This window comes from Staurois parvus, unplaced genomic scaffold (genome assembly GCF_062004578.1).
Source record: "Staurois parvus isolate SC_StPar_1 unplaced genomic scaffold, SC_StPar_1.0 ptg000362l, whole genome shotgun sequence".
In the NCBI taxonomy this organism is placed as follows: domain Eukaryota; kingdom Metazoa; phylum Chordata; class Amphibia; order Anura; family Ranidae; genus Staurois; species Staurois parvus.
Genome location: NW_028318158.1, coordinates 4590343 through 4734521, shown reverse-complemented (window position 1 = coordinate 4734521; position 144179 = coordinate 4590343). Strand labels below are relative to the sequence as shown.

General features: G+C 44.1%; 1 protein-coding gene across 1 annotated transcript; it reads left to right on the top strand.

Moving 5' to 3' along the window:
- Positions 1 to 48271: 48271 nt before the first annotated feature.
- Positions 48272 to 133042, top strand: DUSP10 (dual specificity phosphatase 10). The gene is made up of 4 exons (XM_089685040.1): positions 48272 to 48413; positions 57007 to 57859; positions 124885 to 125253; positions 126651 to 133042. Exons 2-4 carry the CDS (start codon positions 57055 to 57057, stop codon positions 126914 to 126916), a joined length of 1440 nt encoding a protein of 479 aa, XP_089541166.1. The 5' UTR covers positions 48272 to 48413; positions 57007 to 57054; the 3' UTR covers positions 126917 to 133042.
- The last annotated feature ends 11137 nt before the right edge of the window (positions 133043 to 144179 follow it).

Genomic DNA, 144179 nt, shown 5'->3' with positions numbered 1-144179 from the left:
GTTTCCAGCCAACGGCAAGCTGCAATTGACCGATTGTGCTAAATAAACTGACTTTCTGCTTCACAACCACTATTGTACGTTCAAAGAGTTAAATCCATATACACGCCGGGTGGCGGTAATATTTTTTGGGTGAGTAGTGCATTCCAGTGACATAAACGTACAGTTTCCAGCCAACGGCAAGCTGCAATTGACCGATTGTGCTAAATAAACTGACTTTCTGCTTCACAACCACTATTGTACGTTCAAAGAGTTAGATCCATTTACACGCCGGCTGGCGGTAATATTTTTTGGGTGATTAGTGCATTCCAGTGACCGAAACGTACAGTTTCCAGCCAACGGCAAGCTGCAATTGACCGATTGTGTACAATAAACTGACTTTCTGCTTCACAACCACTATTGTACGTTCAAAGAGTTAGATCCATTTACACGCCGGGTGGCGGTAATATTTTTTGGGTGATTAGCGCATTCCAGTGACATAAACGTACAGTTTCCAGCCAACGGCAAGCTGCAATTGACCGATTGTGCTAAATAAACTGACTTTCTGCTTCACAACCACTATTGTACGTTCAAAGAGTTAGATCCATTTACATGCCGGGTGGCGGTAATATTTTTTGGGTGATTAGTGCATTCCAGTGACATAAACGTACAGTTTCCAGCCAACGGCAAGCTGCAATTGACCGATTGTGCTAAATAAATTGACTTTCTGCTTCACAACCACTATTGTACGTTCAAAGAGTTAAATCCATATACACGCCGGGGGGCGGTAATATTTTTTGGGTGATTAGTGCATTCCAGTGACATAAACGTACAGTTTCCAGCCAACGGCAAGCTGCAATTGACCGATTGTGTACAATAAACTGACTTTCTGCTTCACAACCACTATTGTACGTTCAAAGAGTTAAATCCATATACACGCCGGGTGGCGGTAATATTTTTTGGGTGATTAGTGCATTCCAGTGACATAAACGTACAGTTTCCAGCCAACGGCAAGCTGCAATTGACCGATTGTGCTAAATAAACTGACTTTCTGCTTCACAACCACTATTGTACGTTCAAAGAGTTAAATCCATATACACGCCGGGTGGCGGTAATATTTTTTGGGTGATTAGTGCATTCCAGTGACATAAACGTACAGTTTCCAGCCAACGGCAAGCTGCAATTGACCGATTGTGCTAAATAAACTGACTTTCTGCTTCACAACCACTATTGTACGTTCAAAGAGTTAAATCCATATACACGCCGGGTGGCGGTAATATTTTTTGGGTGATTAGTGCATTCCAGTGACATAAACGTACAGTTTCCAGCCAACGGCAAGCTGCAATTGACCGATTGTGCTAAATAAACTGACTTTCTGCTTCACAACCACTATTGTACGTTCAAAGAGTTAGATCCATATACACGCCGGGTGGCGGTAATATTTTTTGGGTGATTAGTGCATTCCAGTGACATAAACGTACAGTTTCCAGCCAACGGCAAGCTGCAATTGACCGATTGTGCTAAATAAACTGACTTTCTGCTTCACAACCACTATTGTACGTTCAAAGAGTTAGATCCATTTACACGCCGGCTGGCGGTAATATTTTTTGGGTGATTAGTGCATTCCAGTGACAGAAACGTACAGTTTCCAGCCAACGGCAAGCTGCAATTGACCGATTGTGTACAATAAACTGACTTTCTGCTTCACAACCACTATTGTACATTCAAAGAGTTAGATCCATTTACACGCCGGGTGGCGGTAATATTTTTTGGGTGATTAGTGCATTCCAGTGACATAAACGTACAGTTTCCAGCCAACGGCAAGCTGCAATTGACCGATTGTGCTAAATAAACTGACTTTCTGCTTCACAACCACTATTGTACGTTCAAAGAGTTAGATCCATTTACACGCCGGGTGGCGGTAATATTTTTTGGGTGATTAGTGCATTCCAGTGACATAAACGTACAGTTTCCAGCCAACGGCAAGCTGCAATTGACCGATTGTGCTAAATAAACTGACTTTCTGCTTCACAACCACTATTGTACGTTCAAAGAGTTAAATCCGGTTTTATTTTTGGGGTGCTTATTGAATTAAAGAGTATGTCAGACAACACGCAGAGGAGTGGCAGAGGAGGCAATGTTTCAGGAGCGAGCAGACGTGGCAGCAGAGGAAGAGGTCGAGGCAGCACTAGTCGCAGCCAGAGGCCAGTGCTCCCGGTGTCATCCAGCGGTCGTGTCTCCACCGACAACCCTGCCGTCATCGATTGGTTGACTCGGTCGTCTTCCTCTTCCCAGGTCACCTCTGACACCTACAGCCAACGGTCGGTGGGTACATCAGACACAACCGTTAGTTGGCATGGCCCGGGAGCAAGCCCACTGAAATCACGTGTCCTCGACCTGCCCCTGTCCTTTGGTGTTCCCTCACCAAGCGAAGTATCGCATGCTGTGGGCTCAGCCCCACTGTACAGTGAGGAAGAGCTAACAGAGGGCAGTCAGGAACGGGGGGAGACATCCGCCTCTTCAGCAGCCAGGCGAAGAAGTACTGGCGAGGAGAGTGGCTCGGTAGCCGGTCTAGAGACAGGTCTGTCTCCTGACCCACACGCAGCCGAGGGGGCTAGTAGTGACGCGGAGACCCTAATTGATGATGATGAGGCTGATCGCACTTGGCAGCCTCGTCGTCATCAGGCTATTGCTTCCGCATCATCAGGAGAAGAGGGTGCCAGCTTGCCAGCGAGCAAAACAGTCGGTGGGTTGCCCAGGAGGCAGCAGGGTTGCAGCAGTGTCAGTGGAGCCAAACGGCCACGGAGTAGAGCACCAGCTCCACTGCAGCCTACCACCACGGCCAGTAGTGGTGCCGGTGTGCACGGAGGAAGTAGCAGTCAGCCAGTGAGGAGTAGCGGGGGCAAAGTTTCCTACTCGGCGGTGTGGCAATTTTTCGTCAAGCCGCCCGAGGAAGTAAACGTAGCCGTATGTCGACTATGTGGCCAGAAAGTCAAGCGTGGCCAGGGGGCCAATGTTGGGACTACAGCGTTGCGTCAGCATATGCAGCGTCGCCATTCGGTGGCCTGGGAAAACCGTGATAAAGATACGGCGGTTCTGCCTGCCGCAGCCCCCGCTCCATCACCCGCTCCGTTACTTGCTCCGTCACCTGACGTCAATCGCCCTCTATCAGCCAGTCAAGGCTCCAACACCTCTGCTGAGGGGAGTTGTCGCTCGTTGGCATCTTCCGCTCGTTCAGATGCTCCTTCTCCTGCTACTCCTCTTCACGGATTCCGTCAGCAGTCTTTCTTGGAATCCGTTTCCAAGAGACAACAGTTTGCGAGCACGCACCCGATGGTGCAGAAGCTGAACGTCCTCCTGTCCAAGTTGCTGGTGCTGCAGTCCCTCCCTTTCCAAGTGGTGGACTCAGCACCTTTCCGAGAAATGATGGCTTGTGCCGAGCCGCGGTGGAGAGTGCCAAGCCGGCATTTCTTCGCCAAAAAGGCAGTGCCAGCCCTGCATTCACATGTAGAAGAGATGGTGGGCCAGTCTTTGAGCATGTCGATCTCTGCCAAAGTGCACGGCAGCGCCGACGTGTGGAGCTGTAACTACGGTCAGGGACAGTACATGTCATTTACGGCCCACTGGGTGAACGTGGTGCCGGCACAGCCGCACCAGCAACTTGGACAGGTCACGCTGCTTTTGCCTCCACGTTTGCACGTCCTTGGTCCAGCAAAGATGTCCGCCTCTACCACCTCTTCTTCCGCCGTGTCCTCAGCCGCCACCCCCGTGCCAAGTCCCATTACCCGACCGGCATATCACATGTGCAGGGCGCAACGGTGTCACGCTGTGCTGCACCTGGTATGCCTTGGCAAACGTAGTCACACAGGGGAGGAACTTCTGAGTGTAATGAACAGAGAAATCGACAGATGGCTGTCTCCGCGCAAACTGAAAATCGGAACCATGTTGACCGACAACGGAAAGAACATGGTGTCTGCTCTGCGTCAAGAAAGGTTGTGCCATGCGCCATGCATGGCTCACGTGTTCAATCTGGTTGTCAAGCGGTTCCTAAAATCCACCATCCCACTGCAAGACATCCTTAAAATGTCACGTAAACTTTGCATGCATTTCAGCCATTCCTACACCGCAAAGCACACCCTCCTTGAGCTGCAGCGGCAGAACGGAATTCCACAGCATCGCCTGATCTGCGACGTTGCAACAAGGTGGAATTCAACCCTACATATGTTAGACCGCCTTTACGAACAGCGAAAGGCCATCACCGATTTCCGATGTTACAAGCGGATAAAGGTACTCCCCTGTGTAACTTAGATGTCAGCCATTGGCAGCTCATGCGTGACACCTGCCGCTTGCTCAGGCCCTTTGAGGAGGCCACGCTATTCGTGAGTCGGCAGGACTATGGGATGAACGACGTCATTCCTCTGTTGCACATCCTGGAACAAATGCTGTTAACAATGGCTGGTCAGGGTGCGGTAGACGTGGCGCACAGATCTCAACGCCACATGACCCCTGTGGGGGCAGGACAGGAAGAAGAGGAGGAGGTAGAGGAGGACATTGGTGCTCAGGAATTATTGAGTGAAATGGGTGGTTTTTCCACTCAGCGGACAGGAGTGGAGGAGCAGGAGCATCTGGTAGAGGAGGAGGAGGAGACAGAGGACCCAGACGCACCGTGGCAGTATGCTGTGGAGATGGAGGCAGGGAGTCCCTCGCATTCCTTGGCACAAATGGCCCATAGCATGCTCGGTTGCTTGCGTAGCGACAGCCGAATAATAACCATCAGACAGAGGGATGACTTTTGGCTGTCCACCTTGTTGGACCCTCGCTACCTTTCAAAAATGGTGGCCTTCTTCACACCTGCTGAGAGGGAGGCCAAAATAAAGTACTATAAAAACCACCTATGTAGTCATGCAGTATATAGCCCTATCGGCCACTTTCTGGCATCCAGTTGCTGTAGCCCCCATCACCACACTGTGCCACGGGCCCCTGTACCGCCTTCTCATACTGCTGCCAGATCCATCCTCTGCCATGTGCGTCTTTGTCGTCTGCTCACGCTGCTGGGTTCCAGTTTTAAACCTAGGCCTGTGTATGGCTTCCGAATACTGCTGCCTCCACCGCCACCCTGCGCCATGTGCCTCTGTCGTCTGCTCACGCTGCTGACGGCTTCCGCTTTTTAACCTAGGCCTGTGTATGGCTTCCGAATACTGCTGCCTCCACCGCCACCCTGCGCCATGTGCCTCTGTCGTCTGCTCACGCTGCTGACGGCTTCCGCTTTTTAAACTAGTCCTGTGTATGTCTTCCGAATACTGCTACCTCCACCGCCACCCTGCGCCATGTGCCACTTTCAGGTCTCCTTACACTGTTGGTGGGTTCCATTTTGTGATAGGGTGCTGTATGGCCTTCCATTGCTGCTGCCTCCACCGCCACCCTGCGCCATGTGCCTCTGTCGTCTGCTCACGCTGCTGACGGCTTCCGCTTTTTAACCGAGGCCTGTGTTTGGCTTCCGAATACTGCTGCATCCACCGCCACCCTGCGCCATGTGCCTCTGTCGTCTGCTCACGCTGCTGACGGCTTCCGCTTTTAAACCTAGGCCTGTGTATGGCTTCCGAATACTGCTGCCTCCACCGCCACCCTGCGCCATGTGCCTCTGTTGTCTGCTCACGCTGCTGACGGCTTCCGCTTTTTAAACTAGTCCTGTGTATGTCTTCCAAATACTGCTGCCTCCACCGCCACCCTGCGCCATGTGCCACTTTCAGGTCTCCTTACACTGTTGGTGGGTTCCATTTTGTGATAGGGTGCTGTATGGCCATCCATTGCTGCTGCCTCCACCGCCACCCTGCGCCATGTGCCTCTGTCGTCTGCTCACGCTGCTGACGGCTTCCGCTTTTTAACCGAGGCCTGTGTTTGGCTTCCGAATACTGCTGCATCCACCGCCACCCTGCGCCATGTGTCTCTGTCGTCTGCTCACGCTGCTGACGGCTTCCGCTTTTTAACCTAGGCCTGTGTATGGCTTCCGAATACTGCTGCCTCCACCGCCACCCTGCGCCATGTGCCACTTTCAGGTCTCCTTACACTGTTGGTGGGTTCCATTTTGTGATAGGGTGCTGTATGGCCTTCCATTGCTGCTGCCTCCACCGCCACCCTGCGCCATGTGCCTCTGTCGTCTGCTCACGCTGCTGACGGCTTCCGCTTTTTAAACTAGTCCTGTGTATGTCTTCCGAATACTGCTGCCTCCACCGCCACCCTGCGCCATGTGCCACTTTCAGGTCTCCTTACACTGTTGGTGGGTTCCATTTTGTGATAGGGTGCTGTATGGCCTTCCATTGCTGCTGCCTCCACCGCCACTCTGCGCCATGTGCCTCTGTCGTCTGCTCACGCTGCTGACGGCTTCCGCTTTTTAACCGAGGCCTGTGTTTGGCTTCCGAATACTGCTGCATCCACCGCCACCCTGCGCCATGTGTCTCTGTCGTCTGCTCACGCTGATGACGGCTTCCGCTTTTTAACCTAGGCCTGTGTATGGCTTCCGAATACTGCTGCCTCCACCGCCACCCTGCGCCATGTGCCACTTTCAGATCTCCTTACACTGTTGGTGGGTTCCATTTTGTGATAGGGTGCTGTATGGCCTTCCATTGCTGCTGCCTCCACCGCCACCCTGCGCCATGTGCCTCTGTCGTCTGCTCACGCTGCTGACGGCTTCCGCTTTTTAACCGAGGCCTGTGTATGGCTTCCGAATACTGCTGCCTCCACCGCCACCCTGCGCCATGTGCCTCTGTCGTCTGCTCACGCTGCTGACGGCTTCCGCTTTTTAAACTAGTCCTGTGTATGTCTTCCGAATACTGCTGCCTCCACCGCCACCCTGCGCCATGTGCCACTTTCAGGTCTCCTTACACTGTTGGTGGGTTCCATTTTGTGATAGGGTGCTGTATGGCCTTCCATTGCTGCTGCCTCCACCGCCACCCTGCGCCATGTGCCTCTGTCGTCTGCTCACGCTGCTGACGGCTTCCGCTTTTTAACCGAGGCCTGTGTTTGGCTTCCGAATACTGCTGCATCCACCGCCACCCTGCGCCATGTGTCTCTGTCGTCTGCTCACGCTGCTGACGGCTTCCGCTTTTTAACCTAGGCCTGTGTATGGCTTCCGAATACTGCTGCCTCCACCGCCACCCTGCGCCATGTGCCTCTGTCGTCTGCTCACGCTGCTGACGGCTTCCGCTTTTTAAACTAGTCCTGTGTATGTCTTCCGAATACTGCTGCCTCCACCGCCACCCTGCGCCATGTGCCACTTTCAGGTCTCCTTACACTGTTGGTGGGTTCCATTTTGTGATAGGGTGCTGTATGGCCATCCATTGCTGCTGCCTCCACCGCCACCCTGCGCCATGTGCCTCTGTCGTCTGCTCACGCTGCTGACGGCTTCCGCTTTTTAACCGAGGCCTGTGTTTGGCTTCCGAATACTGCTGCATCCACCGCCACCCTGCGCCATGTGTCTCTGTCGTCTGCTCACGCTGCTGACGGCTTCCGCTTTTTAACCTAGGCCTGTGTATGGCTTCCGAATACTGCTGCCTCCACAGCCACCCTGCGCCATGTGCCACTTTCAGGTCTCCTTACACTGTTGGTGGGTTCCATTTTGTGATAGGGTGCTGTATGGCCTTCCATTGCTGCTGCCTCCACCGCCACCCTGCGCCATGTGCCTCTGTCGTCTGCTCACGCTGCTGACGGCTTCCGCTTTTTAAACTAGTCCTGTGTATGTCTTCCGAATACTGCTACCTCCACCGCCACCCTGCGCCATGTGCCACTTTCAGGTCTCCTTACACTGTTGGTGGGTTCCATTTTGTGATAGGGTGCTGTATGGCCTTCCATTGCTGCTGCCTCCACCGCCACCCTGCGCCATGTGCCTCTGTCGTCTGCTCACGCTGCTGACGGCTTCCGCTTTTTAACCGAGGCCTGTGTTTGGCTTCCGAATACTGCTGCATCCACCGCCACCCTGCGCCATGTGTCTCTGTCGTCTGCTCACACTGCTGACGGCTTCCGCTTTTTAACCTAGGCCTGTGTATGGCTTCCGAATACTGCTGCCTCCACCGCCACCCTGCGCCATGTGCCTCTGTCGTCTGCTCACGCTGCTGACGGCTTCCGCTTTTTAAACTAGTCCTGTGTATGTCTTCCGAATACTGCTGCCTCCACCGCCACCCTGCGCCATGTGCCACTTTCAGGTCTCCTTACACTGTTGGTGGGTTCCATTTTGTGATAGGATGCTGTATGGCCTTCCATTGCTGCTGCCTCCACCGCCACCCTGCGCCATGTGCCTCTGTCGTCTGTTCACGCTGCTGACGGCTTCCGCTTTTTAACCGAGGCCTGTGTTTGGCTTCCGAATACTGCTGCATCCACCGCCACCCTGCGCCATGTGTCTCTGTCGTCTGCTCACGCTGCTGACGGCTTCCGCTTTTTAACCTAGGCCTGTGTATGGCTTCCGAATACTGCTGCCTCCACCGCCACCCTGCGCCATGTGCCTCTGTCGTCTGCTCACGCTGCTGACGGCTTCCGCTTTTTAACCGAGGCCTGTGTTTGGCTTCCGAATACTGCTGCATCCACCGCCACCCTGCGCCATGTGTCTCTGTCGTCTGCTCACGCTGCTGATGGCTTCCGCTTTTTAACCTAGGCCTGTGTATGGCTTCCGAATACTGCTGCCTCCACCGCCACCCTGCGCCATGTGCCACTTTCAGGTCTCCTTACACTGTTGGTGGGTTCCATTTTGTGATAGGGTGCTGTATGGCCTTCCATTGCTTCTGCCTCCACCGCCACCCTGCGCCATGTGCCTCTGTCGTTTGCTCACGCTGCTGACGGCTTCCGCTTTTTAACCGAGGCCTGTGTTTGGCTTCCGAATACTGCTGCATCCACCGCCACCCTGCGCCATGTGTCTCTGTCGTCTGCTCACGCTGCTGACGGCTTCCGCTTTTTAACCTAGGCCTGTGTATGGCCTTCAATTGAAGCTGTTTCTGCTCCGCCACTCTGCCATTGGACTCTTGATAGTCGTCTCCCCACGCTGCTGCTGGGGGGACTTTTTAACATAGGCCTCTGTATGGCCTTCAATTTTAGCTGCTTACGCTCCGCCACTCTGCCATGGGCCCCTGTACCGCCTCCTCATGCTGCTGCCAGGCCCGTAATCTGTCATGGGCCCCTGTACCGCCTCCTCATGCTGCTGCCAGGTCCAGAGTGTGTCATGGGTCCCTGTACGGCCTCCCATTGCTGCTGTCTCCATCGCCACACTCTGCCATGTGCCACTTTCAGGTCTCCTCACACTGCTGGTGGGTTCCATTTTGTCATAGGGTGCTGTATGGCCTTCCATTGCTGCTGCCTCCACCGCCACCCTGCACCATGTGCCTCTGTCGTCTGCTCACGCTGCTGACGGCTTCCGCTTTTTAACCGAGGCCTGTGTTTGGCTTCCGAATACTGCTGCATCCACCGCCACCCTGCGCCATGTGTCTCTGTCGTCTGCTCACGCTGCTGACAGCTTCCGCTTTTTAACCTAGGCCTGTGTATGGCTTCCGAATACTGCTGCCTCCACCGCCACCCTGCGCCATGTGCCTCTGTCGTCTGCTCACGCTGCTGACGGCTTCCGCTTTTTAAACTAGTCCTGTGTATGTCTTCCGAATACTGCTGCCTCCACCGCCACCCTGCGCCATGTGCCACTTTCAGGTCTCCTTACACTGTTGGTGGGTTCCATTTTGTGATAGGGTGCTGTATGGCCATCCATTGCTGCTGCCTCCACCGCCACCCTGCGCCATGTGCCTCTGTCGTCTGCTCACGCTGCTGACGGCTTCCGCTTTTTAACCGAGGCCTGTGTTTGGCTTCCGAATACTGCTGCATCCACCGCCACCCTGCGCCATGTGTCTCTGTCGTCTGCTCACGCTGCTGACGGCTTCCGCTTTTTAACCTAGGCCTGTGTATGGCTTCCGAATACTGCTGCCTCCACCGCCACCCTGCGCCATGTGCCACTTTCAGGTCTCCTTACACTGTTGGTGGGTTCCATTTTGTGATAGGGTGCTGTATGGCCTTCCATTGCTGCTGCCTCCACGGCCACCCTGCGCCATGTGCCTCTGTCGTCTGCTCACGCTGCTGACGGCTTCCGCTTTTTAAACTAGTCCTGTGTATGTCTTCCGAATACTGCTGCCTCCACCGCCACCCTGCGCCATGTGCCACTTTCAGGTCTCCTTACACTGTTGGTTTGTTCCATTTTGTGATAGGGTGCTGTATGGCCTTCCATTGCTGCTGCCTCCACCGCCACCCTGCGCCATGTGCCTCTGTCGTCTGCTCACGCTGCTGACGGCTTCCGCTTTTTAACCGAGGCCTGTGTTTGGCTTCCGAATACTGCTGCATCCACCGCCACCCTGCGCCATGTGTCTCTGTCGTCTGCTCACGCTGCTGACGGCTTCCGCTTTTTAACCTAGGCCTGTGTATGGCTTCCGAATACTGCTGCCTCCACCGCCACCCTGCGCCATGTGCCTCTGTTGTCTGCTCACGCTGCTGACGGCTTCCGCTTTTTAACCGAGGCCTGTGTATGGCTTCCGAATACTGCTGCATCCACCGCCACCCTGCGCCATGTGTCTCTGTCGTCTGCTCACGCTGCTGATGGCTTCCGCTTTTTAACCTAGGCCTGTGTATGGCTTCCGAATACTGCTGCCTCCACCGCCACCCTGCGCCATGTGCCACTTTCAGGTCTCCTTACACTGTTGGTGGGTTCCATTTTGTGATAGGGTGCTGTATGGCCTTCCATTGCTTCTGCCTCCACCGCCACCCTGCGCCATGTGCCTCTGTCGTTTGCTCACGCTGCTGACGGCTTCCGCTTTTTAACCGAGGCCTGTGTTTGGCTTCCGAATACTGCTGCATCCACCGCCACCCTGCGCCATGTGTCTCTGTCGTCTGCTCACGCTGCTGACGGCTTCCGCTTTTTAAAATAGGCCTGTGTATGGCCTTCAATTGAAGCTGTTTCTGCTCCGCCACTCTGCCATTGGACTCTTGATAGTCGTCTCCCCACGCTGCTGCTGGGGGGACTTTTTAACATAGGCCTCTGTATGGCCTTCAATTTTAGCTGCTTACGCTCCGCCACTCTGCCATGGGCCCCTGTACCGCCTCCTCATGCTGCTGCCAGGCCCGTAATCTGCCATAGGCCCCCGTACCGACTCCTCATGCTGCTGCCAGGCCCGTAATCTGTCATGGGCCCCTGTACCGCCTCCTCATGCTGCTGCCAGGTCCAGAGTGTGTCATGGGTCCCTGTACGGCCTCCCATTGCTGCTGTCTCCATCGCCACACTCTGCCATGTGCCACTTTCAGGTCTCCTCACACTGCTGGTGGGTTCCATTTTGTCATAGGGTGCTGTATGGCCTCCCATTGCTGCTGCCTCCACCGCCACACTGTGGCTCCACACTCTGGTTTTGGCCCCGTGACTGCCCAAATGAGTGAAGTGTGCGGTGATTCTAAGATCGACGGCACTCATCTGCATGTCATACTGACTGACAGTATTATTTCTCTTCCCCAGCAGACTCCAAGGGCATTTAAATTAAAGGTACAGTGTTCTGCACTAATATAAAGGCTCTCTGAAGCCTAGAAACACCCTTTTTATAAGTTAAATTCGCAGCGAATATATTCGGCACGAAGCAAATTTAATCGGCGAATTCGGCGAATCAGCCGAACCGAATTTTTTAATAATTCGCTCATCTCTAGACTTAACAAACTCTTCTGCAAATATATAATTTTTGTTTTGTTTCAGCGAAAAAGACACTGTTATTTGTTTATTATAGATGAAATCTGCCCCTTTGACATTGCATAAAGGAGTATATACAGTCTAGCAAATCAGTTCTATTTTTTTGGCTTTTGGCACTAAAAAATAACACTCTAATTTTTTTCTCATGATAAAACCTGTCTAGTCTCTCACTCTTCTACTGTAACCTACTAAGAATGCTTACTGTACATGACTAATAGTAAAAGTGCAGCGCTATAAAATCATGAAGTTAAATACACAACTGATGAATAAATAAATGCATAAAGTGCCCAGTGCATCTGAAATCCAAGGAATAATGAGTGAAATAAATAATAAATAATCGGAAGTGGACTGGTGTGTGATTACAATAAATAAACAGTAAATAAATGTCCCATGGCGTCCAAAAAACGTGCCTTTATGTCAAAAGCGGTTTTAGACCAGCTAGAGAACAGCGATAGTAAATTAGAACCACTCGCAGAATTGAGTGATAATGATTCGTGGGGAAATTCGTCATCAGACACTGAAAACGATTTTGCGACTTTGCTCAGTGATGTGCGAACTTGGCGCTATATTTAAAATTTCAGTGTTTTTGGTTTGATTATATTATTGAATTAAATTTATTATTATTATATTATTATTTTTTATTATTAAATTATAATTTATGATTTCATGTTTCAAATTTTATCATATCTGGGATGTTTACTAGACTCTTGTTCGGACAGATTTCAGTGAGTTATTCCTAAAAATTACAGGCCTACAATAAAAAAAATACATATTTCCATGCAAAAAAATGTACCACTTTGAGCACAGAAATATGGACATAATCCGACCGCTAGGGAGGTTAAACAACAAAAGACCGACAATTTTGAAAAAAACAAACAAACAATATTCTTGACTTTTTGCTATAAAACATATCCAGTAAAAAAATAAAAAAATTTAATTTCTTCATAAATTTAGGCCAAAATGTACTCTACTACATGTCTTTGCTAAAAAAAATCCCAACACATGTAAATTAATTGGTTTATGTGAAAGTTATAACATCTACAAATGGCAGTATATATACTGGAAATTTTTTTTTTCTACTAGTAATGGCGGCGATCAGTGACTTATAGCGGGACTGCGGCGGGCATTCTGACACTGGGTAGGAACTGACTAACTGCCACTGACATCCTAAATGGCACTAATATACAGTAGTGATCAGTGCTAATAAAAAGCACTGAGACTGCACTAATGACACTGAGTAGGAAGGGGTTAACATCTGGGGCTATTAAAGGGTTAACTGTGTGCTGTGTGCTGTTTTACATAATGTGCTGTGTGTGTTTTACTAGGAAGACATGCTTCTGTGTATTTCTCTGCTGTGCAGATAAATACACAGCGGCATGTCCTTGCTGGCAGGAAAGAGACCTGTGTTGTTTACACACAGGTCTCTCCCCTGCCAGTTCTACGCCGAGTGCCAGCGGGGAATCTCCATCCGGGACCCAGTGATTGACATCCCTAGCCGCCTACCTGAAAATGCAAACCACGTAGAAATACATGATTTTGCACAGCCCTGCCGCCTTGTAGCAGTAGTTCTACTATAGGGCAGCAGAAAAGTGGTTAAAATAGCACACTACAATTGTCATCTTGTGATTAAAAAAATGTTCCATCTCTCCCTCTTACATTGTCGCCCAAAAGTCACTCAAGCTGCTTACATACTTTGCAGCCACCGTGCTTTATATTTGGCTGTTGTCTCTGCAGCATGGCACAGAATTTTTTTTTTATTTGGCATAACAACTGCCTCATCTCTGGAATTTGTGTTTTTTGCTTTGAGGTGCCTTGCTGCACACTGTGTTGACATTTAATGAAACTTTTAATTTTTTTTTTAAGAGGATCACAAGCTATGTTATGAAACGTGTTTTGCCACTTTTCCACTGTTTGCCAATTTGTAAGAAATTGATGGCTTTAGCTTTTTATTTTATTTTTTACATTTATTATTTAATACATTTTAGCTTGATTGTGTCTGCCACTTTCACCGCTCAGTTCTGCCCTATTACTGCTACATAACAAATTAGTTTGCCTTGCAAAATCTACCTATTAAAAACGTTTTTTTTTGTTTTTTTTTAGTGGAAATCAATAATATTGGTTTGCTGCTGTGTGTAAGCCAAGGAATATTTGAAGAATAAACATAATTATTACACATGCAATTTATGTGATTCCAGAATAAGGTGTTACTGATGCTGTTCCAGAGAATTGTAGTATACTATAAAACCAAGTACTGCTTTAAGGCATCCCCCAAGCAGGTGATTTGAAGGATTTTTCAATTTACAATGTTGGCTTTTAAGTTTCTCCGCACCAAAAATTTTTGAAAATGCCCACTAAAGATTAGGCTCCCATTGATTTCAGTGGGTTTTGTATTGGCATCTGAACTTTTAATAAGATCCACAAACACCGCAGGAACCAAACCTGAATAGGTTCAGCTCATCCATACTCCCTATCAGACACAAGCAGTTAGACACTCTCCAGAGCAGCCTTTCTCAGCCTTCTTATCCCAGAGGAATGCTTAAAATAATTTCAGGTCTCCGGGAACCTGAAAAATGCCACATTTGTGGCCACTGGACAGAATGCCACTCTTACAATGCTGATCAGAATGACACCCTTACAGACAACCAAAATGATCATTGATGTCATGCAGCTGGCTCTGCAAATGTGGCATTGACCTGGAAAACTGTGCAGGCACCATCAAATGGAACATCAATTATTCACAGCTCAAGAACCCCTTAGCAACCTCTGGAGGAACCCAAGGTGTCATGGCCATTGCCCTAGGTGCTACAGACCAGCTATACTCCAGAGCTCAGAACAGAATTTTGTGTTTGTGGCAAGAACGACTTCCTTTTTTCAATCATAAATATAACTTAATTCATTATTGCTGACATATGCCCCACAGATTAATGTTAACTGTGATTTAAAAGTGAACATTTTAGTAATTTTACAACTCAGCACAAAAAAAATGCTGACATCTAACCTGTTGTTACCTGCTAACATCATAACCTGTCATTAAGCTCTAGCCCAGTGACTTTGCCTAGACCGAGATGATGTCAGCAGTCTACTGCAGGCATTTCCCATTTCCTTTCCCTGAGTGATCAGAATTCAACATTGTAACTTCATAGCAAGCCACAGCGTTAGAGGCTGCAACAGGGGTTGAGCTGTGTCAGACATTCGTAAACACAGCCAAAAATTGCACAGACACCAGGATTTACAGGAATGTGTTAACTCCAAGCCAGCACCTCCATCCAGGAAGTAGATGATGACCCTGGATAATACATGAACAAAGATGGGGCTGTCCTGGAGAGAAAAGCAGTCAAAGGCATTGTTAGGGAGAGTATTGTGACCTCTGTGACAGAAGACACATAGCTAGAAGTGTTACACTTACACATGCATGCATTTAACGGGAAGAAATATGTTGATAGGTCCACTTTAAAGCGAAGAAAAAATATGGTGGATTTTAAACAGCTGGGTGTAAAGGTGTAATGAGGAACCTGTATGGAGAAAACAAACCTTTGCATACAGTGTTGTTAATCCTCCCACTGGATGTACACACATACCCTGTGCCAGCAATTTACTTGTATATGTACACATACAGGTTAAACAAGTGTTTAAACTAACATTGTCCTCCAGGCAGCTGGTCTGACATATCTATTTGTCTTCCACGTGGAGTGCCACGTGAACAAAGCTAATATACTGCAGCTGATGAATTTAAACTGGCAAATACCTGGTGGATACAATTAAAAAGAAACGTTGAAATAAAGTAATAATAATGCAAATGTAAATGATTTTTATCCTGGTCTTTTTGTGTTTTTTATGTGCTGATTGGTAGGTATAACAAGTCTTTGCCTGCAGCACAAAGGGATGCCACCTTCAAACAATGCCATCCTGTAAATGCAAGACAACATAGTAGCCACTATTAAAAATGCACTTTGAGCCAAATGGAAATCTTCTTCTAGCTGCTTCCCTTGATTAGAGAAAGTTGCTTACATCTGCTCTAATGCAGGCAATACATGGTTCGAATTCCAAACGATTTTTCGTCCGAAAATTGAAAACATTGTTTGCTCGGTAATCCGATGGTGCCATCAATGATTTCGAAAATCAGCCGACCAAGTCATAAAGTTCACCCCATATAACAGGCAAAACTTCTGTTCCTTCCAGGTCATGGCTCATGCGCATATTCTTTTGGAAAAACGATCGTACGATTTGACCATCATTGAGTCAAAAATTGGTCGTTTTTCGTGAATTTTCCAACATGCTTGATCACTGAAAAGGGGAGGTGCTACGAAATCGGCTGGTGCCATTGACCTACTAACAGAGCAAAATCAGCCGATTATTCTTAGGTTCGATTTTCGGACGAAAAATCTGTTGAATTTCGACCCATGTATGGCCGGCTTAAGACTCACCATACATGTTACACACTGAGGGGAATTTACTTATCTAGAATCTGGTGGGGTTTTGTTAAATTTTTTTTCCCCTAAAAATAACAAACGTCTATACTTACCTGCTGTGTGTAGTCGCTTTGCACAGAGCAGCCCGAATTCTCCTCTTCTCAGGTCCCCCGTAGGCTCTCCTGGCTCCTCCCTCCTGTCGGGTGCCCACACAGCAAGAAGCTTGCTATGGGGGTACCTGCTGCTCCATGTGTCCATTTACACATGGAGTCATGGCTTGGCCCCAACCCCCTCTTCTCATTGGCTCTCTGGCTGTGATTGTCAGCAGTGGGAGCTAATGGCTTCCACTGCAGTTTCAGCCAATGAGGAAAGGGAGTCCCGGGATAGCCGAGACTCCAGTCCACATCGCTGGGTCGAGAGGTGGATTAGGTGAGTATTAGGAGAGCTGGGGGGAGACTACAGAGAGAAGGTTTTTTACCTTCATGCATAGAATAGACACCTTGAGCCTTTAAAAACACTTTAACTGAACAAGAGGAATATGGAAGCTGATTGGTTACTTTACACAGCTGCTCCAGATTCTGTTTGCTAAATTTTTAGTAAATTGCCCCAACTGAGTTAACAGTCTTTACACAATCAACTATAGATTTGCCAAAACTATGTAGTATGAGGACTTACCTAAGCTATCCAATCAGTTTGCATCCAGTTAGGCCCTCATATTACCTGCTTTGTGGTTGATGTAAAGGAGGTTGTCACATTGTAAAGTGTCTGTTCAGCTTAAACCATTACTGTGCTTCCAACACAAAGCTCACATTAATGGCACTGGCAGCTATCATATGCTGGGAATGTCTGTGTACTGTACAAGCCGATTGTCAGCTTTCTCCTGAACGTGATTACCCCTAGGCTCCTCTGTCCCACCCATGGGCCAGGGACTGGCATGGCAGGTGTTGGATAGGGATGTAGGGAGCTATGCCCTCTGGACCGGGAAGCAACATCTATTACATCACTTTCTAGTTCAGAGCTGTCATATCCTAGGAATGCTAGGCAGAGAAGGAGCTAGTAGAGCATTATCTATGCTTTATTAGCTTCAATAAAGTGCAGGGAAGACATCCACTAATGGCTGATGTCTCATTAATAAGAACCTGTCACAAGATGTATGTCACAACATAGAGGACCATTGGTCCCCTATGTCATACCAATAAAGTTATGTTAAAAAAAAAAGTTTTAAAAAGTTAAAGTGATATATAAAAAAATCCACGCACTTGCATGCATGCAAACACATATGTTGAGTGTGGCTACATACAAAAGCAACAACTGCACTACACATGGTAAATATTCCTGCTCAAGCTGGCGTTAGTGATAATTCTAAGGACATTATTCAGAGTTAACTCTAAACTGATACTCTATAAGGGCTTTTAAAGCATTGCCTTTGGATATTTGAGGGTACGTGCAATTTTAAGGCTTGACGTGTTAAGTATCCATTCATTCAAAACAACCTCATATTTTATATTTTTAAAAAAATGAGTAATATATTGCATTTGCGTACACTAACATTAACTTTAGTATTTTTTTCAAATATTTTTGGAAATATGTATTTGATAAACTGTTGTGCTAATATTGTGTGACATAAGACCAGGGCCTCTGCTTTCAGAAAATATATAATGCTTGGATGTTTTTACTAATCTTTAGGCCTATAATATACATTTTACCATACATACACAAATTTAAAAAAAATGGAAAAAAAAACTACTCTGACAGCAAAAGGGCTAAAGGATTTGTAGACATCAGTGTAGCTCATACAACTTACTATTATGTATCTTTACTGGACATGTTATCCCGATTCACATTCTGTATTCAGGAGACAATCCTAGCTCTGTGTTTGAGTGATACTGAATTCACAAACTGAAGATTTGCTGTCTTGTAGGAAACATCTAGGCATGTTCTCCAAAGCAGAACCCTAAAAATTAACCCTTTACCTTGACAAACTCTTGAAAAATAGCAGCGTTTTTCCTGTGGATAGAGACTGCTGTTCTGCAGCTTCATGGCTATACTGTATATCTGCAGAGTGAGATCTAAGGCACTGCTGCCTCTGACTGCTAGTCTACCCAGATTTGGTGTAAAATTTGGCAGTGTCACTACTGTGCTGCTCACTGATCTCCTTTCTGAAGAGGAAGCTGTACCTGAGGACCTGCAGTGCATGGAGCTTCCTGCTTCTGATTTATTCTGTGGGTCTGTGCATCCTCCACCATTCCTGATACTTCTTGATCATTACTCCATCAGTCATTAGGGAGGCTCTTCTGACATGAGAAAGGTAAAACCCAGTCTCTACTAACATAGCCACCTGCACACAGAGATACAGTGGAAATTAAAGAAATGAGAATAGGGAAAGGATCAGTTGCAGGTAGACCACAGTCAATACTGTGACTAGCAGGCCGGGATAGGCCGGGATAGGCCAGGATAGGCAGGAGGGACGCAGCAGTAGTGGCAAGCGCATTCCAGATCATTGGTAGCAACCAGTGGGCCACGGCTTCATTTCTGCTCTAACAGCTACTTTTTTCACATTGCGCTCCAATCCATCCACCCAGAGCTGACACAAAAAAAACACCCTTTGTATGCACAACTACCTTCTAGCTGCTAGAAAGAAAGTGATTGACCATGCATGTGCAGTGCACACTCCATGCACGCGATGGACAGCTTGAGCAAGGGGCAGAGAATGGGCACAGAGTACACCCATTCAACGGTATACATTAGCAGTGGGAGAGGGGGCGCAGAGCCACATTCCTGCCCTGAGACAAACCTGTCCTGGTACTGGTGACTAGTTCTAGGCTCTCAGCTTGCTTTATTTGGGCACTGATTCAACAGTATAAATCCTCTTTACAGTGAACCTATGGCCAGGCTAAGGACATTCATGTATTTACATATTATTAACAAGCAGAAAACAACTTTAAAACAGGACCTCGCTGATCTCTGTTTCTGTAGGCTCTGTGGACAATTCATCCTGAAAGTTTGCAGCAGAGTCATTACTCCCCCCCAACCCTAGACACCCCCCGGAGTATGGGGCCCCAGGTAGCCAACCCATCTGTTCCTATCATAATTCATTACTATTTACATGGCAAAAAGCAGGTTAATGCTACCAAAACAGAGCACATAAGACTATGCACTGTGACACATTGGTGTGAACAGGTCATCATAAAAACAACACATTACTTTCTGTCCATTCATTTAGTATGTACAGAAATACTGCAATATGTACCACACAGTGTCAATGAACTAAAAAAAAGATATCACTGATACTATATGGGCAAAAGTTTGTGAACACCTGACCATCATACTTATATGAGCTTGTTAGACATTCCATTCCAAAACCATGGATATTAACATGGGTTTGGCACCATTATGGTCATAGTGGCCTCCACTCTTCTGTGAACGCTTTCCACAAAATCTTGGGGTGTGTCTGGGGGCATTTGTGCCTTTTCACCCAAAAAGAATTTGTGGGGTCAGATTATGATGTTGGTGCAGATGATCTGGCTTGCAAAGAGCATTCCAGATCATCGCAAAGGTGTTCAGTAGGGTTGAGGTTCGGGCTCTGCACAGGCCACTCAAGCTCCTCCACACCAAACTCATCAAACCATGTCTTTATGGAGCTGTCTTTGTGCACAGGGGCATGATCATACTGGAACAGAAATGGCCTTCCGTAAACTGTTACCACACAAGGTTGGAAGGGCACAATTGTCTATAGTGTCTTTGCATGCTGTAGCATTAAGAATACCTTCAGAACACAATAATTTGGAGGGGAGCACATACTTTTGGCCATATACTAAAATCACCCCATAAAAGATATGTAGAGAACGCACCTTAGAGATCCAGAATGTTCACTTCAAGACAGAGCCCTGAGTGGTACAGTATGGCTGGAGCTGTGAGAGATCTCCTTCTTGGGGTCACATATAGCTATAATGTCCTGGAGCTGCTGGCCATAAACTAGTATATTTTTGGATGAACACTTCACTATATCTGGTCCCCCACAGTACACAGAACATGGAAATGCAATTATTTTAGTAAATATAAACTGCAAAATACTTTTTCTCATCAACAGTTAGAGTAGTCTTGTGACTTCTATCAGTGTACAGCTAAGCAATGGCTAAAGCTTGTAGGAGGAGTTTTCATTCTCTTTTCACTGCCCTATGTGATTGCATGACCCCTGACCCTCTGTCTGGACTGTCAGGGCTGATTGGCTCTGTGCTGATCACATGCACCCTCCCAATAAAAAAGAAAGAACTACCTAGCAGTACACACCAAAAACTGAGCATGTGCAGAGTGTCCCGAGGCTGTGTTCTATCAGGAGATTAAATGGGAACGTGGAAGAAGGGGAGGATCAGAGAAGACAGGATTAAACATCCTTATTACACAATGCTGTTGTGGGTTTAGTAACACTTTAAAGAATGTTCAATAGTACTTCAAAAAACATTTGCTTTTTACATTTGGCTTTGCAGTGAATAGACTTTCTTGTAGGAAAACTATATACATTGTTAAACATTTGTTCATTCTAGAAACATTTTCCACCCTTCGAATTTTCTTGTCACTATGGTTGAAAACATATATCCATATGACCTTCTAACAATTAGAAAATCAAACAAATGTCCTTAAAATGAAAATGCTCAAACAAAATTCTATAGTTTATGGACAGCTTTACTCCACTCAAAGCAAAAAAAAACAATTTTGTGTGAAGTTCAGCTTCCTTTAGAAGTTAATGTCATTGGTGAGTCATTTCATTTTTGCGAAGGTGGAGTCTGTCCAGTGTATGTGGTCAGTCCTGTCATTCTGCACAGCTTTAGGAGGCTGTAAGGAATTACCGGTTCAGTGACATTGTGTGCTTCCTTCCATCACACTTTATTATATCATTTCTGCAGACCAGCTTCTGGAACTAATACTTCCTAGTTTTATTCTTCACTGATTTGTGACACATTTGCTTTGACGTTGACCTAGGATCAGATGTGTGTTCATGATAAGTTCAGGTGTGCTAAGTCCACATTTTAGACCATTTTTAGAATATCATAACACATGGTTGCACTCCCCACCCATCCTCTTACCTGAACTGTGGAGTGCTCCTTCTGCCCACAAATTGTAATGATTTGAATTTAGCATGGCTGTGTGTGGCTCCACTCTCAAAGCCACAATATAGCTGCAATATTCAGGTCTGGGATGGTCTACATTGAATGGAATCGTTGGAACATAGACCAAGAAGCCGACGTTTTCCTGAAGTGTTCTGATCTACCAGTTTTCCTGTGATAAGGTCAAGGAAATCCAATTCTTGCCTATACTCAAAGAATTGCACATGCATGTTTGAATAGCTTTTGGTACCCAATGGTCTATTTAAAGCACTGCAAGACTCAGGATCATTGCTGAGTGGTCGTCAGCTCCTTCTGCCTGTGACTTGATCCTGTGTTTACGTCTGTATTTTGTCCCAGATCGTGACTCCACCTATTCCTGAAACTATGTTGTAGACTTTGGCTTGTGACCTGACCCTGCCTCCTGCCTGCTGTTCTGGTACCTTCTCTGCTCACCCAGTTTTGACCTTGGCCTGGCTCTGACTCCTGGTTCCTGATTTTGTACCTCTGCCACCCGCTTGTTGCCAACTTCTGTTTTCTTGATCACTCATCTGAGATCCTGCAACTTTCCTACTGCACAGTCTTCAGCTCCACATCTACTACAAGATCACTTGGTGTGGATCTCTTAAATGCACCCTTGCCACCTACATCCTGTTATACTCTGTCATCAACCCCAGGGGAAATGGGACAAGAGGTGTATGGGAAGCCCACTTATCAACTCAGCCTCGACCAGGTACTTGACAGCAAACAGACTTTCCAGGTCCCAGGTATTGTCTAACTACTCACTCTTGCGGCAGAGAGAAAATGTCAGAGGACATGTTGGCAAATGAGATTAAGCCTGAAATCATGGAGAACAAGGCTATTGTAAAGTAATACTAATCCCCAGACCCTGCATTCACTATATCTGGCCTCCCACAGTACAGACAACATGGAAATGCAATTATTATAGTAAATTTAAACTAAATACCTTTTTTCATCAGCAGTATATAGCAGTCTTGTGACTTCTATCAGTGTCCGGTCGACCACTGATTAAAGCTTGTAGGAGGAGTTTTTATTCTCCTCTGACTGTCCTATGAGCCTGCATAGCCCCTGACCCACTGTCTGGACAGTGCTGATTGGCCCTGTGCCGATCACATGCACCCTCCCCTAGCAATACACGACAAACCAAGCATGTGCAGAGTGGCTCCTAGAGCTCTACACTATCAACAGATGGTAAGGGGACAGTAGAAGAAGGGGAGGATCAGAGAAGACAGGATCAAACAGCCTTTTTTAACAATGCGGAGGATTAACCCCTTAGGATCCACAGTGAGTATAATAAGCATGCATTACTGCATATTCAGACTGATTTTACTGTTGTGGGTTTAGTAACACTTTAAGGAGAAAGGTGTTTGTGTCATCATAACCTTACAATATATGTTGAGGATTTTAATCCAAAAGATCTTGATTGGGAACCATATGTGTGTCATGTTCCCTTTAGAGTCGTGACATCTCCAGCAGGTGCTGAAGGAAAGATATGTTTGAGGGTGTCCAGGCATCTTAACCATCAGGTAATAAGTTTGTCCATTTTTTTTGTACCTTTATAGTCACTGATAATTTGTGAGTCAAAATTAGGCATTTATCCAATTCCTCCAGAGAAAAAAACTGGATCTGGAGTTCTTTCTCCCAAACAGAAGTATAGGGAAATGGGTTTTGATGGGTTAAGGAAGATGGAATCAAACCTTTGCGGGAAACAGTGTGAGTTGGGGGTGTGTTTGAAGAAGGTTTCAAAAGTAGCAGGTTGGGAGAAGATAATGAAAAAATATGGAGAGCGTATATGAGATATGTCTCCTATGAAACCAGTATCCTATGAGACTTGTAGAGCCTACATTGGGGCCAGACAATGTGGCTCGACAAACTTTGAAAAATTAACAGAACAGACTAGAAAATTGGCGGCTGAACATTGACTGCGATCAGATGCTGTCACTATTCAGGTATTCAGAAAAACACAGGAGCTACGTCTCTCTGAATACATTAGCTAATAGTGCAGATTACTCCATCTACACTGTTTCCACCCCCTGACCGAACAAAGAAATCTATGTCTACTTGAGTGACTAGAATATTTCTTTATAACTTCCATGTATTTATCACCCTTTTATAAAGTTCACAGTACCCTACCCCCCAACAATGCCTTTATCTGCTATTATCTTCAGAAAGACAGAGCCATCATTGTTCAGGCATCATCCAGGGTCACCCACAACTCCCTGGGGGGAGATGCCGGCTCAGAGATGTCACGATCATGTAAATCCCTGTACCTGTGTAGTTCTGTTCACAAATGTCTGGTCCATATAATCAAGAAAAATAAGCAGCTGAGGTAAATGCAAAAGTTGACTATTTCTGTAAAAGTCAAGCTTGGGTGGTGGTAGTTCAATCTCATGATATATTAAAGAGACTCCAGTTTTCTTTTTCTCTTGTGGTAAGGCCTATTCCCGTTAGCCAAGTGAACTATCTTTCTTCTGGTAAGAGGCTTCTCTGGGGAGCACCATGTGAGTGATCGATGTTCCTCTGGCATTTTTGTGGAATCTGATGCTGCATGCAATAAGAGAAACAAAGCAATTATATCATGGCAAGTACAGGCTGCTCCCCAGTTTATGCGAATGTAAACCCTCCAACAAGAAAAGCACAAACTGCAGCAAACCTTGTGTTGTCGACATGTATTGCTTGCATCTGCATCTCTACTTTCCATTTAAAATCTGTAGTTAAAATGGCCAAAAAACTTTCCACCTATAGGGTGACAACACTGGCTTGCTGGGTTTACGTGTAAGCCCACCATTGTCATCCTGTCATTCGTGCTCTCAGCTGAGTGTACATACTGAGAGCACCAATATGCATGTTACTGCTGTTGCACTCTGCTCACGCAAGTGGTCTCTGCATCTTCAGCTGGACATACCTGGAGGCCGCAACCTGTTTGCAGCTTGCTGCAAGTCCATCTCCACCATCAGGGGCCCTGATGAAGAAGCAGACAACCCGAGTTGGCATTCTACAAGGGCTCACTACCACTGATGCTTGACAGCTGCCAACCATCAAGTCTCTCCTTCTCTTTTGTCAACTTCTCTAGGTGAATGGACGTGAGGTAGTGTTAACTTATTCAGCTGAAGTCTATTGGGAACACAGACAGAACTGTAGCACAGTGTCCTAAATCACTCTCTGTTACTACCCAAGCACCTGGCTACACTAAAAATGAACTATTGTGGGGGACATCCCTGGATTGAAAGTGGGTATGGAAGTCTAAACTGCTTTTTTTTAATACCTTCTGGGGGATCTATTTTAATTTAAAGCTGAATTCCAGGCAATTTTTACATAGTTACATTTGTCCAACTTGGACCAATGAAAGTATATACACTCATCGTCCACTTTATTAGGTACACCTTGCTAGTGCCAAGAAAATATGCCCCACACCATTATACCACCATCACCACCACCACCACCATAAAAATTATAGACCCTTCATTTCTTTGTTAGTGGGCAAATTTACAAAATCTGCAGGAGATCAAATAATTATTTTCCCCACTGTACAAGGCAAGGATGGATCCATGCTTTCATGTTGTTTTCGCCAAATTCAGACCCAACCAAGTGAATGTCGCAGCAACCAGTCTGCCTATTCTCCTCTGACATCAGCAAGGCATTTTCGTCCACACAACTGCCACTCGGTACATGGGTAGTAAGACACAGGATACACAAGTAGCAAGCCAGTAGGAGCTCAGAGAACCATGACGTTGCTCAGGCAATGTGGGCTACACTGAGCATGTCTTATATAGGCAGGCAAACTAGGAGGTGGGCCAGGAAGTGATGGAAGGGAAGGAAATAAAATGCACAGAATAGCAGGCGATGCCTATAGGTAAACATAGCCAAACCACACATGTGGAATTAGAGTAGGAAAAGCACTTGTGACAGTACCTCCTCCCCCTTTCTAGGTCTCCCCACTAGGCCAGGCTTAAGAGGAAATTTCTGATAAAAAGGTTTCACCAAACGGGGTGCAGAGACATCAATAGAAGTTATCCAATACCTCTCCTCCGGATCATATCCCTTCCAGTCAATTAGATACAAAAGCTTCCCTCTGGAGAATTTGGAATCCAATAATTGTTTGATGTCATACTGATTCGTGGTACTCATTGTTGGAGAAGGATGACGAAGAGGATGGGAAAACCTGTTGATGATGTACGGTCTCAGGAGAGAAACATGGAAAACATTAGCGATCCTTAAATATGAAGGGAGACAGAGTTTGAATGCAACAGGATTAATCAGGCAGAGTATGGTAAAGGGACCAATGAAAGCCAAACCTTGTCATCAGGGAGAAATTTGGGATTCACACAGCGATGACGATCTGCAGCTACTTTGTATTTGGAAGCTGCCAGATGTAAATTCTTGGATACATCTACCCAGATAGAGTTGAATGATAGAGTGACAGCATAAGGTAGTCCTGGAATTGGAGTTAAGTGACATATTTTAGAAAACCTGTCCACAATCACCCAGATAATGGTGGAGCCTGCTGAGAGGGTTAGTTCAGAGATAAAGTCCATGGAAATACAACACCAAGGTTAATCTGGAACAGGTAGAGGTAAAAAGAGACCTGATGGAGCAGATGTGGAGGACTTAAGACTGCACACAAATGGATCAAGCCTGAACATATTCAACATCCTTCCGAAGTGAGGGTCACACTGTAGGAAGGCACAGGTACATTGCACTCCAGGCCTGAGAGTTTAGAGTTATCTGCCCCTTTGAGTAGCTTGGAGCAAAGGGCGGGCACCACAAAGGTCTTTTTAGGTGGGATACATGAAGACTGAAGATGAGTGGTGGTCAGGATATGATTGGCAGAAATAATAGGTTCCGGTTCAACATGACACTCAGAGTCAGTAACGATCAGGACAAGGCATCAGCAGGGCATTTTTAGAACTGGGCCAAAATAATGTCAAAGTTAAATGTTGCAAAGAAAATAACCCATCGCACTTGTCTGGGATTCAAACACCGGGCGGATTACAGATATTGGAGGTTTGATCGATATATATCAGGATACGATGCGGAGATCCCTCCAGCAGATGTCGCCATTCTTGCAGTGCCAGCTTTATAGCCAGCAGTTCCCGATCCCCGATGGTGTAAATTCTTTTGACATCTGAAAACTTTGTATTGCTGCTATTCATATAGAGTGCATTTTAAAGTAGATATAGCCTACTGTTTACAGAGGAGTTATCGCAATATTGATTATCATTGCTGTTACTGTGTTCTAATGCCGTTACCCTTTGCTGATTTTGTGGATTACCAGGTTTACTCTAATTTAGCTGTATAGAACTCCGTTCTGTGCTACAATAGCCTAGTGAACTGTGATCGACCTAATCTGTTACGTACTCATTTATGTGCATACTACTATTTATTGCAACTTGTGACAATATATTGGGTTCATTCACCATAAACCAGTATGGTGGGTTTTTTTTGATACTCAACCTTAGTGGTGTGCAGGGTATCTATATTTGTGCTCTTAGTAGCATTGCAGTACCAATTTGCTTAATCTGGTGTGTCTGAGAATGTTCTCAGTGTCAAGGCAGAAGGACAGAGAGCCAAGCAGCTCCTGAAGGGGTAGCGCTACATTAGTACAAGATGTACTCATTATCTTAGGCTTAAAAAAACATACAGCATCACTTGACCTAAAAAACTATATAGACACTATGAGGGCAGAACGTAATGGGTCCAACTCTTAAAGGAGGTCATCAAAGATGATGCAAAGGGTAACAATGACTTTATTACATCAGTGTGCTGCTTTCTTCATCATCTAGGACTAGGCACCACCGGGAATTTAAAGAAGAAGAGGACTCTACGCATCTCGTGTCTGATCTGAAGTCTGCTGGTTTAACACCTACGAAAAGCAGATATATCAGTTCTGGGTCGAATGGCCCTTTAGATTCCCCTTTAAAAGTAAAACTTTTCCAGGCCTACTTATTTTTTCTTCTGAGATGTAAAGAGACATCATGTTAAAACGTCTTTGAAACCCTGGCTGCTCTATCTCATACAGGAGCTGTCTTATGACTCTCTACTGAGAATAACGAGGGGAACGTTACTTATAAAATATTCATTGCATTTTGTGTAATCCTTTAAGACTAAAATCCAAGTAGATAAGTGCACGGTGGGAGGAGGTAGGACATGGAAAGAGAGCGGCACTAAGGAAAGCAAAAGTGACAATTAAAAGTCATCCTAACAAAAAATATTCTTGTTCTGCATCACGATGCAAGGAGCAAACTGATGTTCAAATACAACAACCTTTTGAAACTGTAGTGTCAAGATAATGAGAAGAAGGGCTAATAAACAGAAACTACAAGTCAGCCAGTATAAAAGAGCTTCTAGCAAGAAGATTACACCATAACTGTGCGTTACCACACATATACTAACATATGGCATAATGTGCATTGTGTTAAGGCCCATTGGCATTTTGAATGGGCTGCCAGCACATTGCCAGGCACCTAAAACTAGATAAGATTTTTTTTTCCAATGCATTTGGCAATATACGATAGGGTACAATTAAAAATGAATGGCACCAGAGCACATGCGCGGGTGGCTGGAGTGGTCGTCCTGCTGACCACTCCGCACAATCCTGGCACTTCAGGAGGGAACATTAGTGGCCACCACCCACCTACACCCCCAGCACTCACCTGTACCAATTGCTGGGATGGTGGGGGCTCTTCCTATGCTCTCCCAACATGCTGGAAAGTCCATGGGTGGATCCCGTGCCGCAGTAAAGGGGGCGGGCAGGGGAGGCAAGATGGTGCCGCCTCCTTGGCTGCTGAGGGGACACAGCAACAGTCACAGGGGACAGTGCCTCCTTCTTCTACTCCTGGGCGTCAGGATGAACATTCCTCCAGAGCCATGGATCATGTGAGTGACTTTCCTGCACCTCCTAGCTCCCACCCTAGTCCTCCTGGGTCTCCTTCACAGGCCACGAACCTGTCTCCATGCCTTGATTCTCAAGCTTCCTCCCTACTAGGACAGGGAAATGGCAGATATCTTTATTAGTCAAATTGGTAGCCAAGATTCCACACACGATGGCCCAGTAGATTCTCCTGCCTTTCCTCCTGTACCCCTGCACTATTCCAGGGATTCCATACTGATCGCCCATTCCCTAATCCATGCTGTAATATCGACGATTGATGAAATTCATCTGGAAATAGATCGTATCCATAGGGCTTTGGTCCCTTTGTGGCCAGACGGCCCTCCTCAGGGCATAATAGTGAAGCCTCACTTTTTCAGGGTCAAAGAGTGTGATGCGTTACGCTAGGGAACATCCAGATTTGGAGGTTGATGGATAATGGATTCAAGTCTACGCAGACATCTCTCAAGCTACCATCCAAAAGAGGAGGGCCTTTAAACCGCTACTCTCACCGTTAATTTCAGAGGGATATCCGCTATTGATGGGACAGTTTCTTTGTAACAGCAAATTATACTCTTTCTCTGCATTTCTCAAGGGGGAAAGACTTTTGTTGAACTTGGGCTTTATCTCCCTTAGCCCCTCCTCCCGAAACCAGCCTAAAGTTAATGGACCCCCTCTCCACTTTCACTTCTATGGTCTCCGGCTTTGAAGAAGAAATATGAAAATTCAACACCACACTGGGTGTCTTGAAAATTCTGTTTGCTGCTGCTTAAAAAGTTTTAACGGAGGCCTTTCAGTGGTCCCATTTTGGGACATTGGCCTCTGTATGTGTGTACTGCTTTACGGTTTTGATTGTTACTCTTTGGTAAAATAATTTGGTGGCTTTAAAAGTCTTATCTATGTTTCATGTGGACCCCGGGGTGCCGGGAAGAGTCTATGCACTCTCCCTATTTAAAAAACTCTCCCCCTTGTTTGACTCTGTGGAGACTCTTTCAGTCCTTGATCTAGTGCAGTGGTTCTTAACCTTGTTGGAGGTACTGAACCCCACCAGTTTCATATGCGCATTCACTGAACCCTTCTTAATTGGAAAAATAAAATATGATTTTTCAAATTCAAAACATAGGTATATATTTAGGTATATATTTATACATAGGTGCACAAAATGAACAAAACCGTTAAGAACAAAGAACAAAACCATTAAAACATGATTTTCACACAAAAACAAAAACATAATAATGAATATTTACTGCACGAATCATATGAGTTGGGTGTGGGTCTTCACCTCCGCCGAACCCGCGAGACTGACTCACCGAACCCCTGGGGTTCGATCGAACCCAGGTTAAGAACCACTGATCTAGTGTCTAGGATATTATTATTTTATCTTACATTGTATACTACTGTTTAGTTTGTAATTGAATGTGGGCCATTCTTCGGCTTTGGCATCTTTGGTTTCCCTCATTTTCTTTTTCTCACTTTTCTAATTTTCTTCATTTTTCTTGTCTGAGGGTCAACCCAGGAGTCTTGAACGGTTTCTGGATACTTCATGTTCCACACAGATGGGTGAGTTTGTCTAATAATAGCTATGCCACTTGCTTTCCATGTCTACCTTAAAACAACGCACTTCCATGATTCGCTTGCTCTCTCATAATGTTCAAGGTTTAGGCTCCCTTTCTAAGCGACTCAAAATATTTTCCCATTTTAAGTCTCGGGGAGCCGACATCGCAGCTTTACAGGAATCACATTTTGCCCCTTCTTTTACTCCCAAATATATTCATAGGGATTTTCTAATTTGTTTTTTTCATGAACGCCTCTGAAAAAAGAGTGGTGTGGCGCTTTGTTTTTCCAAAGAGCTAGCATTTATGGAAACTAAAGTGTTAAGGGATAGGGAGGGATGATACCTTCTGGTCAAAGGTCATTTGGATGGAAATATGGTGTCTTTTCTTATTTACTATGCCCCTAATATGAACCAGGTGGCTTTCTTCCGTTCCCTTTTTAAATCTCTCTCTAAAGAACTGGAAGGAGATATGATTTTGGTGGGGGACTCAAATCTGGCTTTAGACCATGTACTCGACAAATCTCAAACTCAAATTGGCTTCTAAATAAAGCCGTGTTTTTGCTCAACTTTTGTATCACCATGACCTAATTGACGAGTGGAGGGAGGTCAATCCCATCTCTAGAGACTACTCCTACTTTTCTAGGGCTCATAATAATTATTCTTGTATACATCATGTTTTTCTCCCCTCAGAAATGATAGTTAAGCTACATTATATGGACACCTTAGTTGGACCACGATCCAGTGATTTTGACGCTCTCTTGTTTGAAGGTTAGAGTGGTTAAACCACATTGGCAATTAAACGAGTCTTTACTAAGTGACGAGTCCTATTGCCTGTCAGTGGGCGACATCTCAAGTCCTACTTTGCATTTACTGTGGAGGATACAAATCCCTCTATTAACTGGGCAGCCCACAGCCTCAGTCAGAGGTTTCTTTATCCAGCTGTCCTCCAGAATAAAAAAATCTTGTAAGGAATTGATCGCTTCCAAATCTAGAGAATATGAATTGCTAGTTGCCCAACATAAAATTTTCCCGACCTCAGATCTTTTGTCTAAGGTGGAGCAAACCCAGTTGAAACTTAACCTCTACCACACCACAAAAGCGGAAAAGCAATTCTGCTGGATGAATCATAAATTTTTTACATGGTGAGACAGACCAGGTTCCCTTCTAGTGCATAATCTTATCCCAAAATTCACTCAGCACTGCCCAAACTCTGGCTAAAGGAGGGTTCTATTACGCAAGACCCTCAGAAGATCCTTAGGGAATTTCATAATTTTTATGCCTCCCTATATGGCCCACCTTGACCAGTGGAACCTTCCTCCATTCGATCCTTTCTAGAATTTTGCCTATTCCTTCCCTCATTGAAGCCCATTCCTTCCCTCACTGAAACCTATTACTTCTTAGGAGCTCCAAAAAGTTATTAAATTAAATCCCAGGATCCCGATGGCCTTCCTAACAAATACTAAAACATTTTTTCTGATTATTATTATACAGTATTTATAAAGCGCCAATAGTTTGCTCAGCGCTGTACATTACAAAGGGGGACAGAACATGTGACAGAACAATAATAATACAATGCAAAACATGAGCTGATCATCTTCTTCCTCATATGACACTATACTGTAACTCATTGAGAGAGAGGAGTGAGGGGTCCTTTTAGATGAGAACAAGGCATATATTAATTTTATTCCCAAACCCTATAAAGATTTCACCGATGTCGACAATTATCGCCCTATTTCATTAATCAATTGTGACCTGAAAATTTTAACAAAACTTCTAGCTGTACGTCTTAATTCCTTTCTGGTGCAATATATTCATAAAGACCAGTCAGGATTCCTATCGGGTTGTCAAACTTTGGACCAGATTCGCAGATCTATTACTCTGATCTCAGGTCTCCATTAAAGGCTACAGATCCTCTGTGTTTCCAATCCGAAGATGCACTAGACAGGGTTGTCCATCATCTCCACTGCTTTTTTGCATTGGCAATTGAGCCTCTGGCTCTGGCAATTCATTCCCATCCCCAAATCCATGGCATCCGTTGTGGACAACAGGAACATAAATGCGCCCTATTTGCTGATGACGTTCTTATGTATATTACTTTCCCTCTGATAACTATCCCTAATTTACTGTCAATATTACATCAATTTTTCTGCTCTTTCTGGGCTTTCCCTTAATTTCCAAAAAACAACAGCCCTTAATGTTTCCTTACCCATGTCCGTGGAACAGCAGCTTCGAACTTCCTATGATTTTCAATGGGCGAGTAAGTCGTTGCCTTATTTAGGGATACATCTAACCGCCTCAATCGAGAAGTTATATCAAGCTAACTACCCTCCTCTCTTTAAGACACTCAAAGATGATCTTCGCCATTGGGCGGACTATTCCTTATCATGGTTTGGCAGAGTCAACTTGATCAAAATGATATTTTTGCCTCGATTGCTATACTATATCTGGACCTTGTCGATTCCAAGACGAGAATTACAACATCTACAAGCTGAGGTTCTCCGTTTTGTTTGGAATAGTAGACGGCCTCGGATGAACCAGAAGACATTGTATGCTTCAAGACCACGAGGTGATATTGGTAATCTCCATGCGTACTTCTAGGCTGCACAAATCACCCACTTGGCTTGCACCACTGCTGAGGGAAATTCTACCCTCTGGGTTTCTATCGAAGCTCTCTCCTGTGACCCTCTAGCTGTTGGGGTGTTACTTTGGCTTCCAAATCGATTGCGCCCCCTTATATTGTGCCCCACTCTGTTGTTTACTTTTGCAGTTTGGGACAGGGTACGCCATCATAAGTCATTGGCATCTCCACATACACGTGTAGCTCCAGTTTTTTGCAACCCTGAATTTGTACCTGGATTAACACCGGCCCTTTTCGATGGTGGATCAATAAAAGCTTGTTGCGGATAAGAGACTATCTTAATGGTGCTTGCATACATTCTTTACAATATTTTAAAGGCAAACTGCATATGCCTTTCTTTGAAATTTCTAGTTATAACCAGATTGTCTCATTTTTCCACTTGAAGCTTACTTTATTGTCACTTTATTATTACTTTATAGTCACCTTTGCTCACCACCTTTGAACTTTCTTGCCGGAATAGGGATTTCCCAAGAGGCCGCATCTCTACAGTATATGCTGTTTTCACTGATCCGAATTGAAAACTTCCCTATATGGAGCATAGCTGTCACTTATGAATTATCGGATTGGCAAGATATTGCTCTGGCGCTATCAAACATTTCTACCAATACTGCCCTAATAGAAGCAAACTATAAAAGTTTGTTGAGATGGTATTTGGTCCCCACTCGGATTGCAAGGATGCATCCATCTGCTTCTGCAATGTGTTGCATTGTGGCCAGGTGGGGTCTATGTATCACATATGGTGGCAATGTCCGATCGCAACTAGAATTTGGATTTGCATGTTTAATCTTGTAAATTCAGTGACGGGAGTAAATATTTGCAGATCCCTGGAGGTGGCGCTCTTTCATAAATGTCCAGATAATGTTCCTAAGAAATCCCATAAGTTGATCACCTACATGTTTCTGGCAGCGAGAATTACTATAGCTAGATATTGGAGGCAATCGGCCATTCCACTTGAGTATGTTAAAAAGAAACTAAATTGGATTATGATTAATGACAAACTCACCTGTATCCTGCACAATAATTCAAAAAAATTTGATAACACATGGACCCCGTGGATTCAATACATCTCTTTACCTTAAAGTCCCTTATTTCGACCCTCTCTTCCACACTTTTCTCTGCCTTCTCTTTTCCTTTCCTCTTTAAAGTATATGTAAATCTAATCACTAAAATCCCATAAAACCTACATGTTAATGCAATTTCAAAAGAGAATTTCAGTATCCTTAACCCTTTATGATGAAGGTAAAACGCCAAAACCAAACTTTGCAACTTTGTCATGTAAAACTGTACAAAACTGTACCTTATCGCAAATACTTAGTATATCCTGGTGAATTATACTTTGTTTTCTTTCAGGACATATTGGGCTTTCATTTGGTGGTAAATGGTAATAGATATTTCCTGATTTTTTTTTTAATTATAAAAGGAAAACTGACACAAAAAAAATTGTTATTATTTCTTGCTATTACCATATTCTACCACCAAAAACCAACCCAATCAAAATCAAAATGAGTTTACGCTTCGGCAACATTTTTATAACATCTTTGTGACAGGGCAACAACGCAGCAGCAATTGGCAGCCAGGAACAGAGTGTTGTCAAACTGTAATAGGAAGTGCATGAACAAGGACATTCTTGGCAGAATTACATGGTTTTATTTTAATAAAAGCCATAAATTCTTCTGCTTCTGACGATTGCAACAATACCACATATGTCTTTGCAAGTTGTTTGTACCCGCAATAGAGCTCAGAAACAATAGTGTGCATTTTGCTTTGTTTTATCCTACCTAAGGCTCCATTCACATCTCCAAAGTCACGCGATTTCCAGCGCAAATTTGATGCAACTTGTGGGTTGACTTTGATCCAACTTTACATTCACTGGACTAAAGTCGCATCAAAAGTCATACCAGAGTAGTGCAGAAACTACTTTCAATACACTGCAACTTGAAGTCACACAGATTTGAATGGTACTTGTTGGGAAACATGGGGTATGACCAGGGGCGGACTGACAACTCATGGGGCCCCCGGGCAATAGGGGATCATGGGGCCCCTGTGTCCTTGCCCACACTCAAAAAAGACTATAAAAAAGGTACCAGGGGCATTTAATGGGGCCCCTACTGACCCCGGGCCCTCGGGCAGTGCCTGAGTGCTCGAATGGTCAGTCTGCCCCTGGGTATGACATAGGACCCCAAAGTCACATAGCAAGTTGCACAAGCGTGAATGGACTCCTAAGCACACTGGCACTGATACTAAATTAAAAAATGCTTTTTTTTAAAACCCTACCTAAAATAGACTGACCCTGACCTTTGACTCTGGCCATGACCTTTGACCTTAACCTTAACCCTAACCAACCCTGTTGCTGACCTAGATCAAACACGATTTTATCTTAATTCCTCTGTTATTTTTTTCATCGTCTTGTAATAAATTGCGCTGCAATCGAGCCAAACCACATTGTGTGAAGATTGTTGCTCAAAAAGGAGAAGGAGCTTCTGTGGGTTGGCAAGCTTCACTCGATGCAGTTTATCACTCTACAATCATCGCAGAACCGCACTGCATTTTGGTGCCTTTGAAATGAATGGCACCCAAACAGGCGTGGTGCTATTTGTCATTTGTGCAGAGCATGTTGCGATCGCGGGTAGAATCGCGAACGCTCAAGTGTGAACGGGGCCTAAAGGAGCAGGATTCTGTCTAAAAAGAGGATAAGCAGCACTCCAATTTGTGGATAAAGGCCCACTTTAATTCTGTGGCTTTTATTAAAATAAAACCATGTAATTCTGCCAAGAATGTCCTTGTTCATGCACTTCCTATTACAGTTTGACAACACTCTGTTCCTGGCTGCCAATTGCTGCTGCGTTGTTGCCCTGTCACAAAGATGTTATAAAAATGAAGCGTAAACTCATTTTGATTATTTGCTTGAAAAAAGAAAATATATTTACAAACTAAGTTTTTAGGAATGTATCCAGGAGAGTTTAGTATATGCAGTACTCTTTCTGTTTTTCTTTTTCTTTTGATAATGCAACACCCTGCCGTAATAATGTTTGCAGGATGTTAAATGGACACAAGATGGCGATGTCATGCAGCCCAGTTAAAAAGCTTTGTGGGATTCATAGGCTGATTGCAGGACTTCATTGTCCGACATGGAGCTAACAAACTACGTTTCCCAGAGGAGCTGGCAAATGGGCGGGGGAAGACAAATAAAGAAGCCCAGGAATTGGAAGACAAGAAGTAGATGGAGAGAAGGTGTAAACAGAAGACCGTGTGGGATGCCAGAGGTCCCAGCTAGGCCAGACCGCAGAAAGTGGAGGAGAAAGTTGCTGACTGCTGACACCGCTGACAAGTCTGGTGGACAGCCCTGTGAGCAGGCGAGCCAGAATACTGCTGTGCAGAGTGATCTCTGAAGGAGGAACCATGAGGAAATGGGGAACCCTGTCTACAGAGAGACCATGCGCCACCTAGCCGAGGCCAAGGATTGGGTGAGAGAATTCCTTACTCAAGCTATCTAAGTTGCACATGATATTACCAAATCCGGTTATTTTCTACTCAGCTTAATTACGATTGTTTTTCAAGTTACACATGTTAAGACCCAAGATGTGCAGCCTACTAGTTATTACAGTTGCAGCATATCCACTATCTGCCCTCCACAGGCCCAGCTGTATTATTGCTCCCATTACAGTCTGCCCATTTGCCAAGGAGCTCCTGCATTGCTGCAGTGTGGCCCAAGGAAGAATCTATTTTCACAGAAGTGTGATTTGCCATTTTCTACTTCCAGCCAAATTTTACGTCTCACCTTGTGTTTGCCAAAGGAGAAATATTTAAATGCAATATCACCTAAGGGGGCAGCTCCTTTCCTTTGTGTTCACCCTCTATTAAAGAACTACACCCTCTAATAGGAACTACCCTTTGCCTCAAGGAGGATTTGAATCCTTATGTGCACCAACTAGGGCCCCATCGAGCGCACAGAAGATCAGACACTGCAGTTAAAGGCACATTAGTCTATTTAATTTTTTTTCCCTCAGAATTAGACTCAGCCACTCAGAGCCCAAAGTGAGTTAGCCTTTCTGCTTGGTAGCTTCTTGACTTACTGGGAGGAAACACCTCAGGACTGGGGCTATCGTTTAAATTCTGAATTGCAGGACCTCTACAACTGATTACGATTGTGCTATGTTGTGACCTTTACTTGAAGTTACTAAAGTGACAGCTGTTATCTTATGCACATATTTTTCTGTTGCTTTACTGTGCCTACATTTGATCTCAATACAACCAAAATATTAGTTCACTCTAAACTGTGTGTGAGTCTATTTTTATGGTTGCAGTCAGAGGATTCTTCTGGCCTGAGGTTTAAGGTGGTGTCAGCAGGGGTTGGGCTTCAAGAGCAGGGTCAAGAAAGACAGGGAACCTGAAAATTACTCAACGGCCCCTAAGGGGGTAGTGTTACAATTGCTTTCTGTGTGCTGTCATAACCTTTTTATGTTACTTTTCTCGTTTTGTTTTTTTCCTGAAAAACAGGGAAAATAATGAGACTAATGAAGGGCACATGAACAGGCCCAGAATACTTGAAATAACCATCAGTATCCATATAAAGCCTGTTGTAACTGCAAAAACCACCAATAGATTTCCCCAAAATGAAAAAAGTTCACCAAAATCTACAAATTTTGGTTGAAATTTGGAATAATAATATAGTAATATTATAATAAAACAATCCTGCCAATGTAGGGCTGTTTTTGGCACAGGAACTGATCCAAGATGTTTGAAAGGAGGATCCATTAAAATTACATTGCAAAACCTTAAATTCGGCTATCTCATTGATTCCAATTGATTTTACCAAACTGGCAAGATTTTGCAGATATCTGATTTTGGGGTAAATAGGTGATCAGGCCTCAACCCTATCATGTGAGAGCAGGAAGGAGGCAACAGGAAGCATAATCTCCGAATGTGTACATGGAGTTTCTGGGGCCTCTGACAGTGAATCAGGTAGATGGGGAAGGTAAATACAGGATGATTCTTGCACTTTCCATAACCTAATCTCCTATTTTGTCTACTATAGGCAGTACATGATTAAAGTACAATCCAGGGATCGATCTGACTAATCTTAAAACTAATCTTAAAACTGCTCCATCCCCTCATTTAACACTTATGCTAGCTAACCTGTGAAAGAAAGGTGCATATGCTTGCCTATTCTCAGGCTGCTCAGGTCTGGTCATATGGTTTCCCTTGTGTCAGTCAGCGATAGGAAAGAGTGCTCTGATAACGGTTGGATTGCCTGAGTGGTGCTATCAACCATAGGCTTACCATGGGCCATCTGTTGTCTGCAGTCCCTCTTCTTCCGGGAAACCACAGCTAGTTGACACAGGGGAGCCGATCACAAGACCTGACCAGAAAATAGGTTCGTATACAAATTTTTCTTATATGGGGTAGTCAGTATAGGTGTTAGAAGGAGGGTGGGAACAGTTTTAAGATTAATCAGATTGATTTCACTTTAACCACATGCCGCCCAGCCACTGTATAAATACGGCGGCAGGGCGGCACGGCTGGGCAAAAGCACATTTTAAAACGTGTGCTTTGAAAACAGGTAGGGGGCATGCGCGAGGCGCGCCGCCGCCCTACCTGTCCCGCCGATCACAGCCGCAGATGTCAGTCGCCGGGTCACAGCCGGTCGTTACCGGCTATGTCCCGGCGATCGGCGGCAATCGCTGACAGAGAGCACAGCTGCAGTAGCTGTGCTTTCTGTCAGTTCCCTGAAAGCTCCAGGACACGCTGATCGGGGCAGAAGAGTTTCTCTCTCCCGATCAGCGGTGTTCCCTGCAGTACACACTCCCGCCCCCTAGTAAAACACTCCCCTCACACAGTTAACCCTTTTCCTGAATAATAAACTTAACCCCTTCCTCCCAAGTGCCATTAGTACAGTGTCAGTGTTTTTTTCTGCACTGATCACTGTATTGGTGTCACTGGGGATGTCAGTGACCCCAAGTCAGTACCCCCAGTGTCAGAATGTCCGCCGCAGTCCCGCCATAAGTCGCTGATCGCCGCCATAAGTCACTGATTGCCGCCATAAGTCTCTGATCGCCGCCATTATTAGTATAAAAAAAAACTAAAAATCCCAGTATGTTTCCCGCCATTTGTAAACGCTATAACTTTCATGTAAACCAATTAATTTACACGTATTGGGGTTTTTTTTAGCAAAGACATGTGGCAGAATGCATTTTGGCAGAAATTTATGACTAAATTTGATTTTTAAATTTTTTTTTACTGGATATGTTTTATAGCAAAAAGTCCAAAATATTGTTTTTTTTCCTCAAAATTGTCAGCCTTTTTTTTTATAGTGCAAAAAATAAAAATCACACAGGCGATCTAATACCACCGAAAGAAAGCTCAATTTGTGGGAAAAAAAGGATGTAAATTTCATTTATGTACCATATTACATGACCGCGCAATTGTCTGTTAAACTAGCGCAGCGCTGTATAGCAAAAAAATGGCGTAAATTGCAGTATTTATACCGTAGTTTGTAGATGTTATAACTTTCACACAAAGCAATCAATATACACTTATTGGGATTTTTTTTTACCAAAAACATGTAGCAGAATACAATTTGGCCTAAATTTATAACCAACTTTGAGTTTACTATATATTTTTTATAGCTGAAAGTAAAAAATATCATTTTTCTTCAAAATTGGCCTTTTTTTGTTTATAGCGTGAAAAATAAAAAGTGCACAGGTGACCAAATACCACCGAAAGAAAGCTCTATTTGTGTGAAAAAAAGGACGTAAATTTCGTTTGGGTGCAGCATTGCATGACCGTGCAATTATCAGTTGAATTAGTGCAGCGCCGAGTAGCAAAAAGAGGCCTGGCCATTAAGGGGGGTAAATCCTCAGGAGGTCAAGTGGTTAAGGACCAACTCCAGGAATTAAAAAAAAATTCACTCTTGCACTGTGATGGATAGGTGCTTGTTATCTCTAGAGATGCACAGAAGGGAAGTAACTACTCACTTTACTCTTGCCTCCAGTAGAATTCCTCCAGTGCTGCAATTGGTGCCCCACAGCCTGTTCTGTAAAGCTGCGACTGGCTTTGGTCACGCTCCAGCCATCTTAATGTAGAATACAGGCTTCATCTCCCTGTACTGTATGTGGTGATGCTGAGGCTCTATCCACAGACCAGAGCTTTGGCCAAAGAGAAGGACACCAGAGCTGGCTGAAGCAGGGTATAAGGTGAATGATATACAGTAACTTCACTGTGCACCCCAAAACATAACAAGCATGTAACACTGTTAGTGCGGGGGGCCCACTGCAGGGGTTTTTTATTCCTGGAGATGGGTTTCAAGTGATGATTGAGGGTGGAATGTGTTAGTGAGGAGCCTGGCAGGAGTAATGATGCACAAATGGTCATGCAATGGTGTCATTAAAGTTTTTTGAAATTGAGGTTGCATGCTTACGGTTGCAGGGAGGATGTAGATCCCATATTGGGCCTAGCACCCAATGGTCAGTGGATAGCCTGGAAGTTGTCTCAAGCTGTACAGCTTGGAAGAAAAACTACAGGTTCTCCCACTTTAACTTGCTCCATGCCCATCTTTTCCCCTTCAGCCCATTCATTTCAAAACAAGAAAATAAATCCCCAACCCTTTCTTTAAAATTGCATCGCAGGGAACTGCATGGCAAGTGGGAAAATGCGGATGTTTTGGGAACGTGTGGAGGTGCCATTTTAAGAAATACTGGCACCCCGCATGTCTGCTAAAGAATAGTGTGCTGCTCTTGTGATTATGTGTGCGTCCCTGGCAAGCAATAATGTAAAAGGCTTAGAAAACGAAAAAGAATTAGGGTTGGTTCACATCTGAATCACACAGGAACGCAGTCCACGTTCTCAGAGTGTTTACTAGAAAGCGTAACTAGTGAAACAAGTTCATAACTTGCAGATAACAAGAGAAGCAAGTTCAAGTTCATAAAACCTGTGCAATGATTTCAGAATAGAAAAATAAAAATATTTGGCCAGGCCTGACATTTGACATTCATAATTTCTTACCTCATGACAGCTTCATGTATGCAGTCAGGCAGCATTGTATAAAGAATGCCTGTAGTCACGGAAAGATAAACTGGTCTAAAGAATGGAATGCAAGCATTATATGCTTCCTTCAAAAACCTCCATTGATCTTCTCAACTCAAGTAACCTTCAATGGTCTTCTCAAATAACCTTCACTGGTCTTTTCAAGTGCCTAGGATTTCTAAAACAAGGGGTATCTAATATAAACATCTTATTTCTAAAATGGAGAGTCCAGGAGGCCCCTTCTACCACCGGCAATTCTCTACTGATCACTAAGGCCACCTATCTAAAGGACCAATATCCACTTGAAGACCAAGCTTTTTCTGGCACTTTTTGGTAAAAATCAGTATTTTTTGCTAGAAAATTTCTTTGAACCCTCAAACATATATTTTTAAAGCAAAGGTCCTAGAGAATAAATTGGTTGGGGTTGCAATTTTTTAATGTCACACAATATTCAAGCAGCGGTTTTTCAAGCGCAATATTTTTTTTAATGTTAATGCAAAAAGACACAATACATAACCCAATTTTTGGTACAATATAAAAGATAATGTTATGCCGAGTAAATAGATACCAAACATGTTACCCTTTAACCAGTTGCCTACAGGGCACTTATACCCCCTTCCTGCCCAGGCCAATTTCCAGCTTTCAGTGCTGTTGCACTTTGAATGATAATTGCGTGGTCATGCAACACTGTACCCTAATGAAATTTTTATAATTTTTTTGTGACAGATAGAGCTTTATTTTGGTAGTATTTAATCACCTCTGGGTTTTTTATTTTTTCTTAAACAAACCAAAAGCCACAGGAAATGTTGAAAAAAAACAAAACGTTTTTTCTTAGTTTTTGTTATAAAATTTTGTAAATAAATTATTTTCTTCTTCACTGATGTGCGCTAATGAGGCTGCAGTGATGGGCACTGATAGGCTGCACTGATGGACACTGATAGGTGGCACTGATGAGGAGGCACTGATGGGCATTGACAGGCATCACTGATGGGCACTGAAAGGCAGCACTCATATATGGCACTGATAGGCGGCACTGACTGGCACTGTTAGGTGGCACTGACTGGAACTGTTAGGCGGCACTGATAGGCAGCACTGACGGGCACTGATAGGCAACACTGATGCACACTGATAGGCGGCACTGACTGGCACTGATAGGTGGCACTGATTGGCAGCACTGATAAGTGGCACTGACTGGCATTGATAGGTGGCACTGACTGGCACTGATGAGTGACACTGAAAGGAGGCTCAGATGGGCACTGATATTTGGCATTGATGTGCACTGGTAGGCACTGAAATGTGGCATTGATGTGGCACTGATGGGCACTGGCAGGTGGCATGGATGAGCACTGACAGCTGACACTGATGGACACTGACAGGTGGCACTGCTGGGGCTACACAGATCATCAGGGCACACTGATCATCAGTGCCCTGATGATCAGTGTACATGTCCCCTCTGAGGGATGCCGATTACCGGCTCTCCTCTCCTCTCCTCTCGAGCTGTCAGCGTGACAGCTTGTGAGGAGAGAAATGCCGATAACCGGCATTTCCCTATTTACATGCAATCAGTTGTGATTGGACACAGCTGATCATATGACCGAGCCAACATCTTCTGCTCTTTCCGTTGATCGGTGATCCGCTGTGTCCGAGGGACACAGCGCACCGCCGATCACTGTGCTGCGCACTCCCGGAGCCGCGCATGCGCGGTTAGAATGGGAAGACGTCATATGACGTCCTCCCAGAACGAGAGAACCACCTTACGCCCATCATTGTACTATATGGTGGGCGGGAGGCAGTTAAAATTGTGCACGCCCATGCAACGGCGACAAACAATGTAAATTGTTTTATGCATAAGTGACACTTTAAAAGCCTTTACAGGTGACCACTTTTGATTTACAGAGGAGTTCTGGTACTAAAATTACTGGCCATGATCTGACGTTCGTGGTGATACCTCACATGTGTGGGACGATTGCTGCATGCGTGCGAGACCAACATGTGCATTCACCTTCACGCGTGAGCTCAGGGGGATGGGGGCACTTTCAATTTATTTATTTATAATTTTTACAGTGTCACTTTTTTTTTTTTAATCACTTTTATTTCTGTTGCAAGGAATGTAAACATCCCTTATGACAGCAATAGGCATGTGACAGCTGCTCTTTATGGAGAGATCTGGGGTCTATAAGAGCCACATCCCTCCACTGCCCTTCAAAGTATTTGATGCTTTTCTTTTTTAAAAATGGTTCCGTTTACTGCCATGTAAACTGGAAGTGATCTAAGGTTATCACTTCTGGGTTACTATATGATAGAGCTGAAAAAGCTGATCTGGTCTTTTTTGGCTCTATGATCAGCCGGCGGAAGTGCTGGCTAGTCGATCGAGACTCTCTAATGGGACTGGAGATCCCAGCAAAGCCGCAGAAGGGGGTGGCAGTGGAGGGGAACGTCCCCTCCAGCTTCTTGTAATAGCAATCCAGCAGCTAGTTAGCCCTTCTGATTGCTATTTGAAGGATGGAAAATTGGTACCAGGATGATGCTTGCAGCTGCAGGCATCATCCCGGTATAACTACTCAAACTCCAGCGATATACAGGTACGTTGCTAGAGCTCAAGTGGATAGTTGCAGGAGGAGGATCTCTTATCTCTCCTTTCTGAAGGTGAGATTTACCTTTTAGGTTGCCCTGAGTTTTGCAGGTTCTTGGGGTTTTTTGTTTTTCTTAGTCTGTCCCCTGTGGGTCACAAGGTGACCATAAAGCAGGGGGAAAACCTCATTATAATGGAAACTATACAATGGCAGAGCAGGATTCCTTTCGTAGTTGCCCCCAATCAAGCACCCCTACTGTAACTTCTCAGGTAGGTTTCTCAACCGTTAGGGCCAAATTAGCTTTTCAGTGTGGTCAACTCTATGAGCTTGCTACTCCTCAAAAGGACCTCACTTCACTCTATGCCTGCTTGTGGTGAGTTCCAAAAAGACATACTCAAGAGGCACTGGGACTTTGAAATGTAATTGTTCACCAAAATAGAAAATGTAAGCAGAAAAAATGATTCTTCAACAAGTGCACTGATTTTGGTGAGGCTGTCTATAAGCCCCCATCGATTCTCCCCATCAGTGGCCTCAAAAATTTGACTCAAAACATAAAACCACAACAGAAGGCCAGACCAATTGGTGAAAAAGTCCAAGTAGCTTTGATGATTCATCATATCATCTCATAACACAGCCAACAGTTCTCAGGGCCTCAAAACAATGCCCCGTCATGAGGGGTTAATTATTGAGTATGGTTAAAGGACTCGAAGAGGCAGAATCACCAGTATATGTTAATCAAACAGTGATGTGTGAAATATCTCCAGATATTTCTGGAGAGCAATTTCAGAAGGTGGTCACCAATGGGAGGCTTTGTATATCTCACAGTATAGGTTCCGTTTAAGCATTGTAAAAATAAGTTCTGCAATGAGAAACATAAATAGAGCAACAGATCTGTAACAATGAGCGCTGTGATGAATGGAAGAATAATACCACAGAAGAGGATGGATTGATATTTGTGAATCATAATACAATTACTTCCTTTCTCCCACTCACACAGGAACTACTGTATATGGATTCGCAATGTTATTCTAATCTTTACCCCTAGAATTGTGGTCCTCGGGACAATCAGAGCTCTGAACAATGTCAACGTTGGACAAAAACCTCATGTGTCAGAGGGTCCCTGATCTTGCCAGCTAGTCAAGAAAACTGTGCCCCCCACCCCCATTCATTTTATTGCCACTCTGAAATAAGCATCACAAGAGGTCTCATTCATCTCCCTCACCTTCCTATGTTCACTTCAAAGGGTATTTTTTTCAAAGGCAGAACATTGCTGATCATGGACCCACCATTCCTGACTCCTAAGCTGGCCGCACACAGATTTTCTTTCAAACATATACAAAAAATTCTGAAACATTGTTCGTCAGAGCATTTGATGGTACCATCAGTGAGGCAACTAGTTTTGTTTGTAGGCTCCTTACAGGAAAAAAGCAGCAGAAAAAATGCGGTAAAGTCATGTTTTTGCATGCGCATGTAGCACCCTCTAGTGTGCTACTAGTGTTAGTGTAGGTAAATTTATTATGGTTTGACTCATGGTAACTGTGTGAGTTTGTAATTAGGCCAGGTTACTGCAGGTCAGGCTGAGGACTCTATCGTCTCCACCTGGTTCCGGAGGACCATAGAAGCTTCCAGAAGCCAGTGGGTGGAGGAGATGGAGACCTAAATCTGTGTGTTTTTGGGAATCTAACTCATCCCAGGCTTGGAGGCTCTTGTAGTGTGCTGAGGCTAACCCATAAATATGGGAGAGTCAGGCTAGTAGGAGAGTGGGGTGGAAGATGAAGTGCTGGGGAGGCTGTTGGTGGCCTGGGAGTGCTCATCAGTGCAGCCTATCAGTGTCCATCAGTGCTGCCTCATCAGCATACATCAGTGAAGGAGAAATATCACTTATTTACAAAACTTTATAACAGAAACTAAGAAAAACTTTTTTTTTAAAATGTTTGATCATTTTTTCGTTTGTTTAGCAAAAAATAAAACCCCCAGTGATGATTAATTACCACCAAAAGAAAGCTCTATTTGTTTAAAAAAAATGATAAAAATGTAGTTTGGGCATAGTACTGCATGACCGTGCAATTGTCATTCAAAATGCAACAGCGCTGAAAGCTGAAAATTGGCCTGAGCAGGAAGGGGGTAGAAGTGCCTGGTAGGCAAGTGGTTAACATTACCCGCTTCCCTACCGCCCTATAGCAAAAATACTGCTACAGGGCAGCACGGGTGCAAAAAATCACACATATATACGTGATTTTGCATTTCTTGGTAGGTGGGGCGTGCGAGTACCCGCACCGCCATTCGCGGCCGCAGCTGTCAATCACTGGGTCCCAGCCGGTGATTACTCATCGGCACCTGGTGATTTCCAAGGGTCTCCAAGGGGGAGGAGGACTGTTTTGTTTTTTAACAGTTCTCCTACCTGTTAGCTCAGGCACACTGCTTTGGATGGCTGTGCACAGCACAGCCATCCAAAGCAATGTGATTACAGTGAAGCACACAGACACCGCCCCCTAGTAAAACACACCCAGCACACAGATCGTCTTTCATGTTCACCCCTTCCTGCCCAGTGCCATTAGTACAGTGTCAGTGCTTTTTTTAGCACTGATCACTGTATTGGTGTCACTGGAGATGTCAGTGACACCAAGTCAGTTCCCCCCCAGTGTCAGAATGTCCGCCGTAGTCCCACTATAAGTATCTGATCGCCGCCATTACTAGTAAAAATGAAAAATAAAAATCCCAGTATATATACCACTATTTGTAAACACTTTAACTTTCACGTAAACCAATTAATTTACACGTATTGGGAATTTTTTTAGCAAAGACATGTCATAGAATAAATTTAACAAAAATTTATGACGAAATTAGATTTTTTACATTTTTTTACTGGACATATTTAATAGCAAAAAGTCAAATATTGATTTTTCCTCAAAATTGTCAGTCTTTTTTTTTATAGCGCAAAAAAAATAAAAAATGCACAAGAGATCAAATACCACTGAAAGAAAGCTCAATTTGTGAGAAAAAAAAGGACGTAAATTTCTTTTGGGTGAAGTGTTGCATGACCGCGCAATTGTCAAAGTAATGCAGCGCCGTAATGCAAAAAATGGCCTGGTCAGGGAGGGGGGTAAATCAATAAAAACTGATGGTTGTAAGCACCCATCAGTGGTAAATGGTTTGTCTTTTCCCTGTAACTGTTACAGCTGTAGGACAGCTTCTTCTGATGAAAAACAAAATGAATGCAGCCGCCAATTGGTAAGCTGCAATATGAAATATGTTTGCTTTGGGGTCTAATACCTCTTTAACCGCTTCCCGACCGCGCTATAACAGAAGTACTGCAACAGGGAGGCAGGGATGTGCAAAATCACGTGTGTGTATATATGCGACTTTGTATTCCTGGGTAGGGGGCGTGCGTGCGCTCTCTACCCGCGCCGCTATTGACTCCTCAGCATGTCAATCACCGGGTCCTGGCCACCGATTCTTGTCGGGACTCGGTGATTGTCGGCAGAGCTGACAGGGGAGAGGTCTGTGTGTAAACAATACAGATCTCTCCCTTGCCAGCAGAAATTGGCTGCTTTGTATCTGTCTGCACAGAAGAGCAATACAAAGCAGCATGTTTCCCTAGTAAAACACAGCACACAGTTAACCCTTTGATCGCCCCAGATGTTAATCGCTTCCTGCCCAGTGCCATTAGTAAAGTGCCAGTGCTTTTTATTAGCACAGATCACTGTATTGGTGTCACTGGGGATGTCAATGGCAGTTAGTCAGTTTCCCCCCAGTGTCAGAATGCCCTCCGCAGTCCCACTATAAGTCGTTGATCGCCGGCATTACTAGTAAAAAAAAAAATTCCAGTATCTGTACCGCCATTTGTAAACGCTATAACTTTCACGTAAACCAATTAATTTACACGTATTGGGATTTTGTTGTAGCAAAGACATGTAACAGAATACATTTTACCCTTTTTTTATATGAAATTTGATTTTTAAATTTATTTTTACTGGACATGTTTAATAGCAAAAAGTCAAAACTATTGTTTTTTTTCTCAAAATTGTTTGGTCTTTTTCTGTTTATAGCACAAAAATTAAAAAATGCACAGGTGATCAAATACCACTGAAAGAAAGCTCTATTTGTGGGGAAAAAAAGAATGTAAATTTTATTTGGGTGCAGCGTTGCATGACCGCGCAATTGTCAGTTAAAGTAACACAGCGCCGTAACACAAAAAATGGCCTTGTCAGGAAGGGGGGTAAATGGCTAGTAAAACACTCCCAGCACACAATTAACCCTTTGATCGCCCAGATGTTAACCCCTTCCTGCCCAGTGTCTTTAGTACAGTGTCTGGGATTTTTATTAGCACTGATCACTGTATTGGGGATGTCAGTGGCAGTCAGTTCCCTCCAGTGTCAGAATACCCGCCACAGTCCATCTATAAGTCGCTGATCGCCATTAAAAAATCCCAGTATCTACACCGCCATTTGTAAACACTATAACTTTCACGTAAACCAATTTAGACGTATTGGGATTTTTTTTCAGCAAAGACATCGCAGAATACATTTTGGCATAAATTTTTTTACTGGACATGTTTAATAGCAAAAAGTCAAAACTATTGTTTTTTTCTCAAAATTGTCATTTTTTTTTTTGCTTATAGCGCAAAAAAATAAAAAAACACACCAGCGATCAAATACCACCAAAAGAAAGCTCAATTTATGAGACAAAAAGGACGTAAATGTCATTTGGGTGCAGCATTGCATGACCGTACAATTGTCAAAGTAATGCAAATAATGGCCTGGACAGGAAGGGGGGTAAATGCTCTGGAGGCATTTGGGCACTGCTTGAGGGCCTAAGGTCAGCGGGGGGCCCCATGAGATGCCCCTGGTACCTTTCATAGGCTTTTTTGGGTGTGGTTTGAGTGTGGGCGAGGACACAGGGGCCACATGATCACCTATTGCCCGGGGGCCCCATGAGTTCTCAGTCTGCCCCAGTCTGGAGGACAAGTGGTTAATATCACTTTAATGATTGATCTCCAGGCTGCGTTCACTATTGTTCTCTGTATGCTCTCCCTCTGATCGCTCATGGATTGCTCCGTGTATGGCCAGCCTGAGATCGCTCAGTCTCATGCCCGAGTCTCCTCCATCCATCCTCCAGGTAAATAAATAGCCGGCAGCTGCCTCTCTCCGGCTCGGTCTGGCTGATGAGTGACGTCCCTGATTGGCTGACAATGACATCAGCACCCCCGTCCTGGAGAACCCGGCGGCTCGCTCCTCCGGGCCACGCCCCCTCCCCCATGCCCCAGCCAATCCAACCCCACCGGGAGCCAGCCGTCCCCCGCCCGCCCCGCCCTCGCTCTGTTCTAGTGAAGCGTCAGTCACCTCTGTGGCCACGCCCATTCCGAATCTTTTCATTACTCTGTGCAAAAAAGAAAGTAAGTGTGTTGCAGCTGCACGTCAATGGAGCCGAGTGAATGGAAGCCGGAGAGATAAATCAATAGGGGCAGGAAGATAGCCAACGGCTGGAGGAACCTCTCAGAACAGTAAGTGCCTGCAGGAGGAGGGGGGGTTATGCTTTAAATGCTCCCCAGGCACCTGATTGCTTCTGTGAAGTCTTCTGGCAGCCTGTGGCTCTTCCAGCTGCTGTGGCACTACAAGTCCCAGCCCACCCCAGGCAGGGGATGATGAGACCTGTAGTCCCAGCACAGCTGGCAGAGGACAGTGGCTGCACCTCCACATCTGACTTCCAAGGGGTGTGCTCAGGCTCTGGACAGCATGTCTGCTGCAGTGAGATTCTTAGTATCTGAGATTTCTGGCCATTAACCTTCTCCTACTTCACCGCCTGCTTTGCATTCAAAGCCTAGCACATCGCCCGGGGGTTGGGCCCCGCCAGCTGATTTATTGGAATCATTTTTTTTTTTGTAACCAAGATATATGGCAGCTGCAATATTCCGCTCAGGACCATCCAGGCTGCTCCTGCTGCATGAATGCGGATATTTCCAGGCTTACTTTTGACAAGGGATGTGCTGGGAACTTAACCGCCGCCTGGCTGGAGGGATGGCATAAATTTAATGTGTTAATCAAAGCTGCCCTTGTGGGTCACATGAGCACCATTTGCAATGCACATGAAGCCGTGCGCTGGGAGGGAATGTTAACATGCATGGAGGGACATGGGACTGTCAGGGACTTGAGGGAAGGTCAGGTCTGTTCGCTTGTCTGCATAGCTTAACTTTCAGAGAGCAAAAATCGGGCCAGGCTTGGCTTTGATGCCTTGGCGGAACGTCTTCTGCAAGAGATTTCCGTAGAAAAAAAAAAAAGACAAAAAAAAAGAATTGGCCTGTACGCTGATGTTATTTGGCGTTAGCAGAAGAACTCCTTGTATGCTGCAGATCTGTAACACATAGACCCCGGCTGCCCATTCCTGGCCAATATTTAGAAGATCTGTAGCACACATAGACCCCGGCTGCCCATTCCTGGCCAATATTTAGCAGATCTGTAGCACACATAGACCCCGGCTGCCCATTCCTGGCCAATATTTAGCAGATCTGTAGCACACATAGACCCCGGCTGCCCATTCCTGGCCAATATTTAGCAGATCTGTAGCACACATAGACCCCGGCTGCCCATTCCTGGCCAATATTTAGAAGATCTGTAGCACACATAGACCCCGGCTGCCCATTCCTGGCCAATATTTAGCAGATCTGTAACACACATAGACCCCGGCTGCCCATTCCTGGCCAATATTTAGCAGATCTGTAACACACATAGACCCCGGCTGCCCATTCCTGGCCAATATTTAGAAGATCTGTAGCACACATAGACCCCGGCTGCCCATTCCTGGCCAATATTTAGCAGATCTGTAACACACATAGACCCCGGCTGCCCATTCCTGGCCAATATTTAGCAGATCTGTAACACACATAGACCCCGGCTGCCCATTCCTGGCCAATATTTAGAAGATCTGTAGCACACATAGACCCCGGCTGCCCATTCCTGGCCAATATTTAGCAGATCTGTAGCACACATAGACCCCGGCTGCCCATTCCTAGCCAATATTTAGCAGATCTGTAGCACACATAGACCCCGGCTGCCCATTCCTGGCCAATATTTAGCAGATCTGTAACACACATAGACCCCGGCTGCCCATTCCTGGCCAATATTTAGCAGATCTGTAACACACATAGACCCCGGCTGCCCATTCCTGGCCAGTATTTAGCAGATCTGTAACACACATAGACCCCGGCTGCCCATTCCTGGCCAATATTTAGCAGATCTGTAACACACATAGACCCCGGCTGCCCATTCCTGGCCAGTATTTAGCAGATCTGTAGATGGGGGACATGGCTGATGCAGAGATGGAGGTCTGGTAAGGGTCGTTTTATTCCAGCTAGCATGACAGGGGCTGCAGAGCACGTCCGCTGATGGTATTTTTAGCAGCTGTATATCCTTACCATAAAAAACCCGAGTCATTAGTTATCTCTCCGCTTGCCCTGAATGTTGAAAAAGACTTAGTTAAGTTAAATAAACCGTGAGCAATCTCCGACTTACATCACCATGCAAGAAGAGAAGAAAACTTCCATTTTTCAAACAAATCTGGCAGTATGTAAATATATATATTTATATAATGCCAGATTTGTTGGAAAAAATGGAAGTTCTCTTCTTCCACAATATGTATATATATATATATATATATATATATATATATATATAAAAAATATATATATATATATATATAAATGTTTTGAACACACACACATATTATTATATATGTGTGTATGTATATATATATATATATATATATATATATATACATACAAAATAAGAAAAAATGCTAAAACATGTAAAAGTGAAAAAGAATCTATGGAAATATGTGTTTGATCTAAGTGATGTAATATTGTTCAATGTAGACAGTAATGTGCATGATTTAGATCTGAGCTGGATGGCCCAGCAATTTTATCCAGCTACAGTATCAATCCTGCTATCCTGTGTGTATAAATAAATATATTTATACATTTTTTTTTAAATTAATAAATATATATTATATTTTTTAAAATTATTAAATATATATATCTATTAATTATACATTAATTAATATATAAATATATTTATTTATACACACAAGATAGCAGGATAGATACTGTAGTTGGATAGAATTGCTGGGCCATCCAGCTAGGATCTAAACCATACACAAGACCGTCTATATCGAACAATATTTACTTATCAAGAGAGATTGATCAGAAAAGCAAATAATTGTTTCCTGAAGTGTGTATACACACCACATGGGTTAGATTTTCCTTCAGAAACAATCCCACCACCCTTGAAATGATCAATCAATTTTGTTACAGTTGATGACGATAAGTCGCTGATGATTTTTAAGGATAAATGATAAAAAATCTTGCAGTGTATAAGGCCCTTTGAAAAATCAAAGTTATTGCAATGCTCATGCACTAGACAAAACTTTCGTCTGGAACTTTCATGGTCATGAACATTCCTTCATTTAAAGTATGATAGAAGAATGCAAAGAGAGGTTTGTGTAAATGTAGAAGTAGATGATATATGTATATTTTAGTATATTGCAATATATCCATTATATCCAATATTATAACCTATAGGCCCATGTACTGACAATATACGTACTATATACAGGCTCTTGAATCAACTACTGGATCCAGTTAGGAATGTTCAAATGTTGCTTGGGAATTTCTTAGTACATTTTCTTCATAGATGCTGAATCACATGTACAAACTCAGATGGCATTAGGCAAGATTAGACACTCTAATATTTTGATTGCCCGCAGGGTAATATACCCAACTTCTGTCTGCTTGTCTCCTCGGTATTATAAAATTTGTCAGCATGGCAGGGACATCTGAGAAAAATCTGAACTGCCGGCCAGAGTTCTTGTTATGGGTCAGTGACTCACCAAGTAATGAAGGCAGGATTGGATGATGGATGATTAGATGATGGATGATCGGATGATGAATGATCGGATGACAGATGAGATGAACCTGCACCTTTTATGATAGCAGCTGCCACAGGTTCTTTTTAAATCTGAACTCAGAAACTTTAGGGGTTGATTCACTAAACCTGGAGAATGCAAAATCTGGTGCAGCTCTGCATAGAAACCAATCAGCTTCCAGTTATTTTGTCAAAGCTTAGCTGAACAAGCAGAAGTTAAAAGCTAATTGACTACCATGCACAGCTGCACCAGATTTTGACCTCTTCCAGTCTTAGTAAATCAACCCCATTGTTTAACAAGTGCACTAAAAAACAAAACGCACATTAATGAAGGTGTTCTGTGTGTCCAGGCTGCAATGTTATGTACATCTCTGGCTTTTACCCCCCCCCCCCCCGTACAGTGCAGTCAGCGCCAAACATCCATTGTTGAGAGTTACACATCCAATTGTAGTTATGAGATCTCTTTAGCATTCCAGCTCCTCCATTCATTTAACATCTTGCATTCTTTTCAAATAATACAAGGTGCTCTGTGATTAGAAGAGGGGAGATTGTGAAATTCATCTGCTCTTCCTGTAGTCATTGAAAAGATTACAAGGCATTTACTGAATGGAGGAGCTGGAGTGCAAGAAACCCACTTGGATCAGAGTAGTCTAGCTAGAAATCTCATTCATACATGTGACAGTTCCACGGTGGATCGCTTTTCAGTGAAGAGGCTATGTGTGGCCTCCTTGCTGACAGTTTTAACAGTGTAAGTGCAACACAACTGTTCTGCATCCACATGCATTACAGATGGTGGTAGGGTGGTTGCGGCTGACCCCATACCTATAAATGGGTTGTGTTTGGGGTTCAGCCTGCCAAATGTGACATGCTGCTTCATTTCTGTAAACAAAGCATCGCAACCGCAGCATGTGTACAGCCCTAGGTGCCCTTCTCCAGGGGGGTGGTTAACGAGGGGGTGGTAAAACTAGGGCTCTATCACCAGCTTTTACTGCCCCCTGGCCTAGTGAACGGGTCCTAATGGGTCCAGATGTTTGGAGTTGACTGGGGGTGAGCAAAAGTCAGAATTTCTATCTAACGCTGCAGCCTGGACACATGGGGCATGCTTCATTAGGGTGCATTTAGGTTTATAGTTTTGGCCGGAGTTCAGATTTAATGAATGAAGAAAATAAAATATCTGATATAACTACCCCTAGGAGGTATTATTCTGTTCTTTTCCGGAGTTTTAGAAATGCTTTGCTGCTCTGTCGAAATGGGACAATTTTGTTTTATATCTGAACTCTTGGTAAAATGGAAAGTTACTGGTGACACAGTGGCTTAGTGGTTAACATGTCTGTCTCTGGCTAGGACACTAACTGCATGGAGTTTGCATGTTCTCCCTGTGCTTGTGTGGATCTCCTCTGGGCACTCCAGTTTCCTCTTTTAGCCCTAGTTCACACTGATGCGGTGCGGAATTTACAGCATTTTCTGTGTGAATTCCGCACTGCATCAGAAATCGCACCCCGTTCATGCGAAGCGCTGCGGGTATGTATGTTAAGTTAACAACCCCCCGAAATTGGTCCGCAAAACTCGGTGCGATGTGCAGAATCGGATCACATAGGTGTGAATACCCATGCAATCTGGTTCTAGTGCGGACCAAAAAAAGGGTCCTGCACGTTTTTGGTCTGGGTGCTGTGCGATTAGAGCCATACAAAATGTATGGCTTCAGTCACACCGCACACAAATCGCATGTGATTTGCACAGGAATGCAGTGCGGTACCTGTGCAAATGACATGCGATATACCGCACCACATATATGTGAACCCAGGCTCAGTCCAAATATATGTTGATGGCTTGGCTCCTGTCCAAATTGGCCCTAGTGTAGGTAGTGTAAGTATGCATGCGAGACTGGAAGCTCCTCAAGGGCAGGGACTGATGTGAATGTGCAGTATGTAAAGTGCTGTGTAAATGCCTGAAATAAATAAATACATTTCCCCTTGCACTTGGGCTCCCCTCACACTGCAAATGCTAAATAATCATTTTGGGTCTAAGGGGCGCAATCACAGCAGTTTTACTTCCATTACTCCTCGCTCCCCCAGCAGGGTGCTCTTCTCTTGATTCTTCAGATTGTGGGTGGCATTTGGCTTACAAACCTCTCTGCAGGGGTAACTTTAAATTTTTACCCGGAGTTCAGCTTTAAAATCTGAGGTTGATTTAGTTAAGGCAAATAGACTGTGCACTTTGCAAGTACAGTTGCACCCCTTTTCCCCAGAGCTTAGTAAATTCTATAAAGCTCTGCTGATTTCCATCATCCAATCATGTGCAAGAAAAAAGGCTTTTTTAAAAAAGTGGTTCTAAAGGCTGAAGGTTTTTTAACAAAAGTGTTTTTTTTTTTTAAAACCTTCAGTGTGCAGCTCCCTCCTCAGCCCTCCTAATACTTAGCTGATCCTGATCCCGATCCAGCGATGTGCACGATAAAAGCAGCTCTGGGATTGAGCCGTGCTCTGTGTGTCCCATAGTCACACAAAGGCGGGTGGGAGCAAGCACGCACGAGTGCCCCCTGCACAACCAACTTGCTCTGGGGGCACTTGGCAAGGAAGGGGGGGCTAGAAGCACCGGAAGGGGACCCGAGAAGAGGAGGATCAGGGCTGCTATGTGCAAAACCACTACACAGAACAGGTAAGTGTGATGTGTATGTTATTTTAAAGGAAAAAAAATCAAGCCTTTAGAATCACTTTAATTTTCCCTGAGCTGATTGGGTATTCTTTACAAAGTGAAGCTTTATTACATTAGCTTTACTAAGGAAAATGAATGCGACTGCACTTGCAAAGTGCACAGTCTGTTTGTCTTTAGTAAATCAGCCCCACTAATACCACTTGCATGGAGTCTGTTCTACTCAGGTTTGTGTGAATTTGCAACATTTGCTGGCAGTACAGAAATATATTTTTAGTCACCGGTCACACTGCTGCGATTTAAAATCATGCCATTTTTTGTGCAATTTCAGTGCAATTTCTGAAGACTTTATTTCTACTTGTGAAGATTTTCAACAATTTCTTGCAACGCGATTTCCATTTTATTCTATGTATGTGAAATCCCAACAAAACTGAAGAAAATGTGATGCAAGAACTACTTTACAAATAACGCTGCAGCAAATTGCACATGTTAGGACACTGGCATTCACATTCATTAGATGCGATTTCAATTCTCAAATCGCACCAGGAATCCCATCGGTATGATCGGGCACTTACTGGACAATTACTGGTCAAGGAGTATATGTGCATTGGTATGATTATTTTAAAATAGATCTCTGGGCAAAAAGAAAATGGACACATAAGATGTAATCTTTCATGAGCATTAAGGCTAGTTTCACACCTATGTAGGTTGCGGTTGATGTGTTTTTCTGGTGCATTTTGCATTTTTTCACATGCCCTTGTAATGCATTTTGCGTTTTTGAGATGGGTTAATGTTGTTAGGGGGAGGTATCTGTTGTCATGCAGGAAACACACCAAAACATTTTTTATGCATTTTCATTAAAGGCTATTGAACCAAAAACACAATCTGCTGTAGGCAGAAAAGTCCCTGACCCTTTCAAAAAAAAAGCACCGGTTGAAAACGCACAGATATGAACGTGACCCATAGGAAATCATGTTAAATGGACTGTAGTGCATTTCTACAAATCTGAAAATGCACTGCAAAACACATAGGTGTGATCCTAGCCTTATACAGCAGTTTCTATTTTTCAGAAACCCCCCCAAATCCCCATATTGTAGTTGTATTACCAGTTGATCCAGCCAGGAAGTCTGTTATTTTTCAGCTTCCTTTAACAGACCAAGCTGTCCACTTGCAGTGGCAGTTAGAGGGTTAAGACAAAACGTTTGCCACAGGGGTGCTTACAAAGGGGAGCTTTTATTCATTTCTGTAAAATGTTTATCCCAAAAGGAAATACCGTAAATGTTGCTTAAAAAGTGTTAGCTGGAGTTTGGTGTTAATTTGTCAGTCACTTATGTAGTAGTAAGTCCATCTAAATCTACTAGTCCATCCAACACCACTCTCTGGGTAAATTGGCAATACTGCAGTCCAAAGGTGACTACACCGCTCCTCCATAGATACAGTGGTTGAGTGAATGTAGTCACCCAGGGACAGGAAGTGTGATACTGGCTGGATCACCAGATGAAAGTACAGGAAAAAAGCCTAAAAACAGAAATCTAATGCAGCCACCACATTTAAGGATTGGTAACCTACAATATATTGCATTTTTATTCTTTGGTTTAGATATGCTTAAATAAGGTTATATTTTAAAGTTCATATCCAAGCATGACCAAAATTTACCCCCAAACCTCCCTTTCCCCCTTTAGATCATTCCCCAGCATAATTCTTTTTTTGTTTGTTTCCATAGCAAGAAATGTAGCCTGGTGACATTGTGTTGGAGGTCAGTTTCCATTGACATAGGCACACTCCCAGAACTACAACTACAAGAGCCCTTTGCCCACAAACACTGGGTTTTATTTACTAAAACTGGAGAGTGCAAAATCTGGTACAGCTCTGCATAGAAACCAATCAGCTTCCAGGTTTTATTGTCAAGCTGAAGTTAGAATCTGGTGCAGCTGTGCATGGTATCCAATCAGCTTTTGAGTTCTCCAGTTTTAGTAAATCTACCCCACAGTGTGATGGCAGGTTCTTGGGTGTCAAGGCATCAGCAATCTTGTACTGGGAAAGAAACCCATAAGTGTGTAGAGAGGGACAGGGGGATATGCTGAAATTTGTAGCCCTGCAGGCATGTCTGACAATGACAACACTGCTTGGGATTTGAGTGCAGTGTTGTCAGCTCAAACATGAAGTTAGGAGTTCATTGGATTTCTGGCAGATTAAAGAGTATTTTTATGCACTTGCAGCGTTTTTTAATGGATAAAGCTAGAGGGAAATGTGTGTGTTCAATAAATGCACTCTGTATATATATATATTTTTTTATTTTGCCTTGACATACACATACACTGTATGCTCTTTAGTGGTACATGGATATTATATAACACATTACTTATGGACAGGATCATTAGACAGTAAGCTCCTCAGGGGCAAAGGACCAAAGCTAGGCTTCTCAGGGGAGGTGACTGGTGAGAATGGTCCTATGTTCTCTGTAAAATGCTGCAGAACGTATTGATGTATTATAAATGAATAATAATAATAACGTGATTCTATGTTTTCCAGCCCATGACCTACCATTCTACTTGACTTGGCAGTCCTCTGGGGTTACTCATGCCTCCATCGCCCTTAGACGATAGGGTTATTGTGGCATTAACCAGACCCGTGAGACCGCAAGAACTTAACCTCTGCATTGACTCCTCCTTCCTTGATTGCGCCACGGTGAGTGGCAGCTGCAAGTCCCTACTTAGCGCAAGTGTTGTCTCCTTAAACGCGGCCAATCTGACGTATATGCCCTCTTCCAACGGGTCTGCACGCTCTTTGGGTTGCGGATGTAGCAGTGCCAGTTGTTGCAGTGTGGCATCGTATGACAAGGACACTCAGAGCCAGGCCGTCAGCAGCACCACTCTTACCAGCAGTGTTGCCGGACCCTCCACTGCTTCCTCGTCCAACCAAATGGTCAACAATAATGAGAACAGTGCCAGTCTAAGCCCATCTGGTGGAGTTAGCAGTCCAGTGTCTAGCACTACCAAACAGTTTGCCAACATTAAGATCATCTATCCTAATGACTTGGCCAAGAAGATAGTAAAATGCAGCAAAACCCACCTGCCCAACCAGGGCCCTGTCATCATTGACTGCCGACCTTTCATGGAGTACAATAAAAGCCATATTCAGGGAGCTGTTCACATTAATTGCTCCGACAAGATCAGCAGGAGGAGGCTACAACAGGGCAAAATCACGGTGTTGGATTTAATATCATGCAGGGAAGGCAAGGACTCGTTCAAGAGGATATTTTCCAAAGAGATCATCGTTTACGATGACAATACCAATGAACCAAGTCGGGTTATACCCTCCCAGCCACTCCATACTGTTTTGGAGTCACTGAAAAGGGAAGGAAAAGAACCTCTGGTGCTAAAAGGTAATATTTTTTATGAGTTGTGTTATGTGTTTATGAGTTGCTTTATATTAAAATCAGCCATTTCTAAAGGAAGGGTTTCCTGAGGGGAACACAGAGGCCTTCATCTTTGGCGTCGTATTATGCGGATGCTAATTGCCTGGTTGTCAGGCTACTTCTCTTGTATTACTTTGGGTGAATTACCCAGATATAAAATGCAATAAGGACTTCAGACTTTCTTGTCCTGACCTGGTTAGTGACTCAAGTCACTCAAGTTGCAGAGTCAATAGGAGAGTCATACAAATAGCATTCAAAGGAGGTGGCAGTAATAGCAGCCCCCTTTTTTCTCTTAACAAAGGTTTTCTTTAGGTGGACCTTCCATGGAAATGGTCACATGGTCTACAGTACCATCTTGTCTGTGTAGAGTAAAAATGCATTATTAGAGAAGAACTTGAACAAGAATCATAATGTAAGGTCCTCTTTAGAGGGTTGGTTCAGTTGTATTGCTCTGTCCTCAGCTGGCCCCAGTCCTCATTCTGAGCAACTTTGTAATAGGTTGCACTTGCCTGAAACTGACCATACATGCTACAGTGAGATTCTATAACGTCTTCACAATGTTTACATTTGCTAAGAACTGTGAGGGCCTAACTAAACAATGAATGTAATCTTGGCAGCTATTCCCATCCTGTGGAATTCTAGGATTCCTCCAGAGTTTGCTGGGGGTTGTTTGAGCTTTGGCTGGAAGACCTCCCATCTGATGGTGCCTGCATAGTTCAAGGTCCAATGACACTTGGCAAAACCAGTGGAAAGGAAAATAAGTATCTTCACCAGCATACTTTGGTATAGTGATAATCTTGCCCTTTATTCACATAAAGCAACAGGCATTAGAGGCTGATGTTTCGGGATCTTGCAGGATTCCTTTTTTACTCTGCCTTGACCTCTGTGAGGTCCCAAAATTGGGCTGTGATGCTCATTGCTTTATGTAGAAGAAGGGTAAGATTATCACTATACCAAGGTGCGCTGGTAAAGATCCTTATTTTCCTGATTGCATGGTGGCACCATCCACCAATTCACTAACTGCACCCCACACTTGTTTGAGCTTTGGCTGGAAGACCTCCCATCTGATGGTGCCTACAAAGTTCACGGTCCAATGACACTTGGCAAAACCAGTGCAAAAGGAAAATAAGTTGGTTGTGGGGAGATGGGATGTCTGGTCTGTTCTTCTATGATGGCATTGACTTGGTATCCTCTAATTGCAGTCCCTTATACAGCAGAGCTCAGGGTGGAGAAGGGAAAGCAGCTCATGGAGCCACACACTTGTGCAATAGTGAAAGGAGCATTGAAGGAAAGAGCAGAGTGACAGAGAGATAAGCTCGGGGTGGGGAAGTTACTTCAAGTGGACCTTCTTCCTCCAGGTCAAGTTTTGTCTCTTTAGACTCCCTCCTCCCTATGCAAAGCAAATTGCCACTATTTTATTTTATGGATTGCTTTACTTTTTTTTTGTATGGTCCTGCGCCCTTCTGCTATTATTGCCTATCTGAGAATGGCGTGCTCCTGCTCCCTTAGCCTCCTAGGTATTCCCGTCACATAACCAAGAGGCTGCAGGACCAGGGGAATACAGTGGCCAATGCACGGAGCTAGTGCATGTCATTGGGGGCAGGCTGCCTGAATCAGAAAAAGGTAGCCAGTTTCTGATGATTGAGGAGGACCAAGATGGCAGCATGGGACCAAGTCTATGGCAGCTGAGCAGTGGATCACAGCAACAATGCTAGATCCACTGGTCAATTGTGCACCTGAATTGAGGACAACCCATAACAAGTAAGAGGGGGGGGAGGTAAAAAATATGGGTGAAGTTCCTCAGCTTTAACTGCTGCAGGTCCCTTACACATAGTCTGGCTGAAAAAAGACAAAAGTCCATCCAGTTCAATCCTAGAAAAAAAAAGTTATAATCCTATAGCCTTAGTTGATCCAGAGAAAGCCAAAGGAAATACCTTGTCAGTGCTGTGCTCTGTAGCAGAGCTGTGTAAATACCAGGACTGGATGGACAAAAATGCAAATATGGCACATAAACAGCTCCATTATATATATTTCATCTACTGTACTGTATGTATTTAGCCATTTGACTGACGTTCAGCATTAATGCCTCTGTTATGTGTTGCGACCCCAGATTTCCTTTCCCGCTTTTTAAATAATTTTTCCTCTTCTTTACTTGCTGATTTTGTGCATTTGTTTTTTTTGGGTTTTTTTTGCTGGGCTAATTTGGGAAAAAGGAAGAGACTTCTGTCACTGATACATCAGTGTTGGGGAAACATTTGTTTATTTGACCCTTGTGTAATCCTCCTTGTTTATATTGGTAAGCAAAGTCTGTGCCGGAATGCTATTTTCTGTGCCGGATGACTTCTGTCCAAATGTTTCACTTCATAAGTTCAGCAAAAACAGATCCACTTTAAATAAACTGCTTTACGTCATTCAGCTCCGGTCCTAAAAGTTCATTAACTCTGGTCACAGGCTAACAGATGAGAGAATTTGCTTCTTTTACTTTCTTTCTCCAACCACTTTAATTTTTTGCTTTGGATGGAATGTGGAAGCTTTAAAGCCCAACTCCAGGGCAACTGCAAAATTATCCCTTTCAGTAGGGTTGAGCTGCACTGCAAGGGCTAATTGCTTGTTTTGGTTTAGGACAGTGGTCTCCAAACTGGGGCCCTTTGCTTGTTTTTATCTGGCCCTCCCACTGGGAGGAATTATTCCTCCCACTGATAGCAACACTGTGGCATGGTTTCTCCCACTGACATCCACAATGGGGCACTATTCCTCCAATTGACAACAATGATGGGGCACTATTCTCCCATTCATACCAATGATGGGGCACTATTCCTCCAATTGACACCAATAATAGGGCACTATTCCTCCAATTGACACCAATGATGGGGAACTATTCCTCCCATTGACACCAATGATGGGGCACTATTCCTCCCATTGACACCAATGATGGGGCACTATTCCTCCCATTGGCACCAATGATGGGGCACTATTCCTCGCATTGACACCAATGATTAGGAACTATTCCTCCCATTGACACCAATGATGGGGCACTATTCCTCCCATTGACACCAATGATGGGGCACTATTCCTCCCATTGACACCAATGATGGGGCACTATTCCTCCCATTGACACCAATGATGGGGCACTATTCCTCCCATTGACACCAATGATGGGGCACTATTCCTCCCATTGACACCAATGATGGGGCACTATTCCTCCCATTGACACCAATGATGGGGCACTATTCCTCCCATTGACACCAATGATGGGGCATTATTCCTCCCATTGACACCCAATGATGGGGCACTATTCCTCCCATTGACACCAATGATGGGGCACTATTCCTCCCATTGACACCAATGATGGGGCACTATTCCTCCCATTGACACCAGTGATGGGCCACAATTCCCCCATTCATACCAATGATGGGGCACTATTCCTTTCATTGATACCAAAATGCGGCACTATTCCTTTCATTGATACTAATGATGGGGCGCTATTCCTCCCATTGATACTAACGATGGGACGCTATTCCTCCCATTGATACTAACGATGGGGCACTATTTCTCCCATTGATACTAATGATGGGGCACTATTCCTCCCCCTAATATCAATGATGAGGCATTGTTTACTCCCACTGACACCAGGGCATTTTCTTCTCCCACTGGTCACAGTCCGGCCCCCCCAAAGTTTGAAGGACCGTAAACCGGCCCTTTGTTTAGAAAGTTTGGAGACCCCTGGTCTAGGAGAATAAAAACAGAAGATTTTGTTACCTGCTCCTGCACTCCTCTCTGCAGCTAGACCTGACCCTGCAGCTTCTTATCCCCCATGCTGTACTGGTCTAGGGTCCCGACGTCATCAAGACCATTGCAGGGTCCATAGCCCTGCAGTGGACAGGAAGACGCCAAAGGGATAGCCCAAGGGCATAGCAAGCGGGAGCGCCACCTACTGGGAAAGGTGAGAATCAGGTAAGAAAAACTGTTTTGTTCTCTTCCCTGGACAATAAAGAGCTAATAACCCTTGCAGTGGGGGCACAACTACATTTTTAGTTTCTGGGAGTTGGGCTTTAAGAACCTCTGCCATGTTTTTATTGCTGTCTATGTCCATATTGAGGAGATTTCCCCTTACATCATGTGTGATTACTGAAACAGACATCAAGTTGGGCTTTAATGCAGCTGTGCCCATTCCTGATGGGCTGTTAGTGGTCGTTGAACCAGAGTTGTATCTAAGTTGAGGAATTGGCCACAATGACAAATGTATTAGGCTACATGCACGCGGATGTATTCAGACATAAAACATGCCTAGTGTAAGAAATACGGCTGGGGGACCACATGAGGGGCATACAGTTGGCCATAGAAGTTAACGGCTGTACACCCCTGTACTTGTGTAAATGCAGATGCTTCGATGAATTTGCTTTTACCCGCACATATGTGTACAACGTATTTTTCTTTTTAGGTGTCAACAATCTTGAAAAGTACAGTATGTCATGTGTACAGAAGCATCAGATGTGTTTTACGCTAGGCATATTTTATGTCTAGCCACATCCGTATGCCTGAGGTCTTAGTCGGGTTTGTTTTTTCTTTGTGTCTATTTATTTCCTCTGAATCTGGGTTCACCCTGTTCACTGCTCTGCACCGTGTCCCCATTCATTCATTAAAGTATTTAAAGCAAAAACTTTATATTTAAAATAGTTTTAAAGGGAAAACATTTTTTAACCGTAATGCATTCCTTGCATTAAAGAAAAAAATGTTCCAGTGTTTGTATTGCCCCTTCACCTCCTAAATACCTGAGTCTTTACTGTGCCCTTCTGTAGTGTCTCTCTCCTGTCTCACAGGACAGAGAGGCAGCAGGGGCAGCTATGGGCTCCTGCTGCTGTCAATCAAATCCTGTGAGCAGAGAGCGGGGGCGGGGCCGAGCCACATTGTGTTTGTCTATGGATGCACACAGCACAGCTTGCTAGTGCCCCCACATGTGTACCACCATAGGAAGCAGATTCCACATAGAGAGGAGGAGGAGCCTAGAACGCCGGTGAGGGACCCCATTGCACAGAGCAGGTAACTTTAAACCTGTTTATTATTTTAATAAAACAAAGGTGTACAACCCTTTTAAGTCAATCCCAGTCTTCCATGAACGCTGGTCTTGCATTGTACTTGATGATATCAGAGAGCTGTGACCAGCTGGGCAGCGAAGTGAATCTGCTTCTGTGGGCAAGGTACAGAAAGAGGAGGAAGCCTGCGTGAGTGAGGAATAAGGTAAGTATCAGTACTTATTACTTCCACTTTAGCTAAATAAGCATTTATTTAACCCATTCAGTTTGAGGGGGCCTTCAAAGTTTGCCAAATGTGGTGTTTACAAACAGAAGGGTTAAAACCCCCTCTGGAAATGCTACAGGAGATGAAAGGAAATCTCTTCAGTAAACAGAATCTTAAGCACCCCACACATGATTCATTTTTTTTGTTCAACTAGCACGTTGAATTAGAAAAAAATGACTCAATTTCCCCATTCACACACTCTATGTGGATGAGGAAATCCTTCCCTCTGAGCTATTGCAGGCTTTCCCGCTGTCCGTATACACTGATCAGCTGTAGCCAGTGGCACTGATTGTGCAGTAATTTCCCAGCATGCTGGTTGTACAGACCTCGACCAGTAGACTGACTTCTGTACAACCAACTGGCCCATACATGGATCAAAATTTGTCCAGTCCCTGCTGAATCGGCTGAACTTCAATCCATGTATGGCCAGCTTTAGAGATTTGTCACTGAAGAAGGTGTCCCCAGTGGTGAATCTTCTTTTATCTCTTGCTCTGGTGACAACTTAAAGTTTTTGAATTTTCCATCACTTTCTGTCTCAGTGACAATGGCCACCAGGAAAAAATACAGCGCTAAATTTCCCATGCAGGGACACAGACAGCATAAAAAAGTTGACAAAGGGTCTAAATCTTCATTACACTACAAAGCTTCTTTGGGGAGCTCATTTTCCATTCCTATATACTTTCATGGGAGCAGCTGAAAAATACCTGAAAATGCACATAACTAGCCATCTAGTAATCAGCTTTCCATTGGCAAAAATAGAAATGCTCAAACCTGAAAATTCCCCAAGAAAAGCTCAGATGTGAATAGGGAATAAGTCATGTTTTTTTTTTGCGGAATAACTTTCTGATATACATACACATTGAGGATTAAGCACTGCACATATTGGATATTGTTATTCCCACACATGTTCTGGGTGTGAGCCATCAACACCTCTCCCCTCTCCTTTCTGTCCACCCATGTCTTATATGGTGCTGTAATTGTTTGCACAAAGCAGGGCCAAAAAAAAACCCAGTGCAATTGTTTATGGAGGGTAGGGAGGTGGAACGTTGCTTTTTTGCTCATTAGAATTGGTTCTAAGTAATCCAAGAACATAGAGGAAAGGCCCACAACCAAAATCCAGGGTCTGAACCATGTAATGCCCACATCGGCCTCTGGCACAGAATTTCTGGAGAATAGAAGTCTTTGCCTAAATTTACTATATACAGTTGTGTTCAAAATAATAGCAGTGTGTTGAAAAAAGTGAATAAAGCTCAAAATCCTTCTAATAGCTTTTATTTCCATACACACAAATGCATTGGGAACACTACACATTCTATTCCAAATCAAAACATGAAGAAAAATAGATCAAATTTGTGTTGTTCCTCTAAAAAAAATTGAAGAAAAGTGAATATTAGACTGTTCAAAAAAATAGCAGTGTTTGTTTTCTTCTTTACAAACTCAAACATTCACTATATAAACTGAAAAATGTTTGAAGATTTTGCTTTCTTTTGAATCACTTAATGAATATTTAGTTGTAGTCGCACTGTTTCTGAGAACTGCTGTACATCTGTGTTGCATGGAGTCAACCAACTTCTGGCACCTGTGATCAGGTATTCCAGCCCAGGATGATTGGGCTACATTCCACAGTTCTTCTCTATTTCTTGGTTTTGCCTCAGAAACGGCATTTTTGATGTCACCCCACAAGTTTTCTATTGGATTAAGATCCGGGGATTGGGCTGGCCACTCCATAACGTCAATCTTGTTGGTCTGGAACCAAGATGTTGCATGTTTACTGGTGTGTTTGGGGTCGTTGTCTTGTTGGAACACCCATTTCAAGGGCATTTCCTCTTCAGCATAAGGCAGCATGACCTCTTCAAGTATTCTGATGTATTCAAACTGATCCATGATCCCTGGTATGCGATAAATAGGCCCAACACCACAGTATGAGAAACATCCCCATATCATGATGCTTGCGCAACCATGCTTCACTGTCTTCACAGTGTACTGTGGCTTGAATTCAGTGTTTGGGGGTCGTCTGACAAACTGTCTCCGGCCACTAGACCCAAAAAGAACAATCTTACTTTCATCAGTCCACAAAATGTTGCGCCATTTCTCTTTAGGCCAGTCAATGTGCTCTTTGGCAAATTGTAACCTCTTCAGCATGTCTTTTTTTCAACAGTGGGACTTTGCGGGGGCTTCTTGCAGATAGCTTGGCTTCACATAGGCGTCTTCTAATTGTAACAGTACTCACAGGTAACTTTAGACCTTCTTTGATCTTCCTGGAGCTGATTGTTGGCGGAGTCCTTGCCATTTTGGCTATTCTTCTATCCATTTGAATGGTAGTTTTTCACTTTCTTCCACGTCTTTCAGGTTTTGGTTGCCATTTTAAAGCATTTGCGATCATTTTAGCTGAGCAGCCTACCATTTTCTGCACTTCTTTATATGTTTCCCCTCTCCAATCAACTTTTTAATCAAGGTACGCTGTTCTTCTGAACAATGTCTGGAACGACCCATTTTTCTCAGAATTTCAGAGAGAAATGCACTGTAACCAGCATGTACAATATTTGCTGCCTTCCTTCCTTAAATAAGGGCAATAATTGCCACCTGTTTTTCAAATAATGAATGACCTCACTAATAGAACTCCACACTGCTATTATTTTGAACATGCCCCTTTCAATTAGTGATTCAATTACACAGAATCAGCAGCATGCATGTCATGACTGTCGGGTCTGTTGGATTTCTATTACTCTACTACACCTGCTAGTAAATTATTTGCCATGTAGAAATATCATTTCTACCAAAAACAGTGACTGATCAGGTTAGTGATGTCTGACTGCTATTATTTTGAACACAACTGTATAAGGAAGAGTTTGTGGACACCTGACCATCACACCCACTATATGGCCAAAAGTATGTGGACAGCTCTCCAAATGATTGCATTCAGGTGGATCCATCCAACATTCATACCTAACCTCACAAATGCTCTTTTGGCTGAATGGGGATAAATTCCTAAAGACACACTCCAAAATCTTATAGAGGGTCTTCCTAGAAGAATGGAGGCTGTGATAGCCACAAGGTGAGGAGCCAACTTCATATTCATGCTCATGATTTTGGAATGAGATGTCCAAGAAGTTCTTATAGATGTGGTGGTCAGTTGTCAACAAACACTTGGCTATATTGTGCATCTTCAATCTTCCATATTTACAGGGGTGTCCAAACTTTTCAGAAAGAGGTCCACATCAAATGTTTTACAAATAATTGCAGGCCCCCAAAAAAAGATGAATATATTTACTTGGATCTTTTTGATATGATTACAAAAAAAAAAAGAAAAAACTTACATCAGGGTCCCCATCAAATCCCCTTTACATCAGAGCATGCCTTAGGAGTCCCCCCTTACATCAGAGCCTCCATCAGGGCCCCTCCTCCACATCAGGCTTCTTATCAGAGTCCCTTACATCAGAGCCCACCTTAGGAGCTCCCTCAGATTTCTCCTATACATTAGTGTCCCCATCAGAGCCCCCCTTACATTAGATTGCATGACAGTGGTCTGCCCTAAAACTCCTTACAGCGAGACCATAGTTTTTGTTAGCGGCAGGGCCGGAAGTGGGGGAGGGCAGGTAAGGAAGAAGGAAGTTGTGTCCTCTTGCTGGGGCAAGCACGTCTAGGACGCCGGCTGTACCAGCAACCAACTGATAGGTTGCTCACAGCACAGCGGGGGTTACCTGACCTTAGCTGCAATCTGGTAGGAGGCCAGATATAGCCCATGGGCTGTGGTTTGGAGACCCCTGTTCCGCTCTCCAATACTGAAGCTGTATAGGTTCTTTGTATATTGCGGTATTGACTGAGTGTGAAGAAATCCCTTTCTGTTTTATTTTAAAAGCTTATAAATGATATTACAATTGCTAGGAGATGAAAAGCGCAGTGACTGTACAGATAATACAGTGCTTTTACATTTTCGGAGACACTTCACTTGAGTTGCAGGCCACACACTCTAAATATAACTCACCCCGGCCTGCTTTAGTTTCACCGAACAAGACGATCCAATTTAGTGACACCCGGATGAGCCTGTGACAGTGACCTGTCATACTCGGTGCCATCATATTTTGCAATGGAGCTTGCAAAAACTAAAGGACAAAAACCGCGCTGCCAGTTCATAGTGAAAGCTCATTTTGTAGATGCCGCTGTTAAAGGCCTAATAGCGGGGTCATATGTAAAAACCTCCATTTGATCAATATACACATTCATTTAAAATCTTTAGCTTGATTACAGACTGTGTTATGTGAGATAACCTCTACTCCTTTATACCCCCGGTGCACAACCTGCGGCCCAACGGCAGAATGTTGCCCTTTGGCACTTTTTGTGCAGCACTCAGAGCCACTGCAGACACTAATGTGTGTTATTGCTTTATTATAGTAGTGATTTCTAGCAGTTTCATGTAATGTGTCTCTAGTCCCAAGACTGTCTCCTGAAGCATGTCCCCAGTCTCCAACAACTCCTATATTATTGGCTCCTATACTGTCAGAATACACTGATCAGTGAATGATCCATGAATCACTTCTTCCTCGTTCCAGCGATGGCCACCGTGCAGCCCTCACCGGCACTATACAACCTTTTCTCTAAGGGCTCATCCACACCCAAATCAATCAGAGATGAGCATCACAATGAATGGTGAGGCCTTGGCGGCGCTTGCCTCCGATTAGTTTGGGTTGGTACGAAGATGTGCGACTCCGAGACACAATAACAAGCCTGAGCGCTAGGGATCCTGGCCTCATGGGCGTTGGATGCCTCTACTGATGATGGGGTGTAACATCCAGGTACATGAAACTGTGGCCCAGATGAACCTGTGAGAGCTGATAAGGTTCTGTGAAGGTTGTGGAACCTGGGATGCACATAAGAGTTTGAAAGCTTTATTTAACAAGTGCCATTTGACCACTCGATTTACAGAGGGTCAATACATTCTAGTAGGAGGCTTTGTGTGCTCACCAATGGTGGATGGTTTGAAGAGATAACACTGAAGTGGGCATTCTGGGCACATCAGAGGTGTTCACAATTTCTGGACTCTTTATTGGGACTTTTGGAGAATTTAATTTTGTTATTTTTATGTTTTATATGTATTTTTTATATTTGTTGTTTGAATTTGTTGTCAACAAATTGTGTAAGTTGCTACTGGTGGATTTAGGGGTCCACGTGTGGTGTGATTTGGAGTCATTCAGAAACTAGAAATACTCTAGCTGCTTACTTTTACTAAAAGGACACTTAGCTGTCCAGGGATCTAGCTCCAACTTCACCGGGCTGCTTCTTTGCTGGTCTTCAGGTCCCCAGAAGCTGGCTTTCCACTGCACATGTGCGAGTCAAGCTGCACCTTGTGAATGTTCCTGCAGCCTCCTTGGACCTATGACATATCCCAAGAGGTTGTGGGCGAGGGAGAACTTCTGGTGGAATTGCCTAGGCAATTCCAGTGGGAGAGGGTACCTGAGAAAACTAGGTACCTGCTGCCCCCTAGTGCACATGCTAACCCTTCCCAGCTCTATCGATAACAAACTAAAAAGTCCAGAGTTGGGCTTTAATTGATTGGCAGTCAATCTTTGCACCTGTGGTGTGGATAGTTGCATTTTGACCAATCGGAGGTCGGAAAGTGACAGCATCTAATGTCACATGGGCGGAGGTGGATCACTGGCGAATACAGAGGACGCATCAAGAATGAAATTTAGACCATTGTACTCCTCCATGCATTCATATTTTCATACAGACATTTTTATTGCTTCAAATCTATCCATGACAGGTACTCTTTAGGCAGCACCCCAATTTTCTTTAGCTTTTCTACTTGTCCAGAGATCTGCGAGAACCCCCCCGGCCTTTCAATTTTAGCTGCTATGAGTGTGAGCGAGGACAGAGCGCCGGGCGCGTATACCTCTCCAGCTGTAACCGCCGACTGGAAAAAGATCAACAGACCCTCTCGGCTGGAAGCTGCGTCGAGTTTCCGTCTCGCCCTAAACTTGACCCCCCACGCTTTGAGTGGAAAAACAAAACAAACGTATATCTCCTGTAGGGATGGAGTCTAGCCCCCGTGTTTCCGTGAAACGGACAGCCGCCTGGCGTTTATTTTTGGGAGATGTATTTTTACCCGTTGAAGTTTCAGGCACTAATATATTGCCAGGACAACTGATCCCCCCTTGTTTTCGTGTTTATAAACACTGGTTGCTACACGGCCGAGTCCAAGTTTAAACCTCCCGTCACCCCCCCCCCCCCCCATCTGCTTTGCACGCTCCATGTTTGGTCCTGCTTCTTAGCAGAGCGTATGGTCTGCGTTTCATTACCAGGAGAAGAAATTGATCATGGAGTCCCTAAGCCACCGAGATGAAATTACGCCCCCGTTCAGCGCGCTAATAGAGCGGGTTCCACCTAGAAATGTGATTTTTCAGAGGGACTAAAGGAGGACTCGGTGCTAATTGAAATACAGAGCAGTATGCTGGAGATCTTTAAATGCCGCCGGCAAAACCTTTAACCTCTTCTCCTCGCAGCGTCAGAGAGACTGTCTGACACCCTGACAAATGTCAGACCCGTCTCTTCCGCTGACTGCAAACCAATCACTAGAGTTTCATGTAAGGTTGAACCTGTTGCCACCCGTGTAACACACGTGTGGTGGTGGAAGGGTGGACTCTAACGCCCACAAGCCGCACATGCATTACTGGGCTGCCAAGTGTTTCTGTGCTGAGAACACGCTGACTCCCAGCAGAGACAGATGTCGGCCCCCAGTAACGATCGGTAGCTGGCAGGACCAGCTCCTGATCATGTGATCATGAAACCACGGGGCCCCATACAGCCAACCTGACAGGGCCCCTTCCCCCAAATAAATACAGTTTACTAAGCTTCAGTTACGAATGAACACAGTGAGTGATTGGTACCGATCACTCATTGTGTTCATTCTGGAAAGGAAGGGGCTGGTAAATCTGACATATTTACCGGACCCTTCCACTACTCTCCATCCTATTGTATGCTTGCAGCTGCCAGGGGGAAGGAGAGGAGGGAAGCTGGCAACATTGCAGGTGTAGGGGGGCCTGGGGCGAGGGGGAAACATATGGTGCACAGGGAGGGTGATTAGTGGGGTGGGGGGGGTAAGTATTGGAATTGATCGCCTGTATGGTTCTCTCTGCAGCAACTGAATGCTGTCGGGAGGGAGAGGAGAAGATGTCAGTTTTCAGGTTTTCAGTGCCTGCAGAGAGAGACATACAGGGGATCGGTTCCAGTAATTGCCCCTCACCATGGCGATCACCCTCCCTGCCCACATCTGATTCATCCTGCTGCCCCCCCAATTGGCCTGGGCTCCATATAGGAGGACTGCTGGTACCCCTTTATTCACAGCCCTGACTGACTGACAGCCAATCAGCTTTGGGCATACAGACCCTACTAAAGGGACTCTGGGGTAGGGTGGGAATGGGTTAAAGCTGAACTGTTGTCTACATATAAAAGATGTGTGATTTGATTTGAATCTTGGCGTGCTTTGCATATTTCTTCCAGATCTGTGTCGTAATCCACTGTGAGGCTTTCCCTCTGCGCAGGAGCTTCCTGTAATAAAGACCGGTCACTGCAGCTCTCTCTTCTTGCGTAGGGTGACTGGTCTTGTCTCCTCCCCTCCTGAAGTTTTCTGTAGGCAGCCTGTAGTGGGTGGAGCCTGATTGGTTCCTCCCACAGCTCTACTCTCTGTACAGGCTATGTACAGCTCAGGATATGATGCCACTGCTGCTCTTACAAGGTTACATCTGGGTTTGCAAAGACATGCGATTCACACAAAGTGGATTTCTATGCTTTGTGGCTATTGAGGAATATATTTAAATTAAAGTTTTTGTGCCTGGAGTTCAGCTTTAATGTGGTTCTAAATTCAAGTGTTTTTTTTACCTTAATGCATTCTCTCCATTAAAGATTAAGTTCACTTCTAGGAACATGTTATATGGTCCACCCATTCTTAGACCCATGTCTCCATCCCACTCCTTCAGCCTCTCCCCCCCCCCCTCCCTGTGACAGTGGGCTGGGGATCTTCTCTCCGCATCCGCAGTCACAATTTGAAAAGGGGCTCCGCCCACACGGCCACGTCATTCCTAGCAGCTGATGGCTTGTAGATCTCAATGAACTACCAGGGTGCTGTTGAGCGCTCTAGGTAGTCCATTGTGTCTACCTGTCATTGTGTAACTGCCTGCCCGGGTGAGCTATGAGCAGACGAATACACTGACAGTCTGCAGGAGCCCTGCATTGGACCCGTGATCTGCTGATTGTGGGTGCAATGCTTTCCAAGCCCATGTACACATCTTCGTTTACAGTTGTTTACAGGCATTTGAGTTTACAGTTGTTTTTTTGAACGCAGAAAATTTGCGCTAAGCAGTCGATTTTATCAGCATTTCAAACTCAAAACGCTTGTAAACTTGCCTAAGCGTGGTAAATCGCGCTTATAAGCATTTGAAATTTTTTTTAACTCTTCCAGTTCCCGATGCTGTCCAGAGCCTTTTTTCATCATGAAAAATGCATGCAAAGTATTTTCAAGGTGCTCAGATGGACAAAACACTGAACACAGGATTTTCCTACCAAGCTTGTCACACATTGTAATGACCAATTCACACCTCAGACCTCTCCCACCCTTGGAAAACAAAAGATATATGTTAATGACCATTCACACCTCAAATTGCTCATGATGACCCCCTGCCAGGTGGCCTTAATGACTCCATCCACCAAACACCTTTCCCATCCTTTGAAACAAAAGAAATGTTAATGAACAACTCCCACCTAATTATCTCAACACATCCTGCTGTCTCTGCTTCTACTGTGTGTATTTCTCTGAAACAGTCTTAAATAGTTAATAATTTACCACTTTTCATTCTGGGCATTTGGGAGGGTCTCCTGTGCTTATCTTTAAAAAACACTTCTAAACGCAAAGGCACATAAACGCGTTATGCAAACGTGGCTAAACAGGCATTTTTTAACCTACGTTTTCCAGCAGTCAGTTTTCATCGTTCAGAAATGTCCCGTGTACATGGGGCCTTACATCCAAATAGTGAAAAACTATTTTTTATTATTAAAAAAAACATGACATTTGTTTCTGGATACACTGTGTTTTAGGGTTTACATCCACTTGTAGGATGACTGATAGCACAGCTAATATTGCAAAATAAAAAAACACTTGTATGGAGTGCTCCAGCATTGGTGGTCAATGGGAGGAAAAAGTGCTCCAGAATTGGTGGTCAAGTGGAGGAAAAAGTGCTCCAGCATTGGTGGTCAATGGGAGGAAAAGGTGCTCCAGCATTGGAGGCCAGTGGGAGGAAAAGGTGCTCCAGCATTGGAGGCCAGTGGCAGGACAAAGTGGAGGCCAGTGGGAGGAAAAAGTGCTCCAGCATTGGTGGTCTGTGGTGGAAAGAATGTCACAGCATCAGTGGTCAGTGGAAGGCAAAAGTGCTTGGGCTTTGTTGGTTAGTAGAAGGTTAAAGTGTTCCAAGTTTGGTGATCAGTGGGGGAAAGAATGCCTTTGCATTGATGGTCAGTGGAAAGAAAAAGTGCCCCAGCTTTATTGGTAGTAGAAGGTAATAGATCCCTAGCTTCAGTGGTCAGTGGGTGAAAGAATGCCTTAATATTGGTGGTTAGTAGAAAGGTAAAAATCCCATAGCTTTGATGGTTAGTAGAAGGTAAAAATGTCCCAGCTTTGGTGGTTACTGTAAGGTACAAGTGTCTGAACTTTGGTGGTTAGTGGGAGGAAGCATGCCTTAGCATTGGTGGTCAATGGAAAGAAAAAGTACCCCAGCTTCAGTGGTCAGTAGAAGGAAGAAGTACCCCAGCTTCAGTGGTCAGTAGAAGGAAGAAGTACCCCAGCTTCAGTGGTCAGTAGACGGAAGAAGTACCCCAGCATTAGTGGTCAGTAGACGGAAGAAGTACCCCAGCTTTAGTGGTCAGTAGACGGAAGAAGTACCCCAGCTTGAGTGGTCAGTAGACGGAAGAAGAAGCCCAGCATCAGTGGTTAGTGGGAGGCAAAATGAATTAGCTTCGGTAGTCAGTGAGAGGAAACATTCCCCATGTTAGTGGTCAATGTGGAGCCCTGCATGTGCAGTAACTCTTGGACAGATTAGTTCCTTCTGTGGTGGACAGCCTGGTCCAGAAGGCCGTCCATTCACATATATGGCAGGACATGTCCAGAAACCGGGGAACGATGCAATTCTATGAAATCACTGGGACAGCTGAGGGGCATGTTATGGGAAGATCAGGAATAAAGCATTATGTTTTGAGATATTAGAAAATGGATTTAGTACATATTGGCCCCCAGAGGTTTTTTTCTTAAGTTGTTTTCCCCATCACTGGTGTCAGTAGATTATCTATACAACACATTACGTAGTATACACACACTCCTACACTGGACTGACCCGGTGACAGTGATGAGAGACAGCCGAGTCAAGGAATTTTCATGCTTTTCTGAGCTGAATGAATTATTGATTGCTCCCTGCCGGTGAAATCATAGAGAACGCCATATATGACTGTGCTGCGCAGCACGCCGCTAAAACAGTGACTGTACACCTTGTCTTCTCAGCAACCTCACCACGACCCTTCTTGTCGACTTTACACCAGGCCCCGGCTCCAGTTGTCTATTGCTATTTTTTTTTTTTTTCGTTGATTGAATCTTTGATACCCAAAAATATAAACTGCCATTCACTTCAAAGAACAGGGAACTCCTGGGGGTCTGTTTCCCGGATTTGGTGACCCCAAAAGCTGAGATGCCCTATAGCTCACCAATCTTCCATGCTCACTGGCTAGGCGGCCAGAGATGCAGGTGGCCTGGTTACACTAGAGTCCCTGGGTAGAAGCTGCACAAATTACAGAGTACAAAGAGGAGCGGTGTATACCACAAAGTATGGCATTGTGCAGTACAGGGTATCAAATGCAACATTGTAAGTATATCATGTACAGCACAGTGTATATAGTGGAGCGGTGTGCAGTATGCAATGTACGGCACAGTGTATATAGTGGAGCGGTGTGCAGTATGCAATGTACGGCACAGTGTATATAGTGGAGCGGTGTGCAGTATGCAATGTACGGCACAGTGTCTATAGTGGAGCGGTGTGCAGTATGCAATGTACGGCACAGTGTCTATAGTGGAGCGGTGTGCAGTATGCAATGTACGGCATAGTGTATATAGTAGAGCGGTGTGCAGTATGCAATGTACGGCACAGTGTATATAGTAGAGCGGTGTGCAGTATGCAATGTACGGCACAGTGTCTATAGTGGAACGGTGTGCAGTATGCAATGTACGGCACAATGTATATAGTGGAGCGGTGTGCAGTATGCAGTGTACGGCACAGTGTCTATAGTGGAGCGGTGTGCAGTATGCAATGTACGGCACAGTGTATATAGTATAAAGGAAAGAAACAACCTACACTTCACTATCAGGACCTGAGAGTCATTATTCTGGAAGCAGCCTCAGTCCATCTCCATCCAGTACTGCGAAGCGAAACAAAACAGAAAGCACATAACCTTGCGCATTACCTCAGTATACCAAAATTTTATTGAATTCAGAATGATACTCACAAACTCAGTAGCTCTGATGAAGAAGGGACGCCCTTCGAAACGCGTCAACTGTACCCTGAGTGTCTACCTCTATGATGGGACTCGCGCAGGCTTCACAAATCTAAAGTTCCTTTGAGGACCTACATGCTTGATTTACTTTGCTGTTTGTGAGTATCATTCTGTATTCAATAAAATTTTGGTATACTGAGGTAATGCGCAAGGTTTGTGCGCTTTCTGTTTTGTTTTGCTTCGCAGTACTGGTCGGGCTTCCCCCGCCCTGTTTGGAGCTGCACAACCACATATGCACTGGTGGTCAATTTTTCAAGTTCTGGTTCAATCCATCCACCCCTTTTTGGGTCTCAGAGTGGAAGCATGGCCTGGATGGAGCCGGGTTGAGGCTGCTTCTACTATAGTGACTGTCGGGTTCTGATTGTGTGACATGCTTCTTTCCTTTATACTGTATGCATTTGAGCCAGGATGGGCTCTCCCCACCGTATATAGTGGAGCATTGTGCTGTATACAGTGTACAGCACAGTGTATATAGTGGAGCACTGTGCTGTATACAATGTACAGCACACTGTATATAGTGGAGCATTGTGCAGTATGTAGTGTATGATACAGTGTATATAGTGGAGCATTGTGCAGCATACAAGGTATGGCACAGTGTATATAGTGAAGCTTTTTGCAGTATACAATGCACGGCACAGTATATATAGCATAGCAGTGTGCAGTATACAATGTACGGCACAATGTATATAGTGAACGGTCTGCAGTATACAATGTACGGCACAATGTATATAGTGGAACGGTCTGCCGTATACAAGGTATGGCTCAGTGTATATAATGAAGTGTTGTGCAGTATACAATGTATGGCACAGTGTATATAGTGGAGCATTGTGCAGTATACAATGCACGGCACAGTATATATAGTGGAGCACTGTGTAGCATATCATGTACAGCACAGTGTATATAGGCAAGTGTTGTGCAGTATATAATGTATGACACAGTGTATATAGTGAAACTCTTTGCAGTATACAATGCACAACACAGTATACATAGCAGAGCAGTGTGCGGTATAAAATGTACGGTACAATGTATATTGTGGAATGGTGTGCAGTATACAAGGTATGGCACAGTGTATATAGTTGAGCGTTGTGCAGTATGCAATGTATGGCACAGTACATGTAGTGGCGCAGTGTGCAATATATCATGTACAGCATAGTGTATATAGTGGTACGGTGCATAGTATACAATGGGCGGCACAGTGTATTGGTGAATTATGCAGTATACAAGGTATGGCACAGTGTATATAGTGAAGTGTTGTGCAGTATACAATGCACGGCACAGTATATATAGTGGAGCACTGTGTTGCATATCATGTACAGCACAGTGTATATAGTCAAGTGTTGTGCAGTATATAATGTATGACACAGTATATATTGTGGAGCAGTGTGCCGTATACAATGTATGGCACAATGTATATAGTGGAACGGTGTGCAGTATACAATGTATGGCACAATGCATATAGTGGAACGGTGTGCAGTATACAATGTGGCACAGTGTATATAGTGGAGCGTTGTACAGTATACAATGTATGGCACAGTATATATAGTGCAGCAGTGTCCAGTATATCATGTACAGTACAGTGTATATAGTGGAATGGTGTGTAGTATACAGTGGATGGCACAATGTATATAGTGGTGCGTTGTGCAGTATACAAGGTTTGGCACAGTGTATATAGTAGAGCAGTGTGCAGTATATTATGTACAGCACAGTGTATATAATGGAGCAGTGGCAGTGTGTCATGTTCAGCATAGTGTATATACTGGAGCATTATGCAGTATACAATATACACCACAGTGTATGTAGCGGAGTGGTGTGCAGTATACAAATACAGCACAGTTTTTATAGTGGAGTGGAGTGGCGTGCAATATAGAGTGTGCTGCAAAGCATATAAAGTGCAGCTATGCAGGGTATATAATTACCAGCACAATGTACAAAGTGGATCAGTGTATGATATTCAGAGTACTTTTCTCCCAAAGCTGTGTCTCTGGTATGTAGATGTTATTCGGTGTCTCCCTAAACCTGCCCTGTTTGTGTGTACTTTAATGACTGTAGTAGAAACAATACATGGTATGCTGTGCTGAAGTGAGAATGGTTCTAGGTGTTCTGTAAATTAGATTAATAGTTGGTTTGGTGTGTGGTATTGTATAAGCAGGGCTTGAAAAAGCTACTCGCCCGCTCGCCAAATGCGAGAAGAAATTCCTCTGTGGCGAGCTGCGAGCGGTGAGCACAGATTTAGAAGCATGGAGCGACTGCACCTGCACTCCAAGCCTCATTGTGAAGCCGAGTTCCGATTTACAACTTCCGGTTTCCGCGGCATCGCCATTACAGTGGCAGCGCCGCTGAGGGGACACGTGCAGGAGAGGTCCGCTCTCCTATGCTGAGAGGAGACACCCTCTCCACCGCCGCAGGGGACTTGAGGCCCGCTCTCCACCACCGTGGGGGACACAAGGCCCGCTCTTCACCGACTTGGGGGACACGAGGCCCGCACTCCACCACCTTGGGGGACACGAGGCCCACTCTCCACCGCCTTGGGGTACACGAGGCCCGCTCTCCACCGCCTTGGGGGACACGAGGCCCACTCTCCACTGCCTTGGGGGACACGAGGCCCGCTCTCCACCTCCTTGGGGGACACGAGGCCTGCTCTACACCGCCTTGGGGGACACGAGTAAGTTTGTGCCTGGCTAGTAGGTCTGGACTCGAAATTTTAACCCCTGATTTACAGTCCTGATGTAGGTATGAGATGACTCCGCCATTGCTGATCTAGGTCTCGTGCGTGGTCTTGTCCAGCCATTGCCCATATTGCGGTGTGTAGTCCTGGTCCTGCCTGCCCTTGAACATGAAATGCCCAAATATTTGTTGTGGAGAATTTTGGACTCGGCGGAATGCCGCATGTGTGCAAACCTTCCAGAATCAACTGCGGAGGGACTCCCGCCACAACCAGCTAGATTTCCATGTTGCCTGCAGGGCACAATACTTGGGTAGGACACAACACGATACTTAATGTGTGTCATTTAGAACGTTTTTCATGTCACTTCCAGGCTTCAATGTGGCAGCTTTGTGGGAAATGTAGACGTTATGCTGTAAGTAAATAGACACATCTGGGAATTCTCCTCCGAGAGATATCGGCATGGTAGCACCTTTCATGCGCCATCCTTCACATCCCCTTCCCTACTTGGCAGCCGCCATGCCCTTCACGGCCTCCCACGCTCTTGGGATGGACCCAGGTCACATGGCACAGGAGTTATTCTTGTGATGTCGCAGTGTGGGCTCTTTACCATCTTTAGGTGAGGGCAACGAAAGCAAATCTTAAAAGGGAAAGTGCAGTGGATTTTAAGGGAGTAGACATTTGATTTGTTATTGTAACATTTGTTGTAAGGCTTTTTTTTTTCCTGAGATGTTCTTAGTATTTCTTGATGACGTTTAGCCTATTTTATTTGTAGATTTTTTTAAATACGTCCTCTAGTGGCTGTGGACATGCGATTAGCATCCCTGCTTGAAGGAAGTATTTAGCAATCTGTCAAAAAGCAAGCTAATGCAATTTGGCACATAAAGGGGGCTTTCATTAAAACAATACCTGATGATCTCTGAAATGTGCTCCAGTCATGCAGGCCATCGCTGGAGACTACAAGTGACTGATTCAACACACATTATAGAGGCATGGTTCACCATCAGAAAGCCCATCCAGAGCAATGATGTGCAGCCAACGCCGGAATGCATGTAGACAGCCAGGGGGCGAACGATGCTGGAAGGGATCAGCAGCACTGAAAGCAGCAAAGGATGAAAACAAGTATTTTATTTAGAGAAATGGAAGGGTGTATGAGACTTTAACAAACTAAATGTTATCAAGTTAGGGTTCCTACTTACTTCAACAAGCAGTAAATGAGCTGTAAAACAAGGCCTCATTGACCTCTTCAGCTGCAGGCACTGTGGGGCAATTTATCTTTAATTTACAGCAGAAGCACTGCCGTAGTTCCAGTCATTTCCCTCAGCAGCTCAGCTCACCCTGCACTTCACTTCTATAGATTGGATTGCTGCTAATTCACAGTTGGGAGGGGAAAACAGACCAAGTAATTGATGGGAGGGGGGATAGTTGAGCTGCTGTGTCACTGATGGATGGGAGAAGGAGCAGCTAGGTTTCTGTGTCACTGCTAATAGAATAGCGGTTCCAGGGGCAGCTGAGCTGCTGAGCCACTGTTGGGAGGAGGTAACAGGAGAGCTGAGCTGCTGAGTCACTGTTAGGAAGGGGTAGCAGCGGGAGCTGAGCTGCTGAGTCACTGTTTGGAAGGGGTAGCAGGGAGAGCTGAGCTGCTGAGTCACTGTTTGGAAGGGGTAGCATGGAGAGATGAGCTGCTTAGTCACTGTTGGGAGGAGGTAGCAGGGAGAGTTGAGCTGCTGAGTCACTGTTGGGAGATGGTTGCAGGGAGAGCTGAGTCACTGTTGGGAGGAGGTAGCATGGAGAGCTGATCTGTGGAGTCAGTGTTTAGAGGTGATAGCAGGGAGAGCTAAGCTACTTAGTTACTGTTGGGAGGTGGTAGCAGGGAGAGCTGAGCTGCTGAGTTACTGTTGGGAGGAGGTAGCAGGGAGAGCTGACCTGCTGAGTCACTGTTGGGAGGAGGTAGCAGAGAGAGCTGAGCTGCGGAGTCACTGTTGGAAGGAGGTAGCAAGGAGAGCTGAGTGTGAGGGACCGCCGAGCGGCACCACTAGCACTCCACTGGTCAGGCGTGCCCAGAGCGCGGAGTCTAAGCCCCAGGGTACTTGTTCACCAGGGCCCCTGATGGTGGGGATGGACTTGTAGTACCCCGAGACCAGGTCGCCACTACTGAGCACACCTGTCAGTGGTAGGGGTGTTCGCCAGGGGCTCCAACCAGGGAGAGCCAGATGTGAGGAGGTCGGGTGACCCCGATGGGATGGATGGATGGCTGAGCAAGTGCGAAGTCAGACAGGCCGAGTTGGTAACGTAGAGGACGGTAAGGTACAAGGGAGCAGGCAGAGAATCGTCGGGTCACACGCCAGGTCAGCAACAGGAGGTCAGATCTAATGAGGGGCATCCAGGGAGAGAGGTCAGGCAAAGCAAGGGTCTGGGCAGGAGAAATCAGCAGGTCAAGAACAATCCGGGTCAATAAACTTACAAGGCACAGGTACAGAATCACAGGAAGCAGGAAAGACCAGAAGGCAACGAAATGACAGCTCAGGGACATTTAAATATCCCGCCCTGCGCTGCCATTGGTGCCCAGCGGGCGGCCGCGGCTTCTACTGCGCATGCGCGAACTGGAACGCCGCGGCCGGCCCGGACCTAGTGCCCGTGTACAGGGCGGAGCAGTGCGTTTGCGCCGGGACCATCGCGGCAGGGATCGAGGGGATCCCTGACACTGAGCTGCTGAATCACTGTTGGGAGATAGTTGCAAGGAGAGCTGAGTTGCTGAGTCACTGTTGGGAGGAAGTTGCATGGAGAGCTGATCTGCTTAGTCACTGTTGGGAGGTGGTAGCAGGGAGAGCTGAGCTGCTGAGTTACTGTTGGGAGGACATAGCAGGAAGAGCTGAGCTGCTTAGTCACTGTTGGGAGGACGTAGCAGGGAGAGCTGAGCTGCTGAGTCACTGTTGGGGGGACGTAGCAGGGAGAGCTGAGCTGCTGAGTCACTGTTGGGAGGTGGTAGCAGGGAGAGCGGATCTGCAGAGTCGCTTAGTCACTGTTGGGAGGTGGTAGCAGGGAGAGCTGAACTGCAGAATCGCTGTTGGGAGGTGGTAGCAGGGAGAGCTGAGCTGCTGAGTCACTGTTGGGAGAAAGTAGCAGGGAGAGCTGAGCTACTGAGTCACTGTTTGGAGATGGTTGCAGGGAGAGCTGAGTTGCTGAGTCACTGTTGGGAGGAGGTAGCATGGAGAGCGGATCTGCTTAGTCACTGTTGGGAGGTGGTAGCAGGGAGAGCTGAGCTACTGAGTCACTGTTGGGAGCAGCTTGCATGGAGATCTGATCTGCTTAGTCACTGTTGGGAGGTGGTAGCAGGGAGAGCTGAGCTGCTGAGTCACTGTTGGGAGATGGTTGCATAGAGAGCTGATCTGCTTAGTCACTGTTGGAAGGAGGTAGCAGGGAGAGCTGAGCTGCTGAGTCCCTGCTGGGAGGTGGTTGCAGGGAGAGCTAAGCTGCTGAGTCCCTGTGGGGAGATGGTTGCAGGGAGAGCTGATCTGCTGAGTCACTGTAGGGAGGTGGTAGTAGGGAGAGCTGAGCTTCTGAGTCACTGTTGGGAGGTGGTAGCAGGGAGAGCTGAGCTGCTGAGTCACTGTTGGGAGGAGCTTGCATGGAGATCTGATCTGCTTAGTCACTGTTGGGAGGTGGTAGCAGGGAGAGCTGAGCTGCTGAGTCGCTGTTGGGAGATGGTTGCATGGAGATCTGATCTGCTGAGTCACTGTTGGGAGGTGGTAGTAGGGAGAGCTGAGCTTCTGAGTCACTGTTGGGAGGTGGTAGCAGGGAGAGCTGAGCTGCTGAGTCACTGTTGGGAGGAGCTTGCATGGAGATCTGATCTGCTTAGTCACTGTTGGGAGGTGGTTGCAGGGAGAGCTGAGCTGCTGAGTCACTGTTGGGAGATGGTTGCATAGAGAGCTGATCTGCTTAGTCACTGTTGAAAGGAGGTAGCAGGGAGAGCTGAGCTGCTGAGTCCCTGTTGGGAGGTGGTTGCAGGGAGAGTTGAGTTGCTGAGTCACTGTTGGGAGGTGGTTGCAGGGAGAGCTAAACTGCTGAGTCACTGTTGGGAGATGGTTGCAGGGAGAGCTGATCTGCTGAGTCACTGTAGGGAGGTGGTTGCAGGGAGAGCTGAGCTGCTGAGTCACTGTAGGGAGGTGGTTGCAGGGAGAGCTGAGCTGCTGAGTCACTGTTGGGAGGTGGTAGCAGGGAGAGCTGAGCTGCTGAGTCACTGTTGGAAGGATATAGCAGGGAGAGCTGAGCTGCTGAGTCACTGTTGGTAGGTGGTTGCAGGGAGAGCTGAGCTGCTGAGTCACTGTTGGGAGGTGGTTGCAGGGAGAGCTGAGCTGCCGAGTCACTGTTGGGAGGTGGTAGCAGGGAGAGCTGAGCTGCCGAGTCACTGTTGGGAGGTGGTTGCAGGGAGAGCTGAGCTGCCGAGTCACTGTTGGGAGGTGGTTGCAGGGAGAGCTGAGCTGCCGAGTCACTGTTGGGAAGTGGTTGCAGGGAGAGCTGAGCTGCCGAGTCACTGTTGGGAGGTGGTTGCAGGGAGAGCTGAGCTGCCGAGTCACTGTTGGGAGGTGGTAGCAGGGAGAGCTGAGCTGCCGAGTCACTGTTGGGAGGTGGTTGCAGGGAGAGCTGAGCTGCCGAGTCACTGTTGGGAGGTGGTTGCAGGAAGAGCTGAGCTGCCGAGTCACTGTTGGGAGGTGGTTGCAGGGAGAGCTGAGCTGCCGATTCACTGTTGGGAGGTGGTAGCAGGGAGAGCTGAGCTGCCGAGTCACTGTTGGGAGGTGGTTGCAGGGAGTGCTGAGCTGGCGAGTCACTATTGGGAGGTGGTAGCATGGAGAGCTGAGCTGCCGAGTCACTGTTGGGAGATGGTTGCAGGGAGAGCTGAGCTGCCGAGTCACTGTTGGGAGGTGGTTGCAGGGAGAACTGAGCTGCTTAGTCACTGTTGGGAGGTGGTTGCAGGGAGAGCTGCTGAGTCACTGTTGGGAGGAGGTAGAAGGGAGAGCTGAGCTTCTAAAAGAAGGACTTGAAGGCCTGCCATGCTCCCCTTCACCTAATGAGGCTTGGAGCTGGAGTGCAGACAGATGCATGGACTAAGCACACTCTAAGGGCCAGTTGGAATCCAGTAAGAGCACCTGCAAAATATCAGAACACACAACTGTCATTGAACAATGAAGCCCACAATACTTCAGTATTTTACAGCATAGACTATGGGGGTTATTTACTAAAGCTGAAGAGTGCAAAACCTCATGCAAGTCCATAAAAAAACAATCAGCTTCCAGGTTTTATGGACAAAACGTAATTGAACAAGTTAAAATTAGAAGCTGATTGGCTACCATGCACAGCTACACCAGATTCTGAGTGCTGCTGTTTTATATTTATATCTGATGGAAGATACATACTTCTGTGAATGTACAGTATAAATGTAAGCACAGCATAAATGGACGGCGCTATATAAGTACCTATAATAAATAAATACTTGCTGTTAGCGGATCCTGTGACACGCACAGTGTGACCTGCCCAGGGCAGTATCCAGGATAAGCCATGCATGATTTGGTCAACATTGGCTCTTGTCACCTAGAGAGCATTTCTGAGTTTCCATCTGTCTCTGTGTTCAGGCGGAATCCCTCATCGCTTCTCTCTAATGGTCCATGTGTTTGAGTTAAAGTGAACTAAAGGGGAAAAATTCAAAAATTGTGAGCAGGTGGATTATTTGTCTCAGCACGCTATGTCTCTGTGTAATAAATAGATGTTCCTGACTGTTCACCGTCTTCTTTGCAATGTACACTGAGCTACGCATGCGCAGTTCCTGGTACCTTCTGAGCAATGGTGGTTTGAGTGCTGGGATGAATGAACTCCTGCGCAGGAATGGGAGTTAAATTATTCCACGCCGACCAATCAAGAGGACTGAAGACCCTGCACCCGGAAGAAGCCAGGGAGAGGATCCTGACACTGCCGATGGCCATTTTGGATGTTGTGTGGCTGTAAAGTGGGCAGTATCAAAAAACACATTTACCGTGCAGCCTGTTACCAGCATGAATGCATCGATTTTTGTTTTTTTTAATCTGTTCTGCTAAATAGTTTTAGCTTCTTGCCTGTTGATCCTGCCAGTAGATCTGTGATTTTTCTAATTCCTTTAACAGGGTAACCACACTATTCATTCTGCAGTGAAATCACTAAAGCGTTGTCACCCTGCGGATTTTAACTACTTCTCAACTGCGCTATTGCCGAAAAACGGCTACAGCGCGGTTGTCTAGTTCTGGAGGGCGTCCATGGATGTCCTCCTAGAACACGCCCCAGAACACGTCCCCAGCGGCGCGCATCCGTCGCCGCCGGTAATCGCTGTGTGCTACGGACAAAAGGCCAATCACAGCGGCCTTTTACCACATGATCAACTGTGTCCAATGACACAGGAGATCGCAAGGTAAAGAGAGTTGCCGGTTAACGGCTGCACTTTCTTCACACTGTCCCAGCTTGAGGAAAGTACTGCCGAAAACCGGCAATAGTCAGCGAAGGGATCAGCACTTATCATCAGGGCACTGATGATCAGTGCCCAGCAGTGCCGCCCACCTGTGCCCATTAGTGCTGCCCACCTGTACTTATCAGTGCTGCCCACCTGTACCCATCAGTGCAGCATCATCAGTGCCAGCTCATCAGTGCTGCCTATTAGTGCCCATCAGTTCTGCCTATCCGTGCCACCTCATCAGTGCCCATCAGTGCTGCCTATCAGTGCCCATCAGTTCTGCCTATCCGTGCCACCTCATAAGTGCCCATCAGTGCTGCCTATCAGTGCAGCCTCATCAACGCACATCAGTGAAGGAGAAAAATTACCTGTTTGCAATATTTTATAATAGAAACAAAGAAAAACTTTTTTTTTTCAAATTTTTTGCTTTTGCGATTAAATACCACCAAAATAAATCTCTATTTGTGTGAAAAAAAAGATAAAAAATTCATATGGGTGTTGCATGACCGCGCAATTGTCATTCAGAGTGTGACAGCACTGAAAACTGGAAATTGGCCTGGACAGGAAGGGGGTATAAGTGCCCGGTTGGGAAGTGGCATTAAGGAAATGAAAGTCTAAGGGCCAGTTCACACAAGGCGGATTCTGTGTTGATCAGCAAGGGAACTATGAGCGGCTTCTTTACTAATCAGAGAAGAATGAGCAAATGACATATCTGTGTCCGCTCACTTTCTGCAGAGCAGACACAGGAAGACCCCCGCTCTGCTCTATGGGCAGCTGAGATAAATGGACTGTGCTCTGATCCCTCTGATCTTCTCCACCTAAATGGAAGAGGACCCGGAGGTAGGCGGGTATAAAGGAACACAAGTCCATTTACACCCATCTGTCCATAGGGATGAATGAACCTTTCCTATCAGGTCGGCCTGCAAAACTGACAGATGGTCCTGATATAAATGCTGTCTAAGGCTAGGTTCACACCTATGCAGTTTGTGTTTGATCCATTTCTACGGTGCGTTTTTGTGCATGCGTTTTGCTGGGTTTATTTTTTCAACTTTGCTGGGCAGAATAAAAATGCAAAAAGCATGAAAACCCGTCAAAACGCATACGCAAAAATGCATTACATGCTTTTCTGCAGCATCTCCATTGAAGTCTATAGAACCAAAAACGCAACATTTTGCATTTAAAAAAGTCGCTGACCCTTTCCACACGGAAAACACGGAGATGGACTGATGTGCGTTTCTGCAAAAATACAGCGAAAAACGCATAGGTGTGAATCTAGACTGAAAGAGGCTTAACTCTAGCTAAGGGCCTGTTCAGACTCATCATGACCTTACTGCACATGCATTAACACATCGTTTACACTAGTGGTCAGGGGGTGGTAAAACCCTGCGGTTGAGCTTTATTTTATCCACTCCTCAACTCCTCCCCCTTTAGCTGGAAAGGCTGCGGCTGGGGGTGTACACGTCTTTGCTTTATGGTTGCAGCAGGAATTTAACCCTTGAGTGAATAGGGCCGTGCTGGAACCACCCCACAACCAAATACACGGTTGTGGCATGGTAGTCCAGTATTTAGGGGGTTAAAACAGGCGGTGAGGACGCAATACAACACCTGTTCACTGCCTTTCAAATGCTCTCTGGACAGCGAAGGAGACGTTTGGATATTCTAATAAAGGCTATATTTAAAGGGGAATCATGATGTAAGCATATTCAATAAAGTACCGTATTTTTCGCTCCATAAGACGCACTTTTTCCCCCCCAAAAAGGGGGGAAAATGTCAGTGCGTCTTATGGAGCGAATATGTAGAGGTCGGTGCGGTATTTCCACCGCCGCCGTGTCAGAATACCGGGCCGGCCGCTCAGCTCTGCAGCGGGACCTTATGGAGATGACTGCTGACCTTTGGGGAGGGGGGGAGCGGGTACCTGAATTTGACAGGTACCTGCTCTTACTTCCGCGGAGTTGTTCTTTGATCTTTCCTGTTCCTCTATCCAGCCGTGCGCTGTCTTCCCGGCTTCTGTAGTGTGGGCGCTGGGCTTGACAGCTGGGTGCCAAGTGCGCATGCGCAAGAAGCGGTGCTTTTTGTGAATGGTAAGGCGGTACCTGGGACACATGACAGATCCCAGAAGCCGCCGGACCAATCACAAAGCGCAAGTGCTTCTCGCTCATGCACACTGGGCACCCGGCTGTCATGCCGAGCGCCCACACTACAGAAGCCGGGAAGACAGCGCGCGGCTGGATAGAGGAACAGGTAAGATCAAAGAACAACTCCGCGGAAGTAAGAGCGGGTACCTGCCAAATTCAGGTACCCGCTCCCCCTCCCTCCCCAAAGGTCAGCAGTCATCTCCTGTACTGTCTGCAGTCTCTGGTCATCCCTGTGCTGTCCGCAGTCTCTGGTCATCCCTGTGCTGTCCGCAGTCTCTGGTCATCCCTGTGCTGTCCGCAGTCTCTGGTCATCCCTGTGCTGTCCGCAGTCTCTGGTCATCCCTGTGCTGTCCGCAGTCTCTGGTCATCCCTGTGCTGTCCGCAGTCTCTGGTCATCCCTGTGCTGTCCGCAGTCTCTGGTCATCCCTGTGCTGTCCGCAGTCTCTGGTCATCCCTGTGCTGTCCGCAGTCTCTGGTCATCCCTGTGCTGTCCGCAGTTTCTGGTCATCCCTGTGCTGTCCGCAGTTTCTGGTCATCCCTGTGCTGTCCGCAGTCTCTGGTCATCCCTGTGCTGTCCGCAGTCTCTGGTCATCCCTGTGCTGTCCGCAGTCTCTGGTCATCCCTGTGCTGTCCGCAGTCTCTGGTCATCCCTGTGCTGTCCGCAGTCTCTGGTCATCCCTGTGCTGTCCGCAGTCTCTGGTCATCCCTGTGCTGTCCGCAGTCTCTGGTCATCCCTGTGCTGTCCGCAGTCTCTGGTCATCCCTGTGCTGTCCGCAGTCTCTGGTCATCCCTGTGCTGTCTGCAGTCTCTGGTCATCCCTGTGCTGTCCGCAATCTCTGGTCATCCCTGTGCTGTCCGCAGTCTTTGGTCATCCCTGTGCTGTCTGCAGTCTCTGGTCATCCCTGTGCTGTCCGCAGTCTTTGGTCATCCCTGTGCTGTCTGCAGTCTCTGGTCATCTCCTGTACTATGTCTGCAGTCCATTAGTTCAGAATTTTTTTTTCCTGTTTTCTGCCTCTAAAACTTAGGTGTGTCTTATGGTCAGGTGCGTCTTATGGAGCAAAAAATACGGTATTTTAAATTGTATATGCGGGTTTACACCATGATTTATTCTATATATGGTGGGCATCGGTGGATTGGTGGAGATTGTTGATTATACTTGAAAGCTATCTGGATGACATCTTGATCTGATCCATGAGGCTGTGATGATCCTTGGGTTGAAGCAGAATTTGTGTTAATACCCTCGCCGGGAGGTGTAAAGGCATATTATTTCCATATTTTTGGTAAGGGTATTCACTCCTTACACCATAGATGTGGACACAGGGTTTCACAGGTTGTTTTTGGATGCATATTTTTCACTCAATTGATCCACTGGCACTGTTTTGATTCTTTCACTTTTTTCACTATTTGTTTGCATTTATCACATCTTTTTTAATTATATTTTATTTAAGATAATGCACTATGTGATTTTTCTTTTTATGTTGAGGTTTCTTTGTGAGCCATTGAAAGGCTGAATATGAAGATTGATGATTGAAGTTGGCACAGAGTGACTTTTTATAATATTATATTTATTTTAATTGTACTTCCTATTCTTTTTTTGGACTTTTTTTTTTTTATATATATTTGTGTGATGTATACTTTTGGGAATATTGGTATTAGCATATTCATATTCACAGTTTTACACTTTTTGGGGGAAGGTGCATCTTTATGCTATTTATAGCCTTATTGTATTGAATGATTTAAGGCAGTGGTTCTCAACCTGTGGGTCGCGACCCCTTTGGGGGTCGAACGACCCTTTCACAGGGGCCGCCTAAGACCATCGGGAAAAAACATATTTCTGATGTGTAAAGAGCAGCTACTGTGTAGAAAGCAGCTGCTGTGTTGAAAGTAGCTACTCCGTTAAAAGCAGCTACTGTGCTGAAAGCAGCTACTGTGCTGAAAGCAGCAGAATTGGAGGTAAAACGACACTCATGAATTATAATTACTGGGTAAATAATGTTATGGTTGGGGGTCACCACAACATGAGGAACTGTATTAAAGGGTCGCGGCATTAGGAAGCTTGAGAACCACTGATTTAAAGGATACCGTAAAATTCACATATATCACTAAAAGAACAGACCTCACCTTTTTTTGTAATGCATCATACCACAACACAGAACAAGTGCATTGGCCACTACTGTAATAGTTCATTGGCGTGCCATTCAAAATGAAAGTCACCATAACACCTCGTGGTTCATGTGTTACTGTACATTCAGCAAAACAGCAGGTGCACACAAGCCGGGATTATGGAAATTCACGGCTTCTTTTTATTCCAGAGTCCTCTTTTAATTTGCTTAAAAATTGGCCTGTCAGAGATTGGAGAATTGACTTGTATAATACTCGGAGCGCACGCTCTGCAGTGGATTTAGCAAGGGATTGCAGATTTTTTTTTGGAAATAAATTAGAAATAAAAAAATGAAAGATGAGTCAGTGTTCTGATTTGTGTCGTGAAGCCACGGCGGCCGTGAGAGATTTGCTTTAATCATCTATTTAAAAATAAACTTATTTTAGGATGGAATTAGCAGTCAGTTTGGTGTCAGTCAAGCCAAAGGCTCACCAGTGCGCAGATGATGAACTGATTGTCTTTTGGGAACTCGCAGCACCGCTGGAGAATATCACAGATCCGCACAACTTGCGAAATTATGTAAGAGGGTAATAAATCTGTAAAGCTGGGTAGACACATGAAACAATCAGAGAGATTTTAAAGTGAACCTGTACTAAACTTAAAGCTGAACTCCGGGTAGATATAAAGGGCAAAAAATGCAGCTCAGCGATCATACATACGTCAGATGAAGTTTATCTGCTTATATTTCCCATTAACAGGCTAAATGAAAAATGTTAGATAAAGCCTTTCTGTCTTTGTTACATACTCTATTGTAAACCCAGTGATATCATCACTGGGTCTCTGTGCTTCTCTATTCAGTGCAGGCAAATCATGGTGGGTGGGAGAGGTTGGCATGGTGCTGCACACAGCTACCTGATAACATCACAGCACACTGTCTCAGTACTGATGCAAGCTGAGGGCTGACTCTTGTATAGAGTTATGCAAATATCAAAATGTCTTTTGCCAGTCTGAAGGAGTGGGCATTCCTATTTGCATGCAAACTCTCCTAGGTAACGCCCACTTGTGATGCTAAGCCTCCCTGATTCAAAGGACCGCAATCCAGTGAATGGAGGAGGCCAGCCAGGGACAGTAAGGCTGGGGAGGAAAGGGCTAGAATAGCCTTCACTAAATGGCGGACCGTGGTCCAGATCCAGACCTACTGACAGCCCAGTCTGGACCATCAGCTCACCATTTTGCCATGCTGGATCCTCAGTAAGTTGCAATTATTGGTTGTTAGGATTGCCAGCATCATAGCAACCAGTGATGTCATGTGTGTGCCCCGCGCCCTGCAGCATGCCTCTCTCAGCTCCTACACCCGCCTGGCCCTAATGGACTGTACTGATCTATAGTGAGACTCTTGATGGGGGAATCTGATGTATGGGGACACTCTGATGGAAGAATCTGATGTATGGGGCACTCTGATGGGGGAATCTGATGTATGGGACACTCTGATGGGGGAATCTGATGTATGGGGACACTCTGATGGGGGAATCTGATATATGGGGACACTCTGATGGGGGGATCTGATGTATGGAGACACTCTGTTGGGGGAATCTGATGTATGGGGATACTCTGATGGGGGAATCTGATGTATGGAGACACTCTGATGGGGGATCTGATGTATGGAGACGCTCTGATGGGGGAATCTGATATATGGGGACACTCTGATGGGGGGATCTGATGTATGGAGACACTCTGTTGGGGGAATCTGATGTATGGGGATACTCTGATGGGGGAATCTGATGTATGGAGACACTCTGATGGGGGGATCTGATGTATGGAGACGCTCTGATGGGGGAATCTGATGTATGGGGATACTCTGATGGGGGAATCTGATGTATGGGGGCACTTTGATGGGGGAATCTGATGTATGGGGGCACTCTGATGGGGGAATCTGATGTATGGGGGCACTCTGATGGGGGAATCTGATGTATGGGGACACTCTGATGGGGGAATCTGATGTATGGAGACACTCTGATGGGGGAATCTGATGTATGGGGGCACTCTGATGGGGGAATCTGATGTATGGGGGCACTCTGATGGGGGAATCTGATGTATGGGGACACTCTGATGGGGGAATCTGATGTATGGAGACACTCTGATGGGGGAATCTGATGTATGGGGGCACTCTGATGGGGGAATCTGATGTATGGGGGCACTCTGATGGGGGAATCTGATGTATGGGGACACTCTGATGGGGGAATCTGATGTATGGAGACACTCTGATGGGGGAATCTGATGTATGGGGACACTCTGATGGGGGAATCTGATGTATGGGGATACTCTGATGGGGGAATCTGATGTATGGGGATACTCTGATGGGGGAATCTGATGTATGGAGACACTCTGATGGGGGAATCTGATGTATGGGCACACTCTGATGGGGGAATCTGATGTATGGGGATACTCTGATGGGGGAATCTGATGTATGGGGCACTCTGATGGGGGAATCTGATGTATGGGGACACTCTGATGGCGGAATATGATGTATGGGGCACTCTGATGGGGGAATCTGATGTATGGGGCACTCTGATGGGGGAATCTGATGTATGGGGACACTGATGGGGGAATCTGATGTATGGGGCACTCTGATGGGGGAATCTGATGTATGGGGCTCTCTGACGGGGGAATCTGATGTATGGAGACACTCTGATGTATGGGGACACTCTGATGAGGGAATCTGATATAAAGACAAAATACATGCTGGTAGGTTAATTGGATCCTGTCTAAATTGTCCCTAGTATGTGTATGTATGAATGTGAGTTAGGGATCTTAGATTGTACACCCCTTGAGGGTTAGGGACTGATGTGAATGTACAATATATGTGTAAAGTGCTGCATAAATTGATGGCGCTATATAAGTACCTGTAATACATAAATACATGTAAAGAGGCACTGTGATTTTGGCAGCTGATAAATGGAAGCACTATGATGGGGGAATCTGATATATGGGGACACCCTGATGAGGACACCTGATATGAGGGCACACTGATGGGCGAACCTCATGTATGGGGACACCTGATTTAAAGTGTTACTAAACCCAGGACCCTGCTTGCACTATATCTGGTCTCCCACAGTACACAGAACATGGAATGCAATTATTTTAGTAAATATAAACTGCTAAATACCTTTTCTCATCAGCAGTTAGAGCAGTCTTGTGACTTCTATCAGTGTACGGGCAAACACTGGTTCATCTCGTAGAAGGAGTTTTCATTCTCTTCTGACTGTCCTATGATGCTGCATAACCCCTGGCCCTTTTTCTGGACAGTGCTGATTGGCCCTGTGCTGATCACATGCACCCTCCCAAAAAAAAGACAAATATCTCTCTAGTAATACACACCAGACAGAGCATGTGTAGACTTGCCTCTGCTTCTGTAACTATGGCAGATGGATTGGGGTCAGTAGAAGAAGGGGAGGATTAGAGAAGACAGGATCAAACAGCCTTTTTACACAATGCAGAGGATTAACCCCTTAGGTTCTGCAGTGAGTATAACAAGCATGCTTTACTGCACATACAGATTTTACTTTTGTGGTCTTAGTAACACTTTAAGGGGGTACTCTGATGAGGACACCTGATATAAGGCAGCACTCTGATGGGGACACCTGATATAAGGGACTACTCTGATGGGGCAAGAATCTGAATTTGACTTGGTATCAGCATGTCTACTGTAAAGTCTGTACAGCATAAAATGGAGGGGGTAAAAGAAGCACAAAGAGCCTGCCAGTGCAAGGAGCATGCTGATAGAAGTAGAGAGCAGAGTGCCAGAAAGAGCAGCTGATCAGTTTACTGCTTGTCGTTTTACTATCCAATCATAGGAAAGTGAACTGATGTAGAATGAGTTTGTAAATAAAAGGGAAACTGCAACAGAGAACAATCTGGCCCCCTGCCTTGCCAGTCAGTACAGTGCTGTGTGGCAGAGCCATGTAAACATTAGGACTGGATGGACAAAAATACAAAGCCTTTGGCAGGTGGAACAGTCATTTATGTATTCCGTCTGTGCATTTAGTGTCTTGCTCAGAATTTAGCTTTCATCATTGCAGTGACCCCGTGCTTTTCCCATTGGGATTTTTAGTGCACCTGGTTTTTATTAAAGCCAAACTCCGGGCAAACATCTGGATGCAGCGTGGAGACAAAAATATCCTTCATTAGCTTCTTTTTAGGTTACAGAAACCCATCTGGGTTCTAGAATCCTCCACAGCTGTAAAACATCCCCAACTGATCTCCTGCTAAACAAAGCCTCCCAAATTCTACACCATGAGGCTCTCCACTCTGTCCTCCTGTCTCCTTTTATTTTGGAGACCCAATGGAACCAGCTGAGTACATATATGGGAGCTGTAAAGGATTATTGCTGCCCATCCAGTCCTGGGATTTACACAGCCCTGCCACACAGCAGAACCTGGTAACTCTACTGTAGTTAGAGAATGCAGCTCGGTGACCTGTGATTGGACAATGAAGGAACAGCAGGGTAATGGTGGGTCTTTCCTCTGATCTCTCCTCCTGACTGCATAGATTGATCAGTATGCTGCACATTTGCTTGTGTTTTTCTGTACTTTCATCGATCAATTCTACCTCTAATGTATTTTATTCTTCAGTGGAGGTCACATGGTACAGTTGGGTAGAGCTGAGCAGCTTGTGTTTTGGAGATCGCAGCCCTGGTCCCTGCAATTATACCTGACTGCCTTCGCAGGTCTGTGGGCAGCATAATTTTACTTTCAACTATTTAAGCCTCCCCCACCCATTCTATGTGTACCCCTTATTTCTATCTCAAATCAGTCCTGAGGATGCCACCTACACCTGGTAGCACTCCTGCAGTTGCTGGCCTGTTCTGCATAGGCTCTGATGGAAAAGATGCTCACCTGCAACATCTCCATTACAGACTGAGAAGAGGCAAATATAAGGGGTAAAGTAGGAGTGAGGGCTCCTCCCAGGGGAGTATTTACCACAAGGCAAACAAGGCATCTGCCTAGGGCGGCATCTTTCAGGGGGGCGGCGGCATTTTCAGGGGGGCAGCGCCACCCCCTAAAGAAGGGATGGAAGAAGAGACACACACAGTATGGAGACCAGGTGAGATCTGAGAGAGGCTGCGGGCTGCTTGATGGTGTATGCAGAGCCTGACTCTTGTACCCGGGAATGTCCGGAGCTGTGAAGGTGAGTGTTTTCTCTTGGGGTGGGCGTGGGGGGTTGCCAGTGTATGGGGGATGGTGGTAGTGGAAGGCTATCTAGGGCAGCACAAAACCTAAATACACCACTGGTTAGGAGGGCTGTTGGGCTTAAAGTGGCATTGTAGCTGATACATTGGTTGTGTTCATGAAAGTCTGACACAGATCAGCCTCTGTTGCAGCTTCTCACCATGTGGAGGGCTGGTATACATTAGCATGCAGTAGAGACATAGACGTATCAGCTCAACACTGCTTTAATAGAAAAAAAAAATAAAATTATATATATATATCTATAATTTAAAGCCAATATCCTGCCAAAAAGATCTCAAAGCCCCCACCCCTGCCATCTATTCACCACCTGATTGTGTAGTCACGTGTCCCTAGCCAGCGCCATTTCTCCTACATGGACTGCTGATCCAGCACTGTTGCCCAGGCCCTCTGCTGACTGGTCTTGTCACCTCCCCTCTTTGTGACATCACTTTTGAAGTTTTCAGGACCTGTCCTGTGAGGACTTCACTTGTAGACCGCCAATAGGAAGTGTCGATGTCAGCAGGCAGGGAAGAAGGACCCTCCGACTTTGCAGCGTGGCAGAATAAAGACTTAGGATCCATCACATGGTCATGGATGTAGGTAAGTATCGGGGATTTAGATTTGGATTTTTTTTTAATAGCTCTAAAGAATGGAGTGGTTTGAGGGATGGGCCCTGGCTAGAGTATAGCTTCAAAGGGAACCAATCAGGATGGAAATACGAGAGCCGCCATAATTGATTAGCTTCATAAAATGTAGATTCCAGGGCCCATCTTTCCCTTATATAGTCAATGACCTGAATACTTATTCCTAGTCAAGGACTTGAAGTGGAACTGAACTGTATCTGAGCACCACGAACCAAAAACAGTATTTAATTCATTTTTAATATGGAATGCAAACTCCCCCATTCATCTGTGTGTCTATGCTTCATTTTGCTGAGAAATCACTTTGAAAAACACCCCTCTAGTATTTCTAGCCACAGCCATCTTGAGTAAGGGCAGATTATTTGCGTAGCGTTTACTTCCTGGAATCCATCTACCCTTAGCTCAGGCATTCAGGCAGGAGGGTGTGCTTACCTTAGAAAGCCCCTCCTACAGGTGAAAGAAAAAAGACTCCTGGGATGTATGACATCATTTTGGCCTAGGCCAGAAACCAGGAAGCAGCTGAAGAAACGTAAAAAAAAAGTTAAAACAAGTAAACATAATATACCTTCTTATGTATCTACTAATGCTTGCAACAGAAGGATTACAATTAGTTAATGTTGATAGAGAGAGTAAAGTTATGCTTTACCTACATGACAAAGCAAAGATAACACCTTCAAAAACCTCCATGACAACTTCTTTATTTCTTTCCTGACTGATTCCTTTTTAAGATAATTGGTTGGTTAAAAAAAAAAAAAAAAAAGTTACATCATTAGTAAATCTTTGGAATTCATGCACATTTCTCGTGTTTTATCCATCATTCATTTCAGTGTATTTTTCCCTGAAAATTTGTGTTTGATAAACGGCTGCACTAATATTGCATGACAAAAAAAAAATTGCAATAGCCACCATTTTATTCTCCAGGGCCTCTGCTTTCAGAAAATATATAATGCTTGGGGGATTCTAAGTCATTTTCTAACAAAAAAATGTGCTGATTTTAACGTGTGTTAAAAATTTCAATGTGATCACATGCCTGACAAAGGGGCCCTGCGCGGTTCCGAACTTCTCTGTTTGTGATGTGATCTTACTTCAATCAAAAAAACTGGACTTAGCTGAAGATCCGTGGTGTGCTGGCAAATATTTACATGGTTATTGGACCAACTACAGAAAAATTACCTGTTGCTCCTGTGCTCTTAACTTCATGTACTGAGTAGACAACTCTGCCACTGCTGCCCTAAAATTGCAAGCAGTGTTGTCACCTACTGCCCAGTTCGCATCTACTAGCCTACTGAACACATTCCCATCTCTATAATACAATATTGGTGTTCTGTAGTCCAGTGGGAAGATCTCATGTGGGGATGACAACACTGCTTGGGATTTTAGTGCAGCAGAGGGAGAGTTGTCAGCCTACTACAGGAAGTGAGGAGCTCATTGGATCGCAGGCAATTCAGTAGGAATTTCCCTGCCTAGCAGCATTTTTAAAGGGATAAAACATGGGGAAGTGTTTCTGTTCTTTTGCTCAGACGTACACTTTGGCCCCTTTCACACTGGCATTCTGTTTTTTTCATCAGTTCAGTCATGTTTTTCCAAGAAAAAAAAAGATCAGTTCACATCAGTTTTTCATCAGTTTATGTCAGTTATTCATCAGTTTACATCCGTTTTTCGTCTGTTTACATCCGTTTTACATGTTTTTAATCCATTTACATCTGTTTTTTGTCCGTTTACATCCGCTTTGTCTGTTTGCATCCGCTTACATTCATTTTTGTCTGTTTACATCCGTTTTTGTCTGTTTGCATCCGCTTACATTCATTTTTTCCGTTTACATCTGTTTTTGTATATTTGCATCGTTTTTTTGTCCGTTTACATCCGTTTTTTGTCTGTTTACATCCCCTTTACATCTATCTTTCATCCGTTTACATCTGTTTTTATCTGTTTACATCCATTTTTGTCCGTTTACATCTGCTTACCTTTGTTTTTGTCCTTTTTACATCCATTTTTTTTCCATTTGCATCCATTTTGTCCGTTTACAACAGTTTTTGTCCGTTCTGTTTTTTTTATGGAAGAAAAATAGGGTTTTCTTCCGTTCAAAAAACAGATGTTAACTATGCGGACATTAACGGATGTAAACAGATAATCGTATGTTTGCATCTGCTAGTCCATAGAAATACATGGGTGTCCGTTTTTTTTCCATAAACGGACAGATGATAAACGGACATACATACGGCCCGCGTGAAAGGGGCCTTTAACTCCCAGGTTACACCTTTTGAACTAGCAGTGTACATCCCGCTCGGCTCTTTTCCTCCAAGTTTTGACCCATTTCAGTTGTTGTTAGGCGGACAAGTTATGAAATGTTTGTTTTGCCCCTCTTGCTAATTATCCGCCGTGGCCGTGATGTTTCTGGCTCGTTTCTAATGGTCAGAGGCTGTTCGCGGGGCACCAATAGCCTTGAGGGAAACTTGCTAGCAGTGCATGAAAATTGGACGCGAACGCAGCCCCGTTCAAAACAATCCCTCTTGCCACCCTGTCACATGTTATTTGTCAAACATCGCAGGCAGGTTAAAAATAAAAAGCCAAGGCAAATCTATTACCTGCTTTATTTAACATTATTTCAGCCTGGTCGGACGCCGTAGCGCGGTTATATATTATGTATACGTGGTGCGTTTGCTCGAGAGATTTGTGGAAATTTCCAGAGGACAAGCTCATTCCAGGCAAGATTGTTTTGCTTTGACACACTAAAGACAGTCATTTTCAGCTGGGTGGAATGGCGGAGCATAGCCGGGCTTATTTAGTGAAGAAGGGCGACAGGCAGTGACAGTGTGCAAAATCCACGTCAACCAATTAGATTTCAACTGACTGTATTGAGACTAAAAGATCAAACCGGATTGGTTGTTAGGCATATAGGCATTGTAAATTACACTGCTTATAAAATAGGATCGTATTTGAATATTTGTTCTGGAACAAATGTTTGAATGTGTGATTACTTCTTTTTTTTTTGGTTTGGCAAGACATTGGCCTCGTTTAAGCCTTTTTTAGATGTTCTTTTGGGTTCATTAAAAATTCATGGTTGTGCTGTGTTTTTAGCACCTCCCAACCGCTTCCACCCCTTAAAGTGGAACTGCACTGCGTCTGAGCACCAAAATGCACCAAAACTGCTTCTGAGGAAACCAAAAATGCTATTTAATTCATTGTTAATATTCAAAGCAAACTCATTCATCCATCCATGTCTCCATGCTTTACTTCGCTGAGAAATAATTTTGAAAAACACCCCCTAGCATTTCTGGCAGTGGACATTTTGAGTAAGGGCACATGATTCATGTAGCATTTACTTCCTGGAATCCATCTGCCCTTTGCTCAGTCATTGGCTGAGCTGAGAACCCTCCCTCCCCTCTTGAAGGCTGCTGTAAAGTATGACATCATTTGCCTAGGCAGGGAAAGCAGGAAGCAACTGAAAAATTAAAAAAAATATATAAAAAAAGTAAATATGATATACTTTCCTATCTATTTACTAATGCTAGCAGCATAGGGATTAAAAATAGTCAATGTTGACTATTGAAGTCCTGCTTTAAGCTGCAATGGCAGTGGACTGGGGAAGGGGGGGTTTATATGCCGCATAGCAAAGACTATCCAACAATTGTGAACACAGCCGCAAACGCCCAGCTATCTGATGCAATATTGCGGCATGTTTGTTTGGCAACAATGGCGTTAAAACAGACTGAGAGGAAGTGTCACATCAACTCCTCACAATTTATGATGGAAAAAGCAGAAAAGTGTTTGAATGCTCCAAGTCTACTCTTCATCACTTGTGATCTAATGTATAAAAAGTCTGACAAAATTGTAGAACCTCAGCTCAGCTCCCATCAATCTTGCAGGCTGCATTTTTTTAGGTGTGGTCATTGTTTATGGTGATAGATAGGTGTGTCCCCGCCTTCTATGCTTTCCCCAGGTTGCGTGCTGCACTAGATCCCGATGCCAGTCCATGTGCTATAGATCATTATAGAAGTGTGTGTTGGGAATAGGTTGGGTGCTGCGTGCAGTCTGGGTACATAATTCTCCCAGGGCTTGTACAGGTGCCAGTATGGGCAGGAATCAGGATGTGTACATAGTACTGTACATACTGGCTTCTAGTTTGGTATGCTGTTTGTCTTATGTAATGTATTACCTGTGGCTACATAACCAACCCAACCAGTTAAAGGAAAGTAAGTGAAAATACTTATGGCCACATCGCCATACACAGCTTATTAAACTTTAATTAAAAAAACTATCATTCTCATACAGAAAAAATGTAAAATGTTACATATATGAAGGTCACCATAGCATACTTGCATGCCTGATTAAAATGGACCTGGAGGGGAATTTACTAAGACTAAGAGGAGACTGCCTGTCATTCAGTTAAGGTTTACATCCAACTTAAGAAGTTACCGTATGTTTAAAAGTTTCCCGATAATCAACCAGTTTTAACATTTTTGGTATTGTTTTGCTGTTGCTACCTCATTTAGTATTCATATGAAGAATTCATTATGGATCCAGTGGTTTTTTCACCAGGTCCCCATTGGATTTTCCTTCGGAATATAGTGGATTTTTATTGGAATATGAGAAATGCATTCCAGACAATGAAGATAGGAAGTTTAGATTAAAGTAGTGATCTGGTTATTACTATGATGGAAAATGAGAGGAAATCTCACTTTTTAAGTTGTCTTTCCAAAAAAGTGTTGAGGAATCTACCCACCTGTGCAATAAAATATGTTCTACATTTTAGACATTCTACATGTGTCTTCGGTTCCTCTGCGTATATTGCGTAGCGACTTTCCAGGGGTGGTACTTAAGAGGAAATTGTACAAGGCCTTAAAGTAGATGAGAGGTTAAGCAGAAGATTAGCATGAATATTTTCACTGCATTCCCTAATTACCATCTTAGCATGGTACTCAGGAAGTCTTGTCTTAAGAGGAATTAATGGTGACCATGATGTTAGGGAGACACTGGCGCCAGAAGGAAAACCATCCTCTATGGCAAGGACGTAAGTGTCGTCATTGCAAGCAGCCATTAGTACAACTAGTGAGTGTTCTTTAGTTATCTTAAGCTGAGTTTTAAGCAGGGGTGATAATTAAATTAGCATCTATCCCTCTCTTTTCTTGTAAGGATCCTTATGCAATGTCTTGTTAGCGGGGAATTTAGCCTCTGGCACAGGTGCTCTTCTTTCTGTAGAATCTTTCCCATGTTCTCAGTAACAACTCATTATGAGATGTCTATGACGGGTTGCAGACATCCAGTGGATACAATATACAGTATACTTGATAGATACAGTTTAGTGCAGGGATGAACACACCTAAACACTAGGGAGATGGAACAAATGCCTAAACATCATGTGACCCAACGTAACACGGCTCACTTCCCAGGTCATAGCTCAGCAATTTTCTTATACCTGAAAATACAAACTCGCTTACAGCCAGTGACAAACTATCCTAAGGGTCTCCCAGATGACATCTTCAATAGCCTCCAAATGATCAGCAACAACATGTTCATTAGTGTTCAGTTTTATTGCAACACAGTCAGTATGCCACCCATCAAACAGAAATAGCATGGAAATAACCTTAAAAAACCCCATCCACTGCTTCCTACAATGGGATCTTGTGGGATTTCAAGTGGCCAGCTTTCCCAAGCAGCAATGGTGAGGCATGGGGATGTCACCCCATCATCCTGAAAGCATTAGGACGAAAGTAAGAATTTTATTAAACTTTTTTTTCCAAGCTATTTCTGCTTGGTGGTTGAGGAGACTGTAAAGTAGACCTTCCATTTTCATGAAAAGTCTGTTTTGCATTTCAAACTTAGTTTGGTTAATCAGAAAGATTAAGTCATGCGCAAGAGTAGGTCTTTCACAACATACACCACTAAACGAGCCCACCCATAAACAAAAGACTCTACATGTGGGACTCTTGACCAGTGCTTTGATCATACAGAATTCTGTTGAATGATTGTCTCTCTAAACATTTAAAACTTAATGCCAAAGAGAACATTTTCAGAATGCATATGGCGGTACCAGAGGATATCAAAGCAATGCGTCTATGTAAAAGAAATAAAAGAAACACTCAGGCATACTTGCCCAGTGTCTTAAAGTGCATGTAAAGCCAAAACTTTTTGGAAGTGTTATAATGATTGATCTTTCTGCTCATGTCAGTCTCATGCATGGATCAGTTTACTAAAAAAATTCACACAGTTTTTTGGACAAACAATCTATTTGAAATTCCAAGTTTTCAAGACTGTCTCTGGGTAACCTAAGGTCTTTCATAACAGTTAACACATGGCTCAGTGAGGATCATGGCATTTTGGTGATTGGATTATGGTGATTGGACTACGTCGATTGGATTACACAGAAGAGCTTAAATTCCAGGGAGAGAGAGCTGAAACTTCTTCAATAGTGTACAGTCGTCATGTTGGTTTTTAAAGTGCTATTATGGTGCCACTCATCACAAAGAAATTTTTTAAAACCTGATTATCACTTTCATTGTGATCATAATTCATACACTAAGCCCTGGTTCAGACTGGATGCAACTTGGCATGCAATTTTCATGCCATGCGACTTGCAAATTGAATGGCAAGTCACACCCTATTGTCCGCAATTGGAGCAGTCATATTGGTGTGGTTCCGACTTGGTCAGAGCCACACCGATTTCAAAAGTAGTACATGCACTACTTTTGGTGCGATTTGCATAGATCTGTATCAGATGTCTTGCAAATCGCACCTTAAATCGGTGGGTCCCCCCCTTCACTGTAAGTCGTACGATTTCAAAGTCAGGCTTGATGTGAACGGAGAGTTAGAGTGCTATCACAATGTTATGCGCCTATTTAATGGACAAAAGTTTGTAGATTATTAGTGAGTTCTGGGAGTTTCCAGTGACGGTCATGTTAATGTTACAGCATACAAAGACATTTTAGTTAATTGTGAATTTCCTATCTTGTGGTATTTGGGAAAGGCCCTATTCTGCTCTGGCATGACTATACCCCTGTGTGCAAAGCCAGCTGCGTAAAGACATGGTTTGAGGAGTTTTCTGAGGAGGAACTCAAATGACCTGTAAAGGGCTCCAATCTCAACTCTGAAAAACTTTGGGATGAATTTGAACATCAATTGTCAGCCAGGTCTTCTCATTCAGCCTTAGTACCGGACCTCACTTATGCTCTTGTGGCTGAATGGGCACACATTTTCACAGACACACTCCAAAATTTTGTGGAAAGCCTTCCCAGAAGAGTAGAGGCTGTTAAGGCCACAAAGTGGAGAGATGGGGCTATTTCATGAAAATTTCCATAGTTTTGGAGTGGGGTGTCCACAAAGCTGGTAGAGATGATGTTCAGATTCCACAAACTTTTAGTCTTAGAGGGCAGTAAAGATCTTTGAAAACCTTAAAGCGGTAATAAACCACCCAAGAAAATTCTATAAAATCTTCTACCTGCAAGTTAAGAGCACAGTGTTCTAGTATGCATCGCATACTAGTACATTTTGAAAGAGTTGCCCGAAAACGAAGCGCTCTAGCAAAGCGCTGTCTTGGCTCCCCATGGCTTCCATCTTCACCCGGTCTTCCTTCCCAGGCTGTGGCCATCTGATTGGCCAAGCCGTGATGTTGTCACTTCTGCACCTGTGCGAAGGGAGTTTCTGCCACGGTACGGCTCTCTCAATGAACGGCACGCCGTCTATTGAGAGCGCAGTGTGCATGCGCTGGTAACATCACTGGTGATTCTACAATAAATATCTCTTAAATGTTGTATGTTTAGGAGATATTTACAGTACCTACAGGTATGCCTTATTAAAGGCTTACCTGTAGGTAAAAGTTACCAAAGTGGTTTTACTTCCACTTTAACATATTGATACCTAATCTTATCCTTGAGTGTTTCATGCTTTGAAAGCCGTTCCATGTATAGTTGGAACTTGTGTGTGTGTGTGTGTATATATACAGTCATGGCCGAAATTGTTGGCACCCTTGATATTTTTCCTGAAAATCAAGTATTTCACACAAAAAAGGTATTGCATTAACACATGTTTTGCTATACACATGTTTATTCCCTTTGTATGTATTGGAACAAATATAAAACAGAGGCAGAAAAGCAAATATGACATAATGTCACACAAAACCCCAAAAATGGGCTGGACAAAAGTATTGGCACCCTTAACTTAATATTTGGTTGCACACCCTTTGGAAAACATAACTGAAATCAGTCGCTTCCTATAACCATCAATAAGCTTCTGACACCTCTCACCCGGAATTTTGGACCACTCTTCCTTTGCAAACAGCTCCAGGTCTCTCTTATTGGAAGGACACCTTTTCCCAACAGCAATTTTAAGATCTCTCCACTAGTGTTCAATGGGATTTAGATCTGGGCTCATTGCTGGCCACTTCAGAACTCTCCAGCGCTTCTTTGCCATCCATTTCTGAGTGCTTTTTGACGTATGTTTGGGGTCATTGTCCTGCTGGAAGACCCAGGATCTTGGACGCAAACCCAGCTTTCTGACACTGGGCCCTACAGTGCGACCCAAAATCCTTTGGTAATCCTCAGATTTCATGATGCCTTGCACACAGTCAAGGCACCCAGTGCCAGAGGCAGCAAAACAACCCCAAAACATCATTGAACCTCCACCATATTTTACCGTAGGTACTGTGTTTTGTTCTTTGTAGGCCTCATTCCGTTTTCGGTAAACAGTAGAATGATGTGCTTTACCGAAAAGCTCTATCTTGGTCTCATCTGTCCACAAGACGTTTTCCCAGAAGGCTTTTGGCTTACTCAAGTACATTTTGGCAAACTGTAGTCTTGCTTTTTTATGTCTCTGTGTCAGCAGTGGGGTCCTCCTGGGTCTCCTGCCATAGCGTTTCATTTCATTTAAATGTCGACGGATAGTTCGCGCTGACACTGATGCTCCCTGAGCCTGCAGGACAGCTTGAATGTCTTTGGAACATGTTTGGGGCTGCTTATCCACCATCCGGACTATTCTGCGTTGCAATCTTTCATCAATTTTCCTCATCCGTCCACGACCAGGGAGATTAGCTACAGTGCCATGGGTTGCAAACTTCTTGATAATGTTGCGCACTGTGGACAAAGGCAAATCTAGTTCTCTGGAGATGGACTTGTAACCTTGAGATTGTTGATATTTTGCCACAATTTTGGTTCTCAGGTCCTCAGACAGTTCTCGTCTCCTCTTTCTGTTGTCCATGCTTAGTGTGGCACAGACAGACACACAATGCAAAGGTTAAGTGAACGTCTCTCCTTTTTATCTGCTTTCAGGTGTGATTTCTATATTGCCCACACCTGTTACTTGCCCCAGGTGAGTTTACAGGAGCATCACATGCTTGTAACATTCTTATTTATCCGCAGTTGTGAAAGGGTGCCAATACTTTTGTCCAGCCCATTTTTGGAGGTTTGTGTGACATTATGTCGAATTTGCTTTCTTTCCTCCCTTTTTTTGTTTTGTCCCAATACACACAAAGGGAATAAACATGTGTATAGCAAAACATGTGTTAATGCAATACGTTTCGTGAGAAATACATGATTTCCTGGAGAAATATCAAGGGTGCCAACAATTTCGGCCATGACTGTATATATATATATATATATATACATGGTCAGCATCTATATATATTGTTATATATAACATAGGTTTTGTTACTGCATTTTATGCTCACACCTGTCTCTCTTTTACAACCAAATCCTTCTATACCTTTGAGTAATACTAACCTTTTTCAGCGGTCCTGCAATTTTCCAAACTGCCAGTTTTGGTTGTTACAACCTGTCCCCCAACCAGTCTCTGGCAAGTCATATCATCATGCCTTTCTCAACCTTTTCAACACAGAGGAACCCTTGAAATATCTCAGGGGACCCCTCCTAAAAATGACTATATTTAAAGCACATTATACATGAGTGTGACGGTCAGTGGGGAGAATGCTCCTCACACTTGTGGGCATTGAGAAGAGTGGCCTCCTTACAGATGGCTATAAAGATCATTGGTGTCAGTGGGAACTTATCTGAAAGGCAGAAACTGCTCATTGCTCAAGGAACCCCCAGCGACCTCTGGAGGAACCCTAGGGTTCCATAGAATCCTGATTGAGAAACCCTGATGTACATTGTAGGACCAGTAGCCATTGCTGGTCCTGCATTGTACACGATGATTTAGCAGTGCTCACCCACATCCTGGCACTAGGTAGAAGAAAATCACCTAGACAAATCGAGCTTTATATTCTCAATCAACTAAGGAGGAATTGAATTCCCTCCCTAGTCCTTCCTGGCATTCCTCTTTAAAATAAAAGTTCTGTTGCTGAAAGTATTTACACCTAACTGGAATCCACAGTACTTTATTCTTGTTTTTGTTGTTATAGTATTAGTGGTTGCAGATGTCTTTGTTGATGTCATGGAGGAATTGTTGTGTCTGCAGTAATTGGTGATGTTTTAACCCGATTTCACCTCCAAAGCTGAATGCAATTCACAATCACTGCCTATTGTACATTTGTGTGGTTCTATTGTGGAAAGGCGCACACCCGTTGTATTTTGTGTGCAGTGCTGTTGTAATCCTTCACCTTGCCGTCTATTTGTCTTCTCTATTCAGCTCATGTCTCCCATGAAGAAGGCGGCATCGCGGGAGAAGTGATGGAGAGGTGCTTTTTAGAGGCTCAGTTTCCGTTTACTGAGAAAAAAAAAAACGAATCTTCTGTTAAACTATTGACTTTGTGGCCATGGCATAAATGAAAGGATTAATGGGGAAGTGTGTTGACTCAGTCCACGTCACTGTTATCACTACAAACACAGAAGGGAAAACAGACAGCATGTGATGTCAGTGTGTTTATATATTCTGGAGTCAGTGCGAGTGGCTGCATAGTTTATAGAGATGTGGACCAATTTTGAATCAATAAGAAATAAGGGCTCATTCACAGCAGCAGATGTGCATTAAGTGTTTGTTGCCCCAACATTTTATATTACTGATACGGGTCTGTTGTACACCAGTGACCAGCTGCGATTTCTCCTGCGCTCTAGGGCCCAGACCGGTGCCAAATAGATGGAACCAACACCAGAGCAAGCGACCACCAGTATATTTCAAGGTTGTGCAGCTCCAAAACAGGGCTGGGGAAGCCTGATCGATACTGCAAAGTGAAACAAAAAACAAGAAGCGCACCAACCTTGCGCATTACCTCAGTAACAGAATTTATTATTAAAAGATAGGTACTCACAAACAGCGAATACAGTCAGGCATGTAGTCCTCAAAGGGACTTCAAAGATAAGAAGCCAGCGCGAATCCCATCACGGGGGTAGACACTCAGTATAGTTGACGCGTTTCGAAGGCTATGCCTTCTTCCTCAGTGTATCTTTTATTAATAAATTCTGTTACTGAGGTAATGCGCAAGGTTGGTGCGCTTCTTGTTTTTTGTTTCACTTTGCAGTACACCAGTGACCCCCCGCACCCTATCAACGTCCTGCCAAAATCTTCAAGAGTGTGTAAATCCAACATTTCATATTCTTGATATGTGCCTGCTGTACCATCTACTTCTATTTAAAAGTATCCATATCTCTTTACATTGTTTCCTTTGTGTGAAATGTTAGGTGATCCTGCCAGTGACCACAATTCCTATTTCAAACTGACCATGCTAGGCATCAGAGCTCACCTATCCTGGGGTGGTCAGCTTTCTTCTTTGCATTCTACTCAGGCTGTCTGTGCCTTATGCTGGCATGCTGCCCTGCACAGCTAATCACTGGGAAGATCAGTGCTCTGCTGTTTCACTGCCTCCTGCTGACACGCCCACCCCCCTGCAGTATCCAGTCTAAGCTCCTTATGCAGCTGAGAACATAGGTCATGTGATCACTTATAAAAAAAGAAAAATGTATTTGTAATTTTTTTTTTCATATAAACAAGCATTTTGCCTTCCATTTCTATTTTAGCCTGGGTTCACACTGATGCGGTGCGAAATTTGCATCGGTTTCTGTGAGATGTCCGCACCGCATCATATTCGCACCCCGTTCACACAAATCATTGCGGGTGTGTATTTTAGGTTAACGACAAAATCAGTTCACAAAATGTGCAGAATCAGATAGCAAAGGTGTGAACACCCATGCGATGCGATTCTAGTGCGGACCAAAAAAAAGGGTCCTGCACCTTTTTAGTGAGAATGTAGTGCGATTTGAGCCATACAAAATGTATGGCTCAAATCGCACCACACAGAATGTGCATGTGATTTGCACAGGAATGCGGTGCAGTTCGTGTGCGAATCACATGCGGTATGTTGCACCGCACAAGTGTGAACCCAGGCTCAAACTGAATGGGTAGTTTTACAAGGTATAGGTTCATAGATACTATAAGGTAGTCTACGGCACAGAGAATCTTTTACTAGGTTGCCTTGCGCACTTTTGCTCCTGAACAAAAATTCAGGGACTCAAACCTTGTGCATCACAATCTGGAGAAAGCTTAAAAACGCTTACAGGTACTTTTCTTCACACGCTGGGCTTTTATGGACTATAAGTTACCTAGTTATAATCAATGAAAGCAGGAACAAAAGAGCAAGCATAGGTAACCACACCTACGCATTAATGTGGAGCTATCTTGCTCAGAAAAAGGGATTTGTACCTCACAATGAGATAAATATATTTATTATTATTATTATTATTATTATTATATAGGATTTATATAGCGCCAACAGTTTGCTCAGCGCTTTACAATATAACGGGAGACAATACAACAACAATACAGTTCAATACAAGAGGGATAGGAGGACCCTGCTCCTTGGAGCTTACAATCTAGGAGGGAGGGGCTAGTGGTACAAAAGGGAGTAACTGTGGGGGATGGACTGGTAGGAAGAGTAGAAGATTCCATTATTAGCTGAGGGCAGGATAGGCTTCCCTGAAGAGATAGGTTTTCAGAGATTGCCTAAAAGTAAGCAGAGTAGGCGATAGTCTGATAAATTGGGGTAGAGAATTCCAGAGGATGGGGGAAGCTCTGGAGAAGTCCTGGAGACGAGCATGGGAGGAGGAGACAAGGGAGCTAGAGAGCAGGAGGTCGTGCGAGGAGCGGAGAGTACAGTTTGGGTGATATTATATACAACACAAACCTATGAAAAAATATATTTATTAATCCATCCAGAACACAGCCTGTGATTGAATTTGACAGCCTCAGCTCTGTTCCTGTGTGAAGGATGGGGGGGGGTCCTTTCCTCCAATCAGCTCTCAGAGCTCTTGTACAGTGCATAACTTCAGCTCTCTGCCCCCTGCTTTGTGACTGTGAAAAATCCTTTTACAAGGGTGTACAGGCCAAATGGCTACAAATCAACTGCCATGACATCACTTACACAGGGGGACGGGGGGTTGGAGTGAGGAGGGTGAAAGGTGTTAGTTTGCCTTTTCATTTTTAATACTTTTTCTGAGTTTTCACGTTTTTTTTTCTCATTTTTTTAAAGTTAAATTTTTTGGTAAATAATCCTCTTAGATTGTAAACTCCCAGGATCAGGCCCTCCTAACCCTCTTGTATTGAACTGTATTGTTGCTGTTGTCTCCCATTATAGAGCTAACTGTTGGCGCTATATAAATCCTGTATAATAATAATATACCCTTTTAACCGCTTGTTAACCCTTCTTTAACCCTAATGAACCCTAATTACTAATTTTCCCCTTTTCCTCTATCTATTATTTTTCTGCTTTTTTTTATCTGTTTTTTTTATCATTAATAATTGTTTTTCGCTTGTATTCATTTTGTTTATGTAATAATACTCAAATTTGTGAAAAAAAAAATTAAATTGTCATTCTTTGTTACCAGAAACATAATTTTAGTGTCATTTAAATGGGACAAATTCTAGAATACAATATAATAAGTATACTTAACCTCCTAATTTTTTTTCCCAATTTGTTTAGTTGTATACATACCGTATATACTCGAGTATAAGCCGAGTTTTTCAGCACATTTTTTGTGCTGAAAAACGGCCCCCTCGGCTTATACTCGAGTCAACGTCTGCCCAGAGGGGGCGCGAGGCTCCGTTAAGGGGGGCGCGTACAGGGGTGGGCAGAGGGCTGCTGTCTCTTACCTGGCTCCCACGATGATCCATCCAGGAAGCGCTGCTCCTTCCGTCACTCCAGCCACTCCCTCACTCCTGCCACTCGGCTCCGCCTCCTCACCGGTGATTGGCCGCCAGAACTGTAGCTCAGGAAAGGTACACAGGCGGCCAATCACGGGCGAGGAGGCGGAGCCGAGCGGACCCGCGAAAATCGAGTGAGGGAAAAGCCGGTAAGTGTGCAGTGCAGAGGTGCTGCTGCAACCACATATGCTGGCTGCAGCAGCACCATACTGCAACAGGGGTCAGCAAGTGTCATTGGTGTCAGTGGGAGGAATAGTGCCGCATCATTGGTGTCACTGATACTAATGATGGGGCATTATTCCTCCCACTGACACCAACGATGGGGCACTATTCCTCCCAGTGATACCAATGATGGGGCACTATTCCTCCCACTGACACCAATGATGGGGCACTATTCCTCCCAATGACACCAATGATGGGGCACTATTCCTCCCACTGACACCAATGATGGGGCACTATTCCTCCCACTGACACCAATGATGGGGCACTATTCCTCCCACTGATACCAATGATGGGGGACTATTCCTCCCACTGACACCAATGATGGGGCACTATTCCTCCCACTTTATTTTTTACATTGACTAGTAGGTGCCTCATTTCCCACCCTCGGCTTATACTCGAGTCAATAGTTTTTCCCAGTTTTTTGTGGTAAAATTAGGTACCTCGGCTTATATTCGGGTCGGCTTATACTCAAGTATATACGGTATTTGTTGATAAAACAATTTGCTAAACCATATTGTCAAAAGAGAACCTATTTTTTTTCCCAAATAACAATGCACATATTTCTCTGTCAAAGTGGAGTTCCAGACGTTTCAGTGTTTATTAAAAGTCAGCAGCTACAAAAACTGTAGCTGCTGACTTTTAATAAACACACACTTACCTGTCCCGGAGTCCAGCCATGTTCTCACCCGCGCCGTCCCTTCTCCCCTTCTCTCCTCCATGGCGCCGGCATCTCAACTGTGGGCACCAGGCTGTGACAGCTTGCGGCTTCATAGCCTGGTGCCCACTGCGCATGTGTGAGTCACGCTGCGCCTCCTGATTGGTTTGGCAGTCTCCTGGGACTTGTAAAAGTTCCCAGCAGACTGCAGGAGGTAGGAGGGGGCCGAACGTCCAGCTCACTTCACCGCGGCGAACTGAGCCGGACGTGGGAGCGGGTACCTGCCAAAAACAGGTATCCGCTCCCCCCAAAAAGGTGCCAAATATAACAGTGCTGGGGGGAAATAAGCGGAGCTTCCACTTTTGAGTGGAACTCTGCTTTAACGTAAGTAATAGAACAGAAATGTAGCAGAAATTTATTTTTAATTTATTTCTGGTACTAATAATTTGCATACACATATTGTACATTCACATCAGTCCCTAACCCTCAAGGGGTGTACAATCTAAGGTCCCTAACTCACATTCATACATACACATACTAGGGACAATTTAGACAGGAGCCAATTAACCTACCAGCATGTCTTTGAAGTGTGGGAGGAAACCCACACAGGCACAGGGAGAACATGCAAACTCCAGGCAGGTGGTGCCGTGGTTGGGATTTGAACCAACGACCCTTGTACTGCCAGGAAGTGCTAACCACCTAGCCACTGTGCTGCCATGTAAGAATTCCTCTGGTCCATAAAGGGTACATGGGTAACAGGTAGAAGAACTGTAGTTTATAGCTAGGAAATATTGGTGTCAAATTCCTGGCTATGCAGCTTTGCAGGGCTGTGTGAATCACAGGACTGGCTGAACAAAATTACAGATCCTTTGGCAGGTACTTCACTCATGTGTTTAGCTGTTTGGCCGGAGTCCTGCTTTAACGTTTTTAAACTCCTTCCATGCAGCAGGCTGCGGCCGCAGTCATAATATCATTGAAGCAGTGACTGCCTTGTTGTTCTGGGATTGTGTACATTAAATATTTGCTACAGGATCCAGGAACTGAGAAGTCACATGAGAGCATTAATCAAAGGACAACATAGATGTCTCCAGATAAGTGAAGCCATCATCTTCCCTTGGCCAATAGGCTGCCTGTTTGCTGTGTCCAATCATCTTGCTGGAGTCAGGTGCTTATTTGTTCTATAAACACACCACATGGTCCAAAAAACACTTTAGTCACAGATACAGCCAGACAATACAAACATTCCCAGCACTCCATCTATATAGTCAGCAGGTAAAAAGGGATACGAAACATTATTCTAATTATCCAAAAATCATCCATACACTTCCACTATTTAATGACCCTGTAATTGATTTCTCATGAAATAATTTCTTACTGTGTTTTTATGCCCCTTATAATGTCCCCCATGAGCTCCTGAACCTCTCCTTTCCCACTCACTTCTGTTTGTCTGGAACAAGCAGTACACGTTAGCTGCGGTCATGAGAACTGCTCTATGCAAACTACAGATCCCATAGTCTATGGTCCATAGTCTATCTCAGGAGCGAGCAAGAGAGGGTGGCTACGTTCATACACACAGTGGGACCATGGAGAACGAATGTAGCCACCCTCTTACAGGAAGTTGGATTACAGCAGCAAAAAAAGGAAGTTTGGAGACTGAGAGCAATAGAAGAATGTTTTTTTAAGTTGAGAATACAAACTTGAATAGATTTTTTTTTTCGTTTTAAAACAGTTTAGTGTCTCTTTAAGGCACCGATTCATATTTTCCTAATGATTTTGCACAAACATTAAAGAGTTACTAAACCCACAACAGTAAAATCAGTCTGTATATACAGTAAAGCATGCGTGTTATACTCACTGTGGAACCTAAGGGGTTAATCCTCCGCATTGTGTAAAAAGGCTGTTTGATCCTGTCTTCTCTGATTCTCAGCACTGTCCAGAAAGAGGGTCAGGGGTTATACAGCCTCATAGGACAATCAGGGGAGAATGAAAACTCCCACAAGCTTTGACCAGTGCTCTGCTAAACACTGATAGAAGTTGCAAGAATGCTAACTGCTGATGAGAAAAGGTATTTAGCAGTTTATATTTACTAAAATAATTGCTTTTCCATGTTATGTGTACTGTGGGAGACCAGATATAGTGAATGCAGGGTCCTGGGTTTGGTAACAGTTCAATGTGCTGAATTTCATGTGTTTACATGAGTCTCCTTGAAACTGAACACCAGCTAAGCCACTAAATACAAAGATGAAAAAAATATATGAGAGCTGTTTTAGCTACCAAAGGATTTGCAATGCTGTCCACCCAGTCCTGAGATTTACACAGCTCTGCCACACAGCCCTGATTTTTTATCTGCTGAAGTTCAGTAACACTTACAGGTTGTGTCCATCTCCCAGCTTGTGAATGGGCAGTGAAAGGAGAAGCAGTACACTGATGGCTCATCTCGCTGTCACTCTGCTCTCTCCTATCAGCATGAGCACTGAAGCACAACTGATTTGCTCCTTGTGTTGTCAAACTGAAGATGCAGTTGGCAGTCAAGTAAATAAATAGGAATCCTTTATTGAATTTTCCAAGATACATAGAAACACTAATGCGTTTCAGCCCCTGGGAATCTTAGTCGTAGCTAAGCTCCCCGGGGCTGAAACGCATCAGTGTTTTTTTTTAAACTCTTCACGCCGGCCGAAAGCAAATGTGCAGCCTCCTGGCATCTGGGCCTAGACACCGAGCGGCCGCACATTTGCGTTCTATTAAAAAAGAACATATGTGCTGAGAACGTGCGCCCTGTGCGCTCCCAGCACATATGTTCGGTATTCATGGAAAGGTCCCAATCTCCTCTTCTGATTGGGACCTTTCTTGATCATGTGACCGCCGTGACGGCGTGTCACGGTGGTCACATGACCCTAAACCCCGCCCGTCCTCCCAGCTTCTGAAACCCTTAAAGGGCCAGAGGCGCCGGCGCCAAGGGGTTAATTAACAGATTGCAGACTGTATCTTCAGTTTGATGGGGAAAGGAAATTTTAGAAAGGTGCACATCACAGCACAACCCTGGGAGGAGGTGTATGACTCTCAGCCGGGGTTCCAACCAGGCCCCCACCCCAACACGTTTCACTCTGCCCCCAGGGCTTAATCCCCATGATCCCTGGAGTGGGGCACATTGGGGGGCATGGCCTGGTTGGAGCCCGGGCTGAGGCTGTCATACACCTCCTCACAGGGTTTTGCTGTGATGTGCGACTTTTAGGGCTTCCTTTCTCTACTGGATGATTTGAGCTGGGAAGCACTTCTAGCGGTTTGTCATGCAAGAGGACCTGTTGGAGCCTGGAGCATTGAGCCCTCTAGCCCTGTTATTTTTGTTGTGGGCTTCAGGTTGATGGGCTTTATAAGCACCTCGTGGAGGCTGCAGTTGAGTTCAGGTTACACACTTGTCTTTATATTTCTGGATTGAAGTTCAGTCACACTTTTAGGTCTTCTCCCTCCCCCAGCCTGTGATGGGACAGTGAAAGGAGATGCAGCAGACTGATGGGCTCATCTCTCCGTAGCACTGTACACATTGTTTTGCTTAAGGCTCCTTGTGCTGGTTCTCCCTCTCCCAGGCTGAGCTTTGCTGTACAGGGACTGGATTCCAAGCCACATTCAAGAACATATGCTCCTTGCATTAAAAAAAATATATTTAATGATGTAATAAAGATTAATTGCTTCCGCGCCACCCTATAGCAGAAATAATGCTACAGGGTGGCACGGGTGCGCAAAATCACATATATATACACGTGATTTTGCAGAGCCATACAAAGCAGTGTGCTTACAGTGGAAATCACTCACACAGCACACAGTTAACCCTTTGATCGCCCCAGATGTTAACCCCATCCTGCCCAGTATATTAGTACATTGCTTCAGTCAGTGCTTTTTATTAGCACTGATCACTGTATCGGTGTCACTGGGGATGTCAGTGACACCAAGTCAGTTCCCTCCAATGTCAGAATGCCCGCTGCAGTCCCGCTATAAGTCGCTAATTGCTGCCATTGCTAGTGAAAACATTTTTTTTTTAAATCTCAGTATATATACACCGCCATTTGTAAATGCTATAACTTTTACGTAAACCAATTAATTTACACGTATTGGGATTTATTTTAGTAAAGACATTTAGCAGAATACATTTTGGACTAAATTTATGATGAAATTTGATTTTTTACATTTTTTTACTTGATATCTTTAATAGCATAAAGTAAAAAATATAGTTTTTAAAATTGTCGGTCTTTTTTTGCTTATAGCGCAAAAAATAAACACCACACAGGCGATCAAATACCAGTAGCGCAGTTAAAGTAACGCAGCGCCGGGTCGCAAAAAATGGCCTGTTCAGGAAGGGAGGTAAATCCTGTGGAGGACAAGTGGTTAACCTGTTGGCGCCAGCTGTACGGATATATGCAGTTTTAACGCCGAGCGTCCGATATATGCTGCCCTGTTAAAACAACTTACAGTGCTGAGAGCGCCCACTCCCTGCATGTTCCCAGGATGGTAGCGGGCAGGGATCGTTAAGCTCCTGACACATGCTTGCGATTGGAACCTTTCTGATCATGTGACCACTGTGACAGCCAATCACAGCGGTCACATGACCTGAATACCCGCCTCTGCCTCCTGACTTTTAGAACTCTTAAGGGGCCGGCAGGGGGTCAGCGCCAAGGGGTTAAAGAGCTGCATTGATTTGCGTCTTTTATATTTGCTGCAGAACTGATCCCATCTCTCCTCTATATCCTAGAAGAAGGTTGGGGGTAATGGGTTCTCATCATCGGGGAATATACTGGGACATTGTCATGGTGTTGGTGTCTGGAGCTTTCAACATTCCCCTCCATAATCTGCCATCTGTCAAGTCTGCAGTGTAATGTAATAGTGTTCCTCCTTGCCAGGGTGTTGTGTTTCTATATAAATACATGATCTAACCCCATCAGAAGGAACTCGCTCTGTGTACACAACCCAACAGAGGAGCCTTGTCTTCCCTCCTCCGGCAGACAATAGACCGCTCCCTTATGGATTTAAAGGGGAACTGCAGCAGCCACAACATTCAATCTTATGCAGGCCATAGATGGGTCATTTATCGGCCGAATTTTCGTCCGCACGAAAAATCGGCCGATATTCATGCCATTAGTGGGGCCAGCCCGTGGGCCGTTTTTTGTGGATCTTCACATTTATTTTCATCGGTCATGCTGGAAAATCCACAAAAAACGGCCGTTTTTCGTGGACATTGGTGGCAGCATTGGCAACGGGGCCGACCGATTTTTCATTTATCGGACGAACACTCAGCCCGTCTATGGCCTGCCTTATATACAGTCATGGCCGAAATTGTTGGCACCCTTGATATTTTTCCTGAAAATCAAGTATTTCACACAAAAAAGGTATTGCATTAACACATGTTTTGCTATACACATGTTTATTCCCTTTGTATGTATTGGAACAAATATAAAACAGAGGCAGAAAAGCAAATATGACATAATGTCACACAAAACCCCAAAAATGGGCTGGACAAAAGTATTGGCACCCTTAACTTAATATTTGGTTGCACACCCTTTGGAAAACATAACTGAAATCAGTCGCTTCCTATAACCATCAATAAGCTTCTGACACCTCTCACCCGGAATTTTGGACCACTCTTCCTTTGCAAACAGCTCCAGGTCTCTCTTATTGGAAGGACACCTTTTCCCAACAGCAATTTTAAGATCTCTCCACAGGTGTTCAATGGGATTTAGATCTGGGCTCATTGCTGGCCACTTCAGAACTCTCCAGCGCTTCTTTGCCATCCATTTCTGAGTGCTTTTTGACGTATGTTTGGGGTCATTGTCCTGCTGGAAGACCCAGGATCTTGGACGCAAACCCAGCTTTCTGACACTGGGCCCTACAGTGCGACCCAAAATCCTTTGGTAATCCTCAGATTTCATGATGCCTTGCACACAGTCAAGGCACCCAGTGCCAGAGGCAGCAAAACAACCCCAAAACATCATTGAACCTCCACCATATTTTACCGTAGGTACTGTGTTTTGTTCTTTGTAGGCCTCATTCCGTTTTCGGTAAACAGTAGAATGATGTGCTTTACCGAAAAGCTCTATCTTGGTCTCATCTGTCCACAAGACGTTTTCCCAGAAGGCTTTTGGCTTACTCAAGTACATTTTGGCAAACTGTAGTCTTGCTTTTTTATGTCTCTGTGTCAGCAGTGGGGTCCTCCTGGGTCTCCTGCCATAGCGTTTCATTTCATTTAAATGTCGACGGATAGTTCGCGCTGACACTGATGCTCCCTGAGCCTGCAGGACAGCTTGAATGTCTTTGGAACATGTTTGGGGCTGCTTATCCACCATCCGGACTATTCTGCGTTGCAATCTTTCATCAATTTTCCTCATCCGTCCACGACCAGGGAGATTAGCTACAGTGCCATGGGTTGCAAACTTCTTGATAATGTTGCGCACTGTGGACAAAGGCAAATCTAGTTCTCTGGAGATGGACTTGTAACCTTGAGATTGTTGATATTTTGCCACAATTTTGGTTCTCAGGTCCTCAGACAGTTCTCGTCTCCTCTTTCTGTTATCCATGCTTAGTGTGGCACAGACAGACACACAATGCAAAGGTTAAGTGAACGTCTCTCCTTTTTATCTGCTTTCAGGTGTGATTTCTATATTGCCCACACCTGTTACTTGCCCCAGGTGAGTTTACAGGAGCATCACATGCTTGTAACATTCTTATTTATCCGCAGTTGTGAAAGGGTGCCAATACTTTTGTCCAGCCCATTTTTGGAGGTTTGTGTGACATTATGTCGAATTTGCTTTCTTTCCTCCCTTTTTTTGTTTTGTCCCAATACACACAAAGGGAATAAACATGTGTATAGCAAAACATGTGTTAATGCAATACGTTTCGTGAGAAATACATGATTTCCTGGAGAAATATCAAGGGTGCCAACAATTTCGGCCATGACTGTATAGAAAGCGAAACAATGCTCACCTCCACCTGACGTTTTGTTTTTGAAAGATTTGTTTGGAAAAATTGACCTAAAGATTTTAATGGGTTTTTAGCACGTAGCGTAAAACAAGATGGTGTCCAACATGGTGATGTTTCTGTCAACAGCCAGCCATTGCACACAATGTAGTTGGATATGCCATTGACCCCCCATACCCTACCAACTTCCTGCTAAAATCTTCAAAAGTATATCAAACCAACATTTCATATTCCTGATATGTGCCTGCTGTACCATGTGCTTGTATGAAGAAGAATCCCGTTCTCTTTGTATTGCATCCTTTGTGTGAAATCCCTTGTCAGTCCCTCTGCTTTCCTATTAAAAGCTGACCACACTAGGCATGGGAGTACAGCATGCTCAGTTCTCCAGCTTTGCTGTAGCCTATCACTGGAAGGATTAGTGTGCTGCTGTTTCTCCACCCCTAGATCTTATGCAGCTGAGAACAGAGGGAATATGATCTTGTTTAGAAAAGGGGAAAAAATTCTTATGTTGTTATTTTATATCTATACACAAACGTTTTTCCTTTCATTTCTATTTTAACCTTTTCGTGCCGGCACCTCCTGGCCCTTTAAGAGTTTCAGAAGCCGGGAGGCGGGCGGGGTTTTAGGGTCATGTGACCGCCGTGATTTGCCGTCACGGTGGTCACATGATCGGAAAAGGTTCCTTTCCAGGTCCTTTTCAGGAGCTTTCCAGGAGTCGCGGATATATGTGCTGGGAGCGCGCAGGGCACGTGCTCTCAGCACATATGTAATTTCTAATTGCACGCAGATATGTGGCCGCTCGGCTCAAGGCCCAGACGCTGAGAGGTCGCATATTTGTGTGCGCTCAGCATCAAGGGGTTAAACTGAATGGGTTGTTTTACAAGGCAAGAGTTTACATGTACTTTCAGTCTCCATGTGCAGGTAACATGAGTCAAAGCGGTATTAAAGTGTTACCAAACCCAGGACCTTGAATTCACTATATCTGCTCTCCCACAGGACACACAACATAGAAGTGCAATTATTTAGTAAATATAAACTGCTAAATACCTTTTCTCATCAGCAGTATATAACAGTCTTGTGATTTCTATCAGTGTCCAGCAGAGCACTGGTTACAACTTGTAGGAGGAGTTTTAATTCTCCTGTAGGAGGATGCAGGACCTCCGACCTCTGTTTGGACAGTGCTGATTGGCCCTGTGCTGATCACATGCACTCTCCCAAGAAACAAAATACACACCAAACTGAGCATTTGCAGCTTGCCACAGAGCCTCTATTCTATCAGTAGATATTTATGAGACACTGGAAGAAGGGGAGGATCAGAGAAGACAGGATCAAACATCCTTTTTACACAATGCAGATGCTTAACTCCTTAGGTTCCACAGTGAATATAACAATCATGCTTTACTGCATATACAGACTGATGTTACTGTTGTGCGTTTAGTAACACTTTAAGTGCCGGTTCACAATATTGTGCGGGAAACCGCATGTGATTCACACAGGAATCGCACCGCATTCCTGTTCAATTCACATGCGTTTTTTTGCAGTGTGATTTGAGCCATTCATTTTGTATGGCTCATATCGCACCGTAGCCGCAGGAGAGGTGCATGCGCCTTCTTTTTTTTCGCACTGGAATTGGATTGCATGGGTGTTCACACCCATGAGACCCCATTCAAACAATTGCTGTGAGCCTTTTTGGGGGTCTTGTTAACTTAACATAGACAACCGCAGCAGTTCGCATGATTTGTTGTGGTGCAGGAATCCCACAGAATTTGCTGTAAATCCGCATCAGTGTGAGCTGGCCCTAAACCCAAAAGCAAACATTTAGTATATTGCAGCTTTCCAATTTTTAGATGTGATGGCTGCATTGGGGTTTTTTTTAGGATTCCTTTCCTTTAGTTTTACCTGGTGATCTTTCCAGTAAGCCTGTTGTTTTTCAAAAGAACAAGCTGTCCTGCAGGTGTAGCAGTTAGAGCAGTTGTTGTCAATTTATGAGCTATCTGAGGGGACCTCAGATGCAGCCCCTGACATCACACAAGGGCCACACACAATGTTCAATATATGCAATGCTTGAGAGGACTGTCAGAGACTGCAGACCTAATAGAGGAAATGAGGGTCAGAGAGTGAGGACATGCTGCATTTGTGGCTGGGGATAAGTTAAAGACCATACAGACCTAGGAACATTTTGTCTAGTAGAGATCAATGCTATCACCCTAATCAATGTTCCCACTACAGTCAGCTGAGCTCCGAGGGCCGAACATCATATACCAAAGGGCCACATGTGGCCCTAGAAGGGTTGCCAACCTCCCACAGCATTTTGTACTGACAAAACACAGAGCATTTACTGACGAAGCACATTTTTTTACTGACGACCTCAGAAATTACAGACCTCCTATTAACCTCCCTAGCAGTATTCCTGAGTGTAGCTCGGGGTAGAGTTTCAGTACCAAAAGTGGTAATCCTGAGCTACACTCGGGCTTACCATGCGGCGTTGCTCAGGGGGTCCCTGCAGCGCTTACCTTGTCCTTCGCTCCCGCGATGTGTCCCCTGCAGCGTCCCCGGCCATCTCCTCCAGCCGATGCCGGCATCCGGCTTCCGTGTTCCGGTCCCTGTGACGTCGGGACGTACGGGCGGCAAATTTGAAATTTTTTTTAAAATGTCATTTTTTTAAAAATGATTATTACATAGTAAAACATTGCTGTTTCAAACCATTTCACATACATTTTGTCCTGAATGCTTTGTCCTGTGCCCTGCCTGCATTTTGACTGTTCTTTCTGCCTGGAAACTTAGAAAAATCCATGGCGTCCAAAAAGCATCCCTTTATGTCAAAAGCTGTTTTAGATCAGCTAGAGAACAGCGATAGTAAATTGGAACTACTTGCAGAATTAAGTGATAATGATTTGTGGGGAAATTCGGCATCAGATACTGAAAACGATTTTGCGACTTTGCTCAGCGATGTGCGAACTTGGCGCTATATTTCAAATTTCAGTGTTTTTGGTTTGATTATATTATTTAATTACATTTATTATTGAATTATTATTTTTTATGATTATTTATTAAATTATAATTTATGATTTTGTGGTTCAAGTTTTATCATATCCCGAATGTTTACTAGACTCTTGTTCGGACAGATTTCAGTGAGTTATTCCTAAATTACAGGCCTACAATAAAGAAAAATACATATTTCCATGCAAAAAAATGGTACCACTTTCAGCACCAAAAATCTGAAATAATCAGACCGCCAGGGAGGTTAAAAACTAAGACAAGCGATATGTAAGTAGTATAAACACAATATGGAAACACTGACAATACCCATAACAAGGCATTTTACACCTAAAAAGTCAACACAGCATGACAATTATCAGCCTCTGATATTTAGACAGTTGTAAAAATCACTGTTTTTTACAAAATGTCTGTAGATTTAGACCCTGCTCACAGCGGTGTGACTTGTCATGAGATTTGATCATTTCAAATTGCATGACAAGTGGCACCCTATTGTCCGCAATGGAAGTGGTCAAATCGGTACGACTCTGACGGAGCAGCTTGTGCACTACTTTTTACAAGTTCAGGTGTGACTTGCAGAGACATCTGTGCATGAAGTCGCAGTGACATCTAACTTTGAAATCGTGCGACTTCAAGTGAAGTCGCACGATTTCAAAGTTGGATTCACTGTGACCGAAGATTTACTGATGGTTGGCAACCCTGGGCCCTAGGGCCGCAGGTTGGGCACCAGGGACTTAGAGGTTTCAGACAAAATATTTACCACTGACAGGCGTGCTTACATGTATCAGCTTTTATTTATATAAAACCTTTATCCCAAAAGAAACAAAACAGTTGCTGTACCTGCTTATAAAGGGTTAGCTGGAGTTTGGCTTCAGTGTGTTAGTGTATTTAAATCTGTTAGTACATCTAACATTCCCTTCTCCCCCAGGCTGTCAGTGCTATTGTCCAAAGGTGTCTTCCGGAGTGGGGGCACTCAGGAGGTGGGGGATACAGGAGGTGTGTTACTGGCCAGATCACCAGGTGAAAACAAAGGGCAAAGAAGCCTAAAAAAGAAAACGAATGCAGCCAGCACATCTACTGATTGTTAAGGTGTGGTGTATTACAGTTTTACTTTTGGGTTTAATACCTCTTGAAGAACATGGATTTGTCATCCCTGAAGATGCCAGGGTAGAAGGCTGTCAGTCTGTGAACCCCGGAGCCACCAGTACACACAGATACACCTGATATAGCTGCAGGAAGACTGTCAGTGTTCCCTTTTCAAACAACTGGTTAATGAGTTATTGAAGCGCGGCTCTTCCCCCTCCATATGGCATCATAAAACCATTTTACGATGGGGAAGAAGCGCTATCATTGTTATTTCCGTCTTTTTTTTTTTCACTTGGGTAAATAAAATCCCCGCCACCTGTTCACATGACATCATCCCTTCTCCAGAACTTCGCCTGTGGACAATAAGCACTGAGCTGATCTTTGTGTTGTGTGCGCTCCCAGCACTGATGTCATGCCAGATGATGTCACTGCGCTTTTGTATGGTTGCCATGGTGTCAGGGCAGGTGGGAATCCTGAAGATGATGTCATAGTACAAATACAACAGTGGATACAATGGAGTTGTTCTTTGTATGTTCCTCCAGCCTTCATCATGATATGGCATTAAAGTGACACTCCATGTATACGGGGCGTTTGGAAAACACTTCTGAACAATGGAAACTGACTGGAAAACGTAGGTTAAAAAATGTCAGTTTAGCCACGTTTGCATACTGTGTTTATGTGCGTTTGCGTTTAGAAGCGTTTTTTAAGATAACCTCAGGAGACCCTCCAAAATGCCCAGAATGCACTGAAAAACGGTAAGTAATTAACTATTTCAGACATTTTGAGAGGAATAGAGAGAGCAGAAGCATAGTGAGCAGTATGTGTGGAGATGACCTGTCTTTTCTGGTTGTATTCACTATGGATCCCATCATGAGCATAATGCGGCACGTTCTACCATTTTTTCCTTCACGCGAAACGTGGAACTGACTGCGCTGGTGTGCCGGGTCCATTTGAACACATGGAAAACACTTTGCATGCATTTCTGATAATGAAAAAAGGCTCTGGACAGCATCTGGATATGGAACAGTTAAAAATGCTTCTAAACGCAAACGCCAGAATGCTAGGGAGGTGTTTTTCAAAGTGATTTCTCAGCAAAATAAAGCATGGAGACATGGATGGATGGGGGAGTTTGCTTTGAATATTAAAAATGAATGACATCGCTTTGTGGTCCTCGGATACTGTGTAGTTCCACTTTAACCCAACTGCCATCAATGACTTCTTTTATGTTCCTGCAAGATTGCGGTCATCTGCAGATACTTGATGACTTTCGATCAGTAGCCAATAGACACAATCTACACTCTGTTTCTACTTTACACCTTAAAGTGGATCTTCTAGAACTCTCTACATGAATAAACAACTGAAATGTCAAAATTTACAGCAACTGTAACATTTTTTAAAACGTCACCTTTCAAACCTGTTCTTGATCATGAGTTGAGTGACTTTGCCGAGCCTGAGATGACATCACACGTCTGTGGCAGGCAGAAGGAATCACTTCCTCAGTCTCCTGTCCATCAGCAATCAGACTGTAGATTGTAACTCTATAACCAATCACATGGTAAGAGGCTGCAGCAGGGGCTGATCTGTGTCAGACATTTGTGAACACAGCAGTGAACTACACAGGCACCAGGATTCCCATGATGGGGTCATCTCTGGGTTATCATGCCAGCCCAAAAAGTACATACTTAGTCTGGATGATGCCTGTACCAAGATGGCTCCATTCCAACAGCAGTGGACAGCATTGTCAGGGATCTTTGTGAAAGGTAATAAATACCTAGAAGTGTTACACTTAGGCAGTATTTTTTTTTGTTCAATCAGAAGTTGATTTTTTATAAAAAATGACCCAATTCTCTCATCCACACTTTCCATGAAAAAAATGTATCTGAAGATGGGTCTACATAAGTTAGCTTGTGGGATAACAGGACTATTAATGGTTTTACAGAGACTTAGGACATTGTTTATAAAAAAATTAGTTGTGCAAATGTCTCAAGTATCTGCACAGCTCTCACAAATGATGTCCATAATTTGACTAATATGTTTATTTTCTATAATCATCAGCTCCATCTAGTGGCTATAATGCAATATTTTCCCAAAATACCTCAATCAGGAACATACAGCATTATAGCCACTAGATGGAGCTGACGATCATAGAAAAAAAAATGTTTTAACTAGATCCCTAAGTCATCCCTAGATTTTTTGGCCCTTTTCTATTTTATACTGAATTTCTTTTTTTTTTCACTTAGGTTTTACATGAAAACATTTTCTCCCAGTTCAGAAAATTATATGGGGCACAAAATCATTGCAACTGTTTCTGCCGCCCTAATTTTAAACAGTGCACAGGAATCGCTCGGGGTCTCCACACTTAACAAAATTCCCCAATGTCTGTCTTGTACCTTTTATTATTGTTTTTGTTGCTGGTGATTCACTTCCATTGTTCTCTTAGCAACGTGCTCTTGTTATTACTGTTGACCTGTGTGTGCTGCAGTTCATATGTCAGTCTCACAGCTGTATGACCACAGCACACAAATCAATGACTAGTCCATGGAGACAAGCCCAACAGCAAACTCTAACAAACCATCTTTGCTACATTTCTTTAAACTGGTTCAAGCTGGTTTAGTTTTTGGGATAGGTGCACCCTAATGATCAAATAGCGTTGCTGGTATTCTTTTTTATCTGGAAGTGCAGCATTTATTCTTACTCATTGGCCAAAATGTTTATTTTAGCTTTGGAATAGTTAGAAGCATTTTAAAGAGGAACTTCACTCTGTCAATTAACATTAACTCATTTTAATCCTTATGCTGCCAGCATTGGATAGGAAGCTTTAAATTATTTTCTTGTTTTAACTTTTTTCTTTTTTACATTTCTTCAGTTGCTTCCTGGTTTCTGGCCTAGGCCAAAATGATATCATACATCCCAGGAGTCTTCATGGGCATTTTTCCTTGCTCTATAGTAGTCTTCAAATTGTGGGCTGGATGTCACTCTTTGCTTGCCAGTATCCGGCTCTTTAGGAATCATTCCATCCACTAATACCAATGATGAGGCACCATTCCTCCCAACAATACTGATGATGGGGTGCCATTCCTCCCACCAATGCCAATGATGAGGCACCATTCCCCCCACTTATGCCAATGATGGGGCACCATTCCTCCCACCAGTGCCAATGATGGGGCATTATTCCCCCCACTTATGCCAATGATGGGGCACCATTCCTCCCACCAGTGCCAATGATGGGGCATTATTCCCCCCACTTATGCCAATGATGGGGCACCATTCCCCCCACTTATGCCAATGATGGGGCACCATTCCTCCCACCAATGCCAATGATGGGGCACCATTCCTCCCACCAATGCCAATGATGGGGCACCATTCCCCCACCAATGCCAATGATGGGGCACCATTCCTCCCACTTATGCCAATGATGGGGCACCATTCCTCCCACCAGTGCCAATGATGGTGCACCATTCCTCCCACCAATGCCAATGATGGGGCACCATTCCTCCCACCAATGCCAATGATGGGGCATTATTCCCCTCACTTATGCCAATGATGGGGCACCATTCCTCCCACCAATGCCAATGATGGGGCACCATGCCCCCCACTTATGCCAGTGATGGAGCACCATTCCTCCCACATATGCCAGTGATGGGGCACCATTCCTCCCACCAATGCCAATGATGGGACACCATTCCTCCCACCAATGCCAATGATGGGGCACCATTCCTCCCACCAATGAAAATGATGGGGCACCATTCCTCCCACCAATGCCAATGATGGGGCACCATTCCTCTCACCAATGCCAATGATGGGGCACTATTCCTCCCACTGATACCAATAATGCACCTTTAGAAGGCAGTTTGGGTGGTCCAAATATGAAGCTTTAGTGGAACAAACGAGGATGTCTCACATATTTAAGCTAATGTCTTTTTGCCTTTTTTTGAAACATAGCCATTTACACATTTTTATTTATGGGTCAAACCATATAATTTTTTATTCATTCATGTTAATAAAGATCTGTGGATTTTATCTCAGTATCCCTTGTAGTTGCCCTTAAAGTTCCGCATTATTTTGTTTTGGGGGTTCTCTGCTTCCCCTAATACCAATAATGGGGCACCATTCCTCTCACTGACACCAATGATGGGCCACTGTCCCTTCCATTGACACCAGTGATGGGGAACTATTCCCCCCACTAATACCAACAATGAGGAACTATTCTTCCCATTGACACCAACAATGAGCACTATAAAGAGAAACATTTTTTGTTCCTTAGGGATTCGAGTCTCTTTTGAATATGGTGTTCACACCTTGTTTTTTATTATATCCAGTAATCGATATTTGTGATTGCTATCATTGTGACCCAGAGTGTGCCCCACTGCCTTGTGTTCTCTTAATAACATTCACTTAATATTTTTTAATAATAATATATAAATAATAGTATATTATTTATAGAAAAAAAAAACACACATATATATATATACAGTATATATATGAGATTGTTCTATATTGTTGAATATGGGGTCTGTATGAATTGCATTCGAGATCTGTTTTTAATTCATTTTATTGGTTAGGGTCATGTTTAGCAGCACAGATGTCCTCAACCAAAATTTTTAAAAATACATTTTATATTGTTTAATTGTAATGTTGGCTAATAAACACATATTTTCATATTTTTCTATTTGGTGTTGTTGTTGCTCTTTGTAGATGGAATTAAAAATCATATTTTATAGTTGTCCCTCAGAAATCTAATAAGGACTGGTGTTTATGTAGCAATTCTAATTATTCATTAATGAAAATCGTGGATGAAATGTTGTATTTATTTATTTAGAAGGTCAAACCAGCACAAATTAAGCTGCATTTTCTTTTTTCATTTCAGGTGGGCTCAGCAGTTTTAAACAGAACCACGAAAACTTGTGTGATAATTCCCTCCAACTTCAAGATTGCCCGGATGGAGGCGGGGCCTCAGCGGTGACCATCACACTACCTCAGTCCGTCCCTAGCACTCCAGATATAGAGAACGCAGAACTGACCCCCATCCTCCCTTTTCTCTTCTTGGGCAATGAGCACGATGCCCAGGACTTGGAGAAAATGCAGAGAATGAACATAGGGTATATCGTCAACGTAACCACTCACCTTCCTCTATACCACTATGAGAAAGGAATCTTTAACTACAAGCGTCTCCCAGCAACAGACAGCAACAAGCAGAATCTCAGGCAGTACTTTGAAGAGGCGTTTGAGTTTATAGGTAAGCTTCTTGGTTCTTTGAGTCTTAACTTCAATTAAATCAGGATTAGAGAAAACAGAACTTTTCCAAAATTGTCACTTTGGTCATATATTGTATTGTCCAAACTCTTGACACCCAACCACCACATCTATGTGAGCTTACTGGACTCCCTATTCCAAAACCATGGGCATTACTATAGAGTTGCAACTCTCCTACTCCTTGTGGCAATCACAGCCTCCACTCTTCTGGTAAGGCTCTTCAAAAGAATTTGGAGTGTGTCTGTGGACATTTGTTTCCATTCAGCCAAAAACGCTTTTTTGAAACCAAGTAATGATGTTGATAAGACCTGGCTCAGTCAATGTTCCAATCAGGGTTGAGGTCAGGACTTTGTGAACACTCAAGTTTCCCCATAACTTAACAAACCATGTCTTTGTGGAACTGGCTTTGTTCACAGGATGGATAGAAAAGGGTCTTCCCCAAACTGTTACAACATAGCTGGAAGTGTACAATTGTCTCAAAAGTCTTTGTGTTCTGTAGCGTTAACGATATTCATCACTGGAAACACAAGACCTCATTTTTCTTCAGGGGTTATACATACGTTTGGCCATATAGTGTATTGAGTATTTTCATGGCATGTTTCATTTTGTATGTTTCTATTTCTTGCATTTTTTATATTTTATATAGTAGATGTGATTGATGTTACATAGTCACATGGTTATTTAAGTTGAAATAAGACGTATGCATTGAATGAAGGAAACACAGTCTCCAACTTAAATAACACTGGACATGCACACAACATTGAAAACCAACAAATTGTGTCATGGATGTAAGGGACTTTCCCAGCACCAAATATAATTCAAAATAAAAAAAAAAAATAATAATAATAATAAAAAAAATATATATATATATATATACATTTATTGAATTTTTTTGACCAAACAAATGTATTACATCTTTATTACAAAACATAAAACTATATCTCAAAACATAAACTGTAGGCTTAGAACATAGGGGAGAAAACCTCATATGTAGCTCTTATAGATTTAATTATCCCCATGCACTGGGGCTGTGCCTGCACTGCATGGGTTAACTGCTTGTTTTGTGCTAGGGGAGAGGACAGCAGAGATATACTTACCTTACTCATCGATTCTTCCCACATAAGAGCGGTCCCTTCAGCTCCTGGACAAACACCCCCCCCCCCCCCCGCAGGGTGCAAAAAAAAAACTTTTTTTTTTGTAAAATAGGACAGAATGCAAAGCGAAATTTCTCAAGTGGGGTTATGAACAACAGTAAAATATTGATCGAAGAATTTACTCATCCTGAGTCTATCCAAAACATTAAAAACTGATGTTTTTATATAATGTGAAGTTTGTTTTAACTCTTTCATCTAACCATATTTTTTTTTTCTTATCTTCCAGAGGAAGCTCACCAATGTGGGAAAGGCCTGCTCATCCACTGTCAGGCAGGAGTCTCACGCTCGGCCACCATAGTGATAGCCTACCTGATGAAGCACACGCGGATGACCATGACCGACGCCTACAAATTTGTCAAAGGAAAGCGACCAATCATATCCCCGAACCTAAACTTCATGGGCCAGTTATTGGAGTTTGAAGAAGACTTAAATAATGGTATCACACCACGGATTCTTACGCCAAAGTTAATCGGTGTAGAGACTGTGGTGTAACAAAAACATGTTATCAGTAGAGCTTCAAGATGAAAAGAAAAAAAAGCAACTCATCTGGATAAAAGTAATTTTTAAGATGGAGGATTAGATCTCGAGCCGGAGAAGCTTGAAACTGTTATGTCTTTGGATGCCCCTTTGTCACCTTGGCAAAAAAAAAAGCCAAGGCTAAAAGTTTTTGAGAAAAAAATAAATCCATGGTGATCAGGGGTCTGTGCGGGTTCATGGACTGAAGAAAGGAGTGCTGTTCATGCAATACAGCTATGAAAATGTGCATTTTTTATGCATACTATGCCAGACCATTGCTCCAAGGAGATTAAAAAGAAAAATGAAGAATCTGCCATAAACAGAATATATTTAAATGGCAAAAAATTAGAAACTGTTAACTCTGGGTGTGTTATGTTCTATTTTTATATTTGGGCTAATAGGGTTTCATTGACACAGAACTTGACCATTTCTTGCCCTCAGTGGCTTCTTGTGCAATAATTTTGTTTTGAGTGTGAGAATTGTAAGAGCTGATTGAATGTTTTTGAGTTTGCCTACATGCAGGGTAGGTAGCCATTTTTGTGGGTTGAACCAATAGTGAGGTATTGATCTTCTGGTGGTATCTCCAAGGCTCAAGGTATATTATCCCTTGAGCCTCTGTGGTGTTACATGCAACCAGCTGGATACTGTACACTATATGGTAAAAGTTTGTGGAAGCCTGACCAGCACACTCAACATAAAAATATTCAAACACCAACCACATGATTGAGTTCAATACAGGGTATTGTTAATTCTACAGCATATAAAGATATTATAGACAACTGTGCACTTCCAGCCTTGCAGAGAGCCCTGACCTCAACCCTACTGAGCACCTTTGGAATGAATTGGATCTCCGATTGTGAGCCAGATCTTCTCATCCAGCATTAGTACATGACCTCATAAATGCTCTTTTGGATGAATGGTCCCGGTTTCCCATAGATACACTCCACAAAACCATCCCAGAATATGTTAAGCTATTATAGCTACAAAAAGAGTCAATTCCATCTTAAAGCCCATGGTTTTGGAATTAGATGTCTAACAAAGCGTGATGGTCAGGTATCCACAAAATTTTAGTTCATAGTGCACCTCCCAATGTGCTGAATCCCAAACTGGGATGCGAGTTTGCCTCTATAATATTTGATGTGTGTTTTTTCATTTTCTGAGTTATATCTAATTCATTTTGTTATACCCTGCCTGCTTTTTTTTTTTTAATTTTGCTGGTTGCCATGACTGATCTGTCAACACGAGGAGCTCTATGTGTACAGAACAAAATTCCTACAGGAACCACCCTATCCACATTGTAACTGCCAACCATTAAGTCTACTTAAACACCGGTCACATAACATAACTCTCAGAGGAGAATTCGTGCATGCAGGGAATTTTTTTTTTTTACGTCAATTATAATCAGTCACAATTGGGCTTATGCAAGAGTCAAAATAATCATTCTTGAATTAATTAAACTTCATTAACTTCATTCTTTTTTCTGAAGTGCAGTTTTGATTCGGAGGTGAAGCACATTTTTTGGTAGGCAGCCCTCTAGAGTATAAGGTCTGTGATTGGTTTCTTGGAGTATTATGTAGAAACCTCATAGAAAGAAGAGTGCCACATGGTTTTCACATTCTAGAACATTTTATTGGTCACACAAAAAAAGTTGATTCATTTCTGGTGCTCTAAAAGACCTCCTTTCAGGGTTTAAAAACTTTTTTTTGCCTGGGCAGAATCTGAACAGAAGATTTATTATACGTACTGGCGCTGAAAATGTATGCAGCGCTTTACTGCAAATTTACATCAGTTCCCGCCCCCAATGATCTTATAATCTAAGGTTCCTAACTCATGCACACATACTAGAACCAATTTAGACAGGAGCCAATTAGCCTACTAGCATGTTTTTGGGGTGTGGGAGGAAACCCACGCAAGCACAGGGAGAACAGGCAAACCCCAGGCAGGTTGTGCTGTGGTTGGGACTCAAACCAACAACCTTAGTTCTGTCATGCAGAAGTCACTGAATGGATATTCAATTGGTTTATAGCCCTTGTTAGATCTAGCATCAAGGCCAGCAACCTGAGCAAGCTTTACACCGCTGACTCAGTTCCGATTGTGGGATATGCTGTAAATCCTCCTTTTAGATTGTCTTGAGTTCAGAAAGTTTAAGCCTTGATAAGGGGGTCCTTTAAAACACATTGACTGTTTTTTCCCAAAAAAGCCTGTGATCAACACTGTTTCTGGATTTTAAAACTAGTGTAGTACTTCCTACAAATGTTTTACATAGTACTTTAGCCTGAAAGTCATGAGTGAGAAGCCATTTAGGTGTGACCTTTGCTGCCTGACATCACAGACTGTCTTTCAGCAACTTAGACTGCATAGCATTGCTAAATAATTGAGCCCTGTAGTGAACAGAAATGTACAAAACCACAGAAATCTGTTAGGTGATATTGTTATGCACACTTGGAAGCTGAGAGAGTGTGTGAGGGGGCCGGCCTTCAAGTGATCTCTGAGCCATGACTCTCAAGTTATAGAGTTAGACTCTATATAAGTCATGTTAAGGAGAAGCCAATATTAACGGTTTAGAGTTAAACTTGATTGTTATAATAATTGGAGGCTAAATATTTTAATTCTTGCCAATATCAAATATCACTGGTTCCCTTTAGGCCTGCCAAATAAACAAACAATTCAAAGAAAATGTTAAGCACTTAATTATTAATTAATGAAACATTTCACGAGGGAGGTATGGAGGATATTACGGCTAACCTTTCCTATTGCACCTATTCTAATTCTTGCCAAAACCAAACGTGACTGGTTCTCCTTAGCCTGGCAAAAAAACAGACAAATCAAAAAGATTATAAGCACTTAATTATTAATTAAATGAAAATGTCATGGAGGCTAACAAGTCTAACCTCTCCTATAGTTCACACACTATATTAATTGGAGGTTAAAGTGATTGTAAATGCTAATGTTACTTTATTAAAATAACAGACATTTCATACTTACCTGCTCTGTGTAATGGTTTTGCACAGAGTGGCCCCGAACCTCCTCTTCTCAGGTCCCTTAGCACTCCAGGCTCCTCCTGTTCTTGTTATGCCTCCATAGCAAACCACTTAATATTGAGGCACACTTGTGGGCTCGCTCTTGAGCCATGCTGTGTGAGTCTATAGACACACAGTGTGGCTCCGCCCCCTCCCCTGCTCCCTCCGCTGCTGCCTGAGTACCTGTGTGAAGAAGAAGAGATGGGAAAGAAGACCTGAAGCTGGGACAGCGCTGGATCGCTGACAGGCTCAGGTAAATATTTGGGGGGAGAGGGAATTAGTGGGGTGTTTTTTACCTTAATTCAAAGAATGCATTAAGTTAAAAAAACACCAAGGCTTTAGAACCATTTACGTTGATAATATTTTAATTCTTGCCAAGATCAAATGTGACTGGTTCTTTTTAGACTTGCCTACAAACAGGCAAGTCATTTTAAGCACTTAAATATTTATTAATTAAAAATGTCATGGGTGAAGTATGGAGGCTACCATGGGTGAAGTATGGAGGCTACCATGGGTGAAGTATGGAGGCTACCATGGGTGAACTATAGAGGCTACCATGGCTGACCTCTCCTATAATTCAAATGCTGTAATAATTGGAGGTTTAATTATTGTCAATACCAAATGCAACTGAACTCTTTAGGTTTACCTACAAAACAGACAGATCAATGAAAATTATAAGCACTTAATAATTAATTACAAATGTCATGAGAGAAGTATGGAGGCTACCATAGCTAACCTCTCCTTTTTAAAATGCTAATTGCCTGGCTGTCATGTTCACCCTTCATTTTAAATACTGTGAGTTACTTACCTAGAACAGGTATATAGAAAGGGACAACTGACCTTCCTAATATGCATATTTCTCCTAGGTCAGGAAATTATTTACATCAGAGACAACCAGGAAATCGGCATTTAGAGTAGGAGGACCATCAATGGCAGCCACCATATTGCTCTGACAACAGAGTCAGTGGGCAGTATACATCAGAGCACTACATGGGAGTTCTCTGCCTGTGTTCCTGGCACACTTTGAGCACTCCTTGACACTGAGCCAGAAGTTCTGTAATAATTCCGGTAGCATGATACAGTTGAATGCACACCAAAAGCGTTCCGGTGTTTGAAATTACAAGTTAATTAAGGTGCCTTGATGCTACAGTCTCCATTCATTAAACTGCTCATTCCAGCAAGCATCTTACTAGGGTGCATGATACAACAACAGGACCCTGCATGAGCATCTAAAGCCAACATCAATGTGTACTCTATATGCCAAACATTTGTGTACACCTGACCATCACACCTACTGTATGGCCAAAAATATGTGGAAAGCCCTCCAAATGATTGAGTTCAGATGTTTCCAGTGAAGAGTACTGCTAATGTCACAGAATATAAGGAGATTTTAGACAAATATGCACCTCCAATCTTAAGGCTGCAGTTGAGGAAGGTCCTTTTCACTTTCAGTGTGACTGTGCACTTGTGAACAAAGCCAGCTCCACAAACACATGGTTTGACCATTCGGTGTGGAGGAAGTCAGGGGCCTGAACAGAGCCCTGACCTCAAATTTGTTGAATTCCTTTGGGCACCCTGATTGTGAATGAGTTCTTCTCATCTAACATTAGAACCTGATCTGAATGGGAACAAATTCCTACAGACTTGTAAAGAACCTTCCCAGAGGAGTGGAGGCTGTTATCAATGTAAAGGGGAAGCCAGCTTCATAATAATACCCATGGTCTTGAGATGTCCAACAAGCTTATACACATGTGATGGTCAGGTCTTTGGCTGTTTTGTACATGAACACTGGATGCACCAAACGTTGTATGGTTTTCTTTAAACCACAAAAAGTGAACTTTTAGTTGGCCACACATGTTACAACCAATACAATTTCCTTTAAATGTACCATCATTGCAACAAGAGGCATGATTAGACATGCACCTTTGAAAACGTAAAAGTGAACATGTGTTTTGCCCTCTTTAGGTATACATAATTACCTTCCATTTGGTCCCTTGCTATGGTGTTTAGCCATTGGTAGCAAAGAGAGGAAACCCTGTGTAAGTCCCAGGTCAGGACTTGAAACTTGCTTAATGCTAAGGACATGCCCCATTTCAAAGTACCAGACCAACCACCAAACATCAGGAAATAAGTGATTAAGTCCCCCTCCTAAGAAATGTACTGAATGGGCAAAGCACAGGGTCCTTTTAAGTTATCTAATGAAGGGTATCACTTAAATAGCAAATCTTTTTTTTTAGTCTGCCAAAACTATATAGTATGAGGGACTACCTGACTGGATATAAATTGAAAAGACTGCATATCAGAAGGTACATCTAAAGGAGATTGTATAGACACTTTGCAGTCAGATTGCAACATATACGGCCAGCTAAACGCTGTAAAAAAGTCATTCTACCCCAAAAAGTGATAGTTAAGGCATGTGGGGTGATGGTGGATCACTTCCATCTCCAGAAGCAGCATCTGCACATTAGACTACATGTGCCCCCTTCAAATATAGCTTCTCATTTTTTTGTAAAGGCAAAAAAAAATGCAGCAGCAATAGTGAGTCTTATGTTTCCTGGTGAAGGTGGGTGGACCTGAGACCCAACTACAGATAAATTCCCAGAAGATATAAAAAACCAGGAATGAGTCCCTATTGCTTTTTGACAAGCCTTTAATTCCTATCCCGAGGCTCCTAAACCCCACCTTGATGAACTTAGCTATTTCTGTAGCTATGAGAAAACAGCGCCCATTTCTCTAACTCCCCCCTCCCTCCACTGTATCAAGAGCTGGAAGTGTCCCAGAGCACACCAGTTGGGAAGTGTACAGACTGGCTGCCCATTGTAGGCCGCAGGTGCACTTATATGGTGAAATATGCCAGCACTAAGATAGAAGTAAACACAGAAGCAATTATCATATATATTTTTTCGTTTTAATTTGACTCTGGTTATGGTGCCATAAACCTTGTTCAATATGTATATCAGAATGTAAAAAAAACAAATAAGAGGTTTTATTTTAACTATTTTTTTGCACAAAATATAGGCGTGTTCCTGTTGTCTGTGTAAAATGTCATTTTGACTATAAAACCGTCAAAAACTCGTTTGTACCATGTGTTTGGCTTTTTTATTTGAAGATAGGAGACTTTACTTCCGTTTCATGCAGCCACAAGATTGAGATTGCTGCAAAACTATTGCAAAGAGTAGTATTGTCCAAGGCAGCCAGATCAAACACGATGTTAGGGTCATCTCCCTTGCGTCAGTGATGGTCACAAGGAGACCACTAAGCTGCCCCTACAGTGCTCCTCCTTCACTGGCCAAAATGTTGCAGAATCTTGGTCTCCAGAAAGAGAGAAGCAATGGGCACTTTACTGCTATGGCTCGTGGGGGAGTGACACTGTAAGACCATGTGAGTATTCCTTATAGCAATCCTGTCACTGTTGACTTGTCTTTTTATGCTTATTACATCAAATAATTTCCTGTCCTCACTCACAATATCTACATTTTTCACCACCAGCAAAGAGGGACTTCTTTTATGGGAACTCCAGTCTATACTATATGACCACATTTTTGTAGACACCTGACCATCATGCCTACCTGTATGGCCAAAAGTGAGAAGACATTCCTCCAAATTATTGAGTTCAAGTTAAGGTTTTTCTAGTGAAGGATACTTTAGACAATTGTGCACTACCAAATTTATGGTAACAGTTTGAGGAAGACCCTTCTCTGTTCCATCATGACTGTTGTCCTTGTGCACAAAGCCAGCTCCATAGGTTTCATGGGTTTGGTGTGGAGGTTCTATATGGAGTCCTAACCTCAACCTTAGCAGCAATTGGAATGAAAATTGGGATCTAGATTTTCTCATCCAATGCAGTACCTGTGCTAATGGGTACAAACTCCCTCAGACACACTCCAAAATCTTGTGTAATACCTTCCCAGAAGGGAGAAGTCTGTTAAAGCTACAAATGGAAGGGGGATGGGGCGACTGGCATCAGATAGGTATTTTTTTCATGCTAGGTGTATAGACCCTAAGGGATCTATACATAAAACACTGGCTGTATGAATATGACAAACATCCACATATTCAGAACAAAAAATCCTCATATTTTGTGTAATACAGGTAGTTCCTATTTTGTCAGGCCATCTAGTGGCTATAATGAATTTTTGTTCCTGATGGAGGTATTTCTGAAAAAAAATGATTTTTTTTAAGTTCAATAGATGTCATTGTTACAGCCAATGTTTTTTGTATAGACCCCTAAGTAATGTGTCAAGTATTTATTACCTTTCACAAAGGTTACTGTACTACCCTAACAATGCCTCCAGCTGCAGTTCTCTCCAAAAAGGATGGTGCTATAACTTTTTAATTAACCTCTTCACGCCGACCAAACGCAAATGTGCGGTACTCATGGAAAGGTCCCAGTCTCCTCTTTCAATCGGGACCTTTCCCGATCGTGCCGGATACACTTTTGCTTACAGTTCACATCACAATCCATTCCGGTGAATTTTTTATACATTTTGCCACGCTGACATACAGTTATGTGCAACAAACATGCAGCATGTTCTACTTTTTTTTCCTGCACCTGGAACTGACTGCACTGATGTGAACCAGGGTCATTGCAATACATGGAAAACACCGTGTATGCATTTTTGAGTCATAAAAAAAAACTGCATCTGGTGTGAACCAACCCTAAGGGGTTTTTTTTGTTGTCTGTGCCCCAACATGAGGAGATTTTTCACTATTTGTTGTGGTGACCATTGCCACCAAGATAGAAAGTGAAAAGGAATCCAGAATTTTACAGACCTCACCAAAACAGAAAATAAAGGGGGAATTCTCTATTGGGGGCAACCATTCCTGTAATAGGGGATTTCCTTCTCTTTGGAGAAATTACTTTTCACTCCCCATTGTGTCTCTGGGACAGGCTTAGAATGGTGAATAAATAATGCAGTACTAACGTTGCACCAGAATATAACTTTTAAGAGGTATCGTCACTTTGCCCAATATTGTACCCACCGAAAAATGACTCCATCCATGAATGGGCACACATTTTCTAGTATTGTTGCAAAATAAATATCCAATTGAAAACTTCAGGGAGATGGGGTGTACCAAAAGGTATGGGTCCCAAAGGATCCATGCCATGTTTTTTCTGCTAGCACTAGGCGTATAGATTTAATTAGTGTGGATGGCTGTATGCCAACATGGGCAGCATTGCCATCCCAAGACACAGCCCAGTTTGGCTAAATCTGCCTGTGCCCACCTTCCATGCATTTCCCTGCAAGCTCATTGGCTCACTGGAGAAAAGTGACAGATATCCCTGTGTAAGCTCTTAGTCCATGCACAAGACTAAGTGTCACATGACAGGCTACGTAGTACTGCATCATGGAAAAAAAGGTAAAGAATCACATGCTCCACCATACATGAAATTATCAGTTTAATTGCTTACTCCAGTGGGCGAAGGGAGCTGCCAGCTCAAGAGTGAGCGCAAGGTGATTATAAAAATGGGGGTAGTGGGCAATCAAATTTCTTTGCTCTGCGTGGTCGAAGGACAAGTGCACTTTAAACTCACCATATTTTTCCATTCTTCAGAGATGCTGGCAAAAGCAAAAAAAAAAAAAAAAACCAAGGCATGTGATTACGCTGTTAAAGGTGATATTTTAATTACAGCTGACTATATTCCCGATTTGCGTTTTAAATCTTATAAGAAGCTCCAGGCAACACACTTTTCTCTACTCTGCGTTTCCTCAACATGCCCCATTTGTGTCATAGCGCATTAGCAATGTTTTCCCTTCATTAGGAAGTTACAGAGGAAGTTCGAAGTTGTAAATGACACATTGGATTAAGATCCTTCGCCAGGCAGGTACAGAAAAAGCCTTCCTTGTTCTGCATCTTGTATGAACTGTCACTGAATTTATTCAGTCATGCTCAGATGAATTTTGTTTCCACTGCAGAATTTTTTTGGTGAAATTTTCTTTGTAAGATGTGACCTCTCTGGAACCTCAAAAAGAGTGGCTTGAATTTTTTTTTTGATCTGCCTAAAACAGATTTTTCTCTTCCCTGCTTGTCTGTTGTCGAGCCGTCTCTGGTTTCAATCAGAGCAGAGTCAAAACAGTTGACCTGGAAACTGAATTCTAGTTCAGTGCTTCAGGAATTATTGAAGCTTTTGGATCAGCCAGGGGACTAGCAGTTTCAAATGGTGAGGTCAGCAATGGCACCTTCCTGATTATAGCAGTACCAACTTCCTTAAATGTGGCCTTTAAATCTAAAATACAGAATTAGAATTTGACATGAGATAGGACATTGGATGTATATACATTAATTAACCTCAAGTCAATTATAAATAAGACAAAAATATTATTTTGAATGGCTCAAAGGGCTGTGGTGTTTTATTAGGGTAATCCAAAATTGTACACATAAACAACCATTAAAATCTAACTCAAACTAAAAACTACCAGACAAATAATAATCAACTAAGATTAAGCTAGAAGGCTTTAGGCCATACTCCATGCAGGTAATAATAAAGGACCAAACGATTAACTCTATTTAAGCAAACATTCCATGCAGGGGCGGACTGACAACTCATGGGGCCCCCAGGCAATAGGGGATGATGGGGCCCCTGTGTCTTTCGCCCAAACTCAAAAAAGCCTATGAAAAAGGTACCAGGGGCATCTCATGGGGCTCCCTACTGACCCCGGGCCCTCGGGCAGTGCCCGAGTTTCCAAATGGTCAGTAGACCCCTGATTCCATGTAAAACACCATAACAGTAAGTGGAAGGGGGAGCTTTAGAGAAGATGCAGAGATGACCACCTTGATTGACCAAACTACTTTTATAGCCGTTCCAACACAAGGCAAAGCCCATTTAAAACAACCATTCAAGACTTTGGCGCACCCTGTCCTATGTGTTGTGGTCCTTCCTAGGATGCTGTACTTCCTTTCATTAGGGAGGAAGGGAAGTAAGGACAATAATGTAAGCAGGTATCATGGATCTCAGCACCCAAACCCAAGGTAGCATTATATCAGGGCCCCTGTATTGTAGAGCTCCGGATCACATGTATCATATCATATCACAACTCGATTACTGCAACTCCCTCCTCACTGGCCTGCCTCGCCACAGGCTATCCCCGCTTCAGTCGATCCTGAACACGGCAGCCAGACTCATTCACCTCACCAACCGCTCCATTTCCGCCACCGCCCTCTGCCAATCCCTCCACTGGCTTCCGATTGCACAACGGATCAAATTCAAAATCCTAACACTGACATACAAAGCTGTCCATCATACTGCCCCAAACTATATCACCGACCTAATATCCAAGTACCACCCAACACGCACACTCCGCTCCTCTCAAGACCTCCTTTTCTCTAGTTCCCTGGTCTCCTCCTCCCATGCCCGCCTCCAGGATTTCTCCAGGACATCACCTATCCTCTGGAACTCCCTACCCCAATCCATCAGACTATCACCTACTCTCCTCTCATTTAGGCGCACCCTGAAAACCCACCTGTTCAGGGAAGCCTACCCCACCCCCTGCTAATTGCCGACCTCCTCCACTCTTCCTACCACTCCATCCCCCACAGCTATCTCCTCCTGTACCACTATCCCCTCCCTCCTAGATTGTAAGCTCAAAAGAGCAGGGCCCTCGAACCCCTCGCGTATCACATTGTATTGTTTTCGTACTGTCGCATGTTCTGTCTCCCTTTGTAATGTACAGCGCTGAGCAAACTGTTGGCGCTTTATAAATACTGTATAATAATAATACTGCTTCAAGTCATGTAACCTTGAACCGCCACAGCTCCTAGTTTTGCATACCTCTTTCCCCCCCTACCTTCTGTCTCTAATACCCGATGATTGAGCAATATGGACCCGGCTTAACAGTTTAGATACACTTTAGAAGAAGACATAATGTTGGTAAATGTGATGGACGCTGAACGTTTTACGTGAGGCAAGTGATTTGGGGTCAGCCTTGTCCAACAGCCATATGGCCCAAATTAAAGTGTTTATTAACAGGGTCAATTTCAATGTAAACAGCCTCAAAGACTATTTTTGCAGCCAAAGAATTTGTGCTTAGCTTGATGGACAGGCTTAAGCCAGCCTGAAAGCCAAGCCAAAGCTTTTAAAAGAAAATCTTGTGCGCTCCATTCTAAAAGAAGGCGAGCTGGGGATTGAGTTACAGTTTTTTTTGCAGCTATATTTAATATAGTCTCTATTGCACATACAGATTATGCCTTGGCCTTGCATGAAATCGGCACCTTATGTCATATTTTCAAAAATAGGAAAAATAGGAGGTGTTGTATATTATACAGGTGGTGTTAGGCCAATATATTTTTAAGCTGTGGTCTTTTCTGAATTGCAAATAGCGACTGAGGATCAAGCAGCATTTTTGTGCTTCTAAAAATGTCCTCTTGGTGGCCCCCAAAATATTACTGGCTACAGTCAGGAGCTTGTTTTAATGGGGTTAACTTATGGCCCTTGTATTTAGTAACTGTAAGAGCCTCCTATAGCAGCAAATATTTGTTGGAGCTGGTGATCAGCAGCTACCTGCACAAAGAATTTTTGGACCATTTCTCTTTACAAACCAATTTCTTGCATTAGCAGATTCCTGTAGGTCATACTACAACACATCACAGGACTGAGACCTGTGCTTTGATAAAAATCAGTGGTTCTACTGTAAGCCTCTTTTTTTAATTAAGAGCAATGGTTTTCATTCTTTTTTGTACCCCTTATGGGGTCCTGCACTCAGGTAAGACCTAACAATGTTTAAGCCTAAAATCATAAAAGAAAGTTTAACCCCTTTCTGCCAGCAATCTGTATATAAATGTCCTCCAGCATGATGCCCTGTGCTGGTGCTACAGTAACAAACGTCCTCTCTTTGACTGCATTTGAGTGGCGGTTAGCTCTCAATCTTGGCTATAACTGGCAACCCTGGTCCACATTGACAATGGAAGTAAAAAAAAAAGTGATGATCTGTCATGTGATCAGTATATCAGATACAGCATAGTGAACACATGCAGCATGGAGACATCAGTGACAGAATAAGCCTTCAGCCAGCAGATGGCACTGAAGGTGGCCATGTTTATCTGTTTAATACTTTAACTGTCAGATACAGTTACAGTATTAAAAATAACAGTTTATTAAAAACATTTTTTAAAAAAGCAGGAAGCCATGAACAAAATAAAAGCATTGTCCAAGACATCCAGGTATACTGATAATAGAAGCCCTTTCCAAACTTTATTCCAACAATAAAATCTTAAAGCTAGATTACTGAGAGGCCAAGCACAAGAAATGTTTCAATGTATCAAATCTTCAGTCAGCTGCTTGGCAAAAAGTATCCACCCAATAGGAGTCCTACAATTTTTTGCTTATTTATCCAAACCTGGAACAGTTAAAGTAGATCTTTCAATATAAACCAGCGCAAAACACAATTAATAAATAATAAATAAATATAAAATAATTTTCAAAGTCCAGTGATGAAAATAAGTGACCACAATACCGTGACACAAAAATCTAAAAAAAATTTTACATATAAAAGTCCAGTGATCTAAAAAAAAATTTCTTAAAAAATATAAAAAACTTCAGTGCTTCAAATAATTCTTCCACCATCTACCAGTGCCAAAAACCAACATAAACCGCACTCACCAGATATTGGTGAGTAAAACACCTTTCAGGATTATTTAGGGCTCCTGGACCCCCTTTGAGGACTCCTCTATTTTCCACCTCAAACCTATGGGTGATTCTTCAATCGTCTTCTTGCCACACCACCAAGTTCCAACAGGGAGAAAAAAAACTAATAGTGTGATACTGTTATGCCCCTTTTATAATTAATTCATGCCAAACCACTCACATTTCAAAAGATAAAAACCAGCATTTATTTAAGGACATCATACGAATTTTCGAGTAACAAATACGAATTTCCACAGCTCCTAGGAACTCACAGCCTTGTATACAGCAGGATGACAGCCTCCATAACAAACAAACTTTCTTACAAACTTTCTTTGCTCGTCAAAAAAAAATAACCGCCTGGAACACATCCCTTGGCATGCGTTCCACTCACCGGAAATGACGTCGAACGTTCGGGGAAACGACCGGAAATACGTCAACGCGTTTCGCCCCACCCACAGGGCGTTCTCAAGACTCATAAGATTTAAAGTGAAAATGTAGACTAACAACCTACACCCTCCTCACCCCCTCTATCCCTGCTATACTTATCTCCGTGGGTAATGAGCTGTCAGTGCCCATGCAGCCGAAGTAGGAGTCTGGGGATTTGAAATTACCGCTCTTGCCCTTTTTTCTGTAGGGCTTCTGGGATGTCTCAGAGCGATTCCAATTGGTCACATGTTGGCGCTGACCAATCGGAATTGCTCTGAACCATCCTGGGGGGGGGGGGGTATAGGATGTTATTTCACCTTTTCATTTTTTTTTTAAATTGACTAACACTTTAATATGTTCATGTAACCTCAATGTTTTCAATACTTTTAAAGCTTCAGCTGGTAAGGAGTGTCAACACATACGGTCCAGGCATGGCCCACCCTTGTCACTCTCAGGAACCAGTCCAGGGCAATGATGTGCATCTAAAATGAAAAATGTATTTTAAGGAATAAAAAAAACCTTGGGCAATGTTTATGATGAATAGTGCTATAGCAAACTAAATTCAGAGTTACATAGTTAGTCTGGCTGAAAAGACAAAATCTATCCAGTTCAAAAAAAAAAAAGTTATAATCCTATACCCACAGTTGATCCAGAGGAAGGCAAAAAAAACCCAGTAAACCATGATCCAATTTGCTCCTGCAGGGGAAGAAAATCCTTCCTGATCCCTCAAGAGGCATTCGGATATTTCCTGGATCAACTTTACCTATAAATGTTAGTATCCAGTTATATTCTGTGTATCTAGGAAATAATCCAGGACTTTTTAAAGCAATCCACTGAGCTGGCCAGAGCCAACTCTTGAGGGAGTCTGTTCCACATTTTCACAGCTCTGTGAAGAAACCTTTCCGTGTTTGGAGATTAAATCCCTTTTCCTCCAGACGTAAAGAGTGCTCCCTTGTCCTCTGTGATGACCTCAGGGGGAATAACTCCGAGTTCACTATATGAACCACTGATGTATTTATACATGTTGATCATATCCCCCCTTAATCTCCTCTTCTCAAGAGAGAATACATTCAGTTCCTCTAATCTTTTCTCATAGCTGTTCTGAGCCTTAAGCCAATCCAGTGATACTATGCCAGTCATTAAAGAGTCCCTAAAAATTAGAAACAATGGCTTTGTTTGAGGTGATGACAATGCTTGACAATGGCTTTGAAATGTCAGAGCTCAATTCTTTAAGGACCCGTGGGTGTATGCCATCTGGTCAGGTGCTTTATTCACCTTTATTCTGTCTAAATATTTCTGGATCATATCAATTGTGAGCCAATGTGGATCGTCTGGAGCTGTGTCAATACCATGCCCATTATGGACGAGCTCCCCCATGCTCCTTTGTCCCAAGTCACCCACTCTAGATTATTTTGTAAAGGGCCTACATGCTCGGACCGGACCTTTTTACTATTAATATGTTTGAAGAATTTTGGGGGTTTGTCCTGCTATCTTTTGCAATCCGTCGTTCGTTTTCAATTTTTGCAATCTTGATTTCCTTTTTGCATATTCTGTTATATTCTTTGTAATGTTTAAATGATGATAGCGTTCCTTCATATTTATATTTAATAAAAGCTCTTTTCTTATAATTTATTGCTTTATTAACTTTGGCCGTAAGCCACATAGGTTTGATTTTTAGCCTTTTAAACGTGTTGCCCATGGGAATATATTTAGCAGTATGTTCAAAAACAGTCTTTTTGAAGAACTCACATTTCTGTATTGTGTTCAGTTTATGGTTTAGACTTTGAACACCTGATGTCCAGAGCTAGGTTTACATTTACAATATAATGTGTAATGAAAAACACCTTTGATCAATCACATAATAACCCCCGATACACGTTCACTGATGCTGAAATCTGGTATGTGTACCCCAGGCTAAGAACCACTGACGTAGCCATTCCACAACATAAATCTTGTGTTTAAGTCATTCAGCTGATTTATCATTTTCTATATAAGAAAAAAAACTTTTCTTATACTCAAGATGATGGACTACCATTCTTACATTCTCCTGAAATATTGCTTACTACAGTTTTCAATTAATTGTTTCCTTTATGATATTAAGCCATCCAGACCCCAAGGCAGCAGATAAGTGCAATGCTATGTTTGATCCTCTACCATCTTTCACGGTATGGATGTGTGGGAAAATTTTCAAAAGGCTGAAAACCTGCTTGGCCACTGGATGAGGCTTCAGTTTGGTGTGGCCTTTTCCTGCACTCACCTACTAGTCCCCTGCCTTCCAACTCCCCCCTCTTCTTTTGATGTACTAACCCAGCCTTTCTCAACTAGGTTTACAGAAAACCCTAGGGTTCCTCTAAGGGCTGCTAGGGGTTCCGTGAGCAAAGAGCAGTTTTGCCTCTCAGGTAATCTTCCAGGGACACCAATGATCTTTCTGGTATCTTTTATAAGATAGGGTGGGGGATTTCTTTCCGCTGACCACCAGTAGAAGGAGGCATTTCTCCCATGGCCATCAATGTAAAGGGTCATTTTTCCACTGATCCACTGATGTGTGTATTTTATTCTGGTCATTAATATCATTTGCTTAATTCCATTATTATTATTAAAAACAGTCATTATCCTCTTCAGATTCCGGAAGGTTTTACCTCCTTCATGACCAGGCCATTTTTTCTATTTAGCACTGCACCGTACCCAAATGAAATTTATATATTTTTTTTACCCAAATAGAGCTTTCTTTTTGTGGTATTTGATCATAAATAACACATTTTTTTTATACCACTAATAGCGGTGATCAGCGACTTATAGTGGGACTGTAATAGTGCGTCGGGATCTGAGACTGTCATCACTAGTGAGACTAATACAGTGATCAGTGATAATACTATATGCTGTCACTGTACTAATGACATTGGTTGGGAAGGGGTTAACATCTCAGGTAATCAAGGGGTAAAGTATGTGCCGAACAAGTGTTATTTTGTGTAATGTGTGCTGCTTTTTACAAAAAATCTCTTTGTTTCTTCTCCCTGTTTGGCAGGGAAAAGAAACAGAGAGATTGTTCCCTTTGTACAGAGCCCTGTGTTGATTGGCAACACAGGGCTCTGGCTTGTGATTGGACACAGCCAATCAGCAGGTCCTGGCCATGACTCATTGGCTGAGACCTGTTGACAAACTCCCACTGTGTACAATTACAGCAGGAGTCGGCAGTTGGGGGAGCGCACACACACACCCTGTACCCGGAGGAGATCAGTGACATACAGGTACGCCGCTGTGCCTGTTCGAGCCACCCATCTGCAGTACATTGCGATCTGTAAGTAGTTATAAAGAAACCCAAAGTACACACCATAACATTCCTTCATTTATCATTACATCTGCAACTTCATGCTAATGTCCCATAAGCTGAGATCTCAATGTTTTTTTCAAGGGTTCCTTCACATTTAACCTCTTAGCGCCGGTGCCTCCCAGCCCTTTAAGAGTTTCAGAAGCCATAAGGCGGGCGGGGTTTTAGGGTCACGCAGTGATTCGCCATCACATGATTGGAAAAGGTCCTGATCAAAAGGGGAGATCAGGACCTTTCCGTGAATCACGGACATATGTGCTGGGAGTTCGCAGGGCACACGCTCTCAGCACATATGTATTTTCTAATTGCACACAAATATGCAGCTGCTCAGTGTCAAGGCCCAGACGCGGAGAGGCTGCATATTTGCATACACTCAGCGTCAAGGGGTTAAAAAGGGTTCAAAAAGTCTGAAGGAACCAGTAATCTTTTATTTTTTTAAGCATGGCCAGTAAAGTAACTCCTTGCATTATGCCATGCTTCCACCAGTCAAGAGCCCCTTTCACCAAGGTGCAAGAACCTCTCCAATTTTTTTTCAGAGGAGCATTAACCTCCCTGGCGGTATCCCCGAGTGTAGCTTGGGGTTAACTTTCAGTACCAAAAGCGGTAACCCCGAGCTACACTCGGAATTACCCTGCAGCGTTGCTCAGGGATTCCGTCCAGCACTTACCTTGTCCTGCGCTCAAACGATGTCCCCCCTGCAGCGTCCCCGGCCATCTCCTCTGGCCGATGCCGGCATCTGTCTTCCGGGTTCCAGTCCCTGCGAGCGTCGGGACGTATGGGGGATGGAACCGGCGGGAAATTCAAAAATTTTAAAAATGACATTCACTAAATACACTAAAATCT

Bases quoted from the DNA above. Each gene is read 5' to 3' on its own strand.
- DUSP10 (XM_089685040.1), top strand. From the start codon at position 57,055: ATGCCTCCATCGCCCTTAGACGATAGGGTTATTGTGGCATTAACCAGA. The intron at 57,860-124,884 runs GTAATATTTTTT...TTTTCATTTCAG, and splicing joins AGAACCTCTGGTGCTAAAAG to GTGGGCTCAGCAGTTTTAAA. The intron at 125,254-126,650 runs GTAAGCTTCTTG...CTTATCTTCCAG, and splicing joins AGAGGCGTTTGAGTTTATAG to AGGAAGCTCACCAATGTGGG.